Source organism: Mytilus trossulus, chromosome 11 (genome assembly GCF_036588685.1).
Source record: "Mytilus trossulus isolate FHL-02 chromosome 11, PNRI_Mtr1.1.1.hap1, whole genome shotgun sequence".
NCBI lineage: Eukaryota > Metazoa > Mollusca > Bivalvia > Mytilida > Mytilidae > Mytilus > Mytilus trossulus.
This window is the reverse complement of record NC_086383.1, coordinates 50,881,425-51,025,603: the sequence shown is the minus strand read 5'-3', so window position 1 is coordinate 51,025,603 and position 144,179 is coordinate 50,881,425. Positions and strand designations below refer to the sequence as shown.

General features: G+C 31.8%; 6 protein-coding genes across 14 annotated transcripts in view; 4 read left to right on the top strand and 2 right to left on the bottom strand.

Annotated features, from left to right (window-relative positions):
* Nucleotides 1-6,027, top strand: part of LOC134691294 (17-beta-hydroxysteroid dehydrogenase 13-like) — a 9,409-nt gene extending 3,382 nt beyond the window's left edge. The window contains exons 4-6 of the mRNA XM_063551747.1: nucleotides 3,815-3,952; nucleotides 4,630-4,746; nucleotides 5,822-6,027. Of these exons, the coding sequence (XP_063407817.1) occupies nucleotides 3,815-3,952; nucleotides 4,630-4,746; nucleotides 5,822-5,912 (346 nt within the window). The 3' untranslated portion in view covers nucleotides 5,913-6,027. The remainder of the gene's footprint in view (nucleotides 1-3,814; nucleotides 3,953-4,629; nucleotides 4,747-5,821) is intronic.
* Nucleotides 6,028-19,311: 13,284 nt separating this feature from the next.
* LOC134691293 (uncharacterized) lies at nucleotides 19,312-24,504 on the bottom strand. Its single transcript, XM_063551746.1, has 3 exons — nucleotides 24,455-24,504; nucleotides 22,955-23,290; nucleotides 19,312-21,456 (listed from the first exon to the last, which is right to left on the bottom strand). Exons 2-3 carry the CDS (start codon nucleotides 23,283-23,285, stop codon nucleotides 19,508-19,510), a joined length of 2,280 nt encoding a protein of 759 aa, XP_063407816.1. The 5' UTR covers nucleotides 23,286-23,290; nucleotides 24,455-24,504; the 3' UTR covers nucleotides 19,312-19,507.
* Nucleotides 24,505-30,287: 5,783 nt separating this feature from the next.
* Nucleotides 30,288-36,782, top strand: LOC134690454 (17-beta-hydroxysteroid dehydrogenase 13-like). Of its 2 annotated transcripts, none has more exons than XM_063550425.1 (6): nucleotides 30,288-30,670; nucleotides 32,020-32,259; nucleotides 33,285-33,391; nucleotides 33,852-33,989; nucleotides 35,155-35,271; nucleotides 36,624-36,778. In XM_063550425.1, exons 1-6 carry the CDS (start codon nucleotides 30,446-30,448, stop codon nucleotides 36,697-36,699), a joined length of 903 nt encoding a protein of 300 aa, XP_063406495.1. In that variant the 5' UTR covers nucleotides 30,288-30,445; the 3' UTR covers nucleotides 36,700-36,778. The 2 variants fall into 2 exon arrangements, with proteins under 2 accessions (XP_063406495.1, XP_063406496.1); XM_063550426.1 differs by lacking the exon at nucleotides 30,288-30,670 and adding an exon at nucleotides 31,260-31,339 and having other exon boundaries at nucleotides 36,624-36,782.
* Nucleotides 36,783-54,347: 17,565 nt separating this feature from the next.
* LOC134691292 (large ribosomal subunit protein eL19-like) lies at nucleotides 54,348-66,133 on the bottom strand. Its single transcript, XM_063551745.1, has 4 exons — nucleotides 65,931-66,133; nucleotides 63,081-63,187; nucleotides 61,598-61,841; nucleotides 54,348-54,604 (listed from the first exon to the last, which is right to left on the bottom strand). The coding sequence occupies exons 1-4, from the start codon at nucleotides 65,933-65,935 to the stop codon at nucleotides 54,367-54,369; spliced, it is 594 nt and encodes a 197-aa protein (XP_063407815.1). The 5' UTR covers nucleotides 65,936-66,133; the 3' UTR covers nucleotides 54,348-54,366.
* Nucleotides 66,134-66,197: 64 nt separating this feature from the next.
* Nucleotides 66,198-127,041, top strand: LOC134691291 (ATP-dependent 6-phosphofructokinase-like). Of its 8 annotated transcripts, none has more exons than XM_063551737.1 (21): nucleotides 66,198-66,463; nucleotides 77,862-77,935; nucleotides 80,311-80,388; nucleotides 81,434-81,623; nucleotides 88,583-88,793; nucleotides 90,204-90,312; nucleotides 91,406-91,501; nucleotides 94,151-94,243; nucleotides 95,080-95,205; nucleotides 96,461-96,525; nucleotides 97,476-97,566; nucleotides 99,207-99,353; nucleotides 104,159-104,182; nucleotides 107,774-107,844; nucleotides 109,763-109,853; nucleotides 112,948-113,100; nucleotides 116,497-116,661; nucleotides 117,238-117,302; nucleotides 118,149-118,363; nucleotides 119,073-119,178; nucleotides 123,623-127,041. In XM_063551737.1, exons 1-21 carry the CDS (start codon nucleotides 66,325-66,327, stop codon nucleotides 123,759-123,761), a joined length of 2,448 nt encoding a protein of 815 aa, XP_063407807.1. In that variant the 5' UTR covers nucleotides 66,198-66,324; the 3' UTR covers nucleotides 123,762-127,041. The 8 variants fall into 8 exon arrangements, with proteins under 8 accessions (XP_063407807.1, XP_063407809.1, XP_063407810.1 ...); XM_063551739.1 differs by lacking the exons at nucleotides 104,159-104,182; nucleotides 123,623-127,041 and adding exons at nucleotides 105,908-105,928; nucleotides 123,266-123,479; XM_063551740.1 differs by lacking the exons at nucleotides 104,159-104,182; nucleotides 123,623-127,041 and adding exons at nucleotides 101,776-101,787; nucleotides 123,266-123,479.
* An 11,808-nt stretch (nucleotides 127,042-138,849) lies between these two features.
* Nucleotides 138,850-140,535, top strand: LOC134690136 (uncharacterized). The gene has a single exon (XM_063550110.1). The coding sequence runs from the start codon at nucleotides 138,850-138,852 to the stop codon at nucleotides 140,533-140,535; it is 1,686 nt and encodes a 561-aa protein (XP_063406180.1).
* Nucleotides 140,536-144,179: the final 3,644 nt, after the last annotated feature.

The window sequence follows — 144,179 nt, the reverse complement described above, 5'->3', positions numbered from 1 at the left end:
ACCTATTGGTCTTTCTGTTTATCAAATTGCAAGAAAAACGTATGAATATCATGATATAAAATGAGCTCTTAATTATATATAACTGGGCCTAAATATTTATACCTCAAAATTATGGAATGTCTGTCTAAGCCTATTTCTTTGAAATATGAATTATCCTAGCCTTTGATTTCTGTGGTCTAGCAAAGACCACTTACAATTATACCTCTATCTTTTTGATAAATCGATTTCAAATGGCTTTAGATGTTAAGATTTTGCTCAAATAAACACCAACAGAAATTACAATTTAAAACCATTTTGTGATTAATTTCAGAAAGGGCTCCCCCCGGCTGTTGATGTTTCATGTGCATGTGTGGGACTTGCATATTTGTTAATAAGTGTCAAAGCATGTGAAGTCATTTGTTTGTTATATGGCATGTTACAGAAAGTTTAAAAGTACCACTGAAATTCCATTATTTAATTACTATTAAGTACATGTAATAATACTTTTGCTATTCATTCTCTAAATGTTAAAATGGAAAAGTTTTTATGGTCAATAATTAATTGAGATTTGCTAATTTTGCATATACATGTATCACAAAAATAACACCTTACATTTTTATCAAAATTGTTGACAAAAAAATGTTTTTTTTAAATAATGTCAAATGATATTGAACTTTCAATAGTATTTTCAAACATGGTGTAATGTGTCATCCTTTGTATATTTATGTATAAATCCAACTGTTTTTAACCAATAAAAGCATATACTTGTACAGCTTATACTTCTAGAATAAAGAATGTACTTAGGTGAGGTTTTGGAATAAGTGTCAATTATTCGGACTCAGTGCTTGGTGGTTTTTTTTCTCCATACGATACAATGTAAAATATTTTGCCCGATAACACCTATTTATCTTTTAACATAAGACTTAATAACTCATATAAGATCATTTGACAAAAATTCAGCAGATTCTTTATTTTTCTTTATTTTGAGACCAAAACAATACCAATGCAAATATAAGGTAAAAGTACGAGTCAGCCTTTTCCCGCCATATTTCATAAAATCAAATAGCTTGAAAAGGGAGCTTGATCCATGACCTATCAATATTTTTAGCTTATTTTGATCCTTAACTGATACTCTTCCATCTTAAAGTGATTTGAGACCAAAACATACCAATGGAAATATAAGGTAAAAGTTTGAGTCAGCCTTTTCCCGCTATATTTCATAAAATCAAATAGCTTGAAAAGGGAGCTCTATCCATGACCTATCAATATTTTTAGCTTACTTTGATCCTTAACTGATACTCTTCCATCTAAAAGTATCAATTTTGACTTCTTGATTTTTTTAACATTACCTTAGATCACCTAAGTACATCCTTAATAGACTAATGTTCATCCTCCATTTTAAGTTGTTTGCAGTCATGTTGCAAAAATTTATGTAAAAGCCTAAATAGATTGACCACAAATGGCATTAATCTTTATTTACGCGTTCTTTTTTGTCAACGGAAATTTTAAAAGATTCCCTACAGACTCAAAAGAAGATTAAAAGCTGAATTAAATTTAAGGTTGGATATTAGTTAATGATTTAAAATTAAAGAAAGGCTCAGAGTAATAGTATAATGGGCAGGGATGATGGTGGCAAAAATGTTTATTAGGGAAAATTTCATAGTTTTTTTATGATATACAAGAATGCAATTTCTTAATATTGCAATATTGCAATACTCATGGAGTTGCATTGGTAAAAACCTTAGATTTATTTCTGAATTTCTTAACTGAGATGAAGTTAAGTCAGTAAAAATGTACTGCAATATATTGGGGTCATAAATCTCCCCTTTAGTGACACTGGGCAGAGATTGGGATAGGTCTTCCAGGCTATTTTAAAAGGTGGTACCTAACACTACAGGGAGATAACTCTGTTAAGTCAGCTAAATGTTTTAATTACGTTGTGTTGTAAAGGGAATATTTTAGCTTCACAGTGATCAAAATTGGTGTTTGTCAAACTGCTATATGGGAAGTACACCACTAAGTCATGGTCCCATTGATTTCTATGTTAAATTACTCCGTTTCAAGCAGGCACACCTCTTTTATTTTAAGTTCAAATAAAGTGGCAATCATTGCATTTCAAAGCAACACTTTATGGTGTCTTGTGCTGAAAAAAATCAACATACCTTTAATAGCATATAAGAAAGAACTGGTTCCCGAAACTTCAGATGTACCAAAACAGGTACTTCAGATCTGACAAACATACAAAATGTACCACCTCTTTAAAATTTGGTGCTGTTTATTTAATATTCAAAATTAAAAGTCCAAAAGTGTTCTACAATGATCACCAGTCCTTCAGCCTCATTTGATACCAGAAATACCTAAATATTCTACATATTTTGAAAGTTAATACACTCATGCGTAGGAACTATTTTGTGTTAAATATGTACTACTTTTTGTATGTGCTTTCTGGCTGGGCCTGAATTAGTGGTGTTACACCTATAGCCAGTGTAATTTTTCTGATAAAATGGTTGGTTCAAAATTTTTGAAATTTTTATATTTTTGTAAAAGGGTCAAAGTAGATACTTTGTCCAAATTTTATGAAAATTAAACATGCCAAATTTAATAATTTTAGTGAAAGTGTTGGATACCACCTTAAATACACTATAAATAATTGACTGCATGGTATTCGTTTGTTGTATTATTTCTATGTTTTATGTTATTTGTTTCTGTCAGCTTTTTCTCTGTTTGGTGAAAGAGATTCTGTCATTTTAAGATATGTTTAAATAGCATGAATTATCTCCCCTTACACAGGTTATGAAAGGTTGGCATGTTTTTTTAGTTTAAACAATATTTATTCAGATAAATTCATCATGATACGATATTATACAAATATATTCAGGATTCAGAAACAAGCAATTTGCTTTTACAAATCTGTCTCCTTTACAAAAATAATACACTTATATTATTTAACAATACATAAAATAAATACTGGCATGCTCTGTAATAAATATATGAATATGAAAAAGGTGAAAGAAGAATAAGAAGAAAAAAAATTAATGAGAAAAAAAAATAAAGAAAATAAAAATAAACATGTATTTTTGACTGATGTATCAAGGTGTTTGGGTATTTCATCAATTAAAAATTGCTAACAGTGTGTTCCAATTACTTCACTATAGTAACCACTAACCAGTAATAAAGTAAATTAAGATATAACCTCATATTTTTTTTATTCCTTTCGAGGATAAAAATCTCTTTTCCGTTGTATATTGTGCTTAGAAAAATAATTGTTGCAAATATGCATGTAGGCAAAACATCTGTTTGGAAAATTAGTAAGGTCGAACAAACTTTTTTTAATTTAGCAGACATTTGCATGAAAAAAATAACAACTAGCTAGTTATGTCTTATCATCTGTGGATATTTGATATTGAATAAGATTAGGCTCAAGATTTATAAACAACAATTGTATCCATGTATTTAGTTCAGTATAATGATAACGTTTCGTCGATTTAATACTTTTGGATATTAACTTTTCATGACAGCGATAATTGTATATTTCAAATTTTAAAATACTAAATTCTGATCTAATGGAGGATATTTTGATGCAAATTATTTAATTATATGATTTTTTTATTTTAAAGTTATTCAATACAAGTTAGTCCAAATAATTATGACGTCTGGCAAGGCTGTTTTAATTTTTTTGTGGGACGCCTTCATCCCAAAAGAAACTTAAAGTAACCTTGCCAGATGTCATAATTATTTGGACTAAATACAAGTTTGTTATAGGAAATAGAAATAAAATAAAGTTTACTAATTTCAGTTAAATGAAATTTTAATATTTTATTTGATTTTTCAAAAGCGCTTCAAAATATGCAGCGTATGGATTTACAGAAGCTCTGCAAGAAGAAATACTAAAACTAGGAAAAGATGGAGTGAAAACTACAACTGTCAATCCTATGTTTGTTGCTACTGGTCTAGTTAAAGAACCAAAAGACAAGTAAGTCACTGAATTGTAATGGGGGAATAACACACTTTAAAGGGAGATAACGTAATGCACAGGTGGTACTCATATATTTCCTTTAAACTGATAAAAATGTAATACCAAAAACACTGAAAAATGTCAAAAGTATACTTTTTACGATCAACAGCACAGTTCTACTTATTTCAATGTATTGTGGTATTATTTGAACACAACTTTGAATTATGTTAATTGTAAAAACCTAATCGATGATTATTATTATTTTACGTCATAATAATGGTAATTCATGTATTTCACATTTAAGGACTGACTGTAATATTTTTTTTGTTTATAAAGAAATAACATAAAAAAATTTGGTGCACACTGAATAACGCGCGTAGTGGGTTATTTAACAGTGTGCACCACATTTTTTATGTTATTTCGAATAGACAGAAAAAATATTACAGTCATTTCTTATAATTTAATTCTAAATTTTATTTTAAACCGTAGAAAACCATGAAAAAACGTTGATGACGTCACGGTCACATGACTAAATTATGTCTATAGGCTGATAACAAAATAACGTCAGCCAATCAGAAGACATGTTACATCCAAAATTAAATTATTTGTTTACATAGAATATCCTTTAATGAAATTATACTTATGATTTCCTTTGACATTAAGATGAGTTTGGATGCCTTTCTTGTATTTTTCAGGGTTTATCCAATTTTAAAACCAAAAGAAGTTGCCTTAGAAACAGTAAAAGGGATTATGTATGACCAGGAATTTGTTTACATTCCAAGATCTTTAAACATATCACTAAGAGTGGCAGGGTAAGTTATAGAAATACAGGATTTTGATACTAAAATTAGAAGATGTGGTATAGTTGCCAATTAGACAATTCTCAACCAGAGACTCTATGACTCAGAAATCAACAGCTATAGGTCATGGTATGGTCTTAAACTTACTTTGAATTCATTTTTTGCTCACCTGGCCCTGGATGTCGTAGTTCACGTTTTACATTTTGAACTTTTTCTAGAGAACCACTGAATGGAATGAAACCAAAAATGGCTTGAATGTTCCTTTTGAGGTGCTGACCAAGTGTTGTTACTTTGTAGTCGATCCATCATCCAAAATGGCCACCAGCTGGGAACTTAGTTAAACACAGGACCCTATGGGAAATGATACAAAAGTCTTCTTTTAGAGAACAACTGAATGGACTGAAACCAAACATGGCATGAATGTTTCTTTTGAGATGGTGACCAAGCGTTGTTACTTTGTAGCCAATCCATAATCCAAGACGGCCACCAGCAGGGAGTTCAGTTTAACATAGGACCCTATTGAAAATGCATACAAAAGTCTTCTTTTAGAGAACCATTGAATGGAATGAAACCCAATGTAGCATGAATGTTCCTTATGAGGTGCTTACCAAGTTTTGTAACTTTGTAGCCAAATTTTATCTTTTTTATATGATCGCAAAAACCCAAGTACAGTCAGGTGAGCGATACAGGCTCTTGAGAGCCTCTAGTTTTTTAAAGGTGTCAATGTTCTTATCTGTAGAGAAAGTGTTTAAGGGTACTGTAAACTTCAACTCTAATCGTGGGATTTCATTTTTTTGTATCGGGGTAAATGTAAAGGAATTAAGATGTTCAACTAGAAACAAATCAACAAAATCAAGTAAATTTTGTATCCTAAACCTCAATTCACAAAAATGAATTAATCCACTTGCACATGGTTTTGATAAAGTTCAGAAAACTTGCCTCCAAGAAAATCACATTTTTGTCCATACTTATAAAATGTGATAATTTGTAACCCTTCTGATTCTAGTCATGAAATATTTGCAATCTGTCATCTATTTTAGCATATATTAATTTATGAACTTATTTTAAGTTATTTTTTTCTTTTCAGATTATTCCCAAGAAAATTTCAAAGATTTTTAAAGACCTTTGCAGAACAGGGAATTAAGCCTCAATATGACCCACACAGCAAATCAGATTAGATTCCCTCTAGTTTTTCAATTCTAAAGAAATATTTTGAATGCAATATGCAACCAGGTTTTCTAGTGTGCAAACTGTCATATGAAACAAGGATTCAGAATTTTTATGTAGTTTTTTTTTATAAAAAGTTAGCTGGGCTGACATCATAAAACTTACAGTGTGTTTGAAAATACAATTGGTAATTTATTATCTGATAAAGTGAGGAAATCAGTAAATATTTTAGGAGTTCACGAATGTCATCTATTAGTAAGTGAGAACCTTAGCTGAGAGTATTCTCTATTTATGGTTATCTTTAATCAGAGAAGAACATTTCAATGGACTTTTTAATACTAAGTGTAAAACATAGTGACATCCTCTTCTATTGTATATTTGCTATGACCAATGAAAGTTTGGCCATGACAAACAAATATTATTCTAATGACATATATTTGGGCATTTGATATGCATACATTTAATTCATGACATTTTTGAGAAATATCATCTTCTACTGTTTATTTGTCATGATCAATGAAAGTTTGGATATGAGAAAAGAAAATTATTGTTCTAATGACATATATTAGGGGCATTTGATATGCATACATTTAATTCATGACAATTTTTATTGAAATATTAAGTTTTGATGTTAGCAACTTGAAGAGATTTACATTCCACAGTTTTGATAATGATTTATAATTTATATTAATTAGTTCCTTTAAATGAACAGTATATTGTACAACTGTATAAAACCAAAAACTTTTTATAGCATGACAATATTTATTGAAATATTAATTGATGTTAGCAACTTGAAAATATTTACATTCTAGAGTTTTTATAATGATTTATAATTTATATTTTTTAGTTCCTCTATATGAACAGTATGACTGTGTAAAACCCAAACTTTTTTATGGCAAAATATTGATTATAAGTAGTGCAGGACCTTTAAGTTAAAAGTGTTGTTTTTGAAAGAGTTACGGTTGTATCTCCCTGTCTGTTACATTTACATGATACATAAGCAGAAGTAAAGGATGTTTGCTACCCATGTTTTGACTTTTTGTCATATTTCAGAATCCGCTAGTTTTATCCATTCAGTCATTGTAGTACCAATGAAAATTTTGCTAACTATCCCCTACTTTTCTTTCCATAATTTTATTGCATATAATTTAAAAAGCCATATTCAAAAATCTTATAAAACCCTGGTTATATTTTTATTAGTTTTGAAAAAAAAATATGTCAATATTATATGTATGAAAAATCTACAGAGAATTATTTCCCATCAAATTTCCAATTGATTATGTTTTAAAATCAAGGACACAGACCTGTCATTTTTATATACTTTTCAATTTCTGTTTTTTATATTCTATCAATTTATAATTTAATTTTTGATGTAACGCATCTTCTGATTGGCTGACATTATTTTGTTATGAGCCCATATACATAATTTAGTCATGTGACCGTGACATCATCAATGTTTTTTTTATGGTTTTCTACGGTTAAGAATGGAATTTAGAATTAAATTATAAGAAATGACTGTAATATTTTTTCTGTCTTTTCGAAATAACATAAAAAATGTGGTGCACACTGTAAATAACCCGCTATGCCTGTTATTCAGTGTGCACCGCATTTTTTATGTTATTTCTTCATAGACAGAGAAAATATTACAGTCATTCCTTAAATAACAGTCTTTAAAAAAGCTTGTTATTTTAAAACAGAGTAGCAAACATCCTCAGCTATGTACCTCGTTTTTAAAACGAATCTATTTACTATAGGCATACAAATAAACATTCCATGCTGATTATAAGAACAAAGATTGATAGACCTTTACAAAGAATTTTTGTTTAATATGTATTCCTATAAAACCCTTGATAATAACCATTTTAATCTTCAATGAACCTTCTTTGCATTTGAATAACAAGAATAAAAATCTGTGTGTATGTCTGTCCTAAATCAGATTAAAGTTTGGGTTTAAGGTAGTTTTTAGTCACATTAACATAAAGATATTTCATAAGTTCATACACATGTTCATTTTGAAGAAAACTGTTTAATAAATATGCCAAATTAGGAATTCAAAGACCATGAAATTAGGATAAATTCATAATGCATATCAGATAGGTGTTAGGTAGGTTAAAGGTTTGCTTGAATGTAGTGTCAAAATGAAATTTATCAGTTGTGGATTCAGGGGCATGCATACATTTATTATGTGGGTATTATTTTTTCTTAGAATAAGTAAATTGTATTTTTGTGGACATAAAATGTCATGATTTTGTCAAAATCTACACACAAACCAGAAGAAAATAAGTGGATAATATGTTGTTTTTGGTTTTGGTAGGCGGCTTACTTATAAATGTAGTAATCGCGCCTTACAATGTAAATGTGGGTAATATAGCAATGGTGTACTGACATATGAAGTCTCTAAGGACATTAGCTGAAATGGGGCTTTCGTTAGTAGAAGCCATATTAATTAAAAAATATGTAATTTATTGAACATTTGAATTTGCGGTTCAACAATATACATGGTTCATGAACGTTGCCATGAATAAAATATAATCCATGGTATCCAAAATAGAGGAGTTGTAAACTGTCCTCAGATCCTTAACTATCCTGGTACTTTTGATAACTATTGTACTTTGCAGTATTATAATAGTCATATCTTTAAAGCTCAATTTTTTTATATACTTTTTTTTTTTTTAAATTTACTTTATTCTGCATGTTTTGATATAGTAAGTCAAAAAAATATTTTTATATTATATTAAACTATAATATAAGTGTTATTTTATCATGTTTATTCAACGTTTGTCTTTATACTGCCTTGTTAAACATTACAGCCTGTATAAATAAAACGAATTAGCAATATATAAGTTGATTGTTTTAATTACATGTGAATACAAAGCCTTAAACCATGGTACATGTGACTGTATATATGTAATCACTAGGAGCTGGGGGAGTGGCAAACCCCAATTTTCTTCTCATATGTGTAAATGTGTTGTATTTTATATGAAAACAAACTTTATGTTGTTCATATGTGATTCTTGTTTTTATATTGATTAGACCGTTGGTTTGGTTTTACACTAGTAATTTTTGGGGCCCTTGATAGCTTGCTATTCGGAATTAGCCAAGGCTCTGTGTTGAAGACCTTACCTTGACCTACAATGGTTTAGTTTTATAAATTGTGAATTGGATGGAGAGTTGTCTCATTGGCACTCATACCACATCTTCCTATATCTATTTTTTTTAATGTTTTTAGTAATATGTGGATCGAGTGCTAAGACCTTTGCATGTTAAAATTCATTGCAACAACTCTTTTAAGATGTCAGTATTGGGTCTGTTTCAACAATATGTACCCTCAGCTTTAGTACTTTTCACCTCTCTTTTATTCTTTAAACCAACATAAACTTATTTTCCACATGTGGAGCAAGATCTGCTTACCCTTCAGGAGCAACTGAGATCACCCCCAAGTTATGGTTGGGTTCCTGTTGCTTAGCCTAAATTTTTCAATTTTGTGTTTTGTGTACTATTGTTTGTCTGTTTGTCTTGTTCTTTTTAGCCATGGGATTGTCAGTTTTTTTTTTCGATCTATGAGTTTGAATGTCCCTTTGGTATCTTTCGTCCCTCTTTTACAGTAGCAATTAAAATGTCTTGCTTTATTCAGGTTGACCAACAATCTAGCTTTTGTATGAATTGTTGATTCGTTCTTGTCCTCAATTTTGGATGAAATATTTGCTGCTGGACATCAAACTAGTAATCATCATTATGAAATTATATATTCAGCTTGCTTAGAAATGTTTACTGTATAAATATCTATATGTGTGTCACATTCAATGATTTTTTTTAAATATCCCACCCCCATTCGGACACTCATGTGCTGTTTAGCCTTCATGCTCATACATTCCAAAGTAGAGTGATGAAACAACTAGGACAAGGGATGTAAAAGAATTAGTTTAAATAAAAATGAAAGGAGGCACTGAAATGAATAATGTAGAATGCTTAATGTCTTGTGACAAAAAAGGGTAGCATGACCAGGATAAAGACTTCTTAATGTTAAGTCAATACTAGTATGCTATGAGCATGATGATGTCGATAAGGGAGGGGCAATCCCTATATAGCTACATATATGGTTTATGCATAGATTTTTTACACGTTTCCCTAGAATATTTCTTATAAGTGGTATGATTCAAAGACTAAAAGGGGTGTCAAAATTATTATTTGTTGTTATAAATATAACCTGTTTATATATAAGTACTTATAATTATATATGGTCATAATTAGAAATTAACTGTAAACCAAACTTTATGTTTCGGAATTTTTGGTCCTCAATGTACTTCAACTTCGTACTTTATTTGTCCTTTTAAACATATACTTATTCGAGCGTTACTGCTGAGTTTTTAGTAGACGAAATGCGTGTCTGGCGCAGATAAAAAAAATCAATTCTGGTGTCTTTACTGAGTTTATTTATCTTAGGTATGCAGTAATATACGTACCAATTCATCCTTGTTTTAATTATCATATCACACCCGACAACTTTTGTCTTCGGCTTCAGTTCCTAACTTTGAAATTTTTCATTGTGCAACTACATGATTTCTTGCAAAGAATTACTTGCAGTTCACCTTTGGTGACAGACATGCTATTGCAGTTTGAAACCGTTTATGATTTCTGTTAGGATTTAATTACAATAGCTATAAATTGTTGGGTACGTTAGAACATATACCACATGTCCCATACGGCTGGAAAGTGAAACGGAAAATCCCAATGTGGCTGTATATTTAATATAACACCGGAAAGTATCCAAAGAGAAAAGTACATGGTCTACAGTATGCAAAAAACAGGTCATTGGTTTTCTCGTTTCAATTGTATAATACTTTGTCATGTCGACAGTTTGTTTTATCACGGACGATATGGCTTTTGCATATAGTTGAAGATCGCACAGTGACCTATAGTTGCTTACATTCATTTCATTTGGACTAGGATAGTTGTCTCAATGTCAGTCAAATGTACCTCCTTATTTACATAATATTAAAGATTATATGTATATTTTGTAGTTCATCAAAATCAGCTGTATTCGGATTTACCGATGCTTTACGTGAAGAGATTTTGAAATTAGGAAAAACTGGAGTGAAAACTACAACAGTTTGTCCATCATTTGTTTCTACTGGAATGGTTAAGCAGATTAAGGACAAGTAAGCCAACTCAAAATTACCACACATTTTGTCTATGAAGGTCTTGATTGTGTTTACAAATAATACAGAATTTAATTGGCAAAATAATAGAGAATGAAAGATAAAAATTGAGAATAAAGGACAAACAATTAAAAAAAGATATAATTTAAGGGCAAAAAAAAATAAGAGAAAAGTGGCCAATAATGAGATTCGGGAATATGGAGAGTGTCGAATTTTGAAAAAAGCTTGAAAAATAAAGAACATAAATTTTCTGAATCTGGTTCTGAAAAATGAACAAAAGACACTCCACCTCCTTTCTAAATGCGGGACAGATGGAAAATTGAGATTTTAAATTGGTCGTTATCTTTTTAAGAAAATTACGACTAAAATTGAGTAAGTTTTTATTTACAACTTATTATTAAACGGTTAAAATAGTTAAATGCACATTGAAATATAAAACACGAAAAAAATATGAGTTCTATATTACAGCTTTATAGATGTTTTGGAAATAAAATTCAAATCAATGTTCCTTAAATAAAGGCAACAGTAGTATACCGCTCTTCGAAATTCATTAATCGACTGAGAAAAAAACTAATCCGGGTTACAAACTCAACTGAGAGGAAATCAACGAAACAACAGAAACACACACAGAAACGATATATAAGATAACAACTGCCATTTTCCTGACTTGGTACAGGACTTTTAAGAAAAAAATGGTGGGTTGAATCTGGTTTTGTGGCTAGCCAATCATCGCCCTTTTATGGCAATATTAAATATGGAATTGTCAATATGTATAGGTTAATGGAAATTTCTACACCGGAAACAGTGGGCGCTGAAGTCGTTAAAGGTATTCAGTGTGAGGAAGAGCATGTTTATATACCTAGAGACCTCCATTTTGGATTGAAACTGCAAATGTAAGTTATGAATTAATCAAATTTATGTATATAGTCAAATTTATGGTCAATACAAGAATAGAAAATTTGAGACTGATAAAGTGTTGACATCAAAACGTAAAAACAAGAAATCCGGAAAACATGAAGGCTTAAACAGATATGAAATGTTAAGGATAGTAGTCTTGTGTAAATTGTTTTGCTTTTGGCATGTCGGAGCTTGTCATGACATAATATGCCATATGGCGGCCATGTTCATTGTCGTACACAGATTGACGTATAGTTATGATAGTTGCATATTTCTACGTCATTTTGCCTGATGGACATTTCTAGCATTGCCAAATACACCACATCTTCTTTCTTCATATGACAATAAAAATATAAGACAAGAAACAAACAACCAAATTAAATATACTAGACACATCAAATACAATGTATACAATGTGTAGACAACGCAAGCTTTTTAAGTCCCGCCTACGATAAACACAAGCACACCATAAGCACATAGCAAGTACCTGGAAAGATCTCAATGTAATTTTGCCCCACCTACGATAGTACCTGGTCTGTGCGTCCGTTCGACCGTCCGTCCGTTCGTCCGTTCGTCTGTTCGTTCATCCGTTCTTTCGTTCGTCTGTCCCGCTTCAGGTTAAAGTTTTTGATCAAGTTAGTTTTTGACGAAGCTGAAGTTCAATCAACTTAAAACTTAGTACACATGTTCATTATGATATGATCTTTCTTATTTCAAACCCAAATTTGACTTTTGACCCTAATTTCATGGTCCACTGAACATAGAAAATGAAAGTGTGAGCTTCAGGTTGAAGTTTTTGGTCAAGTTTGTTTTTGATGAGTCGAAGTCCAATCAACTTGACACTTAGTACACATGTTCCCTATGATATGATCTTTCTACTTTTAATGCCAAATTAGATTTTCCCCAATTTCACGGTCCATTGAACATGGAAAATATTAGTCTGAGTGGGGCATCTGTGTACTTTGGACTTGTTTCTACTGTGTTAACAAACAAGACATTATATAAGAACATTCATAAACAAACAAATTCACATTTTTAAAAGCTAAATTTAAGTTTTGGTGTTGTAACCCGCAATAATAGGCGTAGTTCTGAGATACAGATATAAAACGAAACATGCTTAGTATGCTACATGCTCCACTATAATTGATTGGCTTAATATTCATTTATAAATCTTTCATACCATGAACTAGTCCTAAATTTTAATTATTAATAAAAAAATTGTGTGAAGACATTGTTCATTGTATCTTTAAACTTTTTATATTGAATTTTTAGGTTCTTTCCACTCAAGTTTGTAAGATGGTTGAAAGAATTTGGAGAACAAGGCATCGTCCCACAGTATGATCCGAATTCATAAATTACAAAAAAAAAGCTTTTTGAGTGTTTTACATGATGCAATATATTAGTGCAATTATATAATAAATTTATGTGTCATGTGTATTAGTTACAATCTTTTTGATCCATTGCTGTGATGTCCGCCTTTTCATTCTCAATTGCTTCTTTTTAATGAAATGAACACTACCTAAGTTTGACTAAATGCATCATTTTACTGAACATGCTCTTATCCATTGTATCCTCCTTTATTTGGCCTTTTTAACTTCTTTTCACTGATGAGTCTTTTGTAGACTAAACGTGCGTCTGGCGTAAATACAAAATTGAATCCTAGTATCATTGATGAGTTCATTTACAACCACTGGGTCGATGCCACTGTTGGTGGAGTTTTAATTCCCCCGAGGGTATCACAAACCCAGTAGTCACCACTTCTGTGCTGACATGAATTATCATTGATATGGTCATATTTATAAATTTACTGTTTACAAAAAATTGAGATTCTTAGGCTTTACTACCGCAGCAATAGATTACCTAAGCTGTATTTGGCAAACCTTTTAGGAATGGTGGTCATTTAAATTTGTTGGGCCTTTTTTTACTTATTTGGATTCGAGCGTAGCTGATGTGTCTTTTGTCGCCTGGCGTAAAAACACAATTTAATTTTGGTATCTATGATGAGTGTATTTATATAATTGTGACCTATCATGTACCACATCAACAGTGAAGTTTTTTTTTCTACATGTACGCCATTGAGTTAAATAATATAGCTATACCTTGCTTGTTAATTGCGTACAACGCTTAGTGACAAATATTTCATGTGAAATAAGGACGAGAATAAAGGACAAGGTACGATAAGACCTGTTTTGGCCCCCTATTTTCTCATTTTTCAAATTCTGTTTTGGAAAGCTACTTATTATGTTAAAACATTCCCTGATGTTTGAAGTTTGTTATGATGAACTTCAAAATCACTAATTTTCGCAACTGGGTGAGGTGAGGGGGGTTAACCTTCTGCTATCATTCAAATATTGTAATTATTATTGCTTTTGCAGGTTTTACAAAAAACTGTTATTTTTTTAGTGCCTGCGCCAACTTGACCAAGGAATTGTTTTATTCCAATGTCATTAGAACTGTTTTTGCTATTTAAATCGCAATATTTTTTTCTGGGTCACATAGACACACGCTATTTATATTTAAGAAACAATGGTCAAAAATCGATATTTTTCCTTCTTTTGGCGTTTTTGATGCTCTTTTATTCCCCTAACCTCGCCCATTTTCTGAAATTAATGGTTTTAAAGTTCAGTTAAACTAACTTCAAACTTAGGGCATATTTTGTGATAAGTAGCTTTCCAAAGCAAATTTAGAAATATGAAAAAAGGGGGGCCTTAAAATGGGCCTTATCGTAAATTGTCCTTTAACAATAAACCAATTTAAAGGTTAAACTTCGTCTAGCTGTGGCTGCATATGTATTCTTCCACGGGCATGTTTTCCTCCACAGAGCCAAACATACTTCCCTATCAGCGTGACTCTAACTATGGGATGGGAAAGGCTAGGGTGACAGTAATTTGGTATCAAAGTCACACACGAACGGAACTCACAATAGCATACTGTAAACCAACTTATTTTCGCGGATACTTTGTTTGCGCGTTTTACGATTTTTTGTCCTCTTCGCGGCTACTTAATTTCACGATTATCTTATCTACTTGATGTAGTTTGATAAGTAAAGATCCAAGTTAAACATATTCGCGACGGTTTATATTCGCGTTATTTTTCTACTCCCGAATGTCGCGAAAATAAATCGCTCGCGAAAATAAGTTGGTTTACAGTACGGTGTAACAAGGTTATGTATGCATTTATAGCGTATTGTTCGGTGTGAGCCAAGGCTCCTTGTTGAAGGCCGTACATTGGCCTATAATGGTTTACTTTTATAAATTGTTATTTGGATGAAGAGTTGTATCATTGGCACTCACACCACATCTTCCTATATCTATTCTACGATTCAAAATACTGAAACAACAGATATGTACCAGCAAATGCATGTCCTGCTTGGCATTTGTGTGTAAAGAGCTATATAAGTTAACGGTAAATTAAACCTTTGCCTTCAATAATTATAATTAGGTCTTTCCTCCTTTCCATTTTTAATATTTTAATATCAAAATAGATCTTTACTGGTGGAAAGAATTCAATTGTTCTCTGAACAATTGGTTTTTAATTGCCATTAATATTTCTTCTTTTTTTTAAAAGCCTTCATATACTGGAATCACGTTGAAATTATTTTTTTACCAAAAATTGTAAAATAAAAAAAATACTTTGGTACAAAAAGAGGGACGAAAGATACCAGAGGGACAGTCAAACTCGTAAATCTAAAACAAACTGACAACGCCATGGCTAAAAATGAAAAAGACAAACAGAAAAACAATAGTACACATGACACAACATAGAAAACTAAAGAATAAACAACACGAACCCCACCAAAAACTAGGGGTGATCTCAGGTGCTCCGGAAGGGTAAGCAGATCCTGCTCCACATGCGGCAACCGTCGTGTTGCTTATGTGATTACAAATCCGGTAAATAGTCTAATTCGGTAGGTCAAATTCATGAAAGGGAAGGGGATTGTAGTTACGACGTAAGGAACATATCCGATATCATTTGTGAAACGGTTATTCCATAACGGTCAACCAACTCGTGATGGCGTCCGTAAAATTTACGAAGGGATGATTTCAACTTCACCATTTGGAACTCTTGGTTTAATAGCTTCCTTGTGAGCAGTAACCCTCTATCAAGAAAATCGTGATAGGAAATGCAAGCACGGGAAAATCGTATCAATTTGGAGATATATACCCCGTATGCAGGTGATGCTGGAATGTTGCTACTTAGAAATGGAAAGTTCACAATTGGAAAGCTGAAATCATCGCTTTTGTCATAAAGTTTTGTCTTCAACCGACCCTCATTGATGTAAGTCAAGATAAGAATCATTTCTTGTGTAGAGAATTGTGGATTTAACCTGGTTTTACTGCTAGCTAATAAATTCATCATATATACGAGGATTGAAATTTTGTATTTGCGCCAGACGCGCGTTGTTTTTTTCTACAAGGAACTTATGGGTGACACTCGAATCTCAAAACGTTAAAATGGCCAAATAAAGTACGTAATTGATGAGCAATGAGGACCAAAAATTCCAAACTGATCTGCCAAATACAGCCAAGGTTTTCTATTCCTGAGGTAGAAAAGCCTAACGATTAACCTCTCACTTGTGTGACAATCGCATAAAATATATGCTAGTCTAATGTCAATCGTTTGGACAATTCTTTCGTCAAACATGCAGATGATACGGAAATGTACCATTAGTGACATTAGTTGTACGGAATTCTATGAAGTTTAAAATACCAACAAGGCAAGTCTTCCGATTTGCTTTGTTGTTCAATGTAATGTTTATTGAAGCAATGAAGGACTTATGATTGGCCAACATGTTATCCTTGTCAAATCATATGCTGATTTATTCATAATTTTTTTTACAAGACCCTCGTAGTAGTATGATGTATTACTTGAAGCTTTGTCCGCAGGAACAATACAAGCCTTATCTTGAAGATATGATAGATATTTCACAGCCTCTTTGTCTCTTAAAACGGATTTTGGTCGATCATTAACACAGTTTGTCAACTTATGAAAGCGAGGTTTTATCAGATACCTCAATTGACGTATAATTCACTAATTGACGTATATTGGTATAGACCAATTGATGTATAATGCAAGTTTTTTGTAATTAAATGCTAGTGTGAGATAGGAGCATATTTTTGCAACTTGCAACCTTTTTCATGACCCTTATTGAGTCCTCCAAAAGTTTCAGTTTTGTCAAAGCCTGTTGCATCTTTTGAGAATGCATGTGTACAACAATTCTTTTGTTGAAACATTTGTGCTATTGACCATGATTGACTTTTGATAATGAAAGTTAAGTATTAACAAAGAGCTCCATTCACCTGTGTTGTACTCATGATCACATGGCTGCAGACAGTAATGATGTCCATTGAGAGGTGATTACAGGTAAATCAAGAATTGAAGAGATAACAATAGAAGAAACTTCAAATATAATTATTGATTAAATGCAATATGTTATGTTAAAATACTAAACTAGGAATGTTTGACAAGTTTTCATACCACATATTATGGTTTTAAGAAAACAATGCTCCATTTTGGTGGAATAATTTGTTTTGAAAAACAAAGAATTATACACCAATTGGTCTATACCATTATATGTCAATTGGTGGATTATACGTCAATTGGTGATTATTCCTGACCTGTTTAGCCCATGCTCTAGTGTAGTCCTCATTGTAATCAATGATTGATTTGAAGTTATGGTTCAAATTTGAATGTTGGGGTTATCTAGACTAAGGATTATGATATATCATCTTTCAGAGATGGTCATGTTGAATCATGTTTAGATTCCAAGTAATAACTTGGCCAGATGGGCTGTATATATAAGGCGATATCAGATGTATTTTTAAGTATTGTTCTAAATCGAGGTCCTACAATGCTTGCTTATAGTTGAAAACTTTCGGTGCCATGGTTTTGTTGTAAAAGAAGGGCGTAAGATACCAGAGGGACATTCAACCTCATAGATTATAACTAAACTGATAACGCCATGGCTAAAAAAATATAAGGACAAACAGACAAATAATAGTGCACAAGACACAACATAGAAAACTAAAGACTTAGCAACACGAACCCCACCAAACACTTGATGTAATCGCAGGTGTTTCGGAAGGGTTAGAAGATCCTGTTCCACATGTGGCACCAATGGTGTTGTAACTGTAGGATACACTAGGAACAGCCTGATTTTGAAACTAAAGTAAAATTTTAGATGTTACCTCTTTGTGATGTTGAACGTTGTTGATGTTGATTGCATCAATTCTTTTATTAGTAATCTGATCAGGGCGGAATTTCCTATTTTCCTCATGTGTAGGTTCCAATCTTACTTCTTAAAAAGGGCACCACAGAACTTGCATCAGAAATTATTCCTCCAAGTCTGTTTATTGCAGAAAAACGTATTTATGCATCCTTGATAAATTGCATATTCTCTCAAAGATTTTACAGGCAGTGGGAAAAGAAAAGTTCTAATGTAATGTAATACTACATGGAGATGAACTTGTGAAAGAAGGTCAATAAAGCTCTTAGAGGTTTATCAAGATTGGGAAGACTTTTCTACATTGTAGACCGATGGTAATGTTTTGACTATGACTCCGTTTTTGTCCTAAATCAGTATTAAATAAGCTCTTTACATTTACATTGCTGCAAGCTGGACTTGACAAATTCCCTACTCCTTTGTTGTTTTCATTGCAACCATATGGTATTGCAGTTCCTTATCTTTTAGTGTAGGGCTAATTGTGTGGTGATAACTGTTCTCGCTGATGCATACTTTTAAAGAAGGAGCACGTCCAGGCTGATTTAAATGATAATAAAGAACCCGGAATTGAGTGTCTTTATCATCAGACCTTTAACGCAAAATATTTCTACTTTCATCCACTTTAAAACAAGGTTCAATTCACAATTTTATACATAAGAAAATGCCTGTTCAAAGTCAGGAATATAACAGTTGTCAAATAAGAGAGGCGAAAGATACCAGAGAGACAGTCAAATTCATAGATCGAAAAAAAAACTGACAACGCCATGGCAAAACATCCATTCGTTTCATGTGTTTTTGAGCTTTTGATTTTGCCATTTGATTAGGGACTTTCCCTTATAAATTTTCCTCGCAGATAAGGGTTTTTGTGATTTTACTTTTTACGCAAGTTGGGAATATTTGAGTCTAGGGTGACTTCATCTTTTTGAAGGAATTTAAAGTGCAATTATTTTATGAAAATCACCCTTATTTCAGTTCTTTTTTGGTCACAGGGGATCCCTCCGATAGTTCAAACAAAATTGCTGTGATCATTAATCAGATCATATTCAAGCAATGTCATGCAAGTTGTTGATTATATGTTTTGTTTTCCATGAAATTTATTGAATCATCGACAGACTAATGTAACACAGCAGAAACATATTTGTGTTTTTATTTTATTATTTTACTTTACGAAAGGAAATTTCAATACATAATGAAGCTAGAGAAAGGTAAAACCTCTATAATATAAACTAAGATGCCTCCTGTAAGAACACAGATGACTTAACATATTTTTCTGCTGACACAATATAACATGGCAAACTGCAGGAGTTTTTTAATGCTAAAAGTTTTTTCAAAAAAGCTTTGATTTCCTTATTTTTGCTGTGGGACAAACATGATAAGGACATTGCATAGCCCAGTCGAAGTACCGATATGCGGACTCTTTATTACCGGAGATCTCACAACATACACCAAGTAGTGTATATGATTCAGAAAATCCAACTTTCGTCATGAAATATTTGTTTTTAACCGTTAAATATAAATTATGTAATGCCTCTTGTCTGTTGGAAATATCAGAAAGATGATGATAACATAGAAATCTTAGACATTGAGAAAACGCAACAGGCTGTATTGTAAAGCAGGGATCCGTAATAACCTCTAGTCGTAGTTCTTCTGGTATTAGTGACGAGTGCTGTAAAAAGGTAACGTTATGGACAATGGCTATTTTCATCTTTTCAACTAATGGCAATTTGGAATGTAAATATTCACTATAATTTGTTTCACGATACAGATGATTTTGTAATCGTTCCATATCCGGTGTGCATCTTGACAGAACATAGTCTGCAAGTGTAAGTGCAACATTGTATTGCCCTATTACGTAATAAAATGACGCGTATAACAACCAGCCGGACACAGCATCAGTATTGATGCCGTCTTGTAAATGTCTATGGTAACGTTCATGTATGTTATGCATACTATCTCTTGTATTCGGCGATGGTAGAAGTTGTGCTATATATTGACTGATTTCAGCATAATAATATTTACACACATCAATAATAAACGTACAAGTTTCAGACTTTATGAAAGATTCAATTAATACAAGACCTTTCAAACAACTCGGAATTTCTGTTGGTGCCGATATCGATCCACCAAGCTTGTAAAATAGAAATTCTATCTTAACGGACGAAGATTCACTATTTGTTCGTGATATGCGATGATTTGCATTATCAAGCTGAAATAAATTCGCTATTAATCCATCAATCCCTCCACACTTTATACTCTCAAGTACACATAGAAGTATCTTATTGTTACTTTTATTGATCTTTTGTAGGAACATATTATGTTCAGGTATAAAATAGTTCGGACAGTAGCATATGTTTACCCATGATATTAATTTATCAAGACAGAGAGAAAAACAAAAATACAATTTCGATAATTGAAATGTGTCGATATCCTGCTCCTCCGAAACCCAGAATAAAGCCGTCTTTAGAAAGTAGGAACACAGTAACTCTTTAACATTATCGTTTCTATTAACGACATGCTTTAATGTTAATTTGAGTAGACCGTAACATAGCAGTTGAGTGAAGTTAAACGAATGTACAAGCATTTTTTCTGCTACAGAGAAAGACAATCTCCATAAAAAGTCATCTTCTGATCTGTTCTTAGGTCCTATAGGTACCACCAAACATCCGTAATCTATTATCCTGTCAATAACGATATTAGGGGGCCATTGACGTCGATGACGGTATGCCCATGGAATTGCGTTCTGAGGTAGATATTTACTTCGTATGCAGAATGCATAATCTATTGTCTGATCTTTATCTGATAAACATGGACCGTGTGCAAAGACAGTCATTGTCGGAATCGATTGCTTATTCCTTTCAACAAAATGATTAACTCTTAGGTACAACCTATTACCAGCAGAAGGTACAAAAAAGGATCCCTCTTTCTTGTCGGCTACCAAACGGAGTCTAGTGAATCCAGGATTATCATTATCAGTCTCCATAACAAAGGTAGTATGATGTATTGGGTGTTTGATACTCCTTACATTCTGTACTATGTCTGCTTCTTCCATTTTGTTTATGCACATAATATCTATGTCACTTCCGGGTAAATCCAGTCCTTCTGCCTTACTTCCACTTGATATTTTTATTTGATGAGGCGAAAATTCATTTTCGATATCATCACTGACTATAAAGAATCGTTGTCTTGTTCTTATATCGATTTCAGTACCAACTCTTTCTACGAGGTGTTCATATAAGTATTTCTCCCTCGGTTTTGATTCGAGCCAAAGCAAGTGATCTGTAAAAAGTGAAATTTTTTTCTTTATCAATCATAAAACCGTATAACGTCATACGAACGAAGAGAGTTATCTCCACGATATTTATCACATGCAATCGTTGTGATTCGATCGGTAATATTGAGTACTGTGGATTCATTTATTTTCGTGGGTACTAATTTTCGTGGTTTGAGGAAAACTTGCATATTCGTGGATATTTAAATTCGTGGTTTTTGTAAAGTGTCCATACATTCCTTAAGAAAATTTACAATTCGTTGAACATTTAAATTCGTGGTTCTTCGGTATCCACGAAATCCACGCGAAAATTGGTATCGAACGAATATTAATGACTCCACAGTAGTATGTAGACACATTATACGTCTATCGTAGTATATTTGGCGACAGGTATACAAATTAACAATCAATGGAACAATACTTAATGCTTAATAATTATAAATGATATAAAAACACAGTGTTTTTGATTTGTAACCATATTCAGACTAAGCTATGTATGTTTGCTTGATAATCTAGGGTGTAAGCGCTTTTTTTTTAAAATCCAATTTAGACGCAATTAGTTTATATGTTATTCATGACAAATTAGTATTTTACTGAAACCTAAATACAGATTGTTTTCATCGCACGTACTATACTAATAGTACGACCGACGTATACATTTCAAAAACCTTATACGAACCTTACACTATTTTCATAATTTAGTATTGTATAGCGGGTTATTGCAGCAGTTGTAAAATTTCGTGATTTTCATTGAATAAGGTAAACTAAATATTTTGACGGATTTAAAACTTTTATCAATACCTTTTAACATGTGCACTTTTAAATTGGCGGATTTTATTTGAGCGATTGTGTTCTATTCGCGAATATAAGCGAAGAGTTACACCCCGCGAAAATAACCCCCCTGTACGGTATTAACCAAATCATTTTCACGCGTGTCTTGAAGCGAACGTTTTGAACTATTTGGTGTTTTTTTTAGATTCTATCCTTTCGTTTCTCATGGTTTTGTCTGTTTGTGGATTCCTTTTTTGCCTTGTTGTTCTTTATTAGTCTTTATTTCGTGGTTAAATATTTGAATTATGATATGTTTCCACCTCGTTATATCATTTTTTCATTTGTATTCAAACTATAGACTAGTTATAGACACCGTCATGTCATGCACTTGATTTAAAGAACATGTTTAACCCCGCCACATATTTTTATTTATGTGTCGGTCCCAAGTCAGGAGCCTGTAATTCAGTGGTTGTCGTTTGTTTACGTGTTCCATATTTGTTTTTCGTTCATTTTTTTACATAAATAAGCCCGTTAGTTTTCTTGTTTGAATTGTTTTACATTGTCTTATCGGGACCTTTTATAGCTGACTATGCGGTTTGGGCTTTAATTGTTCATTGCTGAAGGCCGTACGGTGACCTTTAGTTGTTAATGTTTGTGTCATTTTGGTCTTTTGTGGATAGTTTTCTCATTGGCAGTCATACCACATCTTCTTTTTTTATATTACACACTAGATACCTTTATTACAGTCTGTACAGTTCAGTAAGTAATCCAGGTATTCATTTGAAGATTTATCAGGATATCTAAGATTAATAATCCACTGTTCATGTGTATTCCTTCTCTCTAAACAAGCTTTATACGTTCGTTCAAACTGTCTGATTGTCAGTCCGAAAACGTCGTTTGAGATTTTCATCCCTCCATCAAAAGATGGGTAAAGTAATGGTGTAAAATTACGCCTTCCACGATACGGAAAACGTTTCACACCGTATATTTCCCAATATGAGATTTTCCTCATTCCAAATATATTACCATCGTCATTATTGTCTCGGTTTGTGGAGTTTCCATTCATAATGCCTGTAAGAAAGTTATATGTAAATACATTTAATCTCTGGGTTTATTTCGTATGAAATGAATTCCAAGTTCCATATTACTGTTTGATATATAAAATAATATGCTGACTATCAGTTAATACATAATCATTCAAAATGTAAAACTGGGTTTCTAAGGGAGGAGGTATAATAAGAAGTAAAATCACAAAAATACTGAACTCCGCCTAAAATTCAAAACGGAAATTCCCTTGTCAAATGGCGAAATTCAAACCCCAAACACATCAAACGAATGGATAACAAACTGTCATATTCCTGATTTGGTACAGGCATTTTCTTATGAAGAAGATGGTGGACTAAACCTGGTTTTATAACCTCTTTCTTGTATAACAGTCATAATAAGGACACTGCATTGTCCCATTTAACTAAAAAATCAGAAAGTAGTATAAATCTACCAAAATATATTCTTCATGTGTTTATAAGACATTAGTCTGTGACAATAGTATTATCTTTAAAAGTTGAACTGCATGTTATAATTAAGGCTTCGAACTTCTTCAATGTAATGCAGAACAGCAAAAACTGTCAAATGAGCCACCTTTTATTTTATCTTGTTATTAATATTCGGATAAGAGCAGCAGCTTTACCCAAGAACATACTTTGCTACAATACATTATTTGTTTTAACGTGTTCATTACGTCGGTATGACATCACATAAGACCTTTCTGCACTACAGTGTCCAGATTATATTTGTTTACCAATCAAATTAATAAATAAATTAAGATTTCTATTTTTCAATTTTATGTGGAATATAACTATACTTATCAATCCTCCTCCTTTTATTTACAATTTACTTTAGTTACATTTCATATATCTGATGTAAAATGTTAGGAACTAAGTTGACGGTGGTATATCTAATGTATTTATTTCCGAACTTTTGAAGAAAAAAAGTTACATTTATCATTGTGATTTGGTCTTTATCCGCTCCCTCCCCACAAAAAAATCCAAAACAATTACAGTATATTTCATGTCTTTTAAATAAAGACAGCAGTAGATTGTTTAATGTTTAAGTTTCGTATATCAATTAAGAAGAGACTTACCAAGGTTACAACCAAACCCTGAGGGAATCCGGGTACCACGACAGGGTAAGCGTCTACTACAATGTAAGTGTTTCTACAGATGTATTATCTCTTACCTTTTTTCACTGGACCGCTTGATCGCTGGAACACTTGTAGTCTCACAATATTACTTAGGATATTAAAAAGTAGGGTTTTGTAGAAGCTGAAACAAAGAGAAAAAAAACTTCCTGATGAAAACAGTGCAAATATTTGTCATGCGGATATTAGATTGTGATCGTTTTAAATTAAGGATGGAACGAAGGCCACTTGCTAATTAAAAGTTGTGTACTTACAAGGAAATCAAAACATAACGTTCATAAAACATAAAACTGCCTCTATTCTTGTTGAATAATACATAAAATTCCTAGTAGTCAAATGATAACTATCATACATTTATTTGATTTTGCCATTTGATTAGTAACTTTCCGTTTTGGATTTTCCTCGAAGCTCAGTATTTTTGTGATTTTACTTTTTACGTATTTATGACCGTTTGATATCTATTACGTTATTTGTACATGGACATTTTTCATGTAAAATGGGGTTTAAATGCTCATTTGGCGACTATCAATTTTAGTACGAAGAGGAAATATATAATTAACTGCATGTCACCTTCAACCATGAGTAAAACCTGTACCGTTTATTTAGTTTTTTAAAAACCCCTTGTAAGATTAAAGTGACACATTCTAAATAATGCAGAAAACAAAATCTTTTACAGCCAGCAACCGACAACAATATTTAGATAAAAGGCTCAAATCACACATACAACTTGACAACGTTTGCTATATAAGTTCTTTATTTAAAATTTTGAATATATGATTTGGTTCAAATTTTCAAAAAACCTGTAGCTCATACAATTCAATTTTCAAAACTTTCCTTTATATTTAACAGTAATTCACCGTATTCATAGAAATTTTAAAAAAAAACCAACAACATATGCTAGCACATGTATAAGATTATGTACTTTAGACCAAAAAAACATACGATATATCGGAAGCATACTAGATGTATAGTATAAGATTCCAGGTCTTCATTTATTCTACAGAAAAAGAATGCTGTTTAATGATAACTACAATTATTCATTCATATGTCAGAATACATGAACATATGATTATTATTTTTAAAAAAATGTTTGTTTGATTAATTATCTGCCTTGAAGTTTTTTTTCTACAAACATCCTTTCAATGTTTTAATATTTTAGCTACAAAGATATAATCTTTGCCAAAAATTATTTTTTTGTTTTCTTTTCGGAAAAAGAAACATTTCTTCCGTAAATAAATCAGATCTATTTTTGTGTCTGGTCAATTGTTTATAGATTTATAAATGGAGAATTATTGTTTACATATTAAACTGTACATAATGTTTACTACGGTTTAGAAAGCCATTTATCAAAAAAATCTTACAAAAAAATTGCAATCAATCTGCATCTGTTTAAAATCATGTTTAGATTTAAAATATTAAATAATGCGTCTTTGATTTCCTACATTTTGTTATAATTTAATATAGTAGAAAAAGAGAAACTAAAACAAAAAGAAAATAACACTTCCTAATACAAACATTGAAAAGTACTTTTTCGGAGAAGTATCGTTGAGTTGTTATAAAACGATACATATACTTGTCAAACACTTTAAACAATGTACGTACAAGGACATTTATATTTAGTAATGTAAGTTCGAAGTTCATAAAATCACTTCAGCTGTTTTCACTTTATAGATATAGGAAGATGTGGTGTGAGTGCCAATGAGACAACTCTCCATCCAAAAAACAATTTATAAAAGTAAACCATTAAAGGTAAATGTACGGCCTTCAACACGGAGCCTTGGTATTAGTGACGAGTGTTTTATGTAGAAACCCATATGAGCATAGGATATTTTCATCCTTTCAATAAAAGACAATTTAATTTAATTTAATTCTTTATTTATTTAAAGAGGATTGCCAACAGCCAGAGGCTACGCGTGGATCTCACAATTTAAATTGTACACTTTGTATCTCACAACAATCGTTTAGTTTTTCTTTATTTTTCATCATGTCCGGTGTACATCTTGACAGAACATAATCTGTTAGTCTCAGCGTTACATCGTACTGTCCAAGAACATAATGAAACGACGCGTATAACAACCAGCCGGACACAACATCTGTCTTTACACTGTCTTGTAAATGTCTATGGAAACGTTTTTGTATGTTGTACATGCTACCTTTTTGAGTTTGGCGTTGTTAGTAGTTGTGCCATATATTGATTGATTTCAGCATAATAATATTCACATACATCAATGATAAATGTAGAAGATTCAGACTTCATCAAAGTTTCATCAATCGAAAGACCATTAAAACAACTTAAAAAGTCTGCTGGTTTCAATTTTATTCCACCAATCCTGTAAAATAGATCGTCAAACGTTTCGAATGAAAGTGCAATCTTTGTACTTGATAAACGGGGATTTTCATTGTCAAGCTGAAATAAATTCGTTAGTAATCTATCAATCTCTCCACACTTTATACTCTGAAGTACAAGTATCAGTATCGTTTGTTTCTCCGATTACTCTTTCCTTGGAACATATTGTGTTCAGTTATAAAAAAGTTTGGACAGTATTACCAATGTTATTTCAACTGATCGAGCGGAGCTAACGTTTTAATTTGCATGTGGACAGTCTATGTAAAAATGTGTGTGATAAGGATGATTGCCGTTATAATAAATACTGATTTCTAATTACCAATCAGTGTCATCAAAGGAATTTACAAAAGAATGACTAGAAACTTCATTGATGAGTTTATCCTAAAACACCTTAATATAGATGGACTGGTTTATTATGAGCGAACCAGTTAAACTCCGCCCAGTCAAGTGAAATAAATCGAGTAATAGCAGATGTTTACCCATGATATTAATCTATCAAGACAGAGAGAAAAACAAAAATACAATTTAGTTAATCGAAATGTGTAAATATTTTCCTCCTAAGAGACCCAGAATAAAGCCGTTTTTAGAAAGTAGGAACACAATATTTTTTTGCATTAATATTTCTATTAACAATATGCTTTAATGTTAATTTGAGTAGACCGTAACATAACAGATGAGTTAAGTTAAACGAATGTACAATAATTTTTTCAGCTACAGAGAAAGACAATCTCCATAAAAAGTCATCGTTTGATCTTTTGTTAGTTCCTATAGGTACTATCAAACATCAGTAATTTATGATCCTGTCATTTACGGTACTAGATGGCCATTGACGTCGATGACGGGGTGCCCATGGAATTGCGTTGTGAGGAAAGTATTTGCTCCGTACGCAGAGTGCAAAATCCGTACTCAGTTGTTAATCTGATATACAGGTACCGTGTGAAGTTACCTATACATTAAACAACGCTATTTTGTGCATATTAATAAAGTATTACATCTTTTACTAGGTTCCAAGACGGGTTCTCCTTTCTTCTCTGCTATTGATATAAGTCGAGCAAATCCAGGATGATCAATATCTGTCTCCATAACTAGTGTAGCACGATGTATTGGGTGCTTTATGTTCCTTACATTCTGTATTACGTCTGTGTCGTTGCGAATGTACATTATATCTATGTCATTTTGTGTTTGAGCTTTTGATTTTGCCATTCGATTACGGACTTTCCGTTTTGAATTTTCCTCAGAGTTCAGTATTTTTGTGATTTAACTTTTTACTAATCGTTTCCCGTTTAGCTGTGCATTACTGCTCTTTGGATTGTTGTCTCTTGATTTGACAACGTTTCCCTTAACTAATTCAGTATTCTAGTATATGTACCTACTACTCAAACTTTAAAACACGTCATCAGTATGTGAGAAGATATTTAAATTTCCAAAGTTATTTAAAAAAGAATCTTGTCCTTCTTCTTAAAAAGTTCATTGGAAGACACCAAGACCTTGTTGATCAATAGTCCGTATCAACTTCGCAAATAATAAATGATGGTCTTGCAGTATAGATTCGAAGTGTTGACGCTGTTTATAATCTTATCTTGACATCATTAATAATCTTGATTTATTGATTGACAACATATTTGTTTCATGCTTTTCAACAAGCACTCGGCATTCCCATGGGAAGCAACTGTACCCCTTTATTCATATGAGACTGACGTCATATGGAACTTCTAAAAAAGAAATAAAAAAAGGTAGCAGTATCCTATAATTCACTTTCTGCTATATAGATGAGGTTTTCTGGTTTTCTCACTAAATAATTTAAAATTTGGTGACTATGTTAAATGCATTTAATATTATCCAATCGAAAATAAGATAACGAATACATCAATTACGGTCTCATTTCTTGACTTACATCTAGAAATTGACCATCGTGGTCGAATTATATCAAAATTTTACAATAGATTTGATTTAAGCATCCCAGCACTCTTTTTCTATGTAGAAACATTCCATTAGCAACTGCATACGACGTATACATTTTCATGTAATTAGATATGCAATGGATTGCTTTGCGCTGATTGGGGGTTACTGCTCACAAGAAACCTATTTAAACCAAGAGTTTCAAGTGATGAAGTCAAAATCGTCCCTTCGTACAATTTACGGACGCCATCACGAGTTGATTGACATTATGGAACATCCGTTTTAGAGATGATAAAGAATATGTTCACATTGTCATAACCAGAGTTCCGTCCTTTGACCCAAAATGTGAATAACACTTATCAACGGGTTTGTACAAGCATGAGCAACACGACGGTTGACACATGTAGAGCAGGATCTGCTTACCCGCCCGGAGCACCTGATATCACACCTAGTTTTTGATGTGGGTCGTGTTGCTCAGACCTTGATTTACCTTGATTTACCTTGTTGATTTTTGTGTACTGGTATTTGATTGTTTTTCTCTTTTAAGCCATGGCGTTTTCAATTGTTTTCCCGATTTGTTAGTTTGATTGTCCTTTTAGCACCCATCGCCTCTCTAATGGTGTTCTTTTTTAATTGTCTTTGTTCATTTTTAACCTTTTCTGTTTAGTCTATTTTTGTAAATATACTATAGACGTAGCTCCCATCTTTGTGTTGGTGTACTATTTTCAATTTTGTATTACTATCTTTCATTTCAAATTGCTTACTGTATGTAGTTTTTCTATATACTATAGAGTCTCTATATGCCGTTTTATGTTTCCTTGTTGAAATATCAGGTGATTAAGATGGTATTACAATGTTGACTGCTGTACCCCAAAATTCTGACATTTTTTCCTTTGTATGTCAATTGAATTATATGCAACTGTCATACAAGTGAGAGGTTTAGCTAGCCACATAACCAGGTTAAATACACTATTTTCTACATAAGGAAATACCAAGTCAGGGATATGACTGTTGTTTCCATTTGTTTGATGTGTTTGAGCTTTTGATATTGTCATTGTACAACGGACTTTCCTTTTTGAATTTCCCTTGGACCTCGGTAGTTTTGTTATTTTACTTTTTCCACTTCTTACCATATTATTTTTTTCAAAATGCACCCACCATCTTGTTCCTGTAATTGTGTGGATTGATATACTCTTATGCATATGCAAATGTTAATATTTTCGGAAATTATGAGATTGTGTTGTCCATGTTTTATAAATCCGACTTAAAATAAAAATCGTAGCTATCTTATCAATGCTAATCTTATTTATCTTATAAAATATATCGGAAGTTGAAGTGATAAACCAGGTGAGCGATATGTACAGGTGAACAACCAGCTTGTAACTTCTTTCAATGTGGGATTGCCATAGACTGATAACGGCCGTTATATAGGAGGGTATGGATGGGGGGGGGGGGGGGGGTCTGTTATTCTGTAAACATTTAATTTTCACCCCATTTTTCTCTAATCTTTAAAAAATTAACCCCTTTTTTCTCTAATCTTCCAAAAATTAAACCCTTTTATTCTCTAATCTTCTATTTTTTGGCTCATTATTCTCTAATCTTCATTTTTTTAGGGCATTATTCTTTAATCATTTAACCCCATCTAGGTAGTCAATTACAGTGGAGCATAACTCGAATGATTCAGCGCCCTGGGCCTCTATAGGTCAGTGTTCTTATGTTGCGATGGATAATAGTGAGTCGGAATAGAACAACTGGATAAGTCGAGTTAAGTGGAGCATAACAAATGGAAACGCTTGTGGAGAGGATTATCTTTTTTACATGTATTTTCTTTCCAAGACTGTTATATTATTATTGCATGGCCCTTGTAACAGCCTTGATTCCAGCTAAACCCAAATGCATCTCGGGTAAAATTGCATTAGTAACAGGTGCTGGACACGGTATTGGAAAGGAAATCGCATTAGAACTTGCACGAAAAGGAGCAAAATTAGTTTTATGGGATATAAATAAGGTAATATAATAATAATAAAGTACATATCATATTTAATATTGTCAGTTAACAACTAAATAACAGTCAGGTAGCAGCCAACACATGAAAGTTTAGGGACAATTTAATATGACTATTATGTTATTTGTTTGTGCGTTTCTATGAGTGTTTTTGCGAGTGTTGGTGTTGTATTTCTGTCACGTAGTGTGTGTATTATATGTCATAATGTTATTGTTCTATTATAAATTTCAAAATACTTTGAACGACAAGAATTGTTTTACTCGCGTAATGGTATTAACCTCATGTGGATTCTTAAAAATTCTAAAGAACTTCTAGATAATTTTAAAGCGCGGTCTGTTCCTGAAATTAGTTCTTACATAACTTTTGATTTTTTCAACCTGTATACCAAAATTCCCAACGTAAAATTATGTGAAATTATACTTTTTTTTTAAATACTTTGAACTACAAAATTATTTTATATTTCTTCCTATGTGACGAACATATTTTCTGACGTCATACATTGTAATACATGCGAAGCAATGTATGTGGTTTTAAAATTTGAAAGATTTTTTTGGTGCTTTTTAGTTAAATTATTTGTATGTGTTCGTTTTGATATTGTGACGAATGATGAGTGATGTTACCATATTGTGACAATATTATTGAAAATGTAGGAAAAGGAAATAACATATATCAGTGAGTCATTATCAATATCCGTTATCTTACTATCATAATAGAAAAATAGTTTCCAAAATCGTCTATACTGATACTAGTTGTTCTATATTTAGTCCACTTCACCCAAAAATAGTCCTCTCAAGTTTATTCTTGGTTACTTGAAATATGTAAAGGAGATCTAATCTCTTACGACCGGAGATTTGATAATAATCTGAAAGCTTATTTATATTACATAAACATTTTCCATCTTTGAATAAAGATTTGTATCGATAGTAGTTGATTTATTTTAGTACAAGTGTCCTTGAGTTTTATACGTTTTGTCGTTAATTGTATGTACATGTATTTTGTCGGAGAAGTCGATCGTTGGTGGTTGATATCTCTTTTGTGTGAACTTTAAAAATGAAATGGTATATTTCATGATTTTAATCAAAATTAGAATATTTAGATGTTATTTGAATTACTTTATTTAAAAATGTCATATAGATTTCACTTAAAAAATATGCATGTGATATTTAAAGTTTCACATGAGTTTCACGCCTATATAAGCTCGGTTTAGGTTATTTTTGACATGAGATTCACAAGAATTTATTTTCACGTAAGCTTGATGCACCTACATGTACAAGAGAACTTAGATCACAACACGAAACAATCTATTTGCATATAAACAAACACTAAAATATGCGTTGTCCTTGTATCTACAGGCAAATAACGACGAGACAGCTTTACAGATTAACCTTATGGGTGGCTCAGCAACGTCTTATGTGGTTGATGTAGCAAATGCCGTCGACATTCATATAACAGCCGAACAAATGAGAGGAGAAGTAGGAGATATAGATATACTGGTGAATAATGCTGGGATTTTATATGGTGGAGAACTCTTAAAACTTAAAGAGGCTCACATAAGGAGAACTTTTGATGTTAACACGTTGGCACATTTCTGGGTAAAGAAATTGGGTTTCGTCAGTTATTTTGATTTGATCTATTGAGATATGTAACGTTTATAATTTCAAAGAAGTTCAAAAATTAGTTAATACCTTACCATTAAATTAAACAAATCGGACACGAGTCCTCCATGTCAAATCCTCAAAAGGACGCCACACTTAAAAGCAACATCAGACTTGGGAGAAGATTGTTCTACTTGGTCATACGGAAGATATTTGGGGTTTTTTCACACACACAAAATTAAGAATGGAAACGGGTATATTCAAAGAGATAATATCCCGAACAGATAACAGCCGAAAGCCACCAGTGGGTCTTCAACGCAGCGAGAAAATCTAATCTTTTTTTAAGATCGACTTACTAGATATATTTTTTTTCTTCTTCTTAAACTGCAAATCACAAAAATAAGTTCTCCACAAATGGAGAGGAACAATAAATAAAAGAGGTCAATGAAGGCACCACTAAAATTGGATCCAGAAAACTGCAACTTACATGTATTTACCAGATGAAGGCTATACTATTGATAATTGGCCCAGTACTCTTGATGTTGTAAAGTTAATTTAGAAATAATTTTCAATACATTGTTTGCGTTAAAAAAATCAACTATTTAACGAAAGCTTTTGAGATGTTAAGATTGAGTTAATATACTGTAAATTCAGAAATTATTGCGAGGTTTTTATTATTGCGAAAAATGCGACTGAGTTGTAAACGCAATACTTTAAACTCGCAATTTGAAATATTTGATATGAATTCAACAGGATTTTTCTCAAAATCGTAAAAATTAAAATCGCATTTAAGTCTAAAATGACAAAATCGCAATATTAAATGCACGCAATAATTTCTGAATTTACAGTATATGACCATTGTCTCTATGATACATTGACACAGGTTATGGGTCCACTTTTTGCAAAAGTATATAGTAATTTTATAATCTTGTACATGTATGATCAAATATAACCTTCTGATAAAAAGCATAATGTTTCACAGTCAATTTTTTTATATATATTTTTTTCTCTTATATTCGCAGACTGTGAAAGAATTTTTGCCAGCAATGATAGAAAAGAACAGTGGACATATTGTCACTATAGCATCAATGGTAGCTAAATCAGGGACAGCCTATATGGTAGATTATAGGTAGAGCACATGTTATAACATACAGCGCAACTTGTTATGAACCGATATTCCAAAGCTCACCGATAATCGAACATATCCCTTCCGTCGGTCGAAACTAGAACACGATCGTTAATCTAGGATGTCGATTAGTACCCGTACCTTGACCTACGGTGATTTACTTTCACAAATTGTGACTTGGAAATGGCTTTCATACCACATCTTCTAATATGTGTTGTCATTTAAAGTCTATAAAACTAAAACATGCACGATGATCAAGACACTCGGTCTTTCTCCAATTAAAGTTCGTGAAAGTTTCTCGATCAGTTTTTGCACACGTTATGTGAAGTAACACAATGGATCACAATGGCATGTCATGACGTAAATCTCATTCTGATTTATTTACCGGAATTTTATTTTTGATTTTATTGGTGAAAGTTTTTTTTGTAGTGACACATATATATTTTTACTTTCTATTTTATAGTGCATCTAAGTATGCTGTATATGGATTCACCGAAGCTCTGAGTGAAGAACTTATGAAGTTGGGGAAGAATGGAGTAAAAACTACAACCGTTTGTCCAGCATTTGTTTCAACTGGACTGGTCAAGCAGATCAGAGACAAGTAAGCAGATTTCAAAAGCATTGTAGTAATTCAAGTTTTATTTAATTTAATTCAAAGTTTTATTTAAAGTCGATATCCAATAAACTACATACACACAAGCTCATATGAGCTTTTACAAATCGACTGATAAAGTTAGTTTTCAAGAAAATTCCTGAATTTATTCAATCATAGGCTGTTAGCATAATACATTTTATAAAATACTGTACTTAGTACTTTCTTGACATTATTCTGCGACAATAGTTGATTTTGCAAGATTAAAGAGCACATTATTACATTATGATGAAAAAAGTACCGTTTTCAAATAAGAAACAGGCATGCAAATTTTAATTTTTTATATTCGGTGTCCTTTAATAAATTTCCGCTTCTATACATAAAACTACGGTATTGCCAGTATCAACTATATGGCTATACGTCTTGTTAATTGAATGAGTCTGGTTCATCCAGACAAAGGTTCGTTCCACTATGTCTGACCTCTGGCAAATGAGACCGAAAACAGATGTTCGGATACTTTAATATTATATATAAAATTTACACAGGTATGTTGAAACCTTAACATAACATATAGATATATGAAATCCACAGTCAAATTTTAGAGCGCGGAGCTATTTCGGCTTCTTTTGGTCTTATTCAAACCCAGAACAAAAATGTGATAAGTCTATTCTTTTCACAAGCAAATCTTAGTATAGATATAGGAAGATGTGGTGTGAGTGCCAATGAGACAACTCTCCATCCAAATAACAATTTATAAAAGTAAACCATTATAGATCAAGTTACGGCCTCCAACACGGAGCCTTGTTTCACTTCGGACAAAAAGCTAAAAAGGGCCCAACAGTTAATAGTGTAAAACAATTCAAACGAGAAAACCAACGGTCTAATTTATACACAAAAAAAACCCGAGAAACGAGAAACACGTATAAATTGCATAAACAAACAACAACTACTATTTTCTCCATAACAATGACTTCTCCACAAGAATGACAAAGTCTTTAACAAATGCCCAGTAAGCAAATGGTAAGTACATGCATCAAATTATCGTTATTCCGCGTTTGTACAGTCATGTTGTTCACTTTGCGTCATCAAATCGTCTTGTCGAGGAAATTATGAAAAAAAAAACGTTACAATATTATTTTGCTTTCTATACAGATATTCTATCATTCTTTTGTAGAATAACGACATTATTAACTCCTGGTACTGTGGCTGTTGAAGTTGTTAAAGGTATCCAGTATGAAGAAGAACACGTGTATATACCTAGGATACTCCATCTTGGTTTGAAACTACAAATGTGAGTTATTATAGTTGGGAAACATGCATTTGTGTCTGAAAAAAAGGCATATATACCTTTATAATAATGCAATGATTTTTTTTTGTAAGACAAGAATATTCCTTGTGCGCAAAAACATTCTAAAAATCCTTTTTTTCCTTTCAGATTGGTGTTAAAACTGTTTCATATTTGATCAGTCAGATAGTCTTCTTAATTAGACACTCCCCCGCCCCCCCAAAAAATATGATGTGATAAATGAAAAAAATATTTCTTATTTTTATATCTCAACAATAACTGTTTAATTAACAAAATAGTATACCCAATGCACACAGTAACTTTATCTCGGGGTCCGTATGCATAAAGCTGCTTAAGATTTGTTCAAAACGAACGGATTTTTCTACATGGCGTCCTACAATAAGTCTACGTTTGGATATCTTAAAACTTAAGTGGTTGTATGCATACCAACCCAGACTCATAAGTCAAAACCTCTGTTTTAAGCATACACTAAGCCGAAGTTAGTATGACCATATTAAATCACAAGTGCTATGATCTTGAAAGAGGTATATACATTGGCGAATCGGGGGTCGGGGGGGGGGGGGGGTCGGGGAATGGACCCCTTTTTTGCCGATCAATGCATTTGAATAGGGACATATAGTTGAAATCCCCCCTTTTTTATTTTTTAAAAGGCTGGATCCGCCCTGAACATATGTATACTCGAGACAACTATAAATGATTTTTTTTAATAGCAACTTTCATTGTGAAAGTTGGATACATATACTTTTGACCTCAAGATTTGATTAAGGTATAGGTTAAGGTCATCACTTGATTACTACTATCCGCCGGTAAAGATAAATGCTCAAGAAGAGGGGTGTCTATTTGACTCTGTGGGATGTATAATTACGCGACAATGTCTGGTCGGAATTGAGACGTTAAATATTAAATCAACTTTTAGGGAACGTGCCATACTCTAAGTACGTAGGTCGACTGTTGCAAGACAAAATCTCGGACACTTAGATAGCAACTGCCTGATGGAAGACAAAACTCCATCCATTCCTTCATTTCGGTCCAACCACTTTGCACATTTAACCTTTCATAGTGTATTTAAAAAGGTTCCCTTCTTGTAATATTTGCCACTTCACTTGCGGCAATGCCAGTCACCGGGATAATGATTCTGTATATTAAACTATTGGTATTGTGAGGATATATGTACATCACATAATGATGCAACTTCCGAAGCAAGGTTGTCGGCTCTCCGGACATTCCCGAAGGCCTGCGTTTAACACGTTGATTGCCGAGTTTATGAGCTTCGGTCCTTGCTTGGAAGTTGATAATGAAGCTACTAGTATTTGATTTATTGTTTTCTCTCATTTTAGGTTTTCCCCACGTAAGTTTGAAAGATGGGTCAAAGAATTTGAAGGTATTGTACCACAATATGATCCGAACTCCTAGATGTTGGCATGAAATTATAAAAATGAACAAAATAAAAACATTTTAATACATTTGCAGTTAATGTCGTACATTGTTTTTATTATACAACCAAGCTTTAGGAACAGTATATAGTATATGTTCCATAGAGAACATACTGGCAAATAAACAGTAAGAATGTTCATTAAGGTAATACGTATGCAGAAGTACAACTGGTGGTGTCTTCCTCGAATGCCAACATTTTATATGATACCTATTCCTCGAATGCCAACAAAAATATTTTAATAGATGTTTATATAATAACAATAGGTGTTTTTAGAACTATCTAAATGTTTTTAAAAGTATAAAATAATTAATGAACTTGTTAAAATTGCAACATTTTATTACTTTTTGATAAGAAAAATGGTAGATTTTAAGGTTAAAATTATTACATGTAGAAGAATTTTAAATAAATAAATAAAATTAAAACGTTTTTACAATTCCTTGCTTTCTATTAAAAAAAGATAATTTGGTAATGGAGGTGTTTATTTACATAAGACTTATTAGTTTTCAATATTTTATAAGTAAATATAAACTATACGAAGATTTCAATTGAACAATTTGTTTAACTTTAAAAATCATCAGAATTAATTGATTTATAAGTAAATTTGATAATTTACAAGCTGGAAATGTTACAAGGTTTAAAGAAAATCCATAAAATAGGGTAACAAGAATTCTGATGATTTGTGACCATAACGAATCACCTTCACAATGTTATTCTATGAAACCCTACAATAGAAAATTCTAAAAGGTTCTGCGGAACTAGATACTAGCTTTTGATCATAAACAATGTTCTATCCTGGTTTGGCAGTAATCAACTACAGTTTGAGAAAGTTATTATCATTTTTAAACCTTTTACCAAAGAATGAATATTTGTGGAGGCCGCTGCCAACTAAGACGGAATGTATCGCTTTTGCGACAAAAGTTGCAGGCTCGACAAAAAGGGAGAAATATTAAAAACAAGAAAAAAATCTGAAAAAACTGAAGAAAATAAAACATAGTAAACTAAAATTTCAAGAAATTCCATCAAGTAATATGGGAGAATATTACAGCACACACAACTATATAAAAGTTGAAAAATAAACTTTGAAGTCCAAAGAGAATTTTTGAGCAAACTGGATTTCATGACAATATGCACATGTTGACTTTGTTTCATTTTAAGATAACAAAACCATATTTATTTAAGAACAAATGCAGTAACAGCAACACATGATTTTCAAAAACTTGAAAAAGATGAACTTGTTTTAGCTACCTGTATTTACCTATCTGTTTAATTAGTATGATTGTTTTGATAAGCATTCATTTTTGTTGTAATAACTACTTGCACCTATTCCTTGAACGCCAACATAATTTTACAGGTAAATTGTCGGTAGATCAAAGGATGTTGGCATTCAAGGAATAAACCCAACTGGTAACTGATCATTTTCTTAAAACATTGAAGCCAATAATTGTTTATTTTATAGTTAATACATGTATATGTAATTTAAACGGTGTCATCCTGGTTTGCCCACTTTTAATTGCATGTATATGTAAACATAGAGGCAATTGTTGTTTTAACAGTTATAGTTTATTTCTGAATTATAGTCATATTTTGGGCAGAATCAATTTGCGCCAATTGCAGTTTTGAAAAGGTATTAATTGCGCCACTCTCTTTTATTTTGATGGTATTAATTGCGCCAATAAACGAAATGAAATTACGCCACATTTACCTGTTAATATTTTTTTAGCTATATCATACCTGTACATGTTTTACCTATATCAAGACCAGACAAGACAAATTCTTTATTAAAGTCTCGCCACTTGTTACATATAAAATATACAGCTTTTTAAAAACACAAGTTAACAACAAGAGCCACTCTATAAAGAGTTTTGAGAGACTATAAAACATTTTTTTCTTAAAATTATAATGCAAATACAAGTCAACTATCACGAATGTATATTACATTTTCGCTTTCTTAAAATTTCATAGCAGAATTTGGCAGTTTAAAATATTATTTACATTACTCCGTGTCCAGAAATTATCAACGTCAAATTTTGAGAACAGCGTGTAAAAGAAAAGCAACCAATGTGTTGTCAGAGCGACCTTCAAAAATGATAAATTCAAAGATCTTCAAAATTGAAGAAGAAAATTTAGAAAAGAAAGATTTAAAATATGCATATATATGTGTGTTAGTCTGTGTATATATATATATATAGAGAGAGAGAGAGAAGAAAACTGCGTCCGGCTTAACATAAAAATCGAGCAGAATTTCACAGAATATTGAATTATATTGGTGTTGTTATATACAAAGTTGATGACTTTGTATTGTGAAACGATCCAGAAAGCGGTATAATTTTAGTAGGATGCGAGGCTAATTTGGAATTTCAGTGTACAATGTCAGAGAATTTTTTTGCTGTTGGTACCTAGTTAATCATTTAGTCGTTATAAATGAATAAAAATATATAAAATTGGCGCAATTAGATGATAATTTTAATGGCGCAAATGATACCTATAGTTTTGAAAATTAGGTGGCGCAAAAGAGGTATTGGCGCAATTAAGTTGTGGCGCAAATGAGTTACTTTTTGGCGCAAAAAGATATCGCCCAATATTTTTTACCCTTTTTATTTACCTGTAAATTGTTAAAAGAATATTATATTCTGCTATTAAATCAAAGAAAATGTGCAAAACTTTTCTATATTTTATATATCTTTGGCAGGAAAATGTATTTATATTTATAATTTTATTTAGAAAAACGTGTACTTAAAATGAATTATTATTCCAATTTATCAACAAATAGTTTTAATTATTGGTACATTCTAAAAAAGAAAAGAAAAGTAAAAGAATGAAACTAAAGATTTATTAGAATAAATCTCATTTGAATATCCTAGACTTTATTCAACTTTTTTTTTTAAAATTTAATAAAATACATTGTTCTGAGATTTAATATAAAAATATCCAACTAATTCTAACAGATTTAGATTCAGATTCAATAGTTTAACAACTTGAATATAAATGCAACTGTTATGTAACCAAACTATAAATATGACACAATTTGAACAGTAATCTGCATCCAAGCTAGCATTTTCTTCATCTTCACCCAGTGTATTTGGCAATAGACACAAAAAATATGGACTACAGTCCTATTATAAGGAAAATGAAGACATTACTCAACTGAGACGAGGAGCCACAGTCCTACCTCTTGTTCCAACCCACCTTGTTGAGGATGTTAAGGAGACATGAGAGAAGCTGAAAATATACCCGCTACAACTTCATTTACAGAATACATGACAGAGTAATCGGTTAAAAGCTACCAGTTTTTATGGAATCATTACTACACAGAGGGACCCCGAACCACAAATAACCTGGAAGGATGGCACAACAAACTTAAGAAGTCTGAAGAGACTTAAACATGCCCATCCAAACAGATACCAAAACAGACTCATCAACGTGGTTGATTACCCATCTTCTCCATTTGAACTGAACAATGAAGTGAAATATTGTAAATTATGACTTTGTAAATATAAAGTTTTGTGACTTTTGATGTATTATATACATAAAAATTGTATTCCTCCTCATTTTACACATTTCTTAATGCAATGCATTTATAAAATTAATTAATTTTAAATTATTAAATAGTGGTTGCAATAAAAGAGATCTTATATTAATGTATTTATATCATGAAAAATTATTCAGAAACTAATAAAGTAAAAAGACACCTTTGTAACTGAATAATATTTTTTTTGTTATTTGTTGTGTGCATGTATGTATGTTGAATGAATTGAATGAGTTTATATTAAATTATTGTGAAAAATTATTTGATTTTTTCAATAACATTGCTCTAATAAAAAAAAACTGAATATATAGAAAACACTTACAAACTATATACCTAAGTTGGAACAGACTATACAATGGTATGCTCATTAAACCTTTTGTCTTTTTTGTTTTCTTTAATAATAGATAATTGGTAGAATTAAAAGTGGGCAAACCAGGAGTAAACCAATTTAAACATGCGTTATACATTTGTATATTATTAATCAATATGTATTTATTCTCTGATACATTTTTGTTTTATGAGAATAAAGTATTCATTCATTCATTTCAAAAAAATTGACGAAAATTTTCTTCTTACGACATGTATGAATGTTGTAAACCAGTAAGTTGTCTTGTTGTACGACAGTTGGAAATAGATATACGTGATAAAACTCGATCATTTTCGAAACGAAGACGAAAAATAAAATTATCCCTTCCATACATAATATCATAAAGTCGACGCTTAATCAATAATTTTTGTAGACTTCTTTTAGTCAGTTGTACTGCCTCCTCTGATTTCTGCCATGAAAGCTGGTCAAATTATTTGCCCCTTTATTTGAACCAGTGGCGTAGCTAGACTATTTTTTAGTGTACGCCCTAACCTTGGAGAGTTGGTTGAAGGCCCCAATCGGATCCAGATTATAAAACCTACCAGAAGTGGGTTCGAGATGAGGGGGCTCATTTTCAGTCATTACAAATTAGTCAATAGCAAGTTGAACATAGACTATTGGTCCAGGAACACAGTTATCGTCCTTTGAAAATAGACCATAGTGTGAACAATGTATTACCTGGTTACTTGACGATCTGTTTATACTACTTTCAAATTTATTTCTTCATGTTTAATGACTAAATAACAAGAAGGGGGGTCAAATTACACTGTAAAACAAATTGTTTTATGTATTTCAAAGTAAAGTAGTGATTTGCTCCAGCTAAAAAAAAGGTAAATCAAAGTACTGGATAGCACCTCTGTAAAGTTTGCAACTGTAGCTGTGTATTATTCCAAAAAGGTTATAGACGTGTATTATTTCAAATGTGTATATTTCATCACAGCTTTGATGTTTAAAACTAAACCATTGTCTCGTCAGTAATTATCAAAAATCCCTTTTTTATGTTTATCATAAAAAGTTTTGATATTTGCTCATGATTGCAACATTAAGCTGTAGATCTAAAATAATGAAATATACATGCAGAAAGCTCTGTTAATTTCTTTAAGTACCATGTCAACTTCATATTTGTTTTTAGTAAATTCACATGTAATTTTTTGTTTGTTTGAATTGTTCCACATGTTTCATATCGGGGCCTTTTAAAGCTTTCTATATATATATATGGTACAAACATTTCTCATTTTTGACGACCTTTATTGTTGCCTATAGTTATTAATACATTTTCATTCTTTGAACTCTTCTTGGAGAGCATTGGTTCTTTGCAAAAAATACTGCATCCCTACTTATACAGTAACTTAAATCAATACAACTGTAAAGAAAGTGAATTAATATTAAAGGCTTTTATCAAAAATAGGGAACATGTCCATGGGATTCAAATGATGCCCTCGCTAGCATTAACGTTATCAAACTCAAGAACTGTAAATGTGACACTACCAACATTTTTACTTGATCTGAATTATGGGTTAATAAACATTGTGTATTCATTCTAATTATACAGTATTGCGCAATAGAATTGTAAGATCTTGACATTTGTTTTGTGTCAGAAACCTATATGTTAAGTCAACAATTTGATCTCAATCCAAATTCATAGCTGTATCAAGCTTGAATGTTGTGTCCATACTTGTCCCAACAGTTCAGGGTTCGACTTCTACGGTCGTATAAAGCTGTGCCCTGTGGAGCATCTGGTTCCATTTGTAACAAGGCACAACCCTAGAGCAGTAAAAATAAATCCACCAAAATTCAAACTTGATCAGTGTTTGTGGTAATGAGAATTGTGTATAAGTTTCATAACATTTGGTGAAGACAAACTATACTTAGAGAACAGAAACTTTAATTTCCAGCAACTTTTTTTTTTGTATAGTAGCATTAAACGTTAGAATGGTAAAAGTTACGCAACTAAAATTCAAACTTGACTTGTGAATTGTGGTTATAAGCATTGCGTATTAGTTTCATACAATTTGGTTCAGGCAAACTTAAGTAAGAGAACAGAAACGAATTTTGGGATATATAGAGATACTTATAAGTAAGGGAAGAATGTACATTACTTACAGAAGAACAAGGATAAAACTCAATATGGTGGGAGCATAACAACAGCAGTATGACCACATGAATAAAAAGTTTATATATACGCTAGATTCATAGAATTTTTGTTTTTAGCCATTCGTTTGATATATTATGGTAATCATTGGCACTGTGTTTGGATGACAAAGCAATTGAATTTCTATTTAAATAGGGCATGGCTATGCACATGTTTGTGACCTGTAATCTATATAAATTTTGAGGTGAAAATGCAGTTATTTAAGCCAAAGGGTACACATCATTAAAATTTCATGAACTTTAATTATTTCTACAGCACTTGTCTTCGTACCCTGAGCTATGTTATTCTAAGAAGTATATGCTCACTCGGTTGCTTTTAAAATGGATGCTATATATGATACGAATTTGCGATAATACTCCAGAGGTGGTCAGAGGTGGTATGATGTAAATTATTGGAAGAAGACTGAAGAAGAATTGACGTTGGGTCAATGTTTTTCTGCTGTCAGTTTGATCCACTTGAGCATGCTGAACGAGTGAAGGCCCTTATATCCACATTGAAATGTATTTAAATAACGGAATTAAAGTTTTCAAATGATTTTTGGCATCAAAACCTTTCGATCGATGTTTGACAACAATGCCGCTATTTTAAAATATATTTTTTTTATGAAAGCCGGTACCGTATTTTCCTGTACTCGTCCATTAATGAGATGTTAGACATATAATTATCGAGTATTTTATATTCTATCACCTGTGTTTTGTTACAACAAACTTGTCAATTATCCGACGGCTTGGCAGTCAAAATGTCAACTTGTTCTCGCATTTTAATCAGGCTGAGTCATTCCCGATCTTTTCGATACTCTCGGGCTTTTACCACGTTTACGTACGTACATAGTAAACAGGTAAAAGTAGAGCGGAAAAGGTTCATTCATGAAATTTTCATGAATGAAACTGACGCAATCTGGCGTAGATTTCTTGTGATTTTCTCTTCAGCGTATGGCAGATCCGCGAAGTAGTGTTTGAGATACTCAATTTCACAATGAACTTATATTCATCTGAATCGTCGGTGAACATTCAATTCTTTTTTATTAAAGCTGTAATCTTTTCAGTCAAATGAGTATTTACTCAAAATTTAAAAGAACCTTCCAAGAATCAGAATTCAAACACTAGTACTAGTACTAAATTACCTCGGATCAGAATTCATAAATGGCGATAATCTGTCACCATAAGTTTCAGGCCGATGGCTATGTAAAGTAGCAATAGCAAGCTATAGCAAACTTTCCAAAAATTAACATTGCGGAAGCTGTCAAAAGATTTCAACCATATGAAGGTTATTATGATTTTGGATATAATTTGTCCAAAATAGTACTACACACTGTAAAAAAAATATTGAGAAAGCGCACAAGGGCAGGTTGGATTATTTTATTTTCGTTTATTATCTAAAAGAAATACACTACGACATACATGTAACTGTGTTCTCGGAACAGATAATAAGGTGCATTATGAAAATTCGTAAAGAGTTCGGATTAACCGTGGTTCTCGAGGCTGGGATTACCGCTTCATTTTAGTCCGTTTATGAGTCCATTACAATAAACAAATATTTTCTTCAGATTTTTTTTTCTTGATCTTGAATATTAACCTCTGTCTAAGTTTCACGTCAATATCTGAAGGTTTTCAAATTAATCAATGTAGGGCGAGTTGAGATATTCCATATGATATAGTCAGTATCAAAAATGAAACTACCTATTATTCTGTTTATCGGTAGTTATGACGTTTCACAATGTATTGCCTAATATTTTCAGTGATACAGGCAGTACGTTGATACTCGAAAATATACGGCAGTAAAATCAAAGGTAAAATATACGAATTGCCGATAAATTCTTTCCATCATTAAAATAGGGGAAAAATTAAAAATATGAATTCATCATTATGTTCTGGATATACTTCATGATGTTTTAAAAAAAAGTTGACCACATACTGAACCTTAATGTTGACGACATCTACAAAATCTATTTCTTGATTTCGCGACATAAAATAGATGTCACAGGCTTGGATAAAATTCAAAGCATTCATCGAATCTCAGCTGATTAATAATTGCTTTAAACAAAAGGAAAGTCAGAAGAATTCCAAGTAGATTAAGACTTTGACTGACATGATATGATACGGTACCATCTGATTGAAAGGTAAATGTCGTCACCTTTTGTTCGCAGTTACAAGATTTTGAAGAAAGATTTAAAAGACTGATGTGCTTTTTGAATTATTGAGATGAAAAATTAATTTTTTAACCAAAAATCAAGTGTACGCCCGGGCGTTTTGACGTAAACATAGCTACGCGCATGTGAACGCATCTGTCGGTTGTGCATTTCTATTGTCTGGTAACATCAACTCCACCTGGAACCCAAGCATCTAAAGCCATGAGCCGACTTTGGAACCTGCAACCTAAGGATATGAAATACGCGTTTTTACCGACCTATTTATTTCTAATAGTATGACCCCTAAGAGACCTAAGATGTACATGTATATAACGAAATTAGAGCAAATAATACTGACGGATTCGTTTATTTAACACCAGCAACACATATTTCAAGCATATTATATGAACACGAAAATACAATAAGCGGAAACACTATCTATTGACTGAAAACTACAAAAGTGCTTATTTGGTCCCCTCACTTGTTGACCCCCCCCTGGGAGCAAGACTCAATATTTCAGCCTTTCCTTTGATGTGTAATTTTCAGAAAGATCCAAACACTTAAACACATGTTATTGCATGTAAACTAGAACCAGATGCTCCGCAGGGCGGTATGAAAATGAAATCGGCTGTCCTTTCGAATTCTATATGTGTCCTTACGGTAGAAGCAACAAATACCAATGTTAAATCCCAGTTTGATCCGCTATATATGGACCAACGTTCGATCTACCGCAATTAAGATTCAAATGTAGTGCCAAGTCCCCGGGGGCGGGGGTAACTGACTTTCCTTTTGGTATAACTGTGCCGACAGCAAAAATATTGAGGAATATACCATGTTCTAAACACGAATAGAAATGTATACCCTGTTCTAGACTGTACCTTAAACAGTAAAATCAGTGATCCTGTTCTAGACAAATACTTAAGATTTAAAAATATCCACTTCTCTCCAGCAGCGCATGAAAAAAGAGATCCTGTTCTCACCAGCAGGACATAAAAAAGCGACCCTGATCTAACCAGCAGAACATGAAAAAGGGACCCTGTTCTAACCAGCAGAACATGAAAAAGGGACCCTGTTCTAACCAGCAGGACATGAAAAAGTAACCGTTTTGCGGCACACTCATACCACTAAAAATATAGGTAGTAACACCCCCCCCCCCCTTTTAGGACCAAGTCTCGCCTACCTTATTAATTATGCCATATAGAGAAATTATCAATCTAATAAAATAAAATCGCGACATATCAGAACATGAGCAATTAAAGGATTTAATTTTAATTAGATTGGGAAATTATTGAATATTGTGTGTGCATGTATTCAAGAAATAACCGTCATTCAGAAAATAGAACATTGACCAATGGAAAATAAAAATGACATCGAAGTCAACCCTGCAATACAACAAAAATACACCAAATATAGGTGACCCGTTGCTACTAGCATAAATGTTATAAAGAGACATTACTGAAGAACTGTAAAAATGACGGCTCACCAATATTCGAAATTGACCGGTGGATTGTGGTATAAAGCATTGTGTACAAGTTTCATATACACATTCGGTCGAAGCAAACTAAAGTTAATGCAATTTTGCAACTTACAGACAACGGTAAACCTTAATAAAAATCAGTGACAATGGTCACAAGAGAGATACTGCTCAACGTTTGCATACAATAAATGAAGCATCCAGGAAATCTACAAACTGTTTACACCATTGAATCGTTATCCTCGTGTCTTGCAATCTGATACGCATCAAATGATACAAACAACCAAGTGATCCGCACGGCACAGCTTTATACGACCGTAGTGGTTGAACCCTGATCAGTTGGGGCAAATTTGGGCACTATATTCAAGCTTGATACTGTCTGAATTTGGGTTTGTGATAAAAAAATTGACATAATACAAGTTTTTGTCACAAAATAAATGTGGTCAAAGATCTTACAAATCTATTGCACAATCGGGGATTTCTTCTCGAGCCTTTTGATAGCAAGCAGTGTACGGGAGGTAATCAAGTAATTTTAACAAATATATCAGTCTATAAATTTTAACTGCAATTCCTTCCTTACACTGCTTTTATAGCGTTTAAATTGTCCTTTAAACAGAAAAACCCTCGTGTTCCTCCTAATTGCTAAATGATATGAGCCATTACCCCCTATGACCATCCCTTTGTAGTATAATTTTAGGAAGATTTATATACTTGAACACAAGTTATTGACTAAACTACAAAAGTGCTTATTTAGACCCTCACTTGTTGAAACCCCCCCTCAACCTTGGAGCAAGACTCAATTCCATCCTTTCCTTTGAAGTATAATTTCAGAGAGATCCATATACTTAAACACAAGTAATTGCCTGTAAACTAGAACCAGATGCTCCGCAGGGCGTAGCTTTATACGACCGCAGAGGTTGAACCCTGAACGGTTGGGGCAAGTATGGACACAACATTCAAGCTGGATTCAGCTCTAAATTTGGATTGTGATTAAATAGTTGACACAGCATAGGTTTCTGACACAGAATTAATGTGTTCTAATGAACTTAAATTTTTTGTTTTCTCTTAGAGCAATTCACTATGCTGTTGAATATTAATCCTCTCCAAAAAATGTTTGAAGAAATTTTCTTTTTATTTATGAAATTTCAAATGAGAAAAATTGAACCCAATTTTTTTAATCACATCCCCCTTTCCCTTATTCCAAAACTAATCTCAATTAAAATTTCTAATGGAGTTTGCAACAAAAACTACTCATTTAAATACATCATAATATATTAAGATGTAAAAAAAAACTGCTTGTTATCACTGAATGGTAAAGATTATTTTAATTTATCAGTTGGTAGTAAAAAGTGAATATACATTGTATATTGTATATAACAAAGATTTAAGTTGATTCTGGACAAAGAAAGATAACTCCAATTAAAAAATATTCTTGCTATTGCACAATATTGTGAAATTAGATATTTCTTGTTGATTCTGGACAAAGAAAGATAACTCCAATTAAAAAAAATTCTTGCAATTGCACAATATTGTGAAATTAGATATTTCTTGCTTACTATTCTGGACAAAGAAAGATAACTCTAATTAAAAAAAAATTTGCTATTTCACAATATTGTGCAATTAGATATTTCTTGCCATTGCGCAATACTGTGCAATTGAAAAGACTTGCTATTGCACAATACTTAATATAATAATTTTAGATCCTGATTTGGACCAACTTGAAAACTGGGCCCATAATCAAAAATCTAAGAACATGTTTGGATTCAGCATATCAAAGAACCCCAAGATTTCAATTTTTGTTAAAATCAAACTTAGTTTAATTTTGGACCCTTTGGACTTTAATGTAGACCAATTTGAAAACAGGACAAACCAGATGCTCCGCAGGGCGTAGCTTTATACGACCGCAGAGGTTGAACCCTGAACGGTTGGGGCAAGTATGGACACAACATTCAAGCTGGATTCCGCTCTAAATTTGGATTGTGATTAAATAGTTGACACAGCATAGGTTTCTGACACAAAATGAATGTATTCAAATGAACTTAAAATTTTTGTTTTCTCTTAGAGCAATTCACTATGCTGTTGAATATTAATCCTCTCAAAAAAATGTTTGAAGAAATTTTCTTTTTATTTATGAAATTTCAAATGAGACCAGATGCTCCGCAGGGCGTAGCTTTATACGACCGCAGAGGTTGAACCCTGAACGGTTGGGGCAAGTATGGACACAACATTCAAGCTGGATTCCACTCTAAATTTGGATTGTGATTAAATAGTTGACACAGCATAGGTTTCTGACACAGAATGAATGTGGCCTTATGACCTTAACATTTTTGTTTTCTCTTAGAGCAATTCACTATGCTGTTGAATATTAATCCTCTCAAAAAAAATTTTGAAGAAATTTTCTTTTTATTTATGAAATTTCAAATGAGAAAAATTGAACCCAATTTTTTATTCACATCCCCCTTTCCCTTATTCCAAAACTAATTTCAATTAAAATATTCTAATGGAGTTTGCAACAATTACTACTCATTTAAATACATCATAAAATATTTAAAAGATGTAAAAAAAACTGCTTGTTATCACTGAATGGTAAAGATTATTTAAATTTATCAGTTGGTAGTAAAAAGTGAATATACATTGTATATAACAAAGATTTAAGTTGATTCTGGACAAAGAAAGATAACTCCAATTAAAAAAATTCTTGCAGATATTTCTTGCTTACTATACTGGACAAAGAAAGATAACTCTTAATTAAAAAAAAATTTGCTATTTCACAATATTGTGAAATTAGATATTTCTTGCCATTGCACAATACTGTGCAATTGAAAAGACTTGCTATTGCACAATACTTAATATAATAATTTTAGATCCTGATTTGGACCAACTTGAAAACTGGGCCCATAATCAAAAATCTAAGTACATGTTTAGATTCAGCATATCAAAGAGGCCCAAGAATTTAATTTTTGTTAAAATCAAACTTAGTTTAATTTTGGACCCTTTGCACTTTAATTTAGTTAATTAATTTTAATTTTAAAACTGGGCCAAAAATTAAGAATCTACATACACAGTTAGATTTGGCATATCAAAGAACCCCAATTATTCAATTTTTGATGAAATCAAACAATGTTTAATTTTGGACCTCGATTTGGGCCAACTTGAAAACTGGGCCAATAATCAAAAATCTAAGTACATTTTTAGATTCAGCATATCAAAGAACCCCAAGGTTTCAATTTTTGTTAAAATCAAACTAAGTTTAATTTTGGACCCTTTGGACCTTAATGTAGACCAATTTGAAAACGGGACCAAAAATTAAGAATCTACATACACAGTTAGATTCGGCATATTAAAGAACCCCAATTATTCAATTTTGATGAAATCAAACAAAGTTTTATTTTGGACCCTTTGGGCCCCTTTTTCCTTAACTGTTGGGACCAAAACTCCCAAAATCAATACCAACCTTCCTTTTATAGTCATAAACCTTATGTTTAAATTTCATAGATTTCTATTTACTTATACTAACGCTATGGTGCGAAAACCAAGAAAAATGCTTATTTGGGTCCCTTTTTGGCCCCTAATTCCTAAACTGTTGGGACCGAAACTCCCAAAATCAATACCAACCTTCCTTGTGTGGTCATAAACATTGTGTTTGTATTTCATTGATTTCTATTCACTTTAACTAAAGTTATTGTGCGAAAACCAAGAATAATGCTTATTTGGGCCCTTTTTTGGCCCCTAATTCCTAAACTGTTGAAACCAAAACTCCCAAAATCAATCCCAACCTTTCTTTTGTGGTCATAAACCTTGTGTCAAAATTTCATAGATTTCTATTAACTTAAACTAAAGTTATAGTGCGAAAACCAAGAAAATGCTTATTTGGGCCCTTTTTGGCCCCTAATTCCTAAAATGTTGGGACCAAAACTCCCAAAATCAATACCAGCCTTCCTTTTATGGTCATAAACCTTGTGTTAAAATTTCATAGATTTCTATTCACTTTTACTAAAGTTAGAGTGCGAAAACTAAAAGTATTCGGACGACGACGACGACGACGACTGACGACGACGACGACGACGACCCCAACGTGATAGCAATATACGACGAAAATTTTTTCAAAATTTGCGGTCGTATAAAAAATTGAACCCAATTTTTTAATCACATCCCCCTTTCCCTTATTCCAAAACTAATTTCAATTAAAATATTCTAATGGAGTTTGCAACAATTACTACTCATTTAAATACATCATAAAATATTTAAAAGATGTAAAAAAAACTGCTTGTTATCACTGAATGGTAAAGATTATTTAAATTTATCAGTTGGTAGTAAAAAGTGAATATACATTGTATATAACAAAGATTTAAGTTGATTCTGGACAAAGAAAGATAACTCCAATTAAAAAAATTTCTTGCAGATATTTCTTGCTTACTATACTGGACAAAGAAAGATAACTCTTAATTAAAAAAAAATTTGCTATTTCACAATATTGTGAAATTAGATATTTCTTGCCATTGCACAATACTGTGCAATTGAAAAGACTTGCTATTGCACAATACTTAATATAATAATTTTAGATCCTGATTTGGACCAACTTGAAAACTGGGCCCATAATCAAAAATCTAAGTACATGTTTAGATTCAGCATATCAAAGAATTTTTGTTAAAATCAAACTTAGTTTAATTTTGGACCCTTTGCACTTTAATTTAGACCAATTTTAAAACTGGACCAAAAATTAAGAATCTACATACACAGTTAGATTTGGCATATCAAAGAACCCCAATTATTCAATTTTTGATGAAGTCAAACAATGTTTAATTTTGGACCTCGATTAGGGCCAACTTGAAAACTGGGCCAATAATAAAAAATCTAAGTACATTTTTAGATTCAGCATATCAAAGAACCCCAAGGTTTCAATTTTTGTTAAAATCAAACTAAGTTTAATTTTGGACCCTTTGGACCTTAATGTAGACCAATTTGAAAACGGGACCAAAAATTAAGAATCTACTTACACAGTTAGATTCTGCATATTAAAGAACCCCAATTATTCAATTTTGATGAAATCAAACAAAGTTTAATTTTGGACCCTTTGGGCCCCTTTTTCCTTAACTGTTAGGACCAAAACTCCCAAAATCAATACCAACCTTCCTTTCATAGTCATAAACCTTGTGTTTAAATTTCATAGATTTCTATTTACTTATACTAACGCTATGGTGTGAAAACCAAGAAAAATGCTTATTTGGGTCCCTTTTTGGCCCCTAATTCCTAAACTGTTGGGACCGAAACTCCCAAAATCAATACCAACCTTCCTTTTGTGGTCATAAACATTGTGTTTAAATTTTATAGATTTCTATTAACTTAAACTAAAGTTATTGTGCCAAAACCAAGAATAATGCTTATTTGGGCCCTTTTTGGCCCCTAATTCCTAAACTGTTGGAACCAAAACTCCCAAAATCAATACCAGCCTTCCTTTTATGGTCATAAACCTTGTGATAAAATTTCATAGATTTCTATTCACTTTTACTAAAGTTAGAGTGCGAAAACTAAAAGTATTCAGACGACGACGACGACGACGCCAACGTGATAGCAATATACGACAAAAAATTTTTCAAAATTTGCGGTCGTATAAAAAAGAAGAATCTACATACACAGTTAGATTTGGCATATCAAAGAACCCCATATATTCAATTTTTGATGAAATCAAACAAAGTTTAATTTTGGACCCCGATTTGAACCAACTTGAAAACGGGGCCAATAATCAAGAATCTAAGTACATTTTTAGATTCAGCATATCAAAGAACCCAACCGATTCATTTTTTGTCAAAATCAAACTAAGTTAAATTTTGGACCCTTTGGACCTAAATGTAAACCAATTTGAAAACGGGACCAAAAGTTAAGAATTTACATACACAGTTAGATTCAGCATATCAAAGAACCCCAATTATTCAATTTTGATAAAATCAAACAAAGTTTAATTTTGGACCCTTTGGGCCCCTTATTTCTAAACTGTTGGGACCAAATCTCCCAAAATCAATACCAACCTTCCTTTTATGGTCATAAACCTTGTGTTTAAATTTCATAGATTTCTATTTACTTATACCAACGTTATGGTGCAAAAACCAAGATAAATGCTTATTTGGCCCCTAATTCCTAAACTGTTGAAACCAAAACTCCCAAAATCAATCCCAACCTTTCTTTTGTGGTCATAAACCTTGTGTCAAAATTTCATAGATTTCTATTAGCTTAAACTAAAGTTATAGTGCGAAAACAAAGAAAATGCTTATTTGGGCCCTTTTTGGCCCCTAATTCCTTAAATGTTGGGACCAAAACTCCCAAAATCAATACCAACCTTCCTTTTGTGGTCATAAACCTTGTGTTAAAATTTCATAGATTTCTATTCACTTTTACTAAAGTTAGAGTGCGAAAACTAAAAGTATTCGGACGACGACAACGACGCCAGTATGATAGCAATATACGACAAAAAATTTGAAAGCGGTCGTATAAAAATGCTTCTTATGGACCCTTTTTTCTAAATATTCAGGGATGTTTACCTCGAACTGAATTAAAGCCTTTCCTTCGTTATATTGAACCTTGTGGTACAATGTCAGATAGATCAATTAGTTATTGTTCCGCGTTCGTATCAAAATGCTTGTTTTTGGTGTTTAATTCCTAGACTGTTTGCCCAACCTTCTACTTTATGGTATGAATATTGAGGTCAAGGTCAAATTAAATCAGTGACCGACATATAGATCATAAAATATTTCCATACACTAAATATAGTATGATACTACAAGAACAAAACTCAAATATTTAACTTTGACCACTGAACCATGAAAATGAGGTCAAGCAATTAAGTCTGGTAAGATGACACCTACCAGCTAGAGATGTACGCCTTACATTCTTTCCATACACCAAATATAGACCTACTGCATTCAGTATATGAAAAACAGACAAAAACTTACCACTGAAAATACATTGGACATGTAACGGACAGAAACTTCGTAACACGAGTCATATATAGACAAAGTATGAAGCATTCAGGTCTTCTACCTTCTAAAAAGTTAGCCAACACTGCCACCACCGGATCACTATCCCCATGTAGAGCTTTCTGCAACAAAAGCTGCATATAAAGAACCCAAAGATGAAAGTTAACAAATGCTACCACGCAGCCTCCAATCACACAAAAAACATTTTAGATGCCTCGTAATTTCATATTCGGTTGATTCACAACCGTGTTCCGTTTGAGTAGGGAACATTTTTTGTTTTTCTGCCATATACATTGTATCTGACAAACTATATCTAACCCTGCTTGCATTTCAATCCCTCTCTGTTTGTCAAACCTACAATCTAATATTTGTTGTAGTTCTGAATGAGCATGAAATATTTGCTACTGGAATTCATCAAACAATTGTTTCATAAATTATTTTGGATTTCCAACTTTTAACATTGCTTGCTTGTTAAGGTTGACAAGGGAATTATTTATTTATAATGCATTATTTGCTTAATATACAGAAGAATATTTTAGCGATCTAGATGATTGTCTTCCTGGAGAAGGTTGACGAGGGAATATTTTTTTACAAGGCAAAACATCTTAAATACACAATATTTCAGAGTGATCTACATGTATTATCACCATTATAAAGCACAACCAAGAGAGTTGAAACAAACCACCTGATGTACTGTATAGGCTCTTGTTCATTGTTGAACTGTGGTGATTTTTTCTGGTCTTTTGTCAACAATTTCTTGCGGTCTTATTGACACAGTGCATCTGCAGATTTTTCAAGTCTAGCATTAACTGATTTTTTTATAGATTGATTTATTTGAGTGTCAGTTTAAGCGTCATTCTATTGCTTTCTCACTGATGCATAACCTACATTTCCATTTACCCTTTTAAAGCAACTTTTTATTCATTTGACTGTGTTTTTGTTTTATTTTTGTAGTTTGTTTTCATGGTGAAATGACTATGAAGATATAGACAAAATGAAGAGATGAAATAAGTTAAGAGCACTGTCTTTATTTCTTAGCAGGTTCTTCCTTTTCAGAGAAAGATTTGAGCAGTTCTTCCTTCTTTGTTTTGATACGCTCCTCACGACGTTTACGAGCCTCCTTGACTCTCGTTCTTCTAGCCTCTGCTTGGTCACTGAGAACTTTGCTTCTGTTCTTTTCTGCCTTCCTCTTGTGAATATGTTCCATCAAGACACGTTTATTCTTGAAACCGTTACCTTTACATTTCATGTATAATTCATGGTACCTAAAAAATAAAGCAGAACATTTTAAAACTTCATAAAATTACATGTAGAACTGCAATCAATATACATAGGCAATTCATTATGTGACATTGATCAAAATTTCTCTGAAATCTATAAGGAGAAAATATTTGAATTTGAATTGCGTGAAACTCTAATGAGCATAGAGGTCATTAATTATGTTACAACTCTAATGAGCATAGAGGTCATTAATTATGTTACAACTGTAATGAGCATAGAGGTCATTAATTATGTTACAACTGTAATGAGCATAGAGGTCATTAATTATGTTACAACTGTAATGAGCATAGAGGTCATTAATTATGTTACATCTCTAATGAGCATAGAGGTCATTAATTATGTTACAATTCTAATGAGCACAGAGGTCATTAATTATGTTACATCTCTAATGAGCACAGAGGTCATTAATTATGTTACAACTCTAATGAGCACAGAGGTCATTAATTATGTTACAACTCTAATGAGCATAGAGGTCATTAATTATGTTACAACTCTAATGAGCACAGAGGTCATTAATTATGTTACAACTCTAATGAGCATAGAGGTCATTAATTATGTTACAACTCTAATGAGCATAGAGGTCATTAATTATGTTACAACTCTAATGAGCATAGAGGTCATTAATTATGTTACAACTCTAATGAGCATAGAGGTCATTAATTATGTTACAACTCTATTGAGCATTGAGGTCATTAATTATGTTACATCTCTAATGAGCATAGAGGTCATTAATTATGTTACAACTCTAATGAGCATAGTGGTCATTAATTATGTTACAACTCTAATGAGCATTGAGGTCATTAATTATGTTACAACTCTAATGAGCATTGAGGTCATTAATTATGTTACATCTCTAATGAGCACAGAGGTCATTAATTATGTTACATCTCTAATGAGCATAGTGGTCATTAATTATGTTACAACTCTAATGAGCATAGAGGTAATTAATTATGTTACAACTCTAATGAGCATAGTGGTCATTAATTATGTTACAACTCTAATGAGCATAGAGGTAATTAATTATGTTACAACTCTAATGAGCATAGTGGTCATTAATTATGTTACAACTCTAATGAGCATTGAGGTCATTAATTATGTTACAACTCTAATGAGCATTGAGGTCATTAATTATGTTACATCTCTAATGAGCACAGAGGTCATTAATTATGTTACATCTCTAATGAGCATAGTGGTCATTAATTATGTTACAACTCTATTGAGCATTGAGGTCATTAATTATGTTACATCTCTAATGAGCATAGAGGTCATTAATTATGTTACAACTCAAATGAGCATAGAGGTCATTAATTATGTTACATCTCTAATGAGCATAGAGGTCATTAATTATGTTACATCTCTAATGAGCATAGAGGTCATTAATTATGTTACAACTCTAATGAGCATTGAGGTCATTAATTATGTTACAACTCTAATGAGCATAGTGGTCATTAATTATGTTACAACTCTAATGAGCATAGTGGTCATTAATTATGTTACAACTCTAATGAGCATTGAGGTCATTAATTATGTTACAACTCTAATGAGCATAGTGGTCATTAATTATGTTACAACTCTAATGAGCATTGAGGTCATTAATTATGTTACAACTCTATTGAGCATTGAGGTCATTAATTATGTTACAACTCTAATGAGCACAGAGGTCATTAATTATGTTACATCTCTAATGAGCATAGAGGTCATTAATTATGTTACAACTCTAATGAGCATAGAGGTCATTAATTATGTTACAACTCTAATGAGCATTGAGGTCATTAATTATGTTACAACTCTAATGAGCATAGAGGTCATTAATTATGTTACATCTCTAATGAGCATAGTGGTCATTAATTATGTTACAACTCTAATGAGCATAGAGGTCATTAATTATGTTACAACTCTAATGAGCATTGAGGTCATTAATTATGTTACAACTCTAATGAGCATAGAGGTCATTAATTATGTTACAACTCTAATGAGCATAGTGGTCATTAATTATGCTACATCATACTAAAATTCTCTGAAATCATTGTGGATAAAATTGAACATTTTTGTCTTTGAATTGTGCAATGTATATACAGCATCAAATTAATTAAGTTTGTATTATATTGTACTAATAATAGCACCTTTCATCCTTTTTTAAGGTTCATGTGTCTTGAATGTTTCATAGAAAGTCAAATGTGGCTTGCATGGGTCTTAATTGATTTAAAGAAAATATAATGTAGAGTTCAGGTGTCTAGGTTGATTCACAGAAAATAACAAGTGTTGCCACTGCACTTTCTCATACGAACGAGACAAAAACTCATCATCACTCACAATATGTCATTTTATTTTATTAATATTAAGATTGAAAAGGCTGCAATATCTCCAATAATATATATAAATAAGTTACATAAATTTATAGTTTACACCTGACAGATGACCACGACAAGTGATGGCTAAAGCTCCTTTGGAACGGTGAGCTAAAAAGGTATGCAAAAGGCCTTTAACAACAGACAAGTGCTTATTTAACACTACAATCATCAAACTAAAAAGTGCAACACTTCATAACCATGATAACCTAACTACAAATAGTGAGTTTTGTTGGAAATTTTGATGTGGTACATGTAAACCAATAAAGCTACACAAGAAACTAATTCATATTCAATCAGGGCTCGACATTACCGTTTGTCCGATTGTCCGGGACAAGTGGAAATAGGTGTCGGGCAAGTAGATTCATCATACTACTTGTCCGATGGGACAAGTGAAAAAATCGATGTCAGATGTTAATAGATCAAATTCAAGACTTATACATTCCTAAAAATATGAATGATTGTTATTGATCATACAAAATGAATTAAATATTCATTGATTGAACCAGAGACATATAAACTTGTAAAATATGTCTCTGATTGAACGAATTTGAACATGCTGGCAGCCATTAACCAGGGAAAAATAAGTAAGGGGAAGGAAACCAATGTAAATGTCTTCTTAGTATAAGCCTCTTGAATTAGAAGCACCTCCATATTCATGATATGGAGTTTTACCTTAACTTTTAAATTTTTAATTAAAAAGTTTGTATCATTTGATTTTGCTTTTAGGCATAACATTAAATTAAATAAGGTTTTATTTAATAAGATCAATATGTTAAAATAATAAGTTAAGATGTAAAAATTAAATAAAATCTAAAAAGGCAGATGTTTTACTAAAATGTTTAATGTACTTCATGATTATATATCAATGTATGTAAAAATCAAAATAAAATGTGAAATCTTGTTTGGCACCATCAATAAATTAAAAAGGTTTATTTGTAATCAAGGTGCTACCACTACTTCAGAATGAATATAGGTCCATGAATAGGAGAACCTAGTGGTATAGGAAGAGATATGATTAATGATCGACACATGATAGTGAGTATTGACAATGAGTCAGAGAGATTCAGTCTTGCAAATAAGCCTTCAGTCTGAAATAATAAAATAAATTTTGATGTGGCAGTCATATAACATAACAAAATGCTCCCTATATTGATTATAATATACATGTATAATCAATATGGAGGATTTTCAATTATAAATTCGGACAAGTGAGTTAAGAGTTCGGACAAGTTGATTTTCTTGCAACTTGTCCGAAGGGACAAGTGAGAACCAGATGCTCCGCAGGGCGTAGCTTTATACGACCGCAGAGGTTGAACCCTGAATGGTTGGGGCAAGTATGGACACAACATTCAAGCTGGATTCCGCTCTAAATTTGGATTGTGATTAAATAGTTGACACAGCATAGGTTTCTGACACAGAATGAATGTATTCAAATGAACTTAAAAATTTTGTTTTCTCTTAGAGCAATTCACTATGCTGTTGAATATTAATCCTCTCAAAAAAATGTTTGAAGAAATTTTCTTTTTATTTATGAAATTTCAAATGAGAAAAATTTAACCCAATTTTTTATTCACATCCCCCTTTCCCTTATTCCAAAACTAATTTCAATTAAAATATTCTAATGGAGTTTGCAACAATTACTACTCATTTAAATACATGATGTAAAAAAACTGCTTGTTATCACTGAATGGTAAAGATTATTTAAATTTATCAGTTGGTAGTAAAAAGTGAATATACATTGTATATTGTATATAACAAAGATTTAAGTTGATTCTGGACAAAGAAAGATAACTCCACTTAAAAAAAATTCTTGCAGATATTTCTTGCTTACTATACTGGACAAAGAAAGATAACTCTTAATTAAAAAAAAATTTGCTATTTCACAATATTGTGAAATTAGATATTTCTTGCCATTGCACAATACTGTGCAATTGAAAAGACTTGCTATTGCACAATACTTAATATAATAATTTTAGATCCTGATTTGGACCAACTTGAAAACTGGGCCCATAATCAAAAATCTAAGTACATGTTTAGATTCAGCATATCAAAGAGGCCCAAGAATTTATTTTTTGTTAAAATCAAACTTAGTTTAATTTTGGACCCTTTGCACTTTAATTTAGACCAATTTTAAAACTGGACCAAAAATTAAGAATCTACATACACAGTTAGATTTGGCATATCAAAGAACCCCAATTATTCAATTTTTGATGAAATCAAACAATGTTTAATTTTGGACCTCGATTTGGGCCAACTTGAAAACTGGGCCAATAATCAAAAATCTAAGTACATTTTTAGATTCAGCATATCAAAGAACCCCAAGGTTTCAATTTTTGTCAAAATCAAACTAAGTTTAATTTTGGACCCTTTGGACCTTAATGTAGACCAATTTGAAAACGGGACCAAAAGTTAAGAATCTACATACACAGTTAGATTCGGCATATTAAAGAACCCCAATTATTCAATTATGATGAAATCAAACAAAGTTTAATTTTGGACCCTTTGAGCCCCTAATTCCTAAACTGTTGGGACCGAAACTCCCAAAATCAATACCAACCTTCCTTTTGTGGTCATAAACATTGTGTTTAAATTTCATTGATTTCTATTAACTTTAACTAAAGTTATTGTGCGAAAACCAAGAATAATGCTTATTTGGGCCCTTTTTTGGCCCCTAATTCCTAAACTGTTGAAACCAAAACTCCCAAAATCAATACCAATCTTTATTTTGTGGTTATAAACCTTGTGTCAAAATTTCATAGATTTCTATAAACTTAAACTAAAGTTATAGTGCGAAAACCAACAAAATGCTTATTTGGGCCCTTTTTGGCCCCTAATTCCTAAAATGTTGGGACCAAAACTCCCAAAATCAATACCAGCCTTCCTTTTATGGTCATAAACCTTGTGTTAAAATTTCATAGATTTCTATTCACTTTTATTAAAGTTAGAGTGCGAAAACTAAAAGTATTCGGACGACGACGACGACGACGACGACGCCAACGTGATAGCAATATACGACGAAATTTTTTTCAAAATTTGCGGTCGTATAAAAATGATAATGTAGAGGCCTGTCAATACGTGTACTCAAGTCAATTTGTGGGAGTTCAGGTGTCTAGGTTGATTCAAAGAAAGAAACAATGTTTCCATTGCACTTTCTCATACGAACGAGACAAAAACTCATCATTACTCACAATATTGACAGACACAGCAATGAGTGTTAATCTATTAAAGCATGGCAATTTGATGTACAGTACAGATCTAGAGCAGTGTAGGCTGTCTGCACCAAAATCTTTTCAATTTACTAGTAGTACTAGTCTCAAGACCAACATTCGAACAATTTTCTGATGTATTTCTTTGGTGAATTAGGTGAATTACAGGGAAACAGTTCGATAAAATTGATAAAACTCTGATTTACTATTTTTCTTTTGGTACCTTTAATAAAAATGTAAAAAAAACCAGGTTCAATGCACTCAAGGCTAGTCAGTTTAAACCAGGTTAAAAATCATTCTGTAATGGAACTTATTTAAGTTGTTTTAAAAGCTGTTGGGTAACATAATTGTTAAGCATTTTTTAAGGTTGTTCACCTTTCCATTCTGCAAACTTTTGTGCAGTTTCGAATTTTTTAGAGTTCAGGTGTCTTGGTTGATTCAAAGAAATAACAATGTTTCCACTGCAATTTCTCATACGAACGAGACAAAAACTCATCATCACTCACATTATTGACAAACACAGCAATGATTGGTTATCTATTAAAGCATTACAATTTGATTGGTCTTGGGTTTTCCCCTGCTTTTGAAACTAATCAAAATGACCAAAGAATGAATGTAATCTGACAAAAATCATTTGATATACAGTACAGATCTAAAGCAGTGAAGGTTGTCTGTACAAAAGTCCATAATTTCAAACTATCAGTCTAAAGACCAATATTCAAACTTTTTTCTAATGTGTTTCTTTAGTGAATTACTGGGAAACAGTTTGAAAAAGTGATAAAACTCTTAATTACTATATTTCTTTTGGTACCTTAACCCTGTCAAAAAATGTCAATGCACCCAAGGCGAGTCAGTTAAGACCAGGTTTAAAATCATTCTGTAATGGAACTAATTTTGGTTGTGTTAAAAGCTGATGGGTAACATAACTGATTAGCATTAGTTAAGGTTGTCCTCACTTCCATTTTTTATATTTCTTGGCAGTATTGATAGAGTTTTTGTGAGAGTTCAGCTGTCTAGGTTGATTCAAAGAAAATAACAATGTTACCACTGCATTTCCTCATACGAACGAGACAAAACTCATCATAACTCTCCACATTAACAAATATTGCCATACATCTAAACATAACATGGTAGGTTCAATGCATGATATCCTATTTTCATTTCAAATTCAGGTTTTCTTTGCTTTTCGACAGCACTTTGATAAGTCCCTTCTTTTTAAATGATACATAGATACAAATCTGATATAGACAAACTTGATTATTGTAATTACAAAATGTATACAAAATGTATATTATACATTTTGTAAATGCACTTATGACCATTATAATAAACTATGGTTTTCAGTTATGTTTATATATAGTTAGGTGTATGAAAGTCAAAGGACAAGCTGCATTTGTGCTAATATGAAACAACATCTTACAAGTGCTTGTCGATTTTCTTGGCTTCTCTGTATCTTTTTAACAATCTTCTCAGGACTCTCATTCTTCGAATCCATAAAACTTTGACAGGCATACGAGCATTGGCAGTACCCTTCCTTTTACCATGGCCCATATGACGTCCTTTCCTTCTTGCAAGAGCATTTTTCCTTACACGAGCTCTGGAGTGTACTGCCACAGGTTTACGGATGATCAAACCATCTTTTACCAATTTTCTGATGTTCTGTCCTGAAGACAAATGAAGATAATACTACCATGTTTAAAGTTACCTGGTAATTGCAGGTTACAAAAGTGCAGTACATTTTTTTTTCATGGACATGTTGATTTGTTAGAAATTGGGTGTCTTAACGAGAAAATGACACATATACATTGTATTTTAATTGTGAGAATTCAGGTATATTAATTGATTCAAAGAAAAGCAATGATGGCACTGCAATTTCTCATATGTTCAGACATTTAATATAACTCATCATCATTCTCAAAATTGTAAATCACTTTCATAGCTTACACTTCTATATATATATATTATATATATATATACACATGTTTATTTTTTACAAAGGTATGCATGGTCAACTGGAGGGCATAATGTTTCTTTGACGATTGCACAAGGCTTGAAAGTACAATTATGTTCAATATTTTTCACCAAAACGAAAATGATACAACTTTATTTAAATGACATGATTTATAACAGAGGCAATACTCTACAACAACATTTTATTGATTAGCAGCAAGTGTTAAGATAGGGTTAGAATGTACACATACACTGAATGTTACAATGTATAACCAACAAAAGAACATTTGAATCAATTTAAAACTTATTTTTGTGTACTTTCAATATATATTATATATGCAAATAAAATTGAGAATGGAAATGGGAGTTAACAAGTTTGTCAAAAATCTTTTTTGGACCTCCTCAGAGTGCAAGTGTTTAACTTTTGCTGATCTACAGAGAATCAATGTTAATTTTGTGAGATTCAGGTCTCTTGAATGTTTCACAAAAAATGACAGGTGTTAATTTTATGAGAATTCAGGCATATTGATCCATTCAAAGAAAAGCAATGATGGCACTGCAATCTCTCATATGTTCAGACATTAAATATAATTCATCATCATTCTCAATATTAACTAATACTGCTTTAAAGGTTTATCTTCACATGTTTATATAGCTTAGATTGTTTCTATTTCTTCTAAAGCACTTGATTTGTCTACATGTACATGTATGCACATGTTAATCAAGGCGAGTATCCAACCAATCAGCCATCTTGTTAAAAAATATCTGTCTTGCATTGACTTTTAACAAGTTTAATCCAGAATGAATGGAGAATGACAGTTAAAGAGTTTCTTGCATTTTTTAACAATCCTATATTCTTTAACAAGCATAATTCACTTAAAGCCACCTTCATTTCTTAGTCTCCATGAGTCAGCTGTTTACCATTTAATAATCATTTTTTAGATTTAACTTACTTGAGTTAGCGTTTGCTATTTCATTTGTTTCATTTGGATCCAACCAAACTTTATTTTTTCCACATTTGAGAACGGCTGCGGCCAACCGTTTCTGCAACCTTAGGGTGCTATAAAAATAGAGAAATAAAATCAATTTAAACAAGCCTTCAACATTCCAGAAATGTACATATTTTCAATATATAATATTCCTTTTGCACCTATCTTTTGTCAGTATCATACAGAGAAATAGAGTTAAATCTGAAAATGCATGTATTCTGTGACTGTATCTTTAAATATTTAGCTAATCTGCAATCAATTCAATCTTCATGCCTACTACATCATTCTACTGATATCAATGAAAGGTAACCCTAGGCCACCTAAAGCTGAATTATTTGTTCAGTCTAACCGGCCAAGAGCGATGGACATGGTGCAGGCAGTGCCTTGATATTCTCAATAACATGAGTTTGAATGCCAGGGAGGGAAGACAGGGCCAAATATTTAAAATATGTTTGTTTCCCCTCCCCCACCTGGCTCAAAAAAAAATTTTCCACAAAAAAATCTGATTTCTTTTTAATTCAAAATATTTTTTTAGAAGAGCTTGAAAGCAAAAGGATTGATAATCTAAAAAATACACTCAAATTGACCACAAGCAACTGATTAGTGGCCTCGAAAGTTTCCACTGCACTGTAGTCCAAATAATTATGACGTCTTGAAAGGCTATTATAATTTTTTTCTTCGACGCCTTACATCGACATCATAATGCCAAACTCATATATTCAGTTGGACTTTGAGAAGGAATTTACTGCTTTTTTAAAACGTTTAGCTGATTTGTCCTAAAGATGCTTCATTTTAGTTGTATAAAATATATTTTTGAACCAAACTCGGTACATTTTCACTGACCTGAATTTCCGGAGAATGTAAAACAATGGTTCCGGAAATTCGTGTTTTACCGAGTTCGGTCTAAAAATTATTTTATAATCTCCTTAAAGGAAATCAGACAAATGTTTTAAAAAATGCAGTTGACATGTTCCAGCCTCGGATGGAATTGTTCCTTATATTATTATTTCTGTAGGGATTAATTGGAAATATTTTGCACAAACAAACACATAAAAGGTAAGAATTTTTATATATGCATTTTGTTTTAGCCTTCAATGAAAATTTGATGGCTAAATTGGGTCTCAAAGTTGAGAGCAAAATATGCTCTCAAAGTCCAACCGAAAATGGCGGCTTCAGCATTATGACGTCGATGTAAGGCGTCAAAGAAAAAAAATATAATAGCCTTCCAAGACATCATAATTATTTGGACTAACTGCACTGTAGATTGATGGTAAAATGATATATTTTTCAATAAAATTCAATTCCAGCTCTGCTCTTTTTTTTGTTGAAAGATTGAGTCAAAAGTTTGAAAAAATTTGTACCCATGAAAATAAATAATTTTTCCAAGGTTTTCTATCAATTTACTATTCAGAAGAGTTACTTTTTTCCATTGGATTATGTTCAGCACGTTTCAGAAAGTTTTTTTGAACACCAGAAAAATGTTACTCATTTGAGAGACTTGCTCTATCAAATTGTTGATCATGCCCAACTTGTTAAAAAAACAAACTAAGGCTGTAAAAGGGGTGTGGTATCTGAACAGAAGAATGCACAATAAAATTGTCATTTCACGAAACACAGTGAATAACGAATCTTTGTCATGGCTGCACATAGTCCAAATAATTATGACGTCTTGAAAGGCTATTATATTTTTTTTCTTTGACGCCTTACTTCGACGTCATAATGCTGAAGCCGCCATTTTCGGTTGGACTTTGAGAGCATATTTTGCTCTCAACTTTGAGACCCAATTTAGCCATCAAATTTTCAAAGAAGGCTAAAACAAAATGCTTATATAAAAATTCTTACCTTTTAAGTGTTTGTTTTACGAAAATATTTCCAATTAATCCCTACATAAATAATAATATAAGTAACAATTCCATCCGAGGCGGGAACATGTCGACTGCATTTTTAAAACGTTTGTCGGATTTCTTTTTAGGAGATTATAAAATAATTTTACACCAAACTCGGTAAAACCCGAATTTCCGGAACCTTTGTTTTACATTATCCGGAAATTCAGGTTGGTCAAAATGTACCGAGTTTGGTTCAAAAATATATTTTATACACCTTAAATGAAGCATCTTGAGGAGAAATCAGCTAAACGTTTTTATAAAGCAGTAAATTCCCTATCAAAGTCCAACTGAATATATGAGTTTGGCGTTATGTTGATGTAAGGCGTCAAAGAAAAAAAATATAATAGCCTTTCAAGACGTCATAATTATTTGGACTAGGCTGCACATGAAATAAAAAAGGCAAAACATGTTGCACGAAAATAGCCCTTGGACTTTATCACATTGAATCTTGAAGTGAATTTTGTAGGCATTTAATTTAACAGAAAAATACAGATGGTTAGATTTTAACGTATGATTCAATAAGAAAAGGTGTTACAAAACTTTGAGGCCTCGTCTGCACAAAAATGTTACATGTACATTTTTGGTTAGATACTCAGCATGCTGTGCATCAATACAAGAACAAATGATATTGCTAAGTGTTCCCGACTTGTCGATAATTACATAGGATACTTCAATAATATACATTAAGTTAAGATACTGCTTAATTCAGTATTAACTAAATGCCAATGATATTATGTAAAAGAGGGGGAACATGTGCGTTGAGTACTGCTTTGAAAATAAGAAAACCAAGCATTAAAATATTATTTTAGTAACTTGTGTGACATATTTATAAAACAAATCAATTAAGGATAATAGTATCATAATAAATAGGTAATATATTTGCTTATATCACAGGGAAATTTGAGAGAAATCGTGTTTTCTCTTTTACCTCATGGCTGCAGATTGCACGTTGTTGAGAAAGAGAACGAGCGGAGGAATTCGGTTAAAAGTAGGGACGAAAAAAATAGTTCTAAACTTATTAATCCAAATTTAACGATCATTATATGTGCAAGACACCTAACAAACTATCATGATTTTAAAGAAATTATCTTTTTTTTTAAATTCGAAAGTGAAAATGACTATGGTAAGATTCTGGCAATTTGGGTTTGTAATTCGGTCTGTTTCCGGTGATTTTCTATTTCCGGTTCAAATTGTCCGTCGTCTTCTTTCGTTTTTAGCAGACGGAAGTTATCCAACGGTGAACAGGTGAAGGTCATATCGGCTGAAGGTTGCAGCCGATTCAGTATCCCAACACAGAATCTCACCTTCACACTAGCTTCATCATGGTAGACCATAGCAGAGAGCATCTTTTAAGGAAAGACAGTATTTGGATCCAAACTGGAAGAGAGGGACAGGAACTTGATGCTGGATCTGCAACTGGCAAATCCCTCGGAGTTTTTACGAGCGGAGGCGATTCACAGGGTAAAAATAAGTCGCAAATGTGCACGTTTAGTTATTGCACTATTCAGTGACATTTGCAAGCATGTCATTTGATATACTAGATCTACTTTGCAAAAGAATTTTAAGAACAAAATTTGTCTATTTATGATGTTTAATTAATGCTAGTTACTGTTTTAAAGTAAAGATGTAGGTAACTGGTTCCTCCTATATAAGGAGCACTTCTTTGTGTGGGTTGGTTGTTTGGTCTTTAAGACAGATGGCAGGCTACAGTGCTAGCGTCCTACATTTGATTTTGACTCAGGGCGCTGGAAATTTCAGTACATTAGAACTAGAAGAGTGATATTCATCGTCCCACACACATCTCTGGCTCTGGTGTTCATACCGGAGTATAAACTGAAAAGGGTACTATGGGGCCTTGCTTTGTCGAAGTTGGTTATTGAATTATTTATCATAGTTTTCAGACACTGATGATCTAAATTAGTTTTTCCAGGTGAGCTGAATAGCGCAAATTTCAACTTAGATCGATACACAGTATCTTGAAAACTATATAAAAAATAATGCTAAAGCACGGAATCCCACACTGACCTTAAATTTAGTTGTTCTTGTATCATCCATTATTTAAAAAAAAAAAAAAATATATGTGTAATGACTTTATGTCTCTTGATACTAACTCATCCAAATAATTATATGTACATCTATCATTATGATGTTTTGAAAGGCTATTTTAATTTTTGTTTTCTCTGTGTGATACCTTCAATAATAATCATGATAATAATAATAATATTTTATTCAATAAAATATTAAGCATATGAATTATTACAATACACAATATATATACGATACATAAAGACAATACTAACACATACTTTGTAAAATTTAATGGCATTTTATGAGTGTAGTATCCTTTTAAAAGTGCATGGAAAAAGTTTGCTGATATTTTATCAGGGATAACCCATGAAAGCTCTAAAGCTTGTTCCCAATGGGGTCCCTTCATGTAAACGGCTTATAGTTTCGACATACAAAAAATGATAACACACAAATTAATATGACATAAAAACTTCATATAAAATTTAATATAATGATAATTTAAATAAAGAATAAGTTTAATAATATAAAAATGAGTCTGATGAAGCCGCGCTATAAATTTTGGTCAAGTACTTTTTGATGCTAATTTTGAAATCCTTTATTTTCTTTATTTTTTTTAATATTATTTGGCAACATATTCCAATCTTGTACAGTCAGGATTCTACTTCGTCAAAATTATCTCCCCATTACGCCAGTTCATTTTCACAATCGTAGAAATGGAAGCCATTGTAGGGATGACGCGCTTCCAATTTTGCTCTTGGAAACCGATAAATTTATCCACATTGCACCATTACAATCCTTATATGTCAGTTGTATTTTAAAAGACAAATGTATCAACTAGCTAATGAGCATCAGTTAATAATTGTGTCTGCATTGATTCAACTTAAAACTATTGTCTGATTGGTTGTCAGGTGGAATTTTCGAAAATTCATAAACATTTAAAAAATTTCTAATTAAATATTTCGTGGAAGGGCAGACTAGATTTTTTTAGTGTATGAAGACTATAAACCCTAGTTATCACACACAAAAAAATAGAATTTTTCTAAGATATGCATTTTCATCATCCAACTTGAAAGACTGTCGTCAAGTACTTTAAGTAAAAACATAGCTATTTGAACACACCTTCTCTGTTTTTGTGACTCATTAGATAGGTATTTCACTTTACCCATATATTTCATTTTGTAGTACTGTGATTTTTTGGTGTTATAAAGTCAGCCTGTAGCTTAAATATATAAAAATGATAGAATCTGAAGCGAGACGATGTATGAAATATTCTTACTTTGTACGATATCAAGACAAAATACTCAACTCAAACACGCCCTAACATAAAAAGGTGCACTCGATTTTCTCTTTTCGATACAATTGTTACCCATTTTTTGGAATTTTTTCTTCAGTCACATAATGGAAGGGCAGACACGAAAATTACTGAACTAATAGATTGATATGTTTTCCATCTGTGGTAATTTTTTCAAAAAAATCGGAGGTTATTCATTTTTTTCATCCAACTTGAAAAATACCCATGTCGTCGACTTGATATATAATTGTTCTGCTTAACTATATGTACTAGATAAATTGAAAACTTATGCAAATGGTGTTTTTAAAATAAAACACCTCGTAATTGAGAAGAAAATTGCAATTTTGTTTGTTTCTATTAACTTTTAAAAATTTTGTCACTATAGTAAACAATACAGTAAACATTTATCGCCTTCTCTAACAAAGAGCTTCGATTCTTTTGTTCTATTTCAACCTGGTTTCCGACTGTGTATGCCATTAAAATAAAAGGTACATGTATCTTTTTGTTTACTCTACTAATATTAATGCATGCATGAAAATATCAGCTTGTCCAAGTCATTTAGAATAAAATGTTGATTACCCCATGCACTAAAAATTGAGGCACATGCATTTTGGCCCCATTTTTTCTTCTTGTGTCATAACAAACAGACACAAATTTGTTTTTTTTATATCAAATTACTCTGAATACATTCGAAAGGATTTAACCTGTAGCATCATCTAGATATATTAGGGTTTTCATTATCTTTCATGTTAACTGGTACATTCCTACTTGTATGTGGTACTTTTCAATATACAAATGTATTCAATGAAAGTCTTATATAAAAAATTCCTGAATTCAGGCGGTACTTATCAGTAGCATAGGAGGGTAAAAGAACCGGTTAGGCAGCAACCATTTGATTTTGGTGGGGGGGGGCTATGGGTTATTTTCTGTACAAACTTTTTTTTTCGCCTTTGACGAAAAACAATCTATTTTTTTAGCGACAAAACGAAAAGGCTAAGTCCAAATAAAAATATATGTTGTTCCAGTTACCCGACCGACCCTAGTTTAAACCCCCTGACCCTAGAACTTTTTTTTTCACTTCTGAAAATAAATTTTCAAACGATCAAATTTTGAGGATTGTGAATTTAAATAATTAAATTCATAGATTTCTGTCATCTGAATTTCAATCATTAGTATCCAATATGGCTAAAATGCAACAATTCATAACAGAATGCAACAAATTAACTAAAAACGTAACATGACTGTTTATTTTACAACCAAACACATTTAAAATGGTGAACTTCCGGACAGGGGCGTGTATATACCGAAATCAATTTTTAGGTAGAGGTAGGGCTCAGCTGGCCCCATAATAAAATTGTGTATTAGTTCAGTGAAAATTGAGGTCATACTTCATGTACTTAACTCCAAAACATATAAATGTCAGAACTAATATTATAAAACATACATGACTAACACTAACAATGCTAACTAATGCATTTTATGTAAATTATGTTTAAGATTTAGATAAAAATATTTTATGGATTTTAATATCCCAGAAAAAAATAGAATTGATCTTAAGTTTATTAGTCATAACTCATATGTGTTGAGGAATGGAATGGAATATTATTGTTGAACTTCTCTGTACATATAGTACAATACATGCAATTATTAATCCATTAATAGATTAACTATTGGTTATCCTGTTTGAATTGTTTAATAATAATAGTCATTTTGGGGCCCTTTATACATTGTGGCTTGCTGTTCAGTGTGAGCCAAGACTCAGTGTTGAAGGCAGTACATTGACCAATAATTGTTTTACTTGTTACACATTGTAACTTGGATGGAGGGTTGTCTCATTGGCACTCATACCACATCTCCTTATTTCTATCTATAATCTGACAGGTTAATTAATATTGATGTTAATTGTTATAGGTAGCACTAAATGCATTCTTCTCATGATCATTATTAATAATATTTAGATACACTGTATATTGGGTCAACTTAGGTGATACCAGAATGAAATGATATATATACTGCAGTGCAGGCGATTTGGTGTCACGATATCACAGTAGCATGGGTTCGAATCCCGGCGAGGGAAGAACCAAAAATTTGCGAAAGCAAATTTACAGATCTAACATTGTTGGGTTGATGTTTAGACGAGTTGTATATACATTATGTACACAGCCATGTATCACCATCATTGATGGCGATCCGATGGATACATCTGTTGTAGGGTTGTCACTGACTCAGACGTACTTATGAATATAATTATTTTCTGTGACTGTATCTTACATTAATTTGTAGGATCCTTTACTATAGATAATTTAGCTGATCTGTAACAATAACATCTTCATGCCTTATATATCATGTACTGTAGTACGCCGCTAGATTAAAACTGACGTGGAAAGGTAACACATGCCCACCGAAAGCTCTTTTTTTGAGAGCCCAGGTGGTCGTGTGGTCTAGCGGGACGTCTGCAGTGCAGGCGATTTGGTGTCACGATATCACAGCAGCATGCTGCATGGGTTCGAATCCCAGCGAGGGAAGAACCAAAAATTTGCGAAAGCAAATTTACAGATCTAACATTGTTGGGTTGATGTTTAGACGAGTTGTATATATATATATATATATATACGAGTCTAAATTGAAAACTACGTTCAAACCTATGACTGCGTTGGATAAAAACCGCAATTTTTATACGTGTGCATGTCAAACAAATTTCGTTGTAGAAGGGTCTAAAAACAGCACAAACAACATTTTCCAAAAGACCAACAGCGTGAAAAAGTATATTTAAACAAAACGCATTTGACTAACAGGTCGAACAACTGATGTTCTTTAACCCTGCTGACTGCCATTGACGATTGCCAAATAAAATTGATCACAAGATGTTAATATAAATTTAATACGTCACAGAAAAAAAAAAATTGTTAACTTGTGGACAGGATGTTGTGCCACAAACATTCGGTGTCAATATTTCTTTAGTACACCATATCCGGATTTCGACAATAAATGTCTCTTCAGTGATGTTAGGGATCGAAACGGTATTTGGAAGGCCATATAAAAAGTACCCTCATTTTTTAGAGAAAGTACCCTCATTTTTAGATTAACTCTTGAATTTTAAGAGTCAATATATAGGATGAACGGATCATATAAACCGGAGGGAAAATATGATACATGCCCAAACAAAAAATATAAACGAGTCTAAATTGAAAACTACGTTCAAACCTATGACTGCGTTGGATAAAAACCGCAATTTTTATACGTGTGCATGTCAAACAAATTTCGTTGTAGAAGGGTCTAAAAACAGCACAAACAACATTTTCCAAAAGACCAACAGCGTGAAAAAGTATATTTAAACAAAACGCATTTGACTAACAGGTCGAACAACTGATGTTCTTTAACCCTGCTGACTGCCATTGACGATTGCCAAATAAAATTGATCACAAGATGTTAATATAAATTTAATACGTCACAGAAAAAAAAAATTGTTAACTTGTGGACAGGATGTTGTGCCACAAACATTCGGTGTCAATATTTCTTTAGTACACCATATCCGGATTTCGACATATATATATATAAACGAGTCTAAATTGAAAACTACGTTCAAACCTATGACTGCGTTGGATAAAAACAGCATTTTTTATAAGTGTGCATGTCAAACAAATTTCTTTGTAGAAGGGTCTAAAAACAGCACAAACAACATTTTCCAAAAGACCAAAAGAGTGAAAAAGTATATTTAAACAAAACGCATTTGACTAACAGGTCGAACAACTGATGTTCTTTAACCCTGCTGACTGCCATTGGCGATTGCCAAATAAAATTGATCACAGGTTGTAACAAAATGGATCTTATTATAAATTTAATACGTCACAGAAAAAAAAAAATTGTTAACTTGTGGACAGGATGTTGTGCCACAAACATTCGGTGTCAATATTTCTTTAGTACACCATATCCGGATTTCGACAATAAATGTCTCTTCAGTGATGTTAGGGATCGAAACGGTATTTGGAAGGCCATATAAAAAGCACCCTCATTTTTAGAGAAAGTACCCTCATTTTTAGATTAACTCTTGAATTTTAAGAGTCAATATATAGGATGAACGGATCATATAAACCGGAGGGAAAATATGATACATGCCCAAACAAAAAATATAAACGAGTCTAAATTGAAAACTACGTTCAAACCTATGACTGCGTTGGATAAAAACCGCAATTTTTATACGTGTGCATGTCAAACAAATTTCGTTGTAGAAGGGTCTAAAAACAGCACAAACAACATTTTCCAAAAGACCAAAAGAGTGAAAAAGTATATTTAAACAAAACGCATTTGACTAACAGGTCGAACAACTGATGTTCTTTAACCCTGCTGACTGCCATTGGCGATTGCCAAATAAAATTGATCACAGGTTGTAACAAAATGGATCTTATTATAAATTTAATACGTCACAGAAAAAAAAAAATTGTTAACTTGTGGACAGGTTGTTGTGCCACAAACATTCGGTGTCAATATTTCTTTAGTACACCATATCTGGATTTCGACAATAAATGTCTCTTCAGTGATGTTAGTGATCGAAACGGTATTTGGAAGGCCATATAAAAAGCACCCTCATTTTTAGAGAAAGTACCCTCATTTTTAGATTAACTCTTGAATTTTAAGAGTCAATATATAGGATGAACGGATCATATAAACCGGAGGGAAAATATGATACATGCCCAAACAAAAAATATAAACGAGTCTAAATTGAAAACTACGTTCAAACCTATGACTGCGTTGGATAAAAACCGCAATTTTTATACGTGTGCATGTCAAACAAATTTCGTTGTAGAAGGGTCTAAAAACAGCACAAACAACATTTTCCAAAAGACCAAAAGAGTGAAAAAGTATATTTAAACAAAACGCATTTGACTAACAGGTCGAACAACTGATGTTCTTTAACCCTGCTGACTGCCATTGGCGATTGCCAAATAAAATTGATCACAGGTTGTAACAAAATGGATCTTATTATAAATTTAATACGTCACAGAAAAAAAAAAATTGTTAACTTGTGGACAGGATGTTGTGCCACAAACATTCGGTGTCAATATTTCTTTAGTACACCATATCCGGATTTCGACAATAAATGTCTCTTCAGTGATGTTAGGGATCGAAACGGTATTTGGAAGGCCATATAAAAAGCACCCTCATTTTTAGAGAAAGTACCCTCATTTTTAGATTAACTCTTGAATATATATATATAGATAACATAGAAATATCAAATAAATTATTCTATTTTTAGTATGTATATATATATATATACACAAACAGAATGTTGATATAACATTTATGTAAACATTTATTTTTTGTTGGCTTGTAATTTTCAGACTCTATGCATATGTGATGGAAATTACTCTCACAATTATGAGTAACAAACAAACCTTAAAAACTTTTTGACATGAATAATAGATTCCAAAAGGTTGTACAGGGATATCTTTGTCAAATACTTTCCACATTAATGTATTTTTCTAATGCCAAAACCAAATTTAACATGTTTTAATGGACATTCATCTGCCTCTGTAAAACTTTAAAGGTCATAATTTCTGTAAACTACAAGAAGGATAGTGACTGATTTTAGTGTTGTTAGTGATATGAAATAAATATAAATATGAAACTAGTATCTCAATTGTTTGTAAAACAATTGAAAGGTCTTTCCTGTAAAAGTGATGTTTTCGTAATGTACTTTGTACGACCTTTCGTTTGAAATACGACAAGCATACCTTCTGAAACTTTTCGCTTTTTACACTTAATGACCTTATTCGCCCTTCCTTTTTGAGATCGGAAGTATGTTACATCTAACACAGGGTAGATGAGCTTTCATTTGATATGCGACAACGCCGTGTTCTACAAAGTTTGATTTTTGCACTTAATAACCCTATCCAACCAATTTTTGAGGTTGGGAATTCGATATTTCAAATGTTCTCATCATGACCTTTCATTTGATATAAAACAACCCTATTGTAAAGAAAATTTATTGTTTGCACTCAATGACCCCATCTTACCAATTTTCGGGAGACGTTAATTTGAAATTTGAAATGTACGTTTTATGTTCTTTCATTTGATATGCGACAACCTTAGGCCTTTTTTTTTTTAACTAGTTGGTTTACGGATCCGCCGACCCGATTTTGTTTAAAAGTGAAATAAAATTAAAATTTTGATTTCGTGTTGTTTTTTATTCCGCCGACCCGATTTTTCGAGTGCTGTGAATAAAAAAATCCGAGGCGTTCCAAAACGTTTTGTCTGTGTCAATAAAGCGTTTGTAGTGAACGGCGTATTTTGAAAAGCTTCGAAATGACGCAGACGAATTCAAAAACCCAACGAGGGAGGACCATGGAGTCTGACGGCTTCATCTACTTTCAGTTGAATATTAACTTTGATGGTCAACGTACTGAGAGCACTTTTATCAAATGCAAACCTAAGCAAACAATCGGCGATGCCATATTCGACAATATGGCTGATGAAAATGTTGCCATTGTCAAGGTACCTGTTGAAAATAAAACATTGATCTCAACTTTTTATTTCTTTGCCACCATTTCCACTTTTCAGCGAACGGGATTCATGCATAATTTAGATGCTAACAAATTTCTTGTCTGTACAAAATATGTGTTTTAGTCAAACTTTGGTACATTGCTATTTCTTCATCAGCATGATAGGATCATGAACACAGTTGATTATCAAACATTTCATAAATCAAAGAAATTTGTTTATGTCAAGTATATTGTCCTCAAAAGATTTTTGGGTCAAACATGCACATATATTCATACGTGAAGACCAGGTGCACCTTAAATGTGATGGTATTGTGTTCACCTGGAGAGTGAGAGATCTTGGGTTTGAACCTTGACCCGGTCAAATCAAAGACTTAAAAATTGGTATCTGCTGCTTCTTCGCCAAGCACGCTGCAATTGCAATTATTAAAGGAGTCAGAATAATGTGTTTGGGTAAGGTAACATATCTTTGGGGGAACTGTTACCTTGTGAGCTAGCACATTTAAATTCTGGCTCAGTGTGTCAGTTTAGCATTTCATTTCTCATTATCATATTCTCATCCTAATTATGCATCTGATTAGCCACTAGACATTAAACAACAATTGACCATCCATCCATCAAATGCAAAGCATATCAAGATAAGAGCTAAACTATTTCTCCTCCTCAACCCCTGTAATGTCATGAATGAACAGCATTTTTTTTATTTTTTTTCCTCCGACTCAAATTTTTCAGAACAGTTATACGTGAACAAAAAAAAAATCTAAGATTGCTATTTTATTTTTATTTTTTTTACCTCCTCCGACCCTAACCTTTGACACTAGTTGTCCGTAAACCAACTAATTAAAAAAAAAAGGCCTTACCATCTGAGAAATTTGAATGTTTGCACTAAATGACCCCACCCGTCTCCCTTGGATGAAAAGGGGGTTTCAAATTTTCATTTTTAAGTAGAGTTTATTAAGACCTTCAATTTGATATATCAGATGACCCCATTTGACAAAGTGCAAATAATGATGCAATATCAACTATATAAATAGAAATTATGAAACTTACAAAGTCAATGCAAAACATGAAAATTTCAAATTGAATTTTTGGTGTTTTTTTCCATGGAATGTTTTTGGTATTTAATCAAACATATAACTATGTCAACCTCTTCAATTTCTTAAACATTTTAAGTGGTAAGCTCTTGATGATTCAGAAATACATGCCTCCGCTCGCAAAACTTAAAACTGCATTATCTCTAAAACGACAATAGATATCTCAAATCTGTTAAATAATAAATGATCTACAGTTAAAGGACAACATTATAGAAAAAGAATTAAGACAATTTTAAAGTTCACTAAGGTCACAATTAATCATCAAATATATGATGCAATACAAAACTTGAGAACCGGAAGTCGTAAAGACATGGGACTATCACCATTCAACTCAGGACCACTTGACCTTTTAAATATCACAAGGTCAAGGTCATAGTATAATGTGAAGGTCAAGGTGAAATTTCATCATGACCTGACATTGACCTCAAATTGAAGGTCTTGAATTACTGATCATCTTTTCAGTTTATAGTAGGTTGATATCTGTTACCTTTAAAAAATACTATACTTTTAATAATCATCCTGTTGTAACTTTTGAACAGACGGTCGGACATTTTTGGGCTTATTATATAAAATGTAGAGTTCGTCGAGAGGAACATTTTATACGCTGTATGTAGGCAGCAAAGTCTTATCGTTTTCCTAATATGTAAGCTTGAAATTGCAGCGTAATTTTTTTTTGCACTCTGTGACCTTTGACCTTTGGTGCATATTGAAGGTCACATGAATTAATGATTATTGGTTAAGGTCCCAAGTCTCTACGACTTCCAGTTCTTGAAATAGATTTTTTCTAAAATTGTATACAATTTTTCAAGGGGAATAACTCCTTATAAGGGTTAATAACAAAATGATTGTATATGTTCATTAACATTGCCATCTGTTCCTGTACATGTTGCCGTTTTCAAATCGATTCTATCTCTAACATTTTTTGAGAAATGATCAAAGAAAAGAAATTGTTTCAAGGGCAAATAACTCTCAAAGGGGATGATGAAATTCTATGCAGCCTCATATGGTAATACATCATGATGAGATGTACCTATTGTCCAAATAAGATCATGATATCTTTAAAAACAACGAGGGGGGGCCATGTTGAAAAAAATCAATAAAAGGGAGATAACTTCTAAAGGGGATGATGAAATCCTACACAGCCTCATCTGGTAATACTTCATAATGAGGTCTACCGATGGTCCATATTTGGTTTTGATAACTCCAATAGAAACGAGGGGAGGCCATGTCAAACAAATGCTGGATGAAAAAAAAAAAAACATGCGAAAAACAATAAGGTCTTTCCTCACGGAGAGGAAAGACCTTAATGAAAGTTTAGCAGTTATGCAACATATATATATCTTTTTTATAATAAATTTCTTTTGCAACATATGTCATATGTATATTTAGATAAAAGAAAAATTAAGTTGGGGAAATAAGATTTTAGAATTAATAATATTTAAGTAAAAAAAATACCTTTTATGGTGATGTAATGTTATATTTTCTTTGTTTCACTTATTTATTTCTTGATCTTTTAAAGATATAGTCAATTATTTAAACTTGTTTATTTAAAAAAAATGAAAAATATTTGTCGCTCAACTTTTACCATGTTTACTGTATATAGCATAGGGGTGGATCTAGAATTATTCAAAGGTGGTGTAATTGCCAAAAACCTTATATATACTTCAGATAGGGGCTATCCTAAAATTTATTGGACGATTTTATGCAAATAAATATATTTTTTCAGACCAAAGAGGGATGGGTATATGCCTTAAACACCCCTTCACCTTCCAGACTCAGCCACTGTTGAATCTGGGTTTTTTTCTCACTCATTTATTCTGTTGGTGAATGAGATATTTCTTTTTGTTTTCTCATTCACCCTAATAAGGTCCTATTAGGTTGAATAAATGTATACATGTATATCACATATATATAGTCTTATAGATAATCAACTATAATTTGATTTACAGGTATGAATTCTGCTGTGAGAGCTGTGGTTAGAATGGGAACATTTCTTGGTTGTAAAGTTTACTACATCAAAGAGGTAAAATGTCTTCAAATACAAAGAGTAATTAATATGAATCGATTTATCATTATACGCTCGTTTACGGGACATATTATGGTATACTGTTGTCGGTCTGTCTGTCGTCAACATGTCAGACAATAACTCACTTCTTGTATTCCTACACTCTCAATGTAAATATATAAAACACACTGTATATAGCTAGATAGCATCTACTGCACCTATATGCAACTAAAAATGAGCTTTTTGAAAAAGAAAATATAGCGTGAAAGTCACAATGAACCTGAATCAAATGCCTATCGAATCTTCTAGAGGTTGCGTTTCTGTATAGACAATGCAATTTCCCATAGGAACTCCTTTTACGGCTAAAACTGTACCACTTTTAGTATGAAGTTTTGAAAAAAAAAATATCCTAGAATCATTGAAAGCTCATATGCACTACTATTTTTTTCAAAGGTGAAAATATAGGGCTGTGCGGCATATTTTCAACATTTATATGCCCCGAACGTCTAAGAGTTTAAACTTGTACTTAAGTTCTGTACTACATATACTACCCCTACCTTAACTTTTGGTCTCCCTCAGAATTCAAGGCTGCCGCAATATTTTTTTATTTATACTGGTAACATTCCCAAGTTATGTCTCTATGAGATGAAACATGGAGATCATATTATCTGGGAACCAGTACATAAACAAAACAATTTATCTATAAATATTATATATCTCCCCAAAAGAGGCGTGTTTTGTGAAACAGCTGTATTTACAAAGAGCAACCTAGAAGTATTATTCATCACAAATTTCACCAGAGGTCAACTGTGGTCAAGTGGTGTAAGTAGTTCATTTTCAGTGATCAACTCTGAGGTTGTGAGTTTGAACTCTTTTTGTGGCAAGATGTGTTTGCCTCAGATCTTTATTGACAAGGATTACAAGTTTTCCTGCTGAAGCCTATGGTTCTCTGATAGTACTCTGGTTTCCTCCATTTTTAAAATACAGGCAGCCATGTTACAACCAAGGTAATTGAACTTGTTGATTTACACCAACAAACACACTAATTTCAGTGCTATATAAAGTAAAAGCATGTTAGGTCTATAGAAAAATAAATAAGGCTTATAGATGATTAACATATTTATCATGGACCCAATGTCAAAAATGCTTAAACCTTTTATTTTACATGTCAAATTTAATTTCTTTAAACAATAATTGCTTTCATTGTAGTGAAATTAGATTCAATTTTCTGTTATAGTGGTGTTTTGAATATTTATTTTACCTTTTGCATGTATAATACAAAAAGTTGTGAATAAATTTAACAGAGACTTTGACGATCTGCCAATAACACCAAATTTTCCAAATGACAAACATTTTCTCAACTGGTAGTTATGAAAAGTATATGTGCACTTCCTCATGTTTCTGAACATGAATAATTACATAGAATATCAATAGAAGAGATGCTTAAAATTAAAGTCTAAATTTAATGTAACATTAAGGATGTTCCTGAAATAATGACAGGCACTTTAGGCACTTAGAGACGCTGACCACAACACAATAAAATTTTTCATGAATTATAATTCTTACAAAATTCTGATAAAAGAATGGAAAAACATTACTTTGACCTAAAAGATAAAGAAATATCAGAAGTACCCCCTTCAGACCCTCCTGCTTTACTTTCAAAATTCAAACCAAAATACAGCAGCATTTAATTCAGCGAATGAATGATCGACCAAGCGACCGGCCGGCCGCGTGTCCCCAGCTTGGCAGATCAGTCTTTTCCTTGAGGGATATAAAAAGCAAATACCATGGTAGGAGGGATAAAAGTGAGATTTCCTTGGGCAAATAACACAGCAGATAGGTTAAAAAGCAACATGAGCAGTTGTTATATATGAATAAAATTCATCTGAAATAAAACAATTCACTTAAGCTGACAGCCAATCTAAATCTTGGATATACTTATTACACGTTATAAAACAGTACAAAGCTGTCAACCAATCAAAATCTAGGATATTTGTGTTATTAGACAGTACACTAGCTGTCAACCAATCAATATGATACTTACAATATAAGGCAGTACAGTAGCTGTCAACCAATCAATATGATACTTACAATATAAGGCAGTACAGTAGCTGTCAACCAATCAATATGATACTTACAATATAAGGCAGTACACTAGCTGTCAACCAATCAATATGATACTTACAATATAAGGCAGTACAGTAGCTGTCAACCAATCAATATGATACTTACAATATAAGGCAGTACACTACATGTAGCTGTAAACCAATCAAAATCTAGGATATTTGTGTTTTTAAATAGTGCACTAGCTATAAAAAATTTAAATCTAGGATACTTTTTTTTAGGTGTAATTATGTTCTTTTAATCTATGAAATTTCTATCTTTGATTTTAGGGATACCAGGGTATGGTTGATGGAGGTGATCTTATTACAGAAGCTTCTTGGGCAAGCTCATCTGGAATAATGCAAAAGGTATGAAAAATACACCATGTCATGACTGAATTCTATGCTTATATGGTATCTAAGTTTCAATTGGCCGGAGTGAAGTTCCAAGCAAATAAATAAAATAAATAATAGTGTAAATTCAAAAATTATTGCAATGTTTTAAATAATGTGAAAATGTAACAGTACCAGGTTTGCAATAATAAACTCGCCTTCATATGTGCAATAATAAACTCACCTTCATATTTTCCGTAGTGATATTCCTGCATAAAATTTTTGCAATCGCATTAATTAGATTTCGCTAGTGGTTAAGGATGGCAAAGATAAATGCACACACGAATTTCAAAATTTAAATACAGTAATTGTTGAGAGGTTTTTGTTGATAAACAATTTGCCAGTATGATGGCGTAGATACAGAAATTGTCTTGATAGTCATGACTAATAATTGCTATATAGTTTGAACAAAAGTTAAAAGTTACCAAGGGAGCAAACAAATCCTTAAATTGAAGAAGACTTACTAAAAAATGGCCAATAGGAAAAAACTGCAAACGGCAATAGCCCAAAACATTGCATGAAATCTTAAGCTTGGGAAACACCTACATGTATCCCACTGGGCAAGTATGTCCTGCTGCACATGTGGCACCTGTTATGCTTTTTGTAAGTTGATGACAATTAGACTTTTAGTCAAGAATAAAGATAAATAAAAGGTAACAGAAAGGGATTTGAATAAAGAATATAGTACCTGAAACTCCTATATATATTTAAGGATACTCCTTCGTTGTATTCCCTTGCAGCGACAGAATTAATTGGTCCTTTGCAAGATATTTTGACATGCTGGATAACAAAAAAAAAAAATTGTTGTCATTACACAATGTGGAGATCTTCTTAATTTTGTAATTTTTTTGGGTCTTTTTTATCCTTTTACAAAAAAAGAGGTGGGGGTGGGGAGGGGGACTAAAATTCAAAGTATAAATAATTATATAAATAGTGCTAGGTTTCTTTTGTATTTGAGATCAAACTGGGACGAAGACATTAACAAAGAATTTAAACAATTCAAAATTTGAATAATTAACAGGGTGGAACTGTGATTGGCAGTGCTAGATGTGCCGATTTCCGTCAAAGAGCTGGAAGGTTGAAGGCTGCCAAGAATCTTATAGATAAAAACATAACAAATCTGGTAGTGATTGGCGGAGATGGTAGTCTGACTGGTGCTAACTTATTCAGACAAGAATGGATGAGTTTACTGGATGAACTTAAGGAAACAGGTACAAAAGTCATGTGGATCATTAACAGTGTGTTAGAAAATACTGAGGATTCAATTATTTTCATGGGTACCAGTTTTTGGGGTTTTAGGGAAATTTGTATTTTTCATGGTTTTTTCCAAAGTCTGCATAAAAATGTTTACTTTGTTAAACATTTGAAATGTATAAATATTGGTTTATAAACTATTTCAAGTTGATTCCAGTTGTCAAAAATAAAAATAAAAAAATGAGGTAAAAAGTTATTTTCTGTTTCAGCTAGAATTTCAACAAAAATTGATATTTAGGTATAAAATTATTCAAAATTGTTCACTAGTGTCAATAATTTTTTGTCAATGATTTTTATACGACTGCAAAAATTCAAAAATTTTTGGTCGTATGTTGGTATCACTTCGTCGTCTGCGTTGTTCAAAGACCAATGGTTTCTGGATAATAACTTTAGTATAAGTAAATAGAAATCAATAAAATTTTGACACAAGGATTATAACCACTAAAGGAAGGTTTGGGATTGATTTTGGGGGTTATGGTCCCAACTGTTTTGGAATAAGGGGCCAAAAAGAAGGGGAATTAAGGGCCCAAATAAGCATTTTTGTAGTTTTCAGACAAAGACTTGTGTTAAAGTGTATGAATCTCTCAGAAATTATACCACAAGTTTCCTTCCATACAACAGAGGGATGGTTAGGATTGACTATGGGGGGTTATGGCTCAAACCATTTTGGAATTAGAGGCAAAAAAGGGGTAAAAACCAAGTTTTTTTTCCGGTTAGAGGACAATTAAGACAATTTAAAAGCAGTCTAAGGGAGGTAAGCCAATCCCAATTTAAAACAACAATGCTTGATTACCTCCCTTACACTGCTTGTAAATTATATATTAAGAAACGATGATTGTCTTGAGGTGATTAGCTGTCAATTTATTTTTAAAAGTAACTATTGATTAATATTAATTTTAGCCATGACTATGTATGTCATTTTATATTTTAAGACTTGTATCATGTATTTAAAAGGGTTATTATATGGTATTATGGTTGCAAACTTTATTAAAATTTGTTTCGAGATTATGACTAACACTTGAGGGAATGAATGTTTTTTGGGAATAAGGGAAAGGGGGATGTGAACAAAAATTGGGGGGGGGGGGGGGAGGTAAATAAGAATTTGTGGGGGGGGGGACTATTTTTCTCATTTCAGATTTCAGATATTAAAAAGAAAATTTCTTCAAATATTTTTTTTTGGGGGGTTAATATTCAACAGGATAGTGTATTGCACAAAAGCAAAAAAACGTTTTATTAAGGGGGGGGGGGGGGGAGGGGGTAAATTCGCAACAGCATAGTGTATTGCACAAAAGCAAAAAAATTAATATAAATTCAAATTATATAACCAATTTTTAAGTTCTTTGACTACAGTTATTCTGTGTCAAATATTTAATTACAATCCAAATTCAAACCTATATCAAGCATGAATATTGTGTCCATTTTGACCCCAACTTTTCAGGGTTGGACATCTGCGGTCGTATCCAGCTGCACTTAGCGAAGCAATTTTTTTTTTTTAAATTGAAAAAAATAAATAGTTTAAAAAGATAATTTAGTTTTGTTAAAAAATCATATATTTTGAGAAATGTCTTCTTATCATATGTCTTATGCTTTTAACAAAAATTGATATTAAGGCCACACCCGCACCTATTTTTCTCAAAACAGAATTTTTTTCTTTTTTTTATATTCCCGCTTCCTGCATCCGGAAATGTAATCATGTCCATTTCCCGCACCGTTTTTTTGTAAATATTATAAAAATATATCAATATTTGTTTTAAAATCACAGTCTATTAACCTGTATATAACGATTTTAAACATAAATGCACACCACCACACTTCTTAAATATCTGTGAGAATATTTGTTTCAGCATGAAACCTATTTATCCAAAGAAGGAGTGCTCCGATATATAAATTTATAAAAGCGGAAAAATATACCAGTAAAGAACAAAAAATTGGTTTCGTTCCCCTTACTTATATTCCCTATCAAAATATGTTCGTTGTTAGAATAAAGTACAAAGAACTTCTGAAGGATTTGCCTTCAACGGCAATTATATTCTATGTTGGCGAAACAAAACTATCCATAGCCGCTGTATGTTTATGCACTTGTCCTGATTGATTCAGGGGCCTGTCATTCAGCAGTTAACGTTTATTGATGTTGTTCATTGGTATTTTCCCGTTTGGATATATAAATTAGATCGTTGGTTTTCTTGTTTGAATTGTGTACGCTAATAATTTATAGCTTGTTGTTTGGTCTGTATCAAAGCCCCGTGTAAAAGGTCGTACTTTTACCTGTGTTTGTTATTATCAGGTTAAGAACAACCCTCTCTCACTCAGACAAGGGGTCATTTTACTAATGTAGAAAAGAAAATAGAAATACCAAGGAGTTGTATAGTTCTTCTTTTGAAAACCTTTGAAAACTTATCAAAAAGAGGAGAGTTACATCATATTTTAAACAACTTTTTCTAAAAGAGAGGTCCACTTATTTTGAATAATATTAAACTGTTATAGTAAATGTGTTAACATGGTTAAAGTCCAGGAATATTACAAAATTCTTGGACATGTTTTGACCATTTAATACGAGATAGATGTATAGTTTTTTGAGAAAATATGAGCCCTTTTGTACAAACAAATATATTATAACTTGTATTGATCACTCATAAAACATGAAAAAAGGGATACTAGTATTTATAACATTAAGGGGTTGCCCTCAAACTGAATATGACTTAGATAGAGAATTGTCTCATTGTCAGTCACACATACATAGACCAGATTTAATTATTTCTTGGTGAACAGGGGAAAAATACTTCAGAAATTAAAGAAAAGACAAAGTACAAGTGATAAATCAAGTTTTAATATTGTCGAAACCTACTATTTTATGTTTACAAAAAAAAATATAATCACTCGCCTTTAATTTTCAAGCTTCGCCTCAAGAATTTGCAAAATAAATATTTTTTTATTTAAATTTTTAAATCGCTCGCTCGCCCCAAATTTTGGAGTCCAAAAATCCGTAGAACAAGAAATTAAATTGGTGTGGCCTAAGGTGTAATAGGCTATTTCAATGTGATTGCAAATTTGACAATTTCTTTTCTTCTAATATTGGTATAAACCTACTTTTTGTTAAAAATCTTAAAATTTTAATATAAAGTAGGTAACTACCATTATATCAAAAAGAAAAAGTCCCAAAATTTGACTTTATAGTCAATTTTTAACCATTTTTCTAAAATTTTAGTATTCTTTAAAAAAAATCTTCTCCTGAAACTACTAGGCTAAATTTAACCAAACTTGACCACAATCATCATTGGGGTATCTAGTTCAAAAAATGTGTCTGATGACCCGGCCTACCAACCAAGATGGCCACCATGGCTAAAAATAGTACATAGGGGTGAAATGTAGATTTTGGCTTTTATCTATGAAACCAAAGCATTTGGAGCAAATCTGATTGGAATTAAATTGTTTATTAGATCAAGATCTATCTGCCCTCAAATTTTCAGACAAATCAGACAACCCCTTGTTGGGTTGCTGCCCCCTAATAAATAATTTTAAATAAAATTTTGCAGTTTTTATACGACCGCAAATTTTGAAAAAATTTTCGTCGTATATTGCTATCACGTTGGCGTCGTCGTCGTCGTCGTCGTCGTCGTCGTCGTCGTCGTCGTCGTCGTCGTCGTCGTCCGAATACTTTTAGTTTTCGCACTCTAACTTTAGTAAAAGTGAATAGAAATCTATGAAATTTTAACACAAGGTTTATGACCATAAAAGGAAGGCTGGTATTGATTTTGGGAGTTTTGGTCCCAACATTTTAGGAATTAGGGGCCAAAAAGGGCCCAAATAAGCATTTTCTTGGTTTTCGCACTATAACTTTAGTTTAAGTTAATAGAAATCTATGAAATTATGACACAAGGTTTATAACCACAAAATAAAGGTTGGGATTGATTTTGGGAGTTTTATTTTCAACAGTTTAGGAATTAGGGGCCAAAAAAGGGCCCAAATAAGCATTATTCTTGGTTTTCGCACAATAACTTTAGTTAAAGTAAATAGAAATCAATGAAATTTAAACACAATGTTTATGACCACAAAAGGAAGGTTGGTATTTATTTTGGGAGTTTCGGTCCCAACAGTTAAGGAATTAGGGGCCATAAAGGGACCCAAATAAGCATTTTTCTTGGTTTTCGCACCATAGCATTAGTATAAGTGAATAGAAATCTATGAAATTTAAACACAAGGTTTATGACTATAAAAGGAAGGTTGGTATTGATTTTGGAAGTTTTGGTCCCAACAGTTAAGGAAAAAGGGGCCCAAAGGGTCCAAATTAAACTTTGTTTGATTTCATCAAAATTGAATAATTGGGGTTCTTTAATATGCCGAATCTAACTGTGTATGTAGATTCTTAATTTTTGGTCCCTTTTTCAAATTGGTCTACATTAAGGTCCAAAGGGTCCAAAATTAAACTTAGTTTGATTTTAACAAAAATTGAAACCTTGGGGTTCTTTGATATGCTGAATCTAAAAATGTACTTAGATTTTTGATTATTGGCCCAGTTTTCAAGTTGGCCCAAATCGGGGTCCAAAATTAAACATTGTTTGATTTCATCAAAAATTGAATAATTTGGGTTCTTTGATATGCCAAATCTAACTGTGTATGTAGATTCTTAATTTTTGGTCCAGTTTTAAAATTGGTCTAAATTAAAGTGCAAAGGGTCCAAAATTAAACTAAGTTTGATTTTAACAAAAAATAAATTCTTGGGCCTCTTTGATATGCTGAATCTAAACATGTACTTAGAGTTTTGATTATGGGCCCAGTTTTCAAGTTGGTCCAAATCAGGATCTAAAATTATTATATTAAGTATTGTGCAATAGCAAGTCTTTTCAATTGCACAGTATTGTGCAATGGCAAGAAATATCTTATTTCACAATATTGTGAAATAGCAATTTTTTTTTTAATTAAGAGTTATCTTTCTTTGTCCAGTATAGTAAGCAAGAAATATCTGCAATAATTTTTTTTTAATTGGAGTTATCTTTCTTTGTCCAGAATCAACTTAAATCTTTGTTATATACAATATACAATGTATATTCACTTTTTACTACCAACTGATAAATTTAAATAATCTTTACCATTCAGTGATAACAAGCAGTTTTTTTACATCATGTATTTAAATGAGTAGTAATTGTTGCAAACTCCATTAGAATATTTTAATTGAAATTAGTTTTGGAATAAGGGGAAGGGGGATGTGAATAAAAAATTGGGTTAAATTTTTCTCATTTGAAATTTCATAAATAAAAAGAAAATTTCTTCAAACATTTTTTTGAGAGGATTAATATTCAACAGCATAGTGAATTGCTCTAAGAGAAAACAAAATTTTTTTTTAGTTCATTTGAATACATTCATTCTGTGTCAGAAACCTATGCTGTGTCAACTATTTAATCACAATCCAAATTTAGAGCGGAATCCAGCTTGAATGTTGTGTCCATACTTGCCCCAACCGTTCAGGGTTCAACCTCTGCGGTCGTATAAAGCTACGCCCTGCGGAGCATCTGGTTGGTTATTATCTTGAATATTATTACAAACTGTAAGCAGCAATAATGTCCAGCAAAATAAGATCTAAAAGTAAGTCAACATGATCAAAATTGTCAATTGACCCTTAAGGAGTTATTGTCCTTTATAGTCAATTTTTAACAATTTTCATAAATTTTTGTAAATTTTTAGAAAATATTTTCCACTGTAATGATTGGGCAAAGTACATTATAGATAGAGATAATTGTAGCAACAAGAATGTTCAGTAAAGTAAGATCTACAAACACATCACCATCTCCAAAACTCAATTTTGTCATGAATTTATCTGTGTCCATTGTTTAATATGCACAAAGACCAAGGTGAGCGACACAGGCTCTTGAGAGCCTCTAGGTTTTTTTGCTTTAAAATTTTCCATTTTAAGTTGGTTATTTCTGATTTATATATAAAAGCAAATAATAATGATATGGCAGGAGATACACACCAAACAGGATGTGTAAATTATTATATTAAGTATTGTGCAATAGCAAGAAATCTTCAATTGCACAGTATTGCGCAATAGCAAGAAATATCCAATAGCACAATATTGCGCAATATCAAGAAATCTTCAATTTCACAGTATTGCGCAATAGCAAGAAATATTGAATTGCACAGTATTGCGCAATTGCAAGAAATATTCAATTGCACAGTATTGCGCAATAGCAAGAAATCTTCTTTTGCACAGTATTGCTCAATAGCAAGAAATCTTCAATTAAAATTAAATACAATTTTTTTAACCCATTTAAAAATTTTAGATAATTCACCACATTTATTTTGTGTCAGAAACCTGTCAAAAATTTGATCACAATCCAAATTCAGACAGTATCAAGCTTGAATATTGTGTCCAAACTTGCACCAACTGTTCAGGGTTCAACCTCTGCGGTCGTATCAGGCTGCACTCAACGAAGCATATTTTTTTTTTGCACTTCACATCCGGTTTTGGGTCAAAGATGGAGATAGCAAAATATTAGTAAAAATAACATAAATTCCTAATGTAAAGTAATATACATGATATATAGGGAATTGAAGCAGTGGGATAGAGATAATTGTACAATTGAACGAATGGTTTTCAATTAAAAGCTGTGACATGAATGGTTTTACCTGAAAATTCTCTGAAATAGAAGGGAGTACAGTACAACAAGTTAATCATGAAATTCATTTTGCTTTCGGACCAACAAAAAGCATTTTGCTAAAATGTATTTGGCATGACTGTCTGACCCAATGTTAGACAGTGTCAGTCTGGCGGACTGTAAGTCTGTATATAAATTATATGGTTTATATCAGTGACAACATAATGTCTCTCCTTTAAATAAAATGTTTAAGCTTTGAAAATCTTCAGCTGTTATAAGACTTTCAATATTTTAAAAAAGTTAATAATTCCTTTTTTATATAGGGAAAATAACAGATGAACAAAGAAGAAATTGCAGTCACATAAACATAGTTGGAATGGTTGGATCTATTGATAATGATTTCTGTGGCACAGACATGACCATCGGGACAGACTCAGCACTGCACAGAATCATAGAATCAGTTGATTCTATTTCAACCACTGCATCAAGCCATCAAAGAGCTTTTGTATTAGAAGTTATGGGTAGGCACTGTGGGTATGTGGCATTTTGTCTTTATAAAAGGATACTGTGGATTAAACATTATTCGTTGGATACCAATTTTCGTGGGTTTCGTGGTACTAGTAAACCACAAATTCAAATGTTCAACGAATTACAAATTTTGCATAGGCTTTGTATGTAGAGATTGGTAAAACAACAAAATCAAATTTCCACGAAAAACGGAAGTTTTCCTCAATCCACATAAATTGATACCCACGAAAATAAATGAATCCACAGTAAGTAATAATAGCAAATAATTGCCTCTAGACGTCCAAGCTACAACATCATTATACTCCCTCTCTTATGGAGGATACAATTTTACCTCTCAGTCTTCATGATAAACTTTTAAAAATAGAGGCCAGAAGCTGAATTTTACAAACATTTCAGTTAGATTCTGTAGAGAGTATTTTTACAAGCCTGGGTTGGTTAGCCTGTGGTTGAGTGCTAAGACTGGCCTCTGTTTGTTTGTCCATCCTTTGGTGGGGTTTCCTCCATGTGCTCACTCTGCCCCATGAAATATTGGTTCATTTTTGATAGGAACTAAAAATCAGAGCTTTCTGAAATTTGGCTTCAAACTTCATATGAGCATGTTATATAAAACAATGCATTTCACATCTATCTCTTATCAACTTCTGAATAACTGAATACAGTCAAACCTGTATTAAGCAGTCATTTATGGGTAGTATCAAAAGTGACCACTCAAGAGAGGTGACCTTTTAATTAAAGTTCTTAAAAAACATTCCTATTCCAACTTAGCACGTGGCCAGGCCCAGGGAAATTATTTTAGTGTTTTCAATTGGTAGAGTTGTCGTTTGTGCAAGCAGACAAATAAAAATGCAGATTCCAGCACTCTAAATTTGAAGAAAACATTTAAAATAGTTAATACTTGTTGAAAAATAAGTCCATGATATGGTTTTTAATGGAAACTGAAAGGAGTGGAACACGAGAAATTCTCAAATTCACTTCATATTGCGCGATCTCAGTTGCAAACAGGTTCATTTTTTCTTTTTGACCTCGATTATAAGCACATGTATTTTTTTCGTCATGATTATATTTTGATTGTTAAAAACTTGAAAGACTGTTGTTAAAAGTTGAAATGAAGATTTCGTCCAAAAATTAGTTGACTGCTGACCGCTTTAGACAAGTGACCACTGAAAAGAGTAAAATTATATAGAGAAAACGTTTGTGAGGTCTGAAAGTGACGGTTAGAGGCAGGTGACTGCTGAAACAAGGTGACCATTATAGCATTAAAGCAGATTTGACTGTACTTACCATAGATATTCTTACATATAGAAGGGTCATGTATTAAATGGATTTTTTTTTGTGACAGACAACAATACAATTTACAAATAGATGACCTTTTTAACTAACTATAGGATATTTGTATATTTTTTGTCATCTCCATAGGTATTTAGCCTTAGTTGCTGCTCTGGCTACGGAAGCTGATTGGGTATTAATTCCAGAGTGTCCTCCAGATCATGGTTGGGAAAAAACACTATGTAAAAAACTGTCAGCTGTAAGTATATGTAAAGTTTTGAAAAAGTAACACATTTGAAAAGTGCTACTGCTGATTCATTATTTTTTTAGGTAGTTTTTGTGGTTTTCATGAGCAAATGTGAACCAAGAATTCAGATGTTCAACAAAATACAAAAATACAAAAATTAATGTTTCTATGAGGGGTTTGTTTTAGCAAATGTGTTTCAGGTTAGGTAAGAAGGATTTGAAATTGATATTTACTCCTTTTCCTGAGAGCATGTTAAAATAGAAGTAAGATTTAATACTAATAAGCCTGAATTCAGAACAATGAGTCTTGATTATGGTGATATGTCTTCTTGGGTTCTGTCCCTTTGCAAGCTATAGCTAGCACATTATAAATCATGATTTTGATCAAGTAATACAATTGGTTATTCATATCACATTAACACATTATTTTTCAGGATATGCATGTGATATTTTACAGCAAATTTTCTTGTTCAAACATAAAGCAGCTATAATTCAATCAGTATTTCATGAGATTGTTCAGAATTTTATTCATATAAAGTCTTTTAAGTTAAAAAATCAGATTTGAAGGTCAATTCTTTTAAATTTGCCTTATTAATGATGATTGTGATGCAGCTGATTTGTGTGAAATTAAAGCATTTTTTAGAAACCCATCTGTACAAGTCAATTTAATTCAGTAAAAAATAGAGAATGATAATGGGAAATGTGTCAAAGAGACAACAACCCGACCAAAGAGCAGAAAACAGCCTGTGGCCACCAATTGGTCTTTAGCACAGCAATAAAATCAAGCACCCAGAGGTGGGCTTCAGCTGTTCCCTTAACAAAAATGACTATAATGTATTCTATTTTCACTGAAATGGACAGCACAATAAACTCTGAATCATACAAATGAACCTAAATAAAAAAAACACAAAAAATATTTTTAAAATATTACTGGACAGTTAAGGTAATTTCAGTGTCATATTCTTTTATCAGGATGATGGATGTTTATTGCTATAATCGGGTAAGGGAAATGTTTACTTTCTAATTCATATTCAAAGGGAGACAATAAGAAAGGCAAGATTCTTTGTGAAAAGGTAATATAAATGGTGTATTTTTACAATTTGTAGGAAAGAGAGATGGGCCTGCGCTTGAACATAGTCATCGTGGCAGAAGGTGCAATTGATATTGATGGCAATCCAATTACTGCCAATATGGTTAAAGATGTATGTTAATCATTTTATTCAGCGTTTATAGTCAGAGGTCAAAAGTGTTTCTCCATCTAATATTTAAGCTATATATTTATACAAAAACAATAACGCTTAATGTCAATATTTTTAAACAAATAATGTTTTTCAGTAATGACATGTAATAAAAATATTTCATATTATTAAACCAATAGAAACTACAATTTTTAAATTATTTTTTTTATGTTAAACTCATATGTTAAAAATTTTAATATGAGTTTAACATAAAAAAAATCAAAAATCTGTCCTCAAATTAGTTTTTGAGAATGTTTTTATTTGAAATAATGATTTCTGATAGGTGAAACACTTTTGACCTTAGCCTGTATATTGAAAGTAAAATGTAGTCTTTTAAATATGCAGTTAGATTATTTAAAATTATTTTTTGTTGTTGTTGTTGCTATAAGATGGTATTGTACATTATAATACTTAATATGAGATTCTCTTTCAAAGCAAAATGTCTTTTAAAATAAATAGTTTTGAATATTTTAACAATTATTACCAATTTGAATAAAGATATGTTGATTTCAAAGCTAATTGTGCCAAATCACCAGTTTTGCAAGGAAAATATTCCTTAAAATTCCATAAAAAATCAAGTGGAAAAAACTAGGGGTTCTAAAGTGTATTAAAAAAAGGAGGTACAAGATACCAATTCGCCTTTTCAGAATCTAAAGGACAATGGGTAATCTCATTATTCGTACACCAAAATGAAAATAACATTAATTCATTGGTTTAATTTCCATTGTTTGGGACTATTTAAACCAATCACAACGTTTTGGTGAACGTTTTTGAAAATATTACCCATAATGCATTAGATTCTGAAAAGGCGAATAGGACAATAGAATACCATACATAAAAAAAAGGGAGAAAAAATACCATGGCCAAAAAATCAAACACCATTCTACAGAACAGTAGACAGAAAACTAAAAGCCCAACTGCACGAACCCAATCCAAAATTGAGTGATCTAAGGTGTTTTTGAAATTGAAGAAAAGTTGCACATAAATAATGAAATATGAATTTAAAATGCTAGAAATATGCCTTTAAGAAAAACTGCACACATATAATGAGATATGAATTTAAAATGTCAGTTACAATGTGCCTGGTACTGTCACAATTTAATATCACAAACAGTTCTCAATTTACTGTAAGTTTTGTAAACCAACATTAAGTTTTGCTAGTAGATAAAAATGCAAATATACAAGTTTAACAACACAAATAACTTGTCAAATCTTACCATACATATTAGTTTCATTATTTCTTATTTTTGCTACACATTTGTAGAAATCTAGTATATTTCAAGCATAACTTAGTGGTGAAAATTGAATTTCAATAGAAAAAAATCAAAAATTTCAAGTTTCAAATTGGTCAAAGCATAACCTAGTGGCGAAAATTGAATTCAATAGAATAAAATCAAAAATTTAAAGTCTTTAGACAACTCAATTTCAAATTGGTCATTAAACAAGATTTTCTTTTAGAAAATGAAAAACAGTCATTTTTCGTTGTTAAATGTGAATAGATGCAACACTTTGGTTTTCACAAATTTAGCAGTTTTTATGTTTGTATATTAAAAATGTGTTTAGAGATGACAAAAATTGGAATTCAGAATTTTCTCAAAAATCTTGCTTCTAAACATTGTGTCAAAATTAGGACTCAAACCATGAATTTAATTTTAACAAAGTTCTATGCAATAGAAATTTTAACTACAAGAAAATTAATGGAGGTGTTGTGTTTCTTTTGTTGTTATTTTGTCAAATTATTGCTTTGCTAATACTTTTTGTTTATAGACAATCCTGTACATGTTTAAATGTTTCTATGAAAAAAACTCAATGTTTCATCATCACTGTGACAGAGGGTAACCTTGTTATAATTGTTTACTGTACTATGAATACCATTGTATTCACATAGGTCATTGGAATAAACTGTACAACTGTACATTTTCAATCAACTCACCATTTAGTACTATAGTGGCAAATATGTCAAACTTGTAATTTCTCTTATGTGAATATTCAGACAAAGTTGGAATATTGGGGGCCTCGGTGGCTGAGTGATCTAAGTAGTCCAACTACTGCATCATTAGCCAGTCAACACTGAGGTTGTGAGTTTGAATCAAGCATTGGGGCAGGTGCACTCTACGCCATCCTTAACTATCTAGGATTGTTAGTTTTCTTACCGAAGGTCGGTGGTCCCCTCCCGGCACTCCGGATTCTTCAACCAAAAAAACTAACCACCACGAAATAGCACAATAGTGTTGAAAGTGGCGTTAAACACCAACCAATCAATCAGTTAGAATATTGGGAATACATTGTGTATATCGCAGTGAAATCGACTGATAAGGCCTAAAGGTGACAAACAGGTCTGTGAAAAGTTGGTTTACAGTATTCATGGTATATATCATTATTTAGGGAACGAATCTGAAAGTTGTTAATATTTTTCAAATTCTTATGAAAATTATAAATTGATTTTTGATACATCAGGGTATGAATATAGCACAAACTTGGTGAGGTACATGTAAATCAGTATGAAGCCTTAAGCTTGCAATCATATTTAAGTTATTACCTTCTTTTAAATAAATGTTATAATTTCTCTCTTGCAGCTAATCACAAATAAATGTTATAATTTCTCTCTTGCAGCTAATCACAAATGAATTGAAGTATGATACAAGAGTTACTGTTCTCGGCCATGTACAACGAGGAGGAAAACCAACAGCTTTTGACAGAATTCTGGTTTGTACATGAAAAGTTTGCGTTATTTACTATCTGATTTACACAGCTTATTTATTTGATTTGTGAAAAAAGTATTTACGTTAATTATGAAATCTATAATATCTTGCAAGTGTCATCTTTCTTGGGAGTTTAATGAAATACATGTTAGAGGTTAACTTCACAATTGTGTCAGACAAGTTTGAAAATTGATGCTGATGGATATATTTTGCCGTAAGTAATTAATGTAAATATTAAAAAAAATTACATTGTTGGCACTCTGAAATCTTCATTTTTTCACTGTATTCTCCTTTTGATAATGTTTTACCAAAAACCAAAAAAATGAAAGAAAGAAAAATGGAAAGGGTGTTATTTACTGTTGTTAAAGGCTTTTGAGTTTGTTAGTGGTATGACCCAAATAACCCTTTTTCCAAGTTAATATTGAATGTTGTCACAGGTGATATTTAGGAGATGGCCTATGTAAATTGAAGGTTTTACTGTCTTGATTGTGTTGACCAAAAGGTGTGAAGGGGAGCTAGATAAATAGATATTTACAACAGAAAAAACAAAGTTTTAGTAGCCCATACTTAAAAAAGATACAGTTATCTCCATTCTAATGCGAATTAAACAATTTTATAAATGGAAAATTCAATGAAACCTTGTTCTTGTGTTTGGAACTAAGGCAGTCAGACTTCTAGGCTTCTCTTACGACATCAAAGGTAAAAGCTTCATTTTGAAATAAATTTGACAATGGAAAGATTTTCATATAAATAAGTTGTCATCCAATCAAACTCTTTGCTACAACAAATTGCATAAAAATGTTAATTCTCGCAATTTTTAAAAATTTCAATATTTTTCAGGGAGCCAGAATGGGTGCTGAGGCTGTACTAGCCCTGATGGATGCCAAACCTGATACACCAGCATGTGTTGTGTCTTTAGATGGTAACCAGACAGTTAGAGTTCCTTTATTGGAATGTGTTGAAAGGGTAAGCCAATCTTCATCTACAAAACTTAAGATGCTGCCATTTTGAATGCTTGATATGAAAAACAAGGTGTTATTCTGTAAACACTTAATTTTCACCCCTTTTTTCTCTAATCTTTAAAAAATTAACACCTTTTTTCTCTAATCTTCAAAAAAATAACCCCTATATTCACTAATCTTCATTTTTTTTTGCCCGTTATTCTCTAATCTTCATTTTTTAAGGGCATTATTCTTTAATCATTTAACCCCATCCAAACCCTCATACTTTGTGATGCATTTTCAGATTCATGGATCTTGTATTTCTTGTTTTCTGAATTCTGATATACTCTTACATATAATAGTCATGTATGAAATTTTCTTCGCAAACAATTTTGCTTCATCTAAGGAACTACCAAGTTTCTTAAATTTGGAATCAACCTAAATCTTAAAATGCTTCACTGTGACTTTGAGATGAAGAACAGCAATACACTTTTTGTGTCTTTTACTGTGCATGTACTGATTTTGTGTTGTGGATGTAAACCCCATATCCTTAATTTTCTATTTACAGTGTGATGCTTTTAACATCAATCATTCATCAACTTCCTGTTTACTGAATATTTATAGTACTCTATTTTTTATAAGAGAGCAATAGCTTACAATTCAAGTTATTTGTGCAGCTTCGTTTTCAATTGTTCAATTAAAATGGAAAGAAATTGTTATACACAAGTTGTCTCAGTTAAAAAAAAAACAAGTATTTCTTTTGTAGAATGAATCAATGTAAATCCAGGCCTTGCGGTCATACAATTTTCGAGTCAGTTTTTTGTACTCGTACTCGAAAATCAACCAATCAAAATGCTGGATTTCATGTTTCGAGCACGATTTTTGTTCTCCGAGCACTGAGCAAAGTTTTATGACTTCAACCCTAGATGATTGCTGTTGATTTGGGGTCCTAACACTTTTCTTTACCTGATGCTATAAAGTCTGCTAAAGAAAAATACCTACCTATTCTAATTAGTAACAAGTGTATGATGCATGATTTTATAACTATGATTTTTTTCAAAATTATATTTTTCTTATTATTTTTGAAAATTTTGAAATGTCCTAATTTTATTGGCAATATTATTCTGAACAGTTTGATCAGTATTAATGAGAAAAATATCACATCATTGCCAAATATATACATTATTATTTTCATCAAGTCGATAAATAATACGGGCCCCTGGGAGTCTTTGTTTTTTGTTTTTTTATTAAATTGTTAACAATAATTTCTGTAATTTCAGACAAAAAGTGTACAGGAAGCAATGAATAAAAAGAATTTCCAGGAAGCTGTGAGGTTGAGAGGAAAGTAAGTTTGATTTGATGATTGAATCTTTGAACAACTTGAGGTAACAGTTTATTATAGATATATATATATGGATATTAAAATGATCTGTAACTCATTTTGCAAAAAATCTAACGAGAAAAATACTCTTAAGTCATGGAGAGTTCAATACAACTTAGTATCAACAATTGTAATTTTTATGCCCAAACTAGGGGCATTATGTTTTTTCAATCTGTGTGTCCGTTCGTCCTTCCATTCGTTCGTCTGTCTGTCCCACTTCAGGTCAAAGTATTTGGTCAAGGTAGTTTTTGATGAAGTTGAAGTCCAATCAACTTGAAACTTAGTACACATAAAGTTGAAGTCCAATCAACTTGAAACTTAGTACACATGAAGTTGAAGTCCAATCAACTTGAAACTTAGTACACATGTTCCATATAAATGATATGATCTTTCTAATTTTAATGCCAAATTAGAGTTTTGACCCCAATTTCACAGTCCACTGATCATAGAAAATGATAGTGCTAGTGGGGCATCCGTTTACTATGGACACATTCTTGTTTTTGTTTGTGAAAAGAGCCATTGATGTTTATTATTTCACATTTTTTAAGACAAGAGAGTGTCTTATAGACTGTGTATGTGTATGCAGAAAGATATTTCAATTTGAATCGATAGTATTCACTCTTTAATTTCACATTCTCCTTATGGGTAATATAAGTGAAAAAATTATCTCTGAGAGGTGCTACATTTCTTTATTTCAGTCATATAAATGATTATAAAAATAATAAGATGTGGTATGATTGCTAATGAGACAATTCTAAATGACAAAGAATGTTGACACTTTGATACAAAACAAACCTATAGAAACAATATTTATAATTGAATTCATGAATATTAGAAGGCTCTATTGTACATCAGAGCCAATTAAGAAGATTTTGGATTTAAGGATGTTAAAGATATTTTATTTTGTATTTTAGGAGTTTCCAAAACAATTTAGCAACATACTTGAGGCTCAGTAAACTTCGGCCACCAAAAGTAATGTGTGATCCCACTGGTCAAGTGTGCTCTGTAAGTTATGGTCAAGGAACAGTAAATGGGCTATGTCGCAGATTTTGCTAAAAAATTGCATACAACCTTGGCTTGTTGAACTACAACTGAAAATCGAAAAAATAATACATTTATCTCTTTTATTTTCTGAAAAGTTGCAGATTGATTTCTCTTAATATGGGTGAACATTTTTATAGAAAGCACATAAAATCGGCAAAAAACCTTCTAAAATTTGTCTTGAAATCGCCAAATCTCTAATTCTACTCCATAGATTTTTCTTAAAAAACTATATATTGTTGACACATAAATTTCTGTTTTAATGATATAAAATAATCATAGGGTCACCGACTTTGTTTTTTTATCTAATTAACAATTTGTTACCTTATTGGTAGTGAAAAACGTCAAAAATCAACGTTTTACGGCCTGCAACGCGATAACGTTACGATTATTTCAACGTTTTGTTGGATTTTTTCACAAAGAACGCAACTTTGAATGATGTATACTGTAAAAACGAAGTCGGTGACCCTATTTTTATTTTGCATCATTATAACGGAAATTTATGTATCAACAACATACAGTTTTTCAAGAAAAATCTATGGAGTAGAATTAGAGATTTGGCGATTTTAAGACAAATTTTAGAAGGGTTTTCGCCGATTTTATGTGCTTTCTATACAAATGTTCACCCATTTTGTAAGAATTCAATCAGTAATATTTCAAATGATAATTGAGATAAATGCATTATTATTTCGATTTTCAGTTGAAGTTCTTCGAGCCAGAGCTGTATGCCAAATTTTACTGAAATCGAAGACATAGCCCATTTACTGTAATTTGACCTTAAAAATAATTATAATTTACTCTAAGCAATAAATACAACTTTTTATTTATATATATTTAACTTACTTCATCTTGATGACATTGAAGTAGAAATAGGAATTTCTTTAATAATTGAATATAAGATAGATTGATTGATTGTTGCTTGTATCTATTTAATATAAAAGAGAGGAGAAAGTTATCAGAGGGACCTTCGAACTCATAAGAGGGACCTTCAAACTCATAAGAGGGACCTTCGAACTCATAAGTCAAAAATATACTGACAAGCAAATAGCCAACAGACAAACAAAATTACACAAACCACATAAAGAAAATTAAGGCTTAGCAACACAAACCCCACCAAAAAAGGGGGGGGGGGATCTCAGGTGCTTTAGAAGTTTTAAGCAGATTTTATTTGAAATGTGGCACCTGTAGCCTTGCTCATGTTATTTCAAAACCAACAATAAGTCTAATTTGGTAGGTCACAATCAGGAAATCAGTTACAACATTCATTAAGTAAAGTCACCTTACTTGTAGATGGAATACAACTCTTCTATCATTTCTTTATTTTCATTCAGGTTGAGTTTTATATTAAGTCAAGCAAGATGATGGCAGATCTCAGCAACAACATAGCATTGGTAGATTACTCATTGCTTTATGCTCCATCAGCACGGTGGCAAAAATATTGTGAAATTCTGTTCTGCCATTTTTATTTCTATTGTCCACGTTCAAATTTGGTCACTTAGACCTTCATTAATGATTTCAATAAAAACTAAAATAAACAAGGTATGAGAGATTAGCTGTTACAACATGTTCAGTAGCTCCAATTTATTTATTTTTCACTATTTCAGAGTGGTAAAAAGTTAGCAGTTATGAATATTGGAGCCCCAGCTTGTGGAGCCAATGCAGCTGTCAGATCTTTTGTCAGATTTGCTTTGACAAAGGGATACACTGTACTAGGCATCCATGATTCATTTGATGGTCTTCTTTATGGTGATGTAAGTATAGATGAAACTTTGAGAAGGGAGATAACTTTTTATAACCAATTGCTAAATAGTACAATTTGTATTTAACTAAAGCCAGTATTTGTATAGATGTAAGTTGAATACTTTTGTTGTGTTATATACTTCATATTCTAAATAGTATTTTATGTAACAAATGTCTAGATAGAATTTTGTTTTAATTTATTAAATATCTCTTTATCACAGGATGTTGATTAAAAGACAACATTACGTTTGAAATTTTAGTCTTTTTTACGTTTAAGAAAAAAGATATTTTTAAAGCTTGTTGAATTTAGTTAAGATATTGAAAATAACAAGATTTCAGAGGGATTCAATGTTATACTTTTGATGGTCCTAATAAAACTTGCTTGGTCCAAAATTTTTTTTACTTGCAGTAATATGGTATTTTTTATAAAGGTGACTAGGATTAATTTTCTGAGAAATTTTACCCAACATAAGGTTTTCTCAAAGCAAAGGATGTTATTGAAATATTATTTTAGCATGAGATTGTTTCTTATGTATAATTTGAATTTATAAAAAAAAAATGTTTGCATGTAACATGCTATTTTACATTTAAAAAAATAATTTAATTGAAGATTTGTAGAATTTTTATTAAGTTGGAGATGAAATAAAAGATCATATTTTTTCTCCAGCTTTTTTTTTATAAACTGATTTTTAAATTCTTGAAAATCCATCCTAGTTAAGGGCTATTCCAGAAAAAAATGTAGGGGGGGGGCTTGGAAGTTCCCTTGTCACCATCTTACGGTGTTTATATATCTCAACTTGTACGATTCGCTCGTGTATGTAACAATGTTTTAGATTTTAACGAGAGAAATTTATGTATTACTGAAAAATTATTACACCAGGGTTTTCGATATCACAAACTAGTCAAAACATTTACTAAATTTTATCATCGGTATAAAGACATCATTCGTAAATATAGCTCAACATGCAGACTTTTTATACGTTCAGGTATTTCACATCCAATTTTTTATGGAAATATTCTTTATAAAGCACAAAGGTGTCAGTATTCACCTCATAAACTTACAAAACCTTTGAATAGACTTATTAAGAAGGGATATAATTACGATACTGTTGTCAAGTCATTAAAGATTGCATATTTTGGCGTTAATATTGAGTCACTGATAAGGTCTTTGCGTCGGAACTAAACACATTTATTCTAAAAACAGTTGTTGGCATGACACGGGTTATGTTCTTCTCATATATGTTATGATGGTATGATACTAAACCCCTTACGGGAAGGATTGTGCCTGATGTTCATATGATGAAATCATAATCTTTCAGTCAGTTTAATTGAAGTCTGGAGCTGGCATGTCAGTTAACTGCTAGTAGTCTGTTGTTATTTATGTATTATTGTCATTTTGTTTATTTTCTTTGGTTACATCTTCTGACATCAGACTCGGACTTCTCTTGAACTGAATTTTAATGTGCGTATTGTTATGCTTTTACTTTTCTACACTGGTTAGAGGTATAGGGGGAGGGTTGAGATCTCACAAACATGTTTAACCCCGCCGCATTTTTGCGCCTGTCCCAAGTCAGGAGCCTCTGGCCTTTGTTAGTCTTGTATTATTTAAATTTTAGTTTCTTGTGTACAATTTGGAAATTAGTATGGCGTTCATTATCACTGAACTAGTATATATTTGTTTAGGGGCCAGCTGAAGGACGCCTCCGGGTGCGGGAATTTCTCGCTACATTGAAGACCTGTTGGTGACCTTCTGCTGTTGTGTTTTTTTTTTATTTTGGTCGGGTTGTTGTCTCTTTGACACATTCCCCATTTCCATTCTCAATTTTATTGGAAGGCACATTGTATTAATAATACATGGGTGATGGGTATCAGAGCAACTTTTCACACTATAATGCACTCATTAATTCTCATTAAAACTGTCTGGGTGGTGGGTGCTGACAAAAATGCCTTCCAGCCCCTCCATACATTTTTTTTCTGGAATAGCCCTAATATAAAAGAGGAAGTGCACAGGAATTGGGGATTTTACTTAACTTCTCTTCTCTCTCTAATCTACTTAACTCTTTTCTTTCTCCCTCTTCTCTGAGTTCTCTTTTCTGTCTTAGTTGTCTTTAGATTCTGTTTTCTAAGATCTTTTTTCTGACTCTCCTATCTCTTATCCAGATTCTGTTTTCAATATCTACTTACTATTGGTTGCCTTCTACACCTTCTTTTTCTTTTGCCTATTTTGGCAATTCTCTTTTAAGTTGAAATTGTCTGCTGCCTTCCTCTTAAATTGGGGGAACACTATTTGAGTGAAAAGTGTTCAGGCTTTTTATGCTTGATTAGACCAAAGTAAAAAAAAAAAGTTATAGACTTATTAACCATTTAAAAAAATCAATTCAGATAAAAAAAAATGTAAGGAAATTTTAACCTTTTTTCTTTATATTAATTTAGGCCTTGTGCAAGGTACTTGTATAAGTAATTGGCATGTTTTTTTTTTTGTTTTGTTGGAGGCTTTTTCCAGCTTGGAAAATTTATGGGTTTATTTAAGGACCTGCCAACCTGTTCCTGCTGTTTAATTTTGGATCTGCTTAGAGCTTAGCTCACTGATAGCTGGGTCAACCTTTAGAAGTCCTGGTATAAAGATAGAAATGAAGTTTATACATAATTGCATGCACAGGTGCTACTTTCCAGGGAAACGATTCAAACTTGAACTAAAATAAGGCCTAAAAAAAAGATGTGAAAATTTGTCTTTCAGAAATTTAAAGTGAAATACAATATTTAACTGTTTTGATGCATGAATTTTAACTGCCTGTTTTATGTAAATATTAATAACCACCCATCAATTAGAATCATTTTATGTGGCTTAAGGGAGTACCAAGTATATTTTTGCTTTCCTATTTAAATTTTATGTATAGATTGTAGCAGATTTTTGAAATGATGCAAATTTGAAGCTTTTAACCAATATTGAAGAAAATAATTTTTGTAATGGTCAAGAAAACTATTTTGTAGAAAATATTTTTTTTCAAAACTTATTCCAGTATAGAAAAGTCCATTGAAAGTACATGGTGGTTTATCATTAAGGGTTCCCATTGGCTGAGGAACTGTTTATTTTAGCTGATTTGTATATACCCATAGTTGAATAGTTGAAATAATACTGTATTTGTTTATTAATTGAGCATTTACTGCACCTGTAACTTCTAATATTTAATTTTATTATTATTTATTAAAATAGCATTGAAATTTTTCTGTTCATGCACTGTGAATTTTTTTAGAATGGTTTGAAAATTATTGCATTGAGTTGCATAACAACTTTTTTTGTACAGACTGAATGTTTATTTATTCAAGGCATCTCTGAGTGCAATTTATTTTATTGGTTCATTAAACTTTTTTTCTTGAATTTAGAAGCAACTACAGTGTTAAAAATCATTAGCTGGTAATTTGTGGTGTTGGGTATGTGAATATTAAGATTGAAAAGGCATTCACTTATATCCAGTTGATCAATAGGTGTATAGGATCATAAACTTTCCTTATTTAAAACTTTCTATAATTGTCTTTCTTTCATTCATTCATTTTATCCTTTCGTCAACAATTTTTTTGTCGCACTTTAGTAAGAATCTGTCAAAAATCTATCCCTCTTTGCCTCAACTTTGAATTATGATTGGTTAGACATATGTGCAATCCTGCTTTGTATAAACTATATATATATGTTAAATTATTTTATTCAAACCCTTTTATTACATATAGAGTGAATTTTTCATTATTTTTCAGTTTTAAAACAAATTTCTTTTTTACAAAAATTTATAGAAAATCAATAATTGTGCATTTTTTACTGACGTTCCTGTAAAGTGAAGGAGACCAGAAAGTTTTGCAGAGCGAAAATTGTCTTTAACAATTCACCAGATGGTTTTACTATAATGGCAAATGCAGTAAATTTTGGATGTTTTATGCATTGATATTCAAACACATGTGGCACATGTTAAAAGAAATAACTAAAATTTTCACCCTTTATTTAAAATCATTCACAGAATTTATTCCCTGCAATTTCCTCATAATGTTTGTGTCGTCTTTTGTGAATTTGCTTTTCCCATGTGTTATAATATACCTTGATTAACAGCTTCATTTATCTAAGAGGCATCACAATATTGAAAATAAAAGAAAGAAAGACAGACAATACCAGAGTTAATAAAAAGATGAACTGACAAACTCTAGAGTAACTAAAAGCACAACACAAATCTAAAAATTGAGAAATAGGAAACCATAGGGGGGACAGGGTTGTTCTGTATGCACAGCAAACCCTTGGCAGTATAATCAGTTTGCTAACTATACATTTATCTGGCAGAAGCAGAAACCCTAGAAATATTCAATATTAGGTCAATGTCAGGAAAACATAAACTCTTTTGTATAAGTTGTGAAACTGGGGAAGGGTGAGGTTTTACTGAGCTGTTCCCAAGTTTTGTGCCAAAGACAAAAATGTTCATATTTTTCTGACCTAACATTGTTTTTATACTGCAATGAAATTAAAACATTGATAACTATTTAAATTGTAACACAAATTTCAAACTTATTTCATCCCTTAATGAACCTCTGATTGTGGAAAAAGATACCCATGATGAAATTGACATTGCACAAAATGTAGCTGTGTTATTATATTTAGGAATTAAACACAACTAGTTGCAGTATAAAGAACACAGGATGAACAGAGTGCCCAGGAACTGTGTTTAAGCAGTTCCTGCAGATAAATATATAATTTTACTTCTAAATAATTTGATACTTTAACAGTATATACAATGTATGTACCAGGCAATAAAATTGTTTTAATTACAAATTTTTATAGAGTCACCAGAACATTATTGAAATGGTTTGTAATCAACAGATCTCTGTATTTTCTTAACTTAGCTTGAAATGAAATATAGAAAACTGCACACAATTCTCATAAAATATAAAACCATCTGAAAAGATGCTTCAAGATGTGTATTAAGGTGGTACCCAACACTTGCACTAAAATTAATTTGGCTCATTTATTTTTCATAAAATTTTGTTAAAGTACTTACTTTGACCCTTTAACAAAAATATAAAAATTTCAACATTATTTTTGTTTAAACTAACCGTTTTGTCAGAAAAAATACACTGGTTATATATATAGCAGTTTGACAAACACCAATTTTGATCATTGAGAAGCTTAATATTCCTTTTACAACACAATGTAATTAAAATGTTTAGCTGACTTTACAGAGTTATCTCCCTGTAGTGTTAGGTACCACCTTAATTCCTGTTAAAATGTGTTTATTTGCAATAACTGCTCCTTTGTCCTACTTCAAAAGAGAAACATCTGAAACATGCATAGAATTAGAAATGCAACTTTCGTGTTCAAAACTTCTATTTTTTATTATTGGATTCAATGTATGTAGAATTGTGTCCTGTTTACTGTTAATCATGTTGAGCTAAGTACAATAAGAAAGATTTGCAAAGAGTTAAAATCAGTTTTATTAATAAGTCTTCGTTGTGTTTCTGTTTATAATTGAATTGTGGTGCAAATGCTATAATTTCATCCAATTTTATCAAATCAATTTACAATTTGTTTAATATGGTTGAACTGAAATTTTCAGTATTAAAAATTGCTGTAATAACATTCTTGCTTTTCAACTATATATTTTATTTGATGTTGGAAGTAGGAACATATTAGTCTATTTTAAAAAAAAATCAGAGGATTTTAATTTTTAACGGGTGGGACGGAAGAGGGCTTAAATTTGTTATAATTTGCTCCTAGTGGAAAAATCACATGTCCGGGCATAACTAATTGTTTTCAAGGAAAAGCTTTATCATTTTATTGTTAAATAATTCTGAGATATACAAGAATTTCCAAAATCTTGGTTTATTGAAAGAGAAAAAACTTTATTTGCTTTCAAATGCTGAAATTGGATGAAAATTACATTTGCTGTTCTAAACAGTAAGAGGGTTTTGTGAAAAAGATTTATTTTATGTCTGGGACGGAAGGTATAATATATTGTCTTGTATTTGAAACATAGATGACACAAATTGTGGATCCGGTAAGGAACTAATATAACTAATCTGCAGTGTTCACCCATGCGTTATATTCAGGTCACACATTTTGATTTTTTTTGGCATCAAAGTCTTTAAAATAAAATAAAAAAGCAGTGGATGATTATCCTTATTTAATGAGAAGACAAAAAATCATGTGAAGGAGTTTTAGATCTAGACAAGAAAGAGCTGATAACAAAAAATATACAAAATTTGTGACATGAATTACCATGTAATCAGAAGGCATATTTTTGAAGAATTATTGCATAATTATAGAGATCCTTAGTAAAAAATTGAAAAATGTTTAAATTGGATTATGTTCAAATCTGTTATATGTTATTTTAAAACCTTATGTTTTAGGACTAAAAGGGAAATAACGAGATATTTCACAATTATTTGTTGTCTCCCTTTGTTTATTATTTGTAGATCTCTATAATTCTATGCAATGGCACAGCTATATGTAGTTTGCTAGTGTCCATTACTTTAGATTGGATTATATTATGGTGCATGTGCAAGTAATTTTGTTTGTTGAATTTTTTATTAGATTTTAAGGGCAGTAGAACCGGTAAGACTTTTCATAACTTCAATCTTCGGCTTTTTAGCGCTTACATTTTTCACACAATTTTCTTGGTTTAGAGTGTACAATAAAGAATGGCAATACGACTTCCATACTAATGTAATTGTAAATTTCTACACAAGTTTTTCCAAGAATTTGTGTAAGGATAAGTTCAAATAGACCACTTTCAAGTTCATCCGTCACTGCATGGAAAAAACTCGTCAATTATGCGCGCCTTTGTGACGTCATTTATTTTACCAGATAGAGGGGGTCGCCTGTATCCCTGCACTATTAATGTTCATCAAGCGTCTTAGTGATCGTCATTGTGCAGGATAAACTAGAAATAATAGGTACTTAATCACAATTTCCTAATGACAGCAGTGCTAATTGTCAATTATGAGAATTCAATTTGCCGCAAAATTCATACAATATAGATCTATACTTTTCCAACCACTCTCTCATCATTGGAACGGAAGTGATGACGCACCTAAACGCACGAATGATGTTCACTAAAACCAGAGTTTTTGATGGAAATGCATTGAACTCGAAAGTTGTCTATTAAATCAAATCAAATCAAATTAAAGTTTTATTTATAGTCGATACATAGTAAACAAAGTAACACATTAGCTCTAGTGAGCTTTTAAAAACAACATTATAATAAATTACACATGGAATATAGAATTTTGAATTTAATATTCTTCATAGAGAATGTAAGTTTTAATAGGGTTTGTTATTTTTGTTGGATATCATTTATGAATATGAATAATTGGCCAAATCAAGTTAATAAAATCAAATAAATTCAAATAATCTAGCTACTTGAGCTTTATATCTCTTGTTAAGTTTTGGCAAGTTGACAACTTTCAACTGCTGCAATTCTTCAGAAAAGTCAAATTTATAATATTCAATTTGTAAGACTTCATACTTATTATTTTGATCCAGACTAATATTTTATTAGATATTTTTCTAATTCCACTTTATAGCTGTTGTGCTAATGCAATAATGCATGGATAAATGCCTATCTTGCTTATATTGATATAAAATGTAGTATATATTTCAAGGGAAAGAACTTCCTTTCATATAATTAACAACAGACATGAGTATCCCATTAGTAAAAGAAAAATCTGTATTATTGGGTGTTTTGTGAAAAACTGCTTTGACAAAATTGACAACCTTTCTTTCTCAAAACATGAACATCTTGGAAGAGTCCAGTATTCAAGGTGTTTTAGTTTAAATCATGGGAACTTTTCTCTACTCTTATATATGCTTTTTAAATAGTTTGCCTTTTCAATTTCCATATTAAATATATTGAAAAGGCATTTGCAATATATATGGTATATTTTTGACAGGGATATAATACTTTGGTTCGTTATTAATTGGAGAGTGAAATAATAAGTGACACAAAAGGTGTTTCTTGTAGTTCAAAATTTTCTCTTTGTAATTTCGAGATAAGATTCAAAGTTATTAATGAATAAATGATTCAAAACAATAAGGTTCACAACTCAACTGGAATAGATATAATAGATAGAAAATAGAAATCAATTTTTTGTGATGAAGCTGTATTGATTAGTTCAATCCAAGTCAATTACGATTGGAGTGAACACACAGAGTTTTGAATTCACAACCTCAGAGTTGACAGGATATGGAATTTTGTAGATGAAGTTGATGAACTATTTAGTCCGTGCAGTAGTAAAGTCATTGTATCTAAAATTAATTGAGGTCCTGTATACATTTGTATTCGAAAAAGTCAGTGAATTACAAAAGTTATACATTCTACATCTTTTAAAATTGTGATGCTACCAATTGACCAAGATATATAAGATGTATGAAATGATCTGGACTTATTATTATTTCTAGGTAAAACCGATTGGTTGGACAGATGTACATGGATGGACTTGTCAAGGTGGATCACTGTTAGGAACCAAAAAGTGAGTAAACGCCTGATAACTTAGGTAAAATATATTTAATTAGCTTTTACAACAAAGACTTATCAGTTTCAACTTTGCAGAAGTAATGATGTGGCAGTCATCATTTTTCTCAAGTTAAAGATCAGTGATCAGTTCTTATGAATAAGTTAAAAATTTTTAAAGGATTTGTGCCTCAAACAAACCTTTTTTTGCAGCCTTTTATTTTAGCAAACTTTCATTTTTGTTATCTTTTTGAAATTTAGGCCTTTAATAGTCAATTATTAAATTTATTATCTAATGTTAACCCTTTCCTCAATGGAAATATTTTTTTTGCATACTAGATTCGCATAGGATTTTTCAATAAAATGCAGAAAATATGCTTTAAATAATAAAAAGGCATTGCAAAAAATAGATTTTTATGCCCCACCTACGATAGTAGAGGGGCATTATGTTTTCTGGTCTGTGCCTCCGTTCGTCCGTCTGTGCGTCCGTTCGTCCCGCTTCAGGTTAAAGTTTTTGGTCGAGGTAGTTTTTGATGAAGTTGAAGTCCAATCAATTTGAAACTTAGTACACATGTTCCCCATGATATGATTTTTCCAATTTTAATTCCAAATTAAAGTTCTGACCCCAATTTTCACGGTCCACTGAACACAGAAAATGATAGTGCGAGTGGGGCATCCTTGTACTGTGGACACATTCTTGTTCATCAAATAAATTCAAGTCAGATATTCTTGTGAACATCCTTTTCATATTGGATACAAATTTGATTAAGGCCACGGATTTTTAATTTGTTGGTTTACGGATTTTTCTCATAAAAAAGTCCGGGTCGGTCGGTCGGAAAAAAAAAGAAAAAAAAATATCTTTCAAAACAGAAAAATATGCAAAATAAATATATATTTCACCTCACTTAACAAAATGTTTGTCTTATTTGCTGTTTTGTCATCATTTCTTACCATTTCGTTAGATGAAATAATATTGATCAGTGATCATGACATCGCATGGCATCGTTTAATAACTTCCTGTAAAAAAAGGTGGGTTGCACGGACAAAGACGAAATAAAATCGTCATTTCACAAACAAGTAAACATATTCCCGTAGCTCTCAATCAATTCCAGAAAACTTGGTAAATAATGATCTTCAGATACAAAAAATGATAAAGAAAAAAAATGTAAAAACGTCGTACAAAAATAAGTTTCAACACACGTGTCGAAAAACGTAATAGATTGTCCACTGGAAAAACGACACTATCGGGTTAATCAGTTGTCATGCAATCCGGTTTTTATCCCAATGACTGATAATATGAAACAAGAAAATTTCAAATGATTTGTTAATATTAAGTACTTTAATTGATGTATTCCACCTGTCAACATTTGGACAAGTCTATTTCTCTGAGATGATGCATCTTACGGACTGATGACAAATAAGGGAAACAAACTTATTTTGTAATAGGTTTTCAACACAGGTTTCGTTCCGCAAAATTATTTGCGCATAAGACATTTCAAGGTCAGTTATAATTGATTTGTCTATTTTTAGAAACGTAAATTGGAAGTTTTATTTTTCACAACAGAAAGTGTTATCAACTTTGTTAATGATTAATGCATTTCATTTTATAAAAAAGACAATTTTAATTATTTTTCAGGGACACTGCATTGATAAGGGTCGGCGGAAATAAAAAAGCATGAAAAGTCAATTTTATTTTTATTCTGAAAATCGGCAAAATCGGGTTGGCGGATCCGTAAACCAACAAATAAAAAAAACGTGGCCTAAGTCTGATGCAGACATTTTGTTGTCTTAGCGTTTCAACTAAGGTATTACACAGTCGTCAAAAGGCGTCATTATGGAGTAAATGGGGTGGCATCAAAAGGCGTCATTATGGAGGAAAGGGTTAATTAAAATGAAACTAATTTTATAAAAATATTGATATCTGTTCTTCTTCTTAGATGTACTGCTGCAAGATATGGATTAGACAAAGTTGCCGAAAAATTAAAGGAACATGATATCAGTGGTCTTCTTATCATTGGAGGATTTGAGGTGAGATTAACCAACATACAGTGCTGAATATTTCATGGAGTGGTTTTTAGCTCACCGTTCCGAAAGGAACGGTGAGCTTTAGCCATCACTTGGTGTCCGTTGTTGTCATCATTGTCCGTCTGGTGTAAACTATTTCAAACATCTTCTCCTCTGAATCTACTGAACCAATTCCAGCCAAACTTAAGCTGAATGATCTTTAGGATATCAAGAATAAAGTTTGTGTTTTATTTTCTGTTTCGTCAAAAAACACGGCCACCATGGCTAAAAATAGAACATAGGGGTAAAATGCAGTTTTTGGCTTATATTTCAAAAACCAAAGCAGTTAGAGCAAATCTGACATGGGGTGAAAGTGTTCATAAGGTAAAGATCTATCAGCCCTGAAATTTTCAGATGAATCTTATAACCCATTGTTGTGTTACTGCCACTTAATTGGTAATTTTAAGGAAATTTTGCAGAGTTGGTTATTATCTTGAATAGTATTAATGATAAAGATAAACTGTAAACAGCAAATATGTTCAGCAAAGTAAGGCCAGGATTTTTTAATTTGTTGGTTTACGGATCCGCCGACCCAATTTTGCTGATTTCCAAAATAAAAATAAAATCGAAATTTCAGGCTTTTTTTTATTCTCGCCGACCCTAACAAATTGCATTATTCCTGAAAAATAATTAAAATATCCTTTTTTATGAAATGAAATGCATTAATCACTAACAGAAGTGATTACACTTTCTGTTGTGAAAAATTAAACTTTCAGTTTACGTTTCTAAAAATAGACAAATCAATTATTAATGACCTTGAAATGTCGTTTGCGCAAATAATTTTGCGGAACGAAACCTGTGTTTAAAACCAATTACACTATAAGTTCGTTTCCCTTATTTGTCACCAGTCCGTAAGATGCATGTTCTCATATAAATAGACTTGTCCAAATGTGGACAGGTGGAAGTTCAAGACATCAAGTTAAAATACTGAATGTAAACAATTCATTTGATATTTTCTTGTTTTATAGATAATAAAAAAATATTGTCCATTTGAATAAAAAACGGGAATGCATGACAACAGATTGGAATCAATTATTTTACCTGATATTCTCGTTTTTCCAGTGGACGAGTCTATTACGTTTTTGACACGTGTGTTGAAACTTATTTTCGTACGACGTTTTTACTTTTTTTTTCTTTATCAGTTTTCGTGCTTATTATTGTTCACCAAGTTTTGATTAAAAGCTAAGTCAAATAACTGACGTCAATCTGTTTTTCTTGTTTGTAAAATGACGATTTAATTTCTTCTTTGTCAGTGTACCCTCCCCCAACCCCCCCCCCCCCCCCTTTTTTTACGGGAAATTATTAGACATTGTCATGCAATGTTTACAGCTGAGCAATAATATTTCATCAAACTAAAATTTAAGAACGATGAAAAAATAGTATGACAAACATATTATTAGAAAGGTGAAATATATTTTTATTTTGCATATCAGTTTTCTGTCTTGAAAGATCTTAAATTTTTTTCTTTTTCTTTTTCCGACCGACCGACCCGACTTTTTCATGGAGAAAATCCGTAAACCAACAAATTAAAAAACCGTGGCCTAAGATCTACAAATAAGTTTGTATGACCAAAATTGTCAATTGACCCCTAAAAGAGTTCTTGTCCTTTAAGGACAATTTTACACAATTTGTTTATCATGTTTTCTAACTTTGCAGTTTTTGGTTAATATCTTGAATAGCATTAATGATAAATATAAGTTGTAAATATATTCAGCATAGTAAGATCTACAAATAAGTTTATATGACCAAAATTGTCAATTGACCCCTAAAAGAGTTATTGCCCTTTTAGGACAATTTTACACAATTTGTTTATCATGTTTTCTAACTCTAAACAATCTTTTCCTCTAAAACTACTGAACCAATTCCAAAAACTGCATTTTCAAACACTAATCAATAAACAGTAAACCAAAAAAAAAACCTACGAAGAAATTTGACACTTAAACTCTTAAACGAAAGATAAATTAATAAACAGTTTATTGCACTAAATTATGAACTATTCTAAGTCAGAATTTAAAAAATAATAAGGTTTGCATATACATCTGGCCATGAATGTAGATGAAAATTATTCAACTAAATATTAATTAGTTCATTGGTTGAATGGGTGGGTCTGAAATATGCTTGTGACAATAGACAACTTGGCTGTCTTTATTTAGTCTCCTCTGGGTGTTTTTTTTTTATGAGACAGCACTAAAAATTTACCCAAGTAACCATCATATTTCTTGTCAAATTTTAACTACATCCCATCAAAAAAAGTTGTTGAAATCCTTGTTATTTCTTGTAAGCTGTTGACAGGGAAAAAAATTCACTTTACCAAATGTATGAAAATTTAAAGATTACTTATTTTTTTTGGCTTTAATAGGACTCAGAAATTTGATAACTTACAAGTATACATAAAAATGCCTTCTTAATTTCTTACTCTTTTATACAAGTCTTTCATTACCTATCTTTCAATTTGATAAATTAAATACTATATAATTGTTTAAATAAACCAATTTTTCAAGACGTTTCGGCCAATGGCCTTCTTCAGTTCTTTATTTTTCCTCTCAACTACATGGCTGACATTACATTCAATCATTGATAAGATGTTATAGCTAATTGTCCTTGGAAACGTCATGACGTCATAATACATGGTATTATGACGTCAAAGTATTATGACGTCATGACGTTTCCAAGGACAATTAGCTATAACATCTTATCAATGATTGAATGTAATGTCAGCCATGTAGTTGAGAGGAAAAATAAAGAACTGAAGAAGGCCATTGGCCGAAACGTCTTGAAAAATTGGTTTATTTAAACAATTATATAAAGTATGTTCCCTATTGGAATTTTGAAAACAAGGAAATTAAATACTGTAAATTCAGAAATTATAGCATGCATTTTTTATTGTGATTTTGTCATTTTAGCCTTAAATGCCATTTTATTTTTTAAGAATTTGCGAAAAATCCTGTTCATATAAAATATTTCAAAATGCGAGTTTAAATTATTGTGTTTACAAACTCTGCTGCATTTTTCGCAATAATTTCTGAATTTACTGTATACAGTCTGATAATTTTTACAGGCCTACCACAGTGCCCTTCAGATGGCAGAGGCTAGATCAAAGTATGATGCTTTCTGTATACCAATGGTGGTTATTCCTTGTACTATCAGCAACAATGTACCAGGGACAGATTTCAGTCTGGGGGCCGATACAGCATTAAATGAAATAGCAGATGTAAGTATTAAAATGCTGAGGATAGACTACAGTTAGGGAAGGGGGGTGGGGTCTGAGGCCTGCTACAGTATTAAATGAAATACTGTGAATTCATTTATTTTCGTGGATACCAACTTTCGTGGTTTGAGGAAAACTTGCATATTCGTGAATATTTAATTTTGTGATTGTGGAAAAGCCTGTATTCATTCCTTTAGAAAATGTATTATTCTTTGAACATCTGAATTCGTGCTTCTCTCGTACCCACGAAATTCACAAAAATTTGTATCCAACAAATATTAATGAATCCACGGTAGCTATTTTAATTAACTAATTTATAAGGGACATTCGTCAGAATATATAAAAGAAAAAAAAAGCAGACAATAGTATTAAACAGCATATATTGAGTACAGTCTTCATTTTTTGGGTCAATATAGCATGTTATCTGACAATTGTAGCAGACATGGAAGTCTATGGGCTATTGAATATTTAATCATAAAGCTGATGTCTTGAAAACATGGAAATTGTAGTGCTGCAGTTATTTCTGCTTATTTGATGACCTTGTAAAATGAATGAAAATATCCCTTAACACAAAGGGTTTGTTAAAAGCAATAATATTGATGAGACAAATGAGCTTTTCCCTGATACACAAAGAAAATTTTTGGGCATTGAAATTGTATTTTTTAAGTTAACAGAAAAGGAGATTTCAGTCAGCATGCAAAATAGAGTCACATGAATAATTGGTTTGATTAGAAAGTATCATCTGACCAAACTCGGTTTCTTCTCATACTTGAACCTTACATTTTGACAGGTGCTTCTTTATTTTGAACTTGTAGATCTGTGATAGATTATTTTGATTTTCTAGATCTGTGATTATTTTGATTTTCTAGATTTGTGATAGATTATTATTATCTAGATCTGTGATAAATTATTATTATCTAGATTTGTGATAGATTATTTTGATTTTCTAGATCTGCGATAGATTATTTTGATTTTCTAGATCTGTGATAGATTATTTTGATTTTCTAGATCTGTGATAGATTATTATGATTTTCTAGATCTGTGATAGAATATTTTGATTTTCTAGATCTGTGATAGATTATTTTGATTTTCTAGATCTGTGATAGATTATTATGATTTTCTAGATCTGTGATAGATTATTATGATTTTCTAGATCTGTGATAGATTATTTTGATTTTCTAGATCTGTGATAGATTATTATGATTTTCTAGATCTGTGATAGATTATTTTGATTTTCTAGATCTGTGATAGATTATTTTGATTTTCTAGATCTGTGATAGATTATTATGATTTTCTAGATCTGTGATAGATTATTATGATTTTCTAGATCTGTGATAGATTATTTTGATTTTCTAGATCTGTGATTATTTTGATTTTCTAGATCTGTGATTATTTTGATTTTCTAGATCTGTGATAGATTATTATGATTTTCTAGATCTGTGATAGATTATTTTGATTTTCTAGATCTGTGATAGATTATTTTGATTTTCTAGATCTGTGATAGATTATTATGATTTTCTAGATCTGTGATTATTTTGATTTTCTAGATCTGTGATTATTTTGATTTTCTAGATCTGTGATAGATTATTTTGATTTTCTAGATCTGTGATTATTTTGATTTTCTAGATCTGTGATTATTTTGATTTTCTAGATCTGTGATAGATTATTATGATTTTCTAGATTTGTGATAGATTATTATGATTTTCTAGATCTGTGATAGATTATTTTGATTTTCTAGATCTGTGATTATTTTGATTTTCTAGATCTGTGATTATTTTGATTTTCTAGATTTGTGATAGATTATTATGATTTTCTAGATCTGTGATAGATTATTATGATTTTCTAGATTTGTGATAGATTATTATGATTTTCTAGATCTGTGATAGATTATTATGATTTTCTAGATCTGTGATAGATTATGATTTTCTAGATCTGTGATAGATTATGATTTTCTAGATCTGTGATAGATTATTATGATTTTCTAGATTTGTGATAGATTATTATGATTTTCTAGATCTGTGATAGATTATTATGATTTTCTAGATCTGTGATAGATTATTTTGATTTTCTAGATCTGTGATAGATTATTTTGATTTTCTAGATCTGTGATAGATTATTTTGATTTTCTAGATCTGTGATAGATTATTATGATTTTCTAGATTTGTGATAGATTATTATGATATCTAGATCTGTGATAGATTATTTTGATTTTTTAGATTTGTGATAGATTATTTTGATTTTCTAGATCTGTGATAGATTATTTTGATTTTCTAGATTTGTGATAGATTATTATGATTTTCTAGATGTGTGATTGATTATTATGATTTTCTAGATCTGTGATAGATTAATATGATTTTCTAGATCTGTGATAGATTATTTTGATTTTCTAGATCTGTGATAGATTATTATGATTTTCTAGATCTGTGATAGATTAATATGATTTTCTAGATCTGTGATAGATTATTATGATTTTCTAAATCTGTGATAGATTATTATGATTTTCTAGATCTGTGATAGATTATTTTGATTTTCTAGATCTGTGATAGATTATTTTGATTTTCTAGATCTGTGATAGATTATTATGATTTTCTAGATCTGTGATTATTTTGATTATCTAGATCTGTGATAGATTATTTTGATTTTCTAGATCTGTGATAGATTATTATGATTTTCTAGATCTGTGATAGATTATTATGATTTTCTAGATCTGTGATAGATTATTATGATTTTCTAAATCTGTGATAGATTATTATGATTTTCTAGATCTGTGATAGATTATTATGATTTTCTAGATCTGTGATGGATTATTATGATTTTCTAAATCTGTGATAGATTATTATGATTTTCTAGATCTGTGATGGATTATTATGATTTTCTAGATCTGTGATAGATTATTTTGATTTTCTAGATCTGTGATAGATTATTATGATTTTCTAGATCTGTGATAGATTATTTTGATTTTCTAAATCTGTGATAGATTATTATGATTTTCTAGATCTGTGATAGATTATTATGATTTTCTAGATCTGTGATAGATTATTTTGATTATCTAGATCTGTGGTAGATTTTTTTGATTTTCTAGATCTGTGATAGATTATTTTGATTTTCTAGATCTGTGATAGATTATTATGATTTTCTAGATTTGTGATAGATTATTATGATTTTCTAGATCTGTGATTATTTTGATTTTCTAAATCTGTGATAGATTATTATGATTTTCTAAATCTGTGATAGATTATTATGATTTTCTAGATTTGTGATAGATTATTTTGATTTTCTAGATCTGTGATAGATTATTTTGGTTTTCTAGATCTGTGGAAGATTATTTTGATTTTTTTTAGATCTGTGATAAATTATTTTGATTTTCTAGATCTGTGATAGATTATTTTGATTTTCTAGATCTGTGATAGAATTAAACAGTCAGCTACTGGAACAAAAAGACGAGTGTTTATTGTGGAGGTGATGGGTGGATATTGTGGTTACCTAGCAACAATGGCTGGTCTAGCAGGAGGAGCTGATGCAGCCTATATATACGAAGATCCATTTAATATAACTAATCTAAGGGTAAATATTTTACTGCCTACCACACAAAATCTTCTATCAACCAGCAAAAATTATCATACATTCACACTGGCAAAACAGATGAAGAGAGAATAATAGAAAGTAACTCTATCAGCACACAAGATCTTCTCTACGAGCTTGTAAAAAACAAATTCCCAAATTATGTAACACAATGTCTGTATTTTCATGTCAATACCAAAATTGGAGATTTTTATAAATTGCTATATATGGTATTGGTTTTCCCATTGTGGAGTGTAAACAGCCTTCAGCTTTCAGCTGGAAATCCAATACCGTATAGTCACCTATAAAAGTCTCCAACATGACAAAGTGTGGAAAAAGGAGGGAAAACAGAAGGCCTGATTCATGATAAGATAACGATTGGGGAAAAAAAGGGCCAACAGCAAGGAACATCAACTACGGGATGACAGGCGCTTGACTTTTTGGAAGCAACATACAACTAAACAAAGAAAAAACTATACAAAGAAAAACCTCTTGAGTAATTGAATATTGTAGATCTATATAATTTAGATCCACAATTAGGTTATTAACTTTAATCCAACTTTTTTTCTTTTTAAACAGGATGATGTCATCCATTTGAAAAATAAAATTATTCAACTTGGTGTACAAAGAGGATTAATTTTAAGGTTAGTTTTATATATATTTCTAAACCTGATTTTGAAAATATATCATAAATTTCATTTTAAGGGTGTGGCTTAGTGGGTGTAGTGCTTCGAACAATGTTTTACAGTATAGAAAAAAAAAGGAAATGTAAAATATGATTAAAACAAGATGTTGAGTACATGTCAATCAGACAGCTACAAAATGACATAAATAATCAAGACAAATGACCTTGGGTAGAAAATTTTTGTCAAGTTTTTCTTTGAGCTTATGAAAGAGAATGATTATATATTAAGTCTGAGACTTGTAAATGTTGAGCTGTATTTTGTTAGCAGTTTTTACATCAGGCCTTAAAGGCTTAAAACTTTGCTCAGTGCTCGGAGCACACAAATCATGCTCGAAACATGAAATCCAGCAATTTGATTGGTTGATTTTCGAGTCTGAGTACGAAAATCATGCTCGAAAGTTTTATGACCGTGAGGCCAGCTGTGCAGCCACTCTCGGTTTGCTGATAGTTAAAATATTTTACAACACATTTTGTACAAAGAAAAAAAATACTTCTGTTGGCTTCCATATGAAGGAATGTTTTTATATATTTGGTCTGGGGATTTTAGATATTAAGTTATAGGGTGTAAGCAAGTTTTACAATTCTGTGCAACCACTTCCTGTTTGCCGATAACAAACACAATATTTTTATTTTATTATTTTCAGAAATGAAAACGCAAACACAATATTTTCATCATTTTTAATAAAAAAAACAACAACTCAAAACACAGTATTTTCATTATTATCAGAAATGAAAACACAAATGCAATATTTTTATTATTTTTCAGAAATGAAAACTCAAACACAATATTTTCATTAAATTTCAGAAATGAAAACGCAAATGCCAACTACACAACAGATTTTATCCATCAGATGTTTTCTGAGGAGGGTAAAGGATCGTTTACTTGTCGTAAGAATGTTTTGGGACATATGCAACAAGGTGGCGTACCATCCCCATTCGATAGAAACTATGGAACAAAGATGGCTTCCAAGGCAGTAGATTATATGATCACTAAAGTGGAAGAAAATACTACAGAAGATGGTTTGTTTAATGCATTGATATTTATGTTTTTGTAATCTTGTCTGGGTATTCATGGCTTTGAACCATGTATTTTCTTTGGTATTTGTATTGCTACTATATTATTATGGATTCATTTTATTTTCTTAGTACTGTTTTTCTGAGGATGGTGCATTAAGTGTTACCCTTGTCTTTCTGTACATCTATCCATCTGTAGGTTTGTATGTACGTCCTGAAATTGGTTTCCATTCTCTTAACTTTAGTTTGCCTCAAGCAAATGTTATGAAACTAATACATAATGCTTTAAACAAGAAAACATAGATCAAGTTTTATTTTGGTTGGCATCAATTTTACTTTTCTAGATTTAAAGTTATGACCTTTTACAAATGGAAACATTGCAGAATGTTTTGTTTGAGTTCTCTAACTTAAGTAAGCCTAAACCAAATGTTATAAAATTTATACACAGTGCTCATACTACAAAACTCTTTTTTTAATTTGAGTGGCGACACTTATACATCTTGAATTATATCCCTTTATAACCTTACATGCAAGTTGGGCATCATATGTGACCCTTAGACACATTCTCCATTTAGTTTTAGTAGTTTACCCATAATCATAATAATGATTAAAGATTTTGAATAATGATTTAAAATTTAGATAAAGAAAAATGTAATTTCAGGATAAGAATAAAGAGAATATGAATTAAATTTGTCATTTTGACAATCTCTTGTAGGAAAAATAAAATCCTGTACAAAAGATTCTGCAGTACTTTTGGGTATGTGTAGAAGACAACTGCTATTTACACCATTAGAAGAACTCAGAGAAATCACAGATTTTGAGTAAGTAACATATATTAAAACTGCACATTAAATCAGTCTCTCAGAACGTGATTTTTTACTTTACCAAATTGTAATATTCAATGACATAGACAACCCTTAGATATGAACTTAAAACTTTGAATTGTAGGAATTTGACTTGTTTAAAATTTATTTTATTTATAATTTTTTCTTTGGTTGTTGTTCATCTGTACATGTATCTATGTATGAACAGTAGAAATGTGAAATGCACGAAAATATAACTACTTATTTCTAGAATTTTCAACATAAACTCAAATTGTTTGTTAAGCTTCAGAAGCTGTTGAGATAAATACTGTAAATTCAGAAATTATTGCGTGCATTTTTTATTGCGATTTTGTCATTTTAGGCTTAAATGCGATTTTAATTTTTACAATTTGAGAAAAATCCTGTTAAATTCATATAAAAAATTTCAAAATGCGAGTTTAAATTATTGCGTTTACAACTCAGTCGCATTTTTCGCAATAATAAAAACCTTGCATTAATTTCTGAATTTACAGTACTTGAATCAAAGTTGAGATATATTTCAATCTTCAAAAAGGGTTATTTATACTAATTTAAACTGGTCTGGTTGTATGTTTATATTAAATTTTACATGAATGTTTCATTATAAACTTATTTGCATATATAGGAATGGGTTTGCGGTGTTTACATTTTGATAGTTCAAAGTTCAACATTTAAGTGATGTCATGATAAAGTTTCTTGTTGTTTTTGTGTCTACATGGGTAAATTCCTTTTCATTGAACAATTATCTTTGATATGAAATAAAATTGGTGGGTAAAAAATATTTCCTGAAAGGGAGACAACTTCTTAAAACTGGAACTAACACATGTAGTCAAAAGGGATTAATCTTTATTTATATATATCTCTTTACAATGCATACTTTTTATTCATCTCTTGACAATGCATACTAATTTTTCTCTTTGTATATGATATTAAAACAAAATGCTTAAACGTAGACAGATCTTTAGTATAAATTCTATATCTTTCTTCTCGGCTGCACTTATACCTATATGAAGAACATATGTAAAAAGTACATTTTCAGAATTAATTTACTGTTAACTCAGAAATGTTTTTATCATTGTAAAATTTGCACCAAGATAGGTTTAGAAAAAAATGAAGATAAAAGCCTTTCATTTGCATTAAATAGTTTCATGAATCATTTCATGAAATCGCATGTTATCTGGAATTTTTTTTCAACAAGCACAGCATAAATACAAAATGTCTGAATTTACAGTAATGTTTAAACTTCTTAGAATTAAAGGTCCTTGTTCATTTTGTAAGTGTTCAACTGAAATGATAAAGTTTATTGCAAAGGCTTGACAAGCTAGACAATTAACTACTAATTAAATTCTTACTTACAAGCTTTAAATGGGGCAAGTTGTTGCATTGAAAGCACAAACTGTCTTGTACTATCTATGTGTATAATGTCTTCCCCTTTCAACCTTTGTATTATTATAGCTCCTCTTCTGCTAGTTATGACAGAATGAGTTTTAAGAACCACTGCCTCTTAATTATTATACAAAGATGTCATCTGAAATCTATTTATTACAGAGTTTTGTTTTAAAAAGGGAAATATTCAAAAATTCTTTGACAATTGTTGTCATTCTATTCAATCTTAATAATCTGAGTCTGTTTGGCCCTTGTAAGATTTATGTGTAAAAGTATTTTATACATTTGTGGATTTTTTTTTGTAAAGGTGGAATTTTTTTTTTGTAATGGTAAGCATATGTCTTTACTATAGCCTTCATCAGGAACACCTAGAGCCACAAATTTGGATTACCCCCCCAAAAAAATTAAACCAATTTGTATTGAGAAAAGCAAAGCTCAAAGGTCAAAGGTCAACAGTAACCAGCCTTAAAAGCAGTTTTAAAGATCAACTTTGCTTCACAAAGCGTGAGTTGATTACAAAAACAGACAGAAAAAAAAGAAAAAAAAATGTAAATAGAAGTTCATTTGATATTCTAAAAAGACACAAACCTTTGTTTTAGTCATTTAAAAACAGCAATTCTTAATCGGGTAAAAGATGATTTTGGGTAAAATATAGCAAAATCATCCAAAAATCGCTAAAAACTGGAGAAACACCTATTTGGAAATTAAATCTAGGTTTATTGAAAATTACAAAAAGTTATTAACTGAATTTTCTAACAATGAGCATGCAAGTTTTGTATGTGCTTTGTTGGACAGTGTTCTGTTTCTCAGATGAGCCATGGTCTTTATTAGGAAAAAAGGTAGATAATTTCTAGAGTACCTAAACTGTGGATTTATTATTTTCTTGGGTACCAAATATTCATGGATTTAGAAAAAATTGCATATTCGTGGATATTTAATTTCGTGGTTTTGCCTAAGTATGCATACATGCCTCTGGAAAATTTGGTATTTGTTAAACATGCATTCAATTTAATGGTTCACCTGCTCTCACGAAATCCATGAGCATTGGTATCCAAACAATAATAATGAATCCACAGTATCTAACAAATTCTGTAACCAAGACAATTTTATAATTTTCAGCAAGAGGATACAACATGATCAATGGTGGTTAAGGCTTCGGCCATTACTTAGAATTCTTGCTAAGCACTCAGAAGTTGCATATCAGACAGAGGGAGTTCCCCTTGGTGTTGACGAAGTGGAAGATGAAGACAATGCTTAATGCTTGTGCTATTTATAGAAAGAGAACTATTTATAGAACCAGAACTATTTATAGAATCTCACCCTGATAAGTGTGATTTCATACTTACAAATATTCCAAACCTAAAAGTCTTGAGATTTTTTTACTTTTATTATTCCTTAGTGTACCAATTGTCTCATTTTAGTTTATTTATTGTTTTTTTTTTCATTTATATTTAGTGAAATTTTCTTAGATGTTATTTTGTTAAGAAGATTATTTCCCTTTGTATTTAATGATAGTATGGTGCTGTTGTTGTCTCAGAACATTTAAAATTAGAGGAACAAATATTAAAGAAAAACCATTAAAATTAAGTTAAATTTACCAGGTTGTTATATTGTACCGTGTTTTTTGTTTTAAATAATTACAATTTCCTGCTTTGTTCTTCTGTTGTTTTTTAAAAATTGAAAATTCAAAAAAAGGAAATTACACTTGGAACTTTTGTGTGAAATTGAGAGACTATTCTGATAGGGAAACTTATGTCTCAAGTTTTTGGTGCAAGTACATGTATTTCTTCATACACATTTGTTATATTTTGATTTTCTAAAAATAGGTTTTATTGTATTATAAAAATCTTATCATCCCACAGTACCACTGTAGAACTTTATCCTACTCTTACACCTTGCATGTTGCATGTCTATAAGCTTTATTGCATGATGCTTTATGTCTGTTGCTTCACAGGAACAAGGTGACATTTATACACTATATTAACACAATTCTCTTAGTCTTCTAACATGTCTAATATTTAGAATTCTCACCTTTGTTGAACTTTTGTTAATTTTTAGTTGTTTGTTATATTGGTTTGTTATGTATTTAATGAAAGCATTTGTCCTATATGTGCCAATACAATGTGTTATTTATATTATGTCGTCTGCAAATACAATGTATTATTCTGTGGTCTGCTTCAAAGTGTATGAAGTGTACAATACATAGGGATCACTTCTGATTTGTGAGCTGCAAACTTTTTTTAATCTGCAACTTCTAGAAAAAGACTGAATAAATTTTTCTTAGGATATTAAGACAACACACAACTTTGTTTTTTTTGGTTTTTTTAAACTGTTGGATTTATTTTTAAAATAAAACCAAAAAATTTAAGAAATTTGCCATGAAACTGGTGTGTTCAGTGTTTTTTTTAAATAAGCTTTCCGTGTGAAACAGATTTTTTTTTTTTTTACACAAGTGCAATTTTTTTGTATTTTACAACTTTACATACTTGTAAATCTCTTAATGGTTTTACTTAATCACATTTGTTTCAAGTTTTAAACATCCCCCATGGCAATAGACCATGAAATAATTAATGACAGACAGATGTTTCATATTTATCTGTCATTAAAAGCAACAAAATACAGTGGAAAAAAATTCTTGTTTTTTAAATAATTATGTTGTATAGTTTTGTTTGAATTTCAGAAAGAGGTTACCAAAACAACAATGGTGGCTAAGTTTAGTGCGACCATTACTTAGAATAATGACAAAACACTCCAATGAAACGTATCGTGCTGATGCAATTCTTACTAACGTGGATTTCGAAGATGATGATAATGCATAATAGATTTTTATCTACAAACGTCTCATTATTGTGATAAATAGTGCTTTGTTTGTGCTTATGTTGAAGATTTGAAGTTTTTAACATCCAATGTCCAAAAAACTATTTAAAATATGTTATTTTCTTGAACTATGATCTGATGGTAGATGTTTTATTTATTTCATACCAGATAAAATATCTCTTTGTTTTTTCTATTTAGTATAGTTTTGTTTGAATTTCAGAAAAAGATTACCAAAACAACAATGGTGGCTAAGTTTAGTGCGACCATTACTTAGAATAATGGCTAAACACTCCAATGAGGCTTATCGAGCTGATGCAATTCTTAGTAAAGTGGACTTTGAGGATGATGATAATGCATAATAGACTTTTATCTGCAAGCGTGTCTAGTGTCTTTATCCTGATAAATAGTGCTCTGTTCATGATGATAGGTAAATAATTGGCCTTAAATACATCAGAGTATATTTTTTATTTTAGTAAAGAAAACCTATAAAGCCATGACCTACAGTAATGATTAAAAAAGTGTCATTGAACCTTTTTTCATTATTTTTTTTAAGAATATCTTATTTTCTGCAAACCAGCACTAACAAGCTTTGATTTTCAAAGAAAATGCTGAAAGATTTTCATATGCTGTGCTTAAGAGAGAGTGAAAAAAAGGTCAAATGAGTTTCTTTCCGTTCCAAAAGAGTTTTGTTCCCTAGGGTGGTTCCATTAATACATACATAGTAACCAGGGAAGGCACTTTAAAAATGGGGTAACCATTTATAGAAGCAAACAAATAAATTTTAACTTACATTTACACTATGCAAAAACAGATGACACCCAGCCATGGTTGAGATTTGGAAGTGCCTTCCCTGGATGCCATGATTTTTTTATGTAACCGCCCGTCCTAAAACCTTCATCCATTTCTATTTCCATTTTGAAGAAAAAAATCAATTTGTAAAATAATTGCTTTCAATAAAGTTGTAAATTTTACCCCTCAAATAACGGTCGCATTTATATATAATTTTCTGGGTGAAGACTTATTGGTGGCCTTGGGCTGTTTTCTGCTCTTTAGTCATGTTAGTCTGGTTGCTGTCTCTTTGACACATTCCTTTTTTCCATCACCATTTTATAATCTTCATAGTGAATAAGCAGCATTATTTTGTTCAATTCAGTTATACAATTTTTTTTAAGCATTATTTTACATTTTTACCCTGGCCATTGAGGTATTGATTAACCTTTTGTTTTCAGAGGTAAACAAAGCAGTTTTGACAAAATGTTAAATGTGAAATAGCTTTTAAGGGTCCATTTGAGTTTCTAGTCTATATAATTGCGAAAAATATTGAATATTTTAAGATTTGACTTTGCCACAAAGATCATTCCTCTGTTGACCTCATACCTTGAAGATGATCAATTCTATTAAGATTTTTCAGAAGTCATTTAGAAAAAAAGATATCAGTGTCAATTTTTTTCGGACAAAAATCTGGCATTTCTTTTATATTCTTTTTATAAGGAATTATAAGAGTATAGTAGCTTCTTTAACAAGCAGCATTTTATTTGAGGACAAATGAAGACTATATTTAGCAAAAAGAAACATCCATAAAATAAAATTGCCATAACCATTTGCAATAACATTTGAGCTGTGTTAGATGAAAATAGGCCTTATGCAATGGGATCATCATGTATACCTATACTTTGATCGATTTTGGAACATTCAAATATAAAATACAAAGATTAATATTGGTCTGTGTTGTAGTTTTCATCTAAACTACATGTTCAAACTGTTCCATATTGATTTTTTCAACCCAAAATAGATGCATTGCATAAGGTTGATTTTTAGAAGAAGCAGATCATAAATATGTGATACATTTTTGTGATAGTAATATCTTAGTGCTACTAGTTAAGGGTATACTGTTCTTGATCATTGTTGTTTGTTAATTGATATGTGTATTGTCAGTATAGATATCTGAAGGTTGTGTACATTTTGTTATTATCTATTTAAAAAAAATGTTGCAGCAGATTTATAATTTCTGAAAAAGACCCATTAATGATATCTACGTATGTCCCTTGGATAAGATGTTTCCTAGCTAAATGACCATACATTAGCAATAAGCTAGGACACCTTATTTGCTTAAAAATATTTTGTTAGTCACATGAATATTTTTGAAACTGCTGTCTGCATTTTTTATTCGAGGGCATGTTCCAGAGAAAATCCTAAATAAATTGTAAGAGTGCCATTGTTATCCACTGATGTTATTAATTTTATTTAACATGTTTGTTGTATTGAATAATTGTTTTTGTTTCTGCATAATTAACAGTAATGTTAAAAATGATATTTTCAAAAGATGAGGTACTTGACCATTGAGTTTTTCAGTACCTCTCTTTAATTTTACTAATCTTACAAAATTCTTGGCACCAGCCTTCCTTATCATATGATATCGCAGACTTTCAAGACGTCTCTGGTGTATACATTGTGTCTCCTTTTGTTTCTGTTCTTAGTACATATTTGGGCAGATTTATTATATTTACTGTTATTTTAATTAAACAAGTTTATGTATAAATTCATCAATTCAGAAAACAGAGTTTCTTTCTTGCAGAAAATACTCTAGTGAGCTTTGTGTTTGCTTTTTCTTCAAATTACACATTTAAAAGCTGTCTTTTTACATAATGTCAAATCCCTTTTTTCTTTTTATTGTCATCATAATTTGATAAATTCATTGTATTATATGGGTTTTTATTTATCCTTCACTTAGATTTGTCTTCCCTGTACATTATTTTAATTTAATGGTTATTTATCTCACAACTGATTTCTAATCCTTGCCAGTATATTTAATTATTTATGAAAAATTTACAACTAGCTTACTTGTTTTATTTAAACATATACTTCAACAATAGTTGATAAGTCTCCTTTGTTGTATTCTAGTTATAAGAAAGGCATTTTTATTTATAATGGATAGACCAGGGTACTTAACGTTCAACTGTATAGCATGCTTAATTTCTTTGGTTGAATGTAAGAGCCGTGAACATTGTTACAATCAAATGATAAACTCCCTTGTGGTGAAATGTATTGTTTTGTAAACAAGAAGAAAGCTAATATGAAATCAGCTATCAACCCATATTGTTTATTTCTGAGCAAAACAAAAAAAAACAGCAATTTGTGCCATTTTATTTCCGAGATAGAGAGAAGAATTAACCAAAGTTAGTTTTAGCATTAATTGTGCTTCCCAGCCTGACCAGACTGTTTGATTAAACAAGATGTACACAATTTGCAAAAATTATTCAAAATGTACATGTATGTGATAAATACTAGGAATGATAGATATACATAAGCAAAGGGGTTATTCCATTTATTTTTGTGTGGTAGGGCAGGAAGGGACTTTCAATACACACCTATTTTACAACCAATATATTTTATCAGTAGATTGACTCAACCCATGTTAAAAAAGAAATCTTCCTTGAATTTTACGCTTATCAAAATATTTGATCAATTTGTCCAGCAACCAATATCTAAAACAAAACTTCCACTCCTGCCATCCCTCATTCATTTAAATGGAATAGCTCCAGTAGATTTTTACCTCCATATATACAATGGTATGTTTACCACTGTCATGTTTTTATTGATGTTGATTTTTTCAGCTTTAAACAATAAAAATTCATTTTATTTTCTTGGTTGTTTATTTCAATTTATAAGAAATGGTTTGTTACTGTTCAATCATACTAATTAACCATACTGCATATACAATAGAAACTTGGGACTCTAAGAGAGCTTGTGTCGCTCACCTTGGTCTATGTGTTTATTAATAAACAAACGACACAGATGGATTCATAACAAAATTGTGTTTAGGTGATGGTGATGTGTTTGTACATCTTACTTACTAAACATTCTTGCTGCTTACAATTATCTTTATTCAACCTGGCACAGTAGTTAGAGTATTTTGTAAAATACAAAATTTACAAAATTTATGAAAATTGATAAAAAGTGACTATTGTGGATTCATTAATATTCGCTGGATAATAATTTTCATTGATTTTGAGGGCACAGGTGAACAACAAAATTAAATGTTAAACGAATACCAAGAGAGGGACGAAAGACACCAAAGGGACAGTCAAACTCGTAAATCTAAAGCAAACTGACAACGCCATGACAAAAAATGAAAAAGACAAACAGAAAAACAATAGTACACATGACACAACATAGAAAAATAAAGAATAAACAACACGAACACCACCAAAAACTAGGGGTGATCTCAGGTGCTCCGGAAGGGTAAGCAGATCCTGCTCCACATGCGGCACCCGTCGTGTTGCTTATGTGATTACAAATCCGGTAAATAGTCTAATTCGGTAGGTCAAATTCATGAAAGGGAAAGGGATTGTAGTTACGACGTAAGGAACATATCCGATATCATTTGTGAAACGGTTATTCCATAACGGTAAACCAACTCGTGATGGCGTCCGTAAAATTTACGAAGGGATGTTTTCAACTTCACCATTTGGAACTCTTGGTTTAATAGCTTCCTTGTGAGCAGTAACCCTCTATCAAGAAAATCATGATAAGAAATGCAAGCATGGGAATATCGTATCAATTGGGAGATATATACCCCGTATGCAGGTGCTGCTGGAATGTTGCTACTTAGAAATGGAAAGTTCACAATTGGAAAGCTGAAATCATCTCTTTCGTCGTAAAGGTTTGTCTTCAACCGACCCTCATTGTCAATTTCTAGATGTAAGTCAAGATATGAAGCCGACTTAACTGTATCTGTAGTATCCTTTATCTCCAATTCGATGGGATAGATGCGATCCACATAGTCACCAAATTTTGAATTGTTTAGTGAAAGAACGTCATCTATATAGCGGAAAGTAGAGTTAAAGGATATTGCTAACTTCTTATCTTTCTTCCTAAGAAGTTCCTGCATGAAGTCAGCCTCATAATAATAAAGAAACAAGTCAGCAAGTAGAGGGGCACAGTTTGTTCCCATTGGGATGCCGACAGTCTGTTGAAAAACACGTCCTCCGAACGTAACAAATATGTTGTCAATCAAGAAATCAAGCATCTTGATAATATCGGTTTCAGAGAATTTTTTGTTTGAATCAGAATGGTTCTTTACAAAGTATGATTTATCCCTCCCTAAGACAAGATACTTGTATCTACGTTGGCCCTTTCCCATAGGCTTGTATACATAATTAAGTAAAACCACGAAATCAAATAGCCAACAAGATTTCCTCAATCCACGAAAATTGGTGCACATGAAAATAAATGAATTCACAGTATAAAGGGCAATATCTCCTTGAGGAGTAAATTGACCATTTTGATCATGCTGACTTATTATTAGGTCTTACTTTTCTGTACATTATTGCTGTTTATAGTTTATTATAATAATATTAACCAAAAGCTGCAAAATTTTCTTAAAAATTACCAATTCAGTGGTACCAACCCCACAACAGGTTGCCTGATTGGTTTACAAATTTCAGGGCAGACATACCTTGACTTATCGAATAGAATCCTTGTCAGATTTGCTCTAAAGATAAGATATGAGCCAAAAACTGCATTTTACCCTATATACTTTTTTTTAGCCATGTCGGCCATCGGTTCACATTTTTAAAGCTAGATACCCTAATGATGATTATGGACAAGTTTGGTTAAATTTTGTCTATAAAGTGGAATAACTCCTTAAGGGGTCAACTGACCACTTTGATTATGCTGACTTTTTTGTAGATCTTACTTTGCTGAACATTATTGCTGTTTACAGTTTATCTCTATCCATAATAATACACAAGATAATAACCAAAAACAGCAAATTTCCTTAAAATGCCCAATACAGGGACAGCAACCCAACAAGGGATTTTCTGATTCATCTGAAAATTTTAGAGCAAATAGATTTTGACCTGCTAAATATATTTATCTCTGGTCAGATTTGCTCTAAATGCTTTGGTTTTAGAGATATATCTATAATAGTATTCAAGATAAAACCAAAAAACAGCAAAATTTCCTTAAAATTACTAATTAAGGGGCAGCAGTCCCCCCCTTTCTTGGAAAAAATAAGGTTGATTATGTAGGGAATCACTGAAGCATGACTGGTGCAGGCCCCCACTTAAGTCAGTCAGCGTCACCCTTATGAAATATTCTGGATTCGCCACTGCCTATGTTCTGTTTTTAGCCATGATGGCCATCTTGGTTGGTTGGCAAGGTCATCGGACATTTTTTAAACAAGATACCCTAAGGATGATTGTGGCCAAGTTTTGTTAAATTTGGCCAAGTGGTTTCAGAGGAGAAGATTTTTGTTAAATTTTACGGACACAGGACCCTGCACACCAAGTGGTGACAGAAGCTCACTTTGCCCATTGGGCCAGATGATCTAAAAACTAGAGGCTTCCAACAGCCTGTTTTGCTCACCTAATTCTATATTCGTTTTTGAATTCATGTAAATAGATATAGGAAGATGTGGTATGAGACAACTCTCCATCCAAATAACAATTTATAAAAGTAAACCATTATAGGTCAAAGATAGATTAAAATCATAACAGATACCCTGACAATGATTGAGACCAAACTTGGTTTAATATATTGGCCCCGTATTTTAATAAAAAAAAGTTATGCTGGCCATCTTGAAAAGTAAATTGGCAACATAGTAGCAGCACTTCATCAGGACCACATGAGGAATATTTTCGCCATGTTTGGTTTTATTCCATACAGTGCTCCTCTAGAAGAAGCATTTGTGTGTATTTCCAACAAGGTCTAATGTTAAACTAAATTCCCTAATGGCGGATGTCTTGGATGATGGTTCGGCTACACAGAAACAACATTTGATCAGCACCTCATAAGGCACATTCATGCCATGTTTGATTTCATTCTATTCAGTGGCTTTCTGGAAGAAGCAATTTCCTGTGTATTTCCCAAAAGGTCTTATGTTGAACTAAGTCGCCTAATGACGGCTGTCTTGGATGATGGTTCGGCTACACAGAAACAACATTTGATCTGCACCTCATAAGGCACATTCATGCCATGTTTGGTTTTATTCTATTGAGTGGTTTTCTAGAAGAAGACATTTGTATATATTTCCCAAAGTGTCATTTGTTAACCTATGTTCCCCATTGGCAGCCATCTTGATTGATGGATTTGCCTCAAAGAAATGACACTTAGTCAGCATCTTATAAGGAGCATTCATGCTATGTTTGGTTTCATTCCATTCAGTGGTTCTTCAAAAGAAGACTTTTGTATGTATCTCACATATTGTCCTTTTTTAAAACTAAGTTCCTAGCTGCAGCCATCTTTGATGATTATCGGCTATAATATAACAAATAAACCAACACTTGGTCAGCACCAATTCATGTCATGTTCTCTTTTGTTCCCTTCAGTGGTTCTCTAAACGAAGAAATTTGTATGTAGTGATTTGGGTCCTATATTAAAATAAGTCCCTCTCTGGTGGCCGTCTTGGATACTGAAGTAACGTCACTTGGTCAGCACCTCACAAGGAACACTCATGCATAATGTTTGATTTCATTTAAAATAGTGTAGTTAACTTGATTGTAAAAAGAATAATCTAGTAAACCTAACAATGCAAACAAAAATAGCCATTAGCATGATTGCATAATAGTAACCATCTGACCTGACAATACCAAAAAATATCCAGTAAATCTGAAAATACCAAAAGATATCCAGTAAACCTGACAATGTTAAAAGATATCCAGTAAACCTGACAATGTTAAAAGATATCCAGTAAACCTGACAATGTTAAAAGATATCAAGTAAACCTGACACTGTAAAAAGATATCCAGTAAACATGAAAATGCCAAAAGATATCCAGTAAACCTGACAATGTAAAAAGATATCCAGTAAACCTGACACTGTAAAAAGATATCCAGTAAACCTGAGAATGTAAAAAGATATCCAGTAAACCTGACAATGTAAAAAGATATCCAGTAAACCTGACATTGTAAAAAGATATCCAGTAAACCTGAGAATGTAAAATGATATCCAGTAAACCTGACAATGTAAAAAGATATCCAGTAAACCTGAGAATGTAAAAAGATATCCAGTAAACCTGACAATGTAAAAAGATATCCAGTAAACCTGACAATGTAAAAAGATATCCAGTAAACCTGAGAATGTAAAATGATATCCAGTAAATTTGACAATGCCAAAAGTACCCAGTAAAAATGACAATGACAAAAGATATCCAGTAAATCTGATACTGCCAACAGATATCCAGTAAATCTGACAATGCAAAAAGATTTCCAGTAAATCTGACAAAGCAAAAAGATATCCAGTAAATCTGACAATGCAAAACGATATACAATAAACCTAACAATTTAAAAAGATATCCAGTAAATCTGACAATGTAAAAAGATATCCAGTAAATCTGACAATGTAAAGAGATATCCAGTAAATCTGAACATGCCAAAAGATATCCAGTAAATCTGACAATGCAAAAAGATATCCAGTAAATCTGACAATGCAAAAAGATATCCAGTAAATCTGACAATGCAAAAAGATATCCAGTAAATCTGACAATGCTAAAAGATATCCAGTAAATCTGACAATGTAAAAAGATATCCAGTAAATCTGACAATGCAAAAAGATATCCAGTAAATCTGACAATGCAAAAAAATATCCAGTAAATCTGACAATGCGTGCAAAAAAATATCCAGTAAATCTGACAATGCAAAAAGATATCCAGCAAATCTGACAATGTAAAAAGATATCCAGTAAATGTGACAATGCAAAAAGATATCCAGTAAATCTGACAATGTAAAAAGATATCCAGTTAATCTGACAATGTAAAAAGATGTCCAGTAAATCTGACAATGTAAAAAGATATCCAGTAAATCTGACAATGTAAAAAGATATCCAGTAGTCTGACAAAGCAAAAAGATATCCAGTAAATCTGACAATGCAAAAGATGTCCAGTAAATCTGACAATGTAAAAAGATATCCAGTAAATCTGACAATGCCAAAAAATATCCAGTAAATATGACAATGTAAAAAGATATCCAGTAAATCTGACAATGCAAATGATATCCAGTAAATCTGACAATGCAAAAAGATATCCAGTAAATCTGACAATGCAAACAGATATCCAGTAAATCTGACAAAGCAAAAAGATATCCATTAAATCTGACAATGCAAAAAGATATCAAGTAAATCTGACAATGAAAAAAGGTATCAAGTAAATCTGACAAAGCAAAAAGATATCCAGTAAATCTGACATTTTAAAAAAGATATTCGGTAAATCTGACAATGTAAAAAGATATCTAGTAAATCTGACAATGTAAAAAGATATCCAGTAGATTTGTCAATGTAAAAAGATATCCAGTAAACCTGACAATTTAAAAAGATATCCAGTAAACCTGACAATGTAAAAAGATATCCAGTAAACCCGACTATGTAAAAAAATATCCAGTAAATCTGACTATGTAAAATGATATCCAGTAAATCTGACAATGTCAACAATGCCAAAAGTTATCCAGTAAACCTGACAATGTAAAAAGATATCCAGTAAACCCGACTATGTAAAAAGATATCCAGTAAATCTGACTATGTAAATTGATAACCAGTAAACCTGACAATGTAAAAAGATATCCAGTAAACCCGACAATGTAAAAAGATATCCAGTAAATCTGACTATGTAAAAAGATATCCAGCAAATATGACTATGTAAAAAGATATCCAGTAAATTTGACAATGCCAAAAGATATCCAGTAAATCTGACAATGTAAAAAGATATCCAGTAAATGTGACATTGTAAAAAGATATCCTGCAAACCTGACAATGTAAAAAGATATCCAGAAAACCTGACAATGTTTTTTGGTTTGAGGTATGCCAATGAGACAACTCTCTGGGAGAGACCAAATGACACAGATATTAACAACTATAGGTCACTGTATTGCAAGTATTTTTTTTCTACATATGATTTAATATGATTTTGTAAATTTTGTGGTAAATGATTTCTTCTTTTTTATTTGAATAATATTTTTGTTAAAAATTACTGGTATGGCATTTATTTTGAAGCAACAGAATAAGGTAGGAAAACAAGGTACTGATTTGTCTTGGTCCCAAAATGTCTCCTGCGTTGCCAAACTGTCTATTAATCATGTCTATTAAAATATGGATCCTACGGTGCCAAACTGTCTATTAAACCAACAGTACTGGAAGCTGAATGTTTCCAGCTGGTGACGAACTGTCTTGTAAAGTAACTTATCTACAAAGCGCATCACTGATTCCGATCAGTAAGACTGGTTTCTGAGAATTGTATGCATTTTACCTGTTAAAAAGTACCTGATAGAGAACCAGTTTTAAATTATCGATTGCAAGTGGTGGGGTCTTGAGAAATAAAATGTTTCAAAGTTTCAAAGTAAACAGTCAAATTATAATTTGTTTTTATCTTCTTTCCCTGTTTTTAATTTATAATTAATTTACTTTGTTCATCAAAGTTGGATGAAATTTATTTTCTGCAGAATAATTTTACTTGTCCCATCGGACAAGCTTGATATAGCTTTTACTTGTCCGACCTTTTTTCCCTCTGGTACAGGACAATCGGACAAGTGTTATTGTCGAAGCCTGTGTTTGTGAATAGACAACTTTCGAATGTGTTACATGTAGGGCATCAGCACTTCCTTTTCATAATGAGAAAATATACATAGGCGGATCCAGGGGGCCCTTGGGGTGCCCGGGTCCAGGGGGCCCTTGTGGTGCCCGGGTCCAGGGGGCCCTTGTGGTGCCCGGGTCCAGGGGGCCCTTGTGGTGCCCGGGTCCAGGGGGCCCTTGGGGTGCCCGGGTCCACCCATTTTATGGGGAAAATTTGGTTGATTATATAGGGAATCACTGAAGCATGTCTGGAGCGGGTCCCTTCTTAGGCCCGTCAGTGGGCCTCCCTTAGGAAAAGTTCTGGATCCTCCACTGATATAATGCTTAGTATTACATTGCACAAATAATTCCACATGTTAATTGTTTTAATTGATAATCAGCACTGCTGCCAAAAAGGGAATTGTAATTAAATATCTATAGGAACAAACATTATTTCTAGTCTATCCTGCATAATGATAATCAAAGATTCCTTATGCGGTTATAAACCTTGATTTCTATCTACTTATCCTGAAACCATCTGTCTTAGGACAACGCTGACGACGACGACAAAAAGGAAAACGATGACAACAACGCGATACCAATATATATGACCAACAGTTTTTAATTTTTGTGGTCATATAAAAAACCATTTGAGTCTCAACAATCTAAGTAAAAAAAAACTAAATTTGACATATCTTTCTGAGAGTTTATGTCATAATGAACTTGTGTATCAAGTTTTATATTGATAGACAAAAGCACCGACTAGATGTCCTCATCTGAAGGGGGATAAGACCTTTATCAGGACTCTGACCAGATGTCCCCATATGTAGGGTATATAAAAACTGTGTTTTTTTTCTCAACAAACCTTTTCAACAAAATTGTATCTCCGTTTCGAGTAATGTGTAGTAGCACTTTTTGGCTAATCAAACATTATCGTTCTTCTGAGGTGGATTCGTTTTTATGTCTTGACAAAATCCGGACCACTAGAGTGTTCATTATGCGGTACCTGGGAGGATACATTCAGACCAGGGATCGAAATGGTGAGTCCAAAGTCATCAAGGAACTCTTTAACCTGACAGGATTGAAGAAGACTCACACTACTAGCTACCATCCTCAGAGTAATGGTGTGTGCGAGAGGTTTAACCGCACAATACTGTTCATTCAGAAATTGTTGCGATGTTTTTATTATTGTGAAAATGCAACAGAGTTATACATTGTAACGACAATAACTTTAAATTTGCATTTTGAATATTTTATATGAATTATGTTTGCACTTTCCTAAGTCAGGAATCTAATGTACAGCAGTTGTCTTTTGTTGATGTAAATTATAGGTGTTTCTCATTTCTCCTTTTTTTATATAGATGAGACCGTTGGTTTTTCCAGTTTGAATGGTTTAACACTCGTAATTTTGGGGCCCTTTATAGTTTGTTGTTCGGAGTGAGTCTAGGTTTTATGAATTGTAATTTGGATGGAGAGTTGTCTCATTGGCACTCACACCATATCTTCCTATATCTATAAACAGGATTTTTCATAATTTTGCAAGGAATTTTAATTTAGTTCAAATGACAAAATCGTTATTAATAAATGAAGACAATAATTTTGAATTTAAAGTTCTTGATACAATATGACATATTATTATGACAGGCATTCTCAATTTATCAAATATATCTTACTTGCAGGATCGAGGGAAATGGCATTGAACGTGAATCCACTGGGTTCATGTCCAACATACTGATGAACTGTTTCTTGATTTAATTCCTCTTGAACAAGGGCATACACTAGTGGTTTACTGGTCGACTGTAAGCAAAATGGTACATTATAGTTCCCAACGGAATGCCTAAAAAATAAAATAATGGTACATTTCATGTCTCAACTGAATCTCTAAAAATAGAATAATGGCACATTTCATGTCTCAACTAAATCTCTAAAAATAGAATAATGGTACATTTCAGTTGCCAACAGAATGATCCTGGACCAGTTTTGCTTTTATTAAGAAAGGGGCAGTTTTATATATTATGCACATAACTGGTTAACTGGTTAAAAGCCAAGATATAAATAAGTTGCTTTTCTGAGCGCAGCATGATAAGACCACAGAGGTTGAACCATGAACAGTAAGGGCATATTTGGAAACAATATTCAGGCTTGAAACTGTCTAAGTTTGGATTGTGATCAAATTTTTGACATAATATAGGTTTCTTACACAAAATAACTGTGGTAAAAAATCTAACAATTCTTTTGCGCAATACTGTGCAATTGAAGACTTTGCAGCTGATAATTTTTCAAACACATGAAATTAGAAATTTTTTGAAAACAAGAATGTATCTTAAGTACACGGATGCCGCATCCACACTATCATTTTTTATGTTTAATGGACCGTGCAAATGGAGGATAATCTCCAATTTGGCATTCATATTAGAAAGATCATATCATAAGGAACATGTGTACAAGTTTCAAGTTGATTGGACTTCAACTTCATCAAAAACTACCAGGACCAAAAACTTGAAGTCCCTGAAGTGGGACAAACAGACAGACAGAAGAACGCACAAAAAGACGGACACACAAACCAGAAATAATTATGGCCATAAATGGGGCATAAAAATATGAATACCTAAAATTATTGTCTGGAAACTAAAAAAAAAAGTTTGTTTTCAGCCCTTTTTAGCCCCTAATTCTAACATGTTTGGTGCCATTAACCCCAAACTCAATCCCAACCTTCCCACTTTGTTATATGGAACCTTGTGGTACAATGTCAGAGAGATCTATACACTTACTCACAAATTGTTGTCTGTTTTTGACCCCCTTTTGGCCCTTAATTCCTAAACTGTTGGTTCCATAACATCTAAAATGAATCCCAACCTTCTACTTGTGTTACAATTACAATTTCAGAGCAACCAAAATACTTATACACAAGTTATCATTCTGAAACTAGAAAATGCTTGTTTTGGGCTCCTAATTCCTTAACAGTTGAGACCATCATCCCCCATTATCATAATTATACAATCCCAAAAAATGTTTTTGAGACCGTATAAAAATAAGGTACACATTATTCAAATGAGAAAATGGATCTGGATCTAAAATATTTGTTAGCACTACACCACCCCCCCCCCCTAAATCTGGGACAGAGGTGTGGCAGCATATAACAAACTGTACAATCTGTTGAAAAAGTAATGTTCTTGTATTGTGACAATTAATATATACTTATTTACATATATAAAGATAAAAAGATTATTATCAACTTTAATTATCTTGGTCAGGTATGTTTACATAATTTTATCACCTGCATAGGGTATTGTCATATGTTCTAACTAGTAATGGTGGACATTTTTAAAACAGTGAAGGAAAATAAATTCTTGATACTGAGGCAGCACACACAACTGATGTAGATTTTGTCATAACAACATCAAGAGGTATTTGATTGAAATCTGAACTTTTCTATCATGTTTTGTTTAGTATATCAGGGGCGGATCAAGCCATTTTAAAAAGGGGGCGGTTCCCAACCAAATATGTAGGAGATGTTCCAACTATTTTTTCCCATGCAAATGCATTGATCGCCCAAATCCTGGAAACCCCCTCTGGATCAGCCCCTGTTTATTGAATAAAGAGATGTTTCTTAAAATATAGATTCAAAAGACATGTCCTCATAAAGCCTATACTGCTTGTAAGTACCCATGTATAATACCAAGAACAGACCCCTCATCTTAATGAAACATATTGAGCATCCTTAATTTTATGACAATTTTGTCCTTATTTGAAATTTTTTAATTTTTCTTATTATAAAGAAGTAACTTTAGTTTTCTTTCATTGGCCAAGGTCCATGTAGCTGGATCCTCAAACAAAACTCTGATGAATACAAATATTTCTCTCAAAAACTAAGCAACCTGAAATGTCTCACCTGCTTATACTTATTATGATTAAAATTCATACCATACAGTGAATATAGTAAGTCTATTGCTTAAAGTATCTGAGAAAAAAAACTTATCTACTAAAATTGAGCATTGACCAATGACCTATAGAAATGAGGTATAGTTGATATGAACACTGTCTGACTGAATATGAACTACATTCAAATGTTCCATACACCATATATGCCATATGTAGTCAATCCACAGTAACTTAAGGGCATGCGATACCATACTGTTTTGATAACTCAGATTTTAGCATTTAAGCTGTTTTCACCTTGTTCATGATTCACATATTGAATAAAAAATACTCCTTCATGTGCCAATTTTAGAGATAAATCAACCAGGAATGGAAGTTAATATAAGATATTAACTCACTATTTCAGTCTTGCAAGGATCCTAAATACCCCATATATGCATAAAGTTACTGCAAATTCAGAACTTATTACATGCATTTATTATTGCAATTTTGTCATTTTAAACTAAAATGCGATTTTAATTTTGCGATATTGAGAAAACTGCTGTTTAATTCCTATAAAAAATTTCAAAATTTGTGTTTAAATAATTGTGATTTTTACCCTGTCACATTTTTTGCAATAATAAAAATATTGCAATAAATTATAATTTCTGGAATTTACAGTATCCTATAGCTATTACTCATAATAAGTGAGTATTTCACACAACAAAAATGTAATATGGTAGCTCTTCATCTTTTATATAAGCTTTGGATTTCAAATATTTTGGCCACGAGCATCACTGAAGAGACATGCATGTATTGTCGAAATGCGCATCTGGTGCAAGAAAATTAGTACCGTTAATTTTATTTACAGTGTAAATTGACATGACTTCTATATCATGTCTGTAAACAAGATACTGTATTATATACAAATTTGTCCAGTAATGGCAGACAAAATGCAATAAGGTGTACTTAGGTCCCTGACATAACAAAATGTAAAAGATTTCAAACAAGAAAACAAACAGCATAATTTATCTTGTTTTTGTTCAGGTCATGTCGTCCGATAAACCTGTACCATGTGGACCTTGTCAAGAAGGAATGGTAAACACTAAAGCTGACATCTGGTGTAACAACTGTGATGAAGGACTGTGCTCAACATGTTCCAGTCATCACAAACAGTCCAGAGGAACACGAAATCATAAGACTATTGATATCAAAAGCTATAAACCATCCATTCCTGCTATTCAGACTGAATGTGACAAACATGGTCAACAACTCAACTTGTATTGCCCCAGTCATTTAATGCCTTGCTGTGATAAATGTATTTCCACTAGTCATTCGAAATGTACTGGAATAAAAAGTTTAGCTAGTGTTGTGGAGATAACAAAAATTGAAGAGTCAACACAGTCCATAGTAAAACAAATTGACTCCATAAAACACTTTTTGGATAAATTGATTGAAAACAAATCTATAAACATAAGCAGAGGTGAAAAAGAAAACAAAAACATCCAAAAACTTATTGCTGATCTTCGCAAGAAAATAAATAATCATTTAATCAACCTGGAGAAGAAGTTTTGTAATGAAGCAGACGTCAACTTGAATCAGGAAAAATTGAAAGCAACAGATTTCATGGCTGAAATTGAAGGAAAACAGAAACAATTAAAGGAAATGCAAGACCACTTACACACAGTCATATCTAACAGTTCAAAACTGCAATCATTTCTTGAAGTACATCAGATTGAACAACAAGTACACCAATGTCAACAATATGTCGATGATCTAGAAAATGATAAGAGGATCAAAGATTTTGACATCAAAATGAAGCAAAATGACGAAATAGAAAAAATACTAAGCCAGTTAGAATCATTGGAAACTCTGGGAGAAGTAGCGGTTGTTAAAACTGATACAGACTTGAATAGAGCTACAAGTGTAAGGAGGAAAGCACAAGTAGAATCAAGAGAACAATCCAACATTAACAACATGACCATGACAATTGAGACAAAGATAGACCTCAACATAAATAGACAGATTAGTGACATGATTTGTCTGATGGATGGAAGAGTTATAGTAGTCGAATTGGATAGTAATGTTTATGTACTTACTGACAATGGCGAACTTGAGAAACAGGTTCCTATATCTGGTGATGCTGTCAGTGTCACACAAATCAATCAGAACACAATTGCCATAACTTATCCGGAAGAGAAAGCCATTAAGATCTTCAATATGGACAGTGAAACCGTTACCAAAGTAATCACTTTAAACAAAAAATGCTATGATTTATCATTCTCTATGAATTCTATGGTAGTAGGTTTGAGTATTGATGAGATCCGTATTATAGACTTGGAAGGAAATTCACTGAAATCAGTACATGTTCAGTGTACATCACGCCTGATTTACCTTATCTACTGTAATGACAGAGTAACCTATAGTGACTATGTTGGTAATGCAGTATACTGTGTGGATGGATCAGGTAAACAGATCTGGGACTATCAACAGGATTTGAGAGGACCAAAGGGACTATGTACAGATGTTTATGGTAACATTATTGTAGCAGACCAATACTCTGATAGAATAATAATGATATCAAAAGATGGACAGACTAGTAAAGTATTGATTAGTGAAGAGGAAGGACTAAGGAAACCTCAGTGTATTTGTTTAAAACCTAATGATTCTTCAGGTTATATTTGGTGTGATTACTATAACACATACTTGACAAAGTTCAATTTATCTTCTGGATAACATATGGACTGAGAATTCCAATGATCATGTACTACAACAAATAACATATATTTATTTACCATAGTTTAACTCGCATAAAAGTTGCACTTTGGGAGAAAATTCAGAATCCAGAAAAGAGATACCGACTAATAAGCTAGATTCAGCAACCAAAAAAAAAATAACTGAGGAGAGGTTGTCAGATATGAATTTCCGGAGCAAATTATTTTGGTGATGGCTAAACCTTCTAAATCTTTAATTCTAACATGACGTCCTTCAAACGCTTTGAGTACACGCCCATGGTAAAATTTGAATATATTGCAAAGACTGTTCCGATCGTACTCCCACGTCATATGCTTTTTTATTAATGAGTTTGCGACGTCATAAAACGATGACGTTAGAATTTTATATGAGCATTTTGCGGGAAAATACACGCTTGTATTCACGAAAATCATCACAACATGGAAACGTAAACAAACGATTCTAAAATATGTTATAAGCCATATTTGTTTAAACATTTAAGACAAATAATTAATTTTCATTTAAATTAATTAAAAACTATCTATATACGTTATTTTGAATAGTTTAAGCATGTCACTAATTCAGTTTGCTCCGTTCTTTTACGCCAATTTAATAGTGTGTTTATTTGTGGGAACGGCAAATATTTGCTTCCACCTAGAGCGCTTCGATCCAAAAGAATTGCCGTATTTGACCTATTAGAATCGAAATAATTCATGGGGGCTGGAATATATCAAGACTTTACCACGGGTTGTCCCTTTATGCCGATATTTTACCCCCTCCCTATCGCTTTGGGTAAATTATTTGTCATAAAGGGCCAACCCGTGGTAAAATCACGATATATTCAAGCCCCCATGAATTCTTTCGTAAATATAAGTTTTTGTTGAAAACAAAATATTACAAGACTGTGGCCGTTATAGGTGATTTAAACGGTCGTGTAGGTCAAGAACCTGACAACATAACAGGTGATGTTATAGACAAACAATTACAAGACAGCATTTCTTTCATTAATTATGTAAATGATGATGTATTTTTAAACAGACACTCGGAAGATATCAAACCACCTAATAATTTTGGCCAACGTATCTTGCAGTTATGTAAAAACTCTGGGCTACGTATCTGTAATGGAAGATTTGGTAAAGAAAGTCAGAAAATAACATTTAACAATAAAAATGGGTGTAGTGTAATAGACTATATGTTGATTTCACAGAATATTATGTTCAATGTTATTAATAGATTTTCTGGTGGATCGTTTAATCATTTCTCTTGTCATGCACCACTAGAAGTTGATTTTAATCTTACTGATAATGTTGTTAATGAAGACCAGTGTAATTGTACTAACCATGTTTGTGATATTTTCAAATGGAACGAGGGGTGCGAAGATGAAACCAGAGACAGTTTATTGTTGAACGCTCAACAATTTGAACACTTACTCACAAATATAGACGAACTAAGCAATATTGATTGTTGCGTGGAAGAATTGAATAAACTTTTGAAAGATATATTCGAGCAATACACAAAGTCAGAAGTGAAATACAAAAAACATTGTGACTCCTGCCCTACAAGTAGTAAAACACGTGATCAAAAAGATGATAAACCGTGGTTTACAGACGAATGTAAAAGTTTATACAGAGACTTTGTACGAGCTATGATGGATTTTAATAGATACCGGTCGAATGAAAACAGACTACGTTTTAATTTAGCCAAACAAAGATACAAACGATTGGAAAATCAACTGAAAAGACAATATAAAAACCAACAGGGGGATATGTTATCTAAATTACATAAAAATAACCCTAACCGATTTTACAGGAAATTTAAAAAGTGCAAAAAAACTATTACTCATACGCTTACTGTAGAAGAATTTGAAAAACATTTTAAAAACCTGATTTCAAAAGATGTCACCACAGAGGATCAGCAAAGTGATTCAATTCCAGAGGTCGTATATGAAGAATTGGACTCTCCTTTCACAGACTTAGAACTTGACACTTCTATTAGATATTTAAAACGTGATAAATCCACTGGATATGACAATATTATGAACAAATATATATAAACGAGCAGAAACTTTATCAAACCAGTATTATGTAAACTGTTTAACCGTATATTGAGTGATGGCGATTTTCCAGAAATATGGGTAAACAACATTATAATACCAGTTTTTAAAAAAGGACCAGTGGACGACCCTGGCAACTATCGTGGTATTTCTCTTGTATCACATGTGGGTAAACTGTTCACATCAATTATTAACACCAGGCTTACCAAATGGAGCGAAAAACACAATATAATAACCGATGCACAGTTTGGATTTAAACCGGGTTATGGAACAACTGACGCCATCTTCGCACTCCATGCTCTAATTTCTAAGTCTTTACGTAGTGAAAAACGATTTTATTGTTGTTTCATAGACTATAAAAAAAGCATTTGATAGTGTGTCTCATTTCAAATTGTGGTTAAGATTAATAAGATGTGGTATAAGTGGAAACTTATTAACTGTTATTAAATCTATGTATGCCAAAATTAAATGTTGTATTAAACTGGAAGGATTTTTTTCAAATTTCTTCCAGAGTAATGTTGGTTTGCAAGGAGAATCATTATCTCCTTTTTTATATTCTTTGTATATTAATGACATTGAAAATGAACTTTAAGCTAAGGTTGTCAGTCATATGAGTTAAAGATGCTCAATTTATATTGGCTAATGTATGCAGATGATACAATTCTTTTTAGTGAAACTGTTGATGGTTTACACATATATTCTAGAGAGTATGATTTGGATATTAACTTGTCTAAAACAAAAATTGTTGTGTTTAGAAATAGAGGCCTCGTTAAAGCGACTGAAAAATGGTACTTAAATGATGTTGATATTGAATTATGTGATGAATTTACATATCTTGGTCTACTTTTTAAATACAATGGTAACTTTGTACATACACAGAAAATGTTAGCAAATCAGGGTAGAAAAGCATTTTTTAGTTTATATAGTAAAATATATGATGATTGTTTTAACCATGAAACTATGTTATCTCTTTTTGACACAGATGTATCTAGTATATTAAATTATAGTTGTGAAGTCTGGGGACATCACAAAGCCGAAAATATTGAGAAAGTTCACTTAAGTTTTTTAAAACGTATATTGAAAGTCAAAACAACTACTGTTAATTATATGGTATATAGTGAATTAATAAGATATCCATTGTACATCGAGAGATATTGCAGAATGCTTAGATATTGGTGTAAAGTATTGAAAACAGATAACTGTATTTTACAATCTTGCTACCAAGAAATGTTAGAAAGATCAATATTAAAACCTTGTGACAAACAAAATTGGGCATGTGAAATAAGAAACCTATTATTTCGTTATGGTTGTCAAGATGTTTGGTTACACCAAAATGTTATTAATGTTGATCATTTTTTGCTAGAAATTGTTAATAGAATGAAAGGTAGTTTTGTCAGTGAAATGAATGCTTTTTTCAATGAGTGATCAAAGTGTAATTTTTATAGATATATACACGATCCAGATACTCTACAATTTTACCTACAAAAACCTGTAAACTATGTGTAAGCCATATATTAGTAGATATAGATTGTCTGCACACTGCCTTAACAATGAAACTGGTAGATTTTGTAAAATTGAAAGAGAAAACAGATTA

Excerpts from the sequence above, each read along its gene's own strand:
- LOC134691293 (XM_063551746.1), bottom strand. The coding sequence starts at position 23,285 with ATGAATGGAAACTCCACAAACCGAGACAATAATGACGATGGTAATATA. Across the intron at positions 21,457-22,954 it reads CTGTACAGACTGTAATAAAG|ATCACTTGCTTTGGCTCGAA; the intron begins GTATCTAGTGTG and ends CACTTTTTACAG.
- LOC134690454 (XM_063550425.1), top strand. The coding sequence starts at position 30,446 with ATGGAAACGCTTGTGGAGAGGATTATCTTTTTTACATGTATTTTCTTT. Across the intron at positions 32,260-33,284 it reads ACACGTTGGCACATTTCTGG|ACTGTGAAAGAATTTTTGCC; the intron begins GTAAAGAAATTG and ends TTATATTCGCAG. Across the intron at positions 35,272-36,623 it reads CTTGGTTTGAAACTACAAAT|GTTTTCCCCACGTAAGTTTG; the intron begins GTGAGTTATTAT and ends CTCTCATTTTAG.
- LOC134691292 (XM_063551745.1), bottom strand. Across the intron at positions 61,842-63,080 it reads AATAGCAAACGCTAACTCAA|GACAGAACATCAGAAAATTG; the intron begins GTAAGTTAAATC and ends ATTTGTCTTCAG. Across the intron at positions 54,605-61,597 it reads AAGAAAATCGACAAGCACTT|GTACCATGAATTATACATGA; the intron begins GTAAGATGTTGT and ends TTTATTTTTTAG.
- LOC134691291 (XM_063551737.1), top strand. The coding sequence starts at position 66,325 with ATGGTAGACCATAGCAGAGAGCATCTTTTAAGGAAAGACAGTATTTGG. Across the intron at positions 66,464-77,861 it reads GAGCGGAGGCGATTCACAGG|GTATGAATTCTGCTGTGAGA; the intron begins GTAAAAATAAGT and ends TTTGATTTACAG. Across the intron at positions 97,567-99,206 it reads CCACTGGTCAAGTGTGCTCT|AGTGGTAAAAAGTTAGCAGT; the intron begins GTAAGTTATGGT and ends TCACTATTTCAG.
- LOC134690136 (XM_063550110.1), top strand. The coding sequence starts at position 138,850 with ATGTCGTCCGATAAACCTGTACCATGTGGACCTTGTCAAGAAGGAATG.